The sequence below is a fragment of the Artibeus jamaicensis genome, unplaced genomic scaffold, assembly GCF_021234435.1.
Source record: "Artibeus jamaicensis isolate MK-2021 breed Jamaican fruit bat unplaced genomic scaffold, CSHL_Jam_final contig_1539, whole genome shotgun sequence".
In the NCBI taxonomy this organism is placed as follows: Eukaryota; Metazoa; Chordata; class Mammalia; order Chiroptera; family Phyllostomidae; genus Artibeus; species Artibeus jamaicensis.
This window is the reverse complement of record NW_026521299.1, coordinates 515,879-653,742: the sequence shown is the minus strand read 5'-3', so window position 1 is coordinate 653,742 and position 137,864 is coordinate 515,879. Positions and strand designations below refer to the sequence as shown.

The window sequence follows — 137,864 nt, the reverse complement described above, 5'->3', positions numbered from 1 at the left end:
CTGCAAGTGAACAGAGCCTTTCCCTGCAGGGAGCTAGGCAGTGGCAGCGACTTCCTTTCACGTCAGCTTTTGTTGCTAAATGAGTCTGCAGAAAACTTTGGGACAAACGTGGTTTTCAGAGCATTTTGGATTTTGAAACTTTGAATGAGGGATTGTGGCTTTAGTGAAGTCATTACTTCAAGGCAGACTTAAGAAAGTTCCAGGGGATTAGAAGGGGTATAGGGGTGATCTCCAGTTCCTGGAGATTAGATGCATACCAGCCTGAGGGAAGAGCAGACTCCAAGGTCCCTCGTCTGCTAGGGGTTTCAGGAGGGGGCGTCACTCACCTTGTCCTAGCCAGTCCCAGAGCCCAGGCTGGGGGAACCTCAGAGTCCCATGTCCTTGAAACTCTATCTCCATGGGTCAAAGGCGGGGGAGCTGAGTTGAATCTGGGAGGCAGAGTTGTATGGATGAAAAAGAGCCACTTTCTAAACCTGTCAAGCTCAGGGGAGGCCTGCATGGCAGGCCGTACACACTCAGGGGCCTACAGTCACCACATAGGGTGGTCTGAACCCCAAAACTCCTAAGAGCAAGTCAAGGCGGCAGTCACGTTCCAGCCCCACAGCTTCCTTGACTAGTAAAGGGCGATCTTTACCTAAGTGAACCTGTTCTTTTCCATCTAAGAGAACATGCCTTTGAAATGTCAGAGTCACCTGTTACAGACCCCACACAGTGCACATACCCACCGGATCGCAGGAGATGACAGAGCCCTCGGTGTTCTCCTGTCCCCTATGCACCGTCTCTATGTGCTGTGAGTGTCGCCCATTACACCGTTCTGTCCCCACCAGTGGAAAGGGAGCGTGTGTCTGTCGGTTTTACTCTTTACCCAAGTCCAGGAATTTCCCTTCTTCGCTTTCTCACACCTCTTCACCTACCACTGAAGGATTTCATATAGCCCCTCCTTTGATTCTAATTTTAAAATAAGCTACAAAACTGCCATTCTCCGGAGCATTCCCTCAGTCTTGTTGAGATTTTGCTTGCTGGCAATTGTCATCTGTTTGGCTCAAATAAACTCTTATAAGGCTTTTTCTTAGGCTGATGTTCTTTCTTCTATAGTAGGAAGGACTTTACTCCAGGATTTTTAAGGGAGGGGGGTGCTCAGCCTCTGACCCCAGCCCTCTCCAACTACTCCAGCCGCAGATGACTTAGGGCCCTCTGAGAGCCTGGGGCCATTCCATTCTCTCTTGTCAAGCTCTTCATCATGGAAATGTCCTGCCAGGGGACAGTCAGTGCTTAAATAAACACCACCATCAGAGGCATTTCCATCTAATGGCCTAGTTTAGGGGAGACCAAAGTTGAAACCCGGCAGACACAAGGCTGAGGCGGTGCCGGGTCAAATCAACGTGGGGACCTTTATCAGGTGTTCTTGCCCCTGCACCTTCAAGCTCACTCTGATATATTCAACAATTTCTAAACTTTAGAATTGTCAAAGGACAGTTGGATTATTTTCCAAAACAAGTTGGAACAAAGTTGTTATGTTCCAAAACAATTCCTAATAGGATTATTTTTACAGCAATGCTTTGAAACAAAAAGCTTTACATTTGTAAATAACCAGTGGAATACAACAAAATACAGCATTATAGGGGATAGATTTCTGGCCAAGATGAAGGCATAGGTAGATATACTTTGCCTCCTCACACAACCAAAAGAAGGACAACAACAAATTTAAAAACAAAAAATAACCATAAGTGCCAGAAAATCAAACTGTATGGAAGTCTGACAGCCAAGAAGTTAAAAAAAAATTCATCCAGACCAGTAAGAGGGGTGGAGACAGGCAGCTGGGTCGGAGAGGACTTGTGGCAAGATGGCTGCTAGAAGACTTGGGCCAGCAAGGCGGTGGCTGATGGACTGGGCGGTCCCACATTTGTGTGCAGATAAGCTGGGAGGAACAACTGGGGAGCAAGACAGACTTTGTCAACCAGGGTTCTAGTGAGGGGAAATAAAGCCTCAAAACCCCTGACTGAAAAAACCTGTGGGGGTTTTGGTGGCAGAAGAGACTCCCAGCCTCACAGGAGAGTTCATCAGAGAGATGCACAGGGCCCTAGAATGTACACAAACCCACTCACCTGGGGAATCACCACCAGAAGGGCCCAAGTTGCTTGTGGGAAGCCGGGGAGGTGACTGGAAGCTGGCAGAGAGCTGAGCAAACAGCACTGTTCCCTCTTGGACCCCTCTTCCACAGACAGTGCCACAAAGCAGTGATGTGGGTTGTATGGCCCTGGTGAATACAAGGCTCTGCCCCTCACTATGTAACAGGTACTCCAAGACAAAAAAATGGGCCCTAATGAAAGAACAGATCAAAACTCCAGAAAAAATACAACTAAGCAATGAAGAGATAGCCAACCTATCAGATGCACAGTTCAAAACACTAGTAATCAGGATGCTCACAGAAGTGGTTGAATTTGGTCGCAAATTAGAGGAAAAAGTGAAGGCTATGAAAAATGAAATAAAGGAAAATGTGCAGGGAACCAACAGTGAAGGGATGGAAACTGGGACTCAAATCAACGGTTTGGAGCAGAAGGAAGAAATAAACATTCAACTGGAACAGAATGAAGAAACAAGAATTCAAAAACATAAGGAGAGGTTTAGGAACTTCTGGGACAACTTTAAATGTCCCAACATCTGAATCATAGGGATGCCAGAAGGAGAAGAGGAAGAACAAGAAATTGAAAACTTATTTCAACAAATAATGAAGGAGAACTTCCCCAGTCTGGCAAAGGGTATAGACTTTCAGGAAATCCAGGAAACTCAGTGGGTCCCAGAGATATTTGATCCAAGAAGAGATACACTAAGACACATCATTATTAAGTAACTCAAGATTAAAGATAAGGAGAGAATCTTAAAAGCAGAAAAAGGAAAGGAGACAGTTCCCTACAAAGGAGTGCCCATTAGACTCTCAGATGCTTTTTCAAAAGAAACCTTGCAGGCAAGAAGGGGCTGGAAAGAAGTATTCCCAGTCATGAAAGGCAAGGACCTACATCCAAGATTGCTCTATCCAGCAAAGCTACCATTTAGAATGGAAGGGCAGATAAAATGCTTCCCAGATAAAGTCAAGTTAAAGGAGTTCATCATCACCTTATTATATGAAATGTTATATGAAGTCCTTATTATATAAAATGTTAAAGGGACTTATCTAAGAAAAAGATGATGAAGAATACGAACAGTAAAATGACAACAAACTCACAACTATCAACAACCAAACCTAAAAAAAATGAAAACGAAGTAAGCAAACAACTAGAACAGGAACAGATTGACAGAAATAGAGATCACAGGGAGGGTTATCAGTGGAAAGGGGGAGGGGGAGACTGGGGGAAAAGGTGCAGGGAATTAGAAGCATGAATGGTAGGTACAAAATAGACAGGAGGAGGCCGAGAATAGTTTGGGAAATGGAGAAGCCAAAGAACTTATATGTATGACCCATGGACATGAACTGAGGTGGGGGAATGATGGTGGGAGGGGGTGTACAGGGTGCAGGGGAATCAAGGGGAGAAAAATGGGACAACCGTAATAGCATAATCAATAAAATATATATTTTTAAGAATACAGCATTACAAAGAACATTTATATGAATAAAAACATCTGCAGTCTGAAAGTGACGTTGAGGCAGGACAGTAAGAAGCTAGGAAAATTCCTTGGCAAGTGAACTAGGCAGACTGAGACACAAAGCTGAACAAACTGGCCAGTTTACATCCAGACACAGAAGGTCACCTCCCTGGAGATAACATCTAGGCCTCAGTCATGTTTCAGCTCCATACCCAGAAAAGCCCCCAAACCAGGTGAGCAACACCAGGACCAGCTGCAATGACTAATGACCCCCCTGAAGGAGCACACCTGGAGAACTGATGAATATTCTGTTGCAACCCCTCCCCTGAGCCCTCCCCTAAGATTCCCGCCTGCAGGAGAGAGAGAAAACCCTCAAGACAGAGGACCCAGCTCAAGCTCTCCCTCTGGGGACCATGCCTGCATCTTCCCCTGTCTCCTACTTTCCTACAGGCACACACCTCCTAGTCTCTAAGGGACCCTATGAGACCTGCAACCAGGGGGAGCAATGGGCAGCATCAGCTTGTTCTGCATTAACCCCCTGGTCCTGTCTCCAAGGCCCCCTTTTTTCTGACTTCCCAGTGAACTAAAGCAACCCCGCCTGGGCTCTCCTGTTGCATCTTCTATGCTAAGTCCTTCCTTGTCTCACTGCCCCCAGTTTAAATAAATGTACTCTCACATCGCCTGGACTCGTGCTGTGAAATCTTCCCTACACAAAGTCAAGAACCCACACACTACCAGCTGGCCCTAGGCAGACCTCCTCAGGGCCAGGTTCCTGTGCGGCATCAATGTGACCTCAGTCCTCACATATCTGCACAGGTTGAGACCCACCCATGGTTGGGAAGAACGTTCTCATCCCACTTAGTGCACTGTTGCACAGCTAGCCAGCTGCAGTCCAGGATTCCAGAACTGTGATCAGAAGCATCTGGCTGTGGCTGTGTGTATAGCATCCAGTAAATGAGTTTCTACAAGATGACTTTTCTTCCAGTTTCCAAATAAAAAGACACTTCAGCACAAATACACTGTAGTTAAACCTTTAAAAGAAGCAACAGATTCGATTATTTTCTTGGGATTCTTTTGAAGTAGAGAAGTCATAGGAGCAGTTTGGTGGATTTGTGTTGCCAACACAGTGGGTGGGGAGGGGCGGACAAGTTGTTTGTTTTCCCTTACCAGGGAGGCAGAATAAGAACGGGAGGAAAGACTCTGCTGCAGCAGGAGGGAGTGGGGGCAGACCTTGGGAAGAACTTCCAGGGCACAGAGGTATAAAGCAGAAGTGCAGATCTTTGTATTATTGTTTTCTCTAGCACTACCTGCCTCTTTCCCTCCTCCCCTCAGGTCCTCTCTCCCCGCAGGCTGAGACGCTGCCTCCTTTCCTCTGGGTAAGTCTGTGCACGAGAAACTGGTTTCCCACTGAGCGCCCTGCTCAGCCCACCAGTGTCAATCGGGTCAGGGTCCTGTAAAGGAGTTGCAGGATGAGACCCAGCCCCTAATCTCAGGTCCTTAGAGAGCCCTCCACCCAGCCCCCCATCTCTCCTATGGGAAACCAAGGCACAGAGAGGCTGAGGTTCTCTCCCAGGTCACACAGCCTTAGCACTGAGGACTTGGCCGCCTGCTTGTAGCCCTGTGTGCCTCTTCCCACTGGGAGCACAGCTCTGAACGGGGGGACAGCTTACTAAAGAGGGCGGTTTGGAATTTGGGCCCTCGTACCAGCTGGCCCAGGCCCAGGCCCTTGCTATATGTCACCCTGAGGTCACTTCTGACCACTCTTCACCCACAGGGGTGGCTCTGTCGCTCCCTTGTTTCCACCCAACAGCCCCAACTCCCCAGGGCAGGGGCCACCAACTACAAGTCCTTGAGGTATGTGTGACTCTTTGTGCATCTGTGTGTGTCTGAGGGTCTCTGTGTGTGTGCATGTGGGCGTGTCTGTGTACGCGTGTCTGAATGTGTCTCCATGCATCTATGTATGTGTGTTTGTATTTGTATGTGTGACTCCATGTGTTTGTCTCCCTGGTACGTCAAGTCGGCCATAGTCAGCAAGAGGGCACCCCTGCTGGACCCAGCAGGGGCTCAGACCGGGAAGGCCGAGTGGCTGACCATGCCGGACGGGAGGCCTGGAGGCCTGGGCAGGCCCAGGAGGCTGCCCAGAAGGGCTAGACCTCAAGCTGGGAATCTTCACACTGGACGAGTCCACAAACTCAGCCATCTGCCAGCCAACAGTGTTTCTTTTTTTAACGCCTGAAAAATATAGCCTGTCCCAGCCTTCTGCAGCACAGCTGGTGGGGGTGGGGGACAAGGTAATTATGGCCAGGGTGAAGGCAACACTGAGGGACAATGGGTGGGGGAGTGGCTGGTTAGTTTTGGCTCTCAACAAACCATGGCCCATTTATTTCCAGTTTCATTCATTCATTCATTCATTCAACAAGAGGGTATTGACGACTGTATTCTGTGTAAAATTGCAGTGGCTCCCACTTATGGCACCTACACATGGGACTGGGCACTGTGCAAAGAATACTTCATTCCCTTTTTCTGACTAGCCCTCAGGGTGACTTTGCATGAATTGGACAAAGGTCACCCATCTTTTGGGCAAACACAGACTCAAGACATAACATATCACTTGGCAAGCCCAAGGCAGGCTGAATTTGAGCCTCCCAGCGCCCCCTCAACTGGGTGGCTGTCTGCACACCATCCCAGCAGCCCTGCTCTGAGGTCAGCATTATGGTCCTTTTTCTACAGAGAGGAAACTGAGGGACCCTGGGCAGGAGAACCCAGGCTCAGGTGGGGTTTGGTCTGACCGCAGGCAGGAAGTTCCCAAGGACACAGCCTCTCCAGGAGTGACCCGACTGCCAGGCAAGCCCGGAGCAGTGCACACTTGGCTGGGCAGAGCCGCTGGACAGCAGGAATTTCCGTGGTCTTAGCTCCTGTCTCTTCAAAATGTGCCCTGCTGAGATGCATGGGGCCACGTGGTGCACTTCCCAAGGGCTGGGTGATGTTCGGTCATTTGCGAGATCCCAGGGCTGGGAGTGCAGCAGGATCTCGGTCAGGGCTGATTGCCTAAAAAAAGACATGAATAAATGCATGATCTAGGCCCTTCCGTCAGAGCCTTCAGTCTGATTGGGTAAATAAAACATGTATTTGGGGCTGTTACACGTGATAGCAAAGAGAGTTTGTGCTTTGCCAACATTTATTCATTCACCAAACATTCACTGAGCTTACACTATGGGCCAGCAGGCTGCCAGGCACTAGATGAACCACCGTGAACACGATGTGGTTCGGGTTGGCCATCATCTGGAATTCTGGAGGAAGGGGCAGGGTTGCTGGATAGGGGCATGGAGGGAGACAAGGCAGACCAGTGGGGGGAGGTCCAGCCCTGCTATTCTGACTCCCCCAGACATTTCCTGGACTTATAAGGAGGTTATCTGAGGGGGTGCTGAATCTCCCAGGCCTGGGCACAGCTGAGCACAGGCTGGCACTCTGCAGGGCAGCCAGGAGGACTGATGGGAGGCCATGGGCCAGGCACTCTCTCTCCCCAGCTCCCTGGCATTGTGTTTGAGCACCACGCCTAGGACAAGGACAGTCACACATCACAGCTCTAATTGAAGTTGCTTCTGCAGCCTGGGAGGTGATGCTCCTGCAATCCTAAGAGGGCCACATGGGTCCCTCCCTCTCTTTCTCCCCTGCCTGCATCTAAGGCCAGCTCTCTCCTGGGATTTTTCACAGCCCTCTAGGAAGGAGAGCTAGGGCTCCAGCTTTTCCCTGACTGAGCAATTCTTTCCCAGATTTGCTCCAGTCTGCTGGCCAGGCCACCTGTTACACTTTGCAAACCGTGCCAGAAAGGAGACCAACGAGCTGCAGACCATGGGGTGGGAGTGCTCCTAACCTGGTGGGGCTCTGGGGCGGAGCGGGTCTCGGTGGAAACGCCCCCCCCCCCCCCCCCCCAGGCTGTGAGACCAGGCGCAAGTGGAATCGTCTCACTGGGCCTCAGTTTCCCCCATGTCATATGCTCACACCAGGAGCAGTGGCGTGTGCAAATGAACATGCCACAGGGGGGCACACGCCACTGCTCCTGCGGATGTGAGAAGCAGCCCAGCGGGTGGAGGTTCTACTGACGCAAGGTGGTGGGGAGGAGCGCAACCCTTTTGCGTCGCTGTGTTTTGCTGTACTTCTCAGGGTGTGTGTCAGGAGGCTGTGTTTCTGACCCCAACCTTTGGGATCAGGAGGGGTCCCCGCCACATCGCGGCTGTGGGGTGGGGGGGCGTCCATTAGCAGACAACCGCACGGCGAAAGGAGGGAAGAAAAGGGGCTTCCAGGAGAGGGCGCTGGTGGGGCGCGGCGGGAGGGGTAGCAGACTGCCGGCCGGTGTGGAGCGTGGCTGGGCGCTCCGAAAACCCCATGCTTCCGGCGGTGGAGGCGCGGGTCGGGGTGGGCTCCCAGGCGCTCTCTCTTTAAAAGGCGGGCCGAAACCCCGAGCGCTCGGCCCGCACTTACAGCGCAAACTTGCCGGGCTGGGCTGGTGCCGTCTCGCGTGCGGCCGCGGGCGCCAAAGCTGAGCGGCAGCGGTCCCTTCGCCCCCTCGTGCTCTGTGCGCTCCCGCCCCTCCCGCAGCCTCCCCTCTCCGCGTCTGCCTCGCTCTCCCAGCCTCTTGCTCGCTCTCCCGCGCGCTCTCTCGCTCGTTCTCATTTTTTTTTTTTCCTGCTGCCCCTGCCGCGGTGCCCGCACCTCGGTCGGCTGCGCCAGTGGTTGGCTCCCGCTCCATTCCGTTCCCAGCCTGGAGCCGCCTCTACCGCTACCTCCGGCTCGGACGCTTAGTTCCGCGGCTGCCGGAACAGGGATTGCCGACGCTCTCCAACTCGCTCGCTCTCGTTGGAGCAGCCGCCGAACGCCGCGCGCTTGCAGGCGGCTGCAGCCCGGCGGCCGCCAGCTCTTCCCCGCGTAGTCCAGAACTCCAGGCAGCTCTGCTCCCGGCTCGGTCCGCAGCGTCAGCGCTGCTCGCTGCGGCCCCGGCTCTGGGCACCGGGAGAATCGGCCTCCGGCTGCCGCCTCTTCGCGCCCCCAGGACGGAGGGGCGGGCGCAGCACCGACCCCTCGGCGCCGTGCAGACCTTGCTAGCGCGCGGTGAGTTGTGGCACTTGGAGATCTGGCAGAGGGGACCGTGCCCTTCGGCCTCGGGGGCGCGGACTGCGGCGGGGACCCCGGGGCTCGGGGAGGTGGTGGACTCTGACGAGCTCCCGCGCTCAGAGCTCCCTGAGGAAGGTCGACAGATTGGAGTTCTCGGGACTGGAGGGTGTCCTCTCGGGGCTGGCCCGGCTTTCCGAATGCCCCCAAAGGAAGGAATGGGCAGCGGCTTTTCTGTGGGCCTGGGGGAAAGTGTTTCTGTATCCGGGGTTATGTCAGGTTTCGCCGGGTGGGGGGGTCACGCCTCTCAGGTGGGGGCGACTGCATTAACGCGCCCCTCTGCGGGGAGGTAGGGCAGGCGGGGGCGCCCGGCATTATCTGCATCCCTTCCTCGCCGTCTCCGGCGAGAGGGCAGCACCAACCTCCAGCACCTCGGCTGCTTTTCCCGCACCGCGTCCCGCTCCTGTGGCTGCCCCAGCACCGTCTTCGACACCAGCCAGAGCCCGGCCCCTGCTTGCTCTCAGCCGGGGCCGGGTTGGGAGAGTGCCCTAGGGTCCAAGGTTCCCCGCCCCCCCAGCACCCCCCCCCCCCCGCTCTCCCCAGCCCCGAGACTTCAGGGTCAGGTGCTCCTCGGACAATCTGGACCGATCCTCTCCGGGACCCAGACGAACTCAAGCCTCTACGTGGCAGCCGGGCCGCGCGCGCGCGCGTGTGTGTATGTGTGTGTTGAGGGGGTCCTCTCCGGGGTCGGGCTTCCCCCGCACTCGGGAGCCAAAAGCACCCGCTCTGTGGAAGCGTGGGGGCGGGGCTGGGAGGTGGAGGCCGGGACTAAGAGAGGCGCCCCCGCACCGGCGGTGGGAGGCTGTTTGTGCTGAAATGCTAGGCAGTGGCAGCAGCCAGGAGTCCTGAGGCCCAGACGTACGAGCGCCCTCTGCCCCTAGGCCACGAGCAACACCCCAGCCTTTACACTTTCAGTTCTTTTTGGAGGCAGCTCCTTTCCTCTTTCGTCAGCATCTCTGCCCCTAGTGCCGGAGAAAGCTCCTTTGCGGTATTGAGCTGGGTGTGCCTAGTGGGGTGCCCGAAGCCACGTGTCTTGTTGGAGCAGTTAGTCCGTCTGCTCCTCTGTCAATCTGGCAAAAAAGTCTCCGTGAAGAGGGAGGGAGTTGTGTGTGTTCCATCATAGTCCCTCCCTGCTCCATTCCGGGGTGCGAGTAGGGGCTCAGGGTAGGCACAGGCAGCCAGCCAGGGCTCCGGGAGTCACCGGCCTGGGCATCCTGCTCCCATGCCTGCTGCTTAGCCTCACGGTGGAAGAATTCCCACCGTGAGGCTAAGAATGGTTGAATTCCCATCTCCCCACTCTCCCAGGATGTGTCCAGGTCCGTCCCACTCTCCCCCTGCATCTACATGGATTGCTGGGCTGCCTCAGGCTCCCGGTAGCAAGCTCAGCTCCTCAGAGGCCCCAGGGCCTAAGTGGTGGGGGAACTTCCTTGAAGAGGTGAGGACTGAAGGAGCTTTTTCTGCGGTGGCAGAGACAGCTCCCACTGAGGACTCTGAGGATCCCGAGTCTGGTCACCCACTGGGCAGGGGCGCGTGGCTTTTTCCAGGCAGGCCCTGGGGTCTAGTGGTGAGGGCCCCTGAAAAGGGCCTGACTGCTGGGCAGAGTGGGGTCACAGCCCTTTCTCCCCTCTGTGGCTGCCACTTCCTGGGGTCCTTAGTCAGAATCCTGTCCTTGGGATGGGGTGGGGACCTTTGGGGATGGTGCCCCTGAGACTCTGCTGAGCCCTGGCTGACAGGCCTGCTCACTAGTGAAATCAGGTGATCACCGTCTGCACCTCCTCCCAACTTTGGTCCTTTTAGCCAACTTTGGTCCTTTGGTCCTTTTAGCCATCAACTTGCCCTCACCTGTCAGCACCTTCACACCTATCAGAGATGAAAATAGCAAAAAGTTATCTCCTCCTGAAATCTTAGTCACTTCAAGGGCTACCCCTGCCACGGAGTGTTGCATTTGAGAGAGACCCAGAGAGGAAGATGGCAGTGCTTAACCCCCAGAAGTGCTGTGGTTGTGTGTGTGTGTGTGGGGGGGCGCATGCAGCATGTCACAGGGAGAGGAGGGCAGGTGGGAGCATGGCAGGAGTTGAGCTGCTTTCTTGGCCTCAGTGGCCTGGCACAGGCTGCCCCACCACCGCCACCCCTTAGGCTTCATCTGTTGGCAGTGTGATGTCTCCAGGAGGGAGCCCTTGCACAGTGACAGGGGGCAGCCAGAGGTGGGTGAGGGCGCCTGTGAGTGAGTGTGCGACTGAGCAGTGTGCTCTCCAGAAGGGTCCGGGGGTGGACCCAGGCCAGAAGGGCTCTGCAGCCCTCACCCCTTCCTGAGAGGTCCCCAACTCAGCCTCTAGGATGCTTGGCTCCATTTGAGCCACCCCACTGCATGGGGACAGCTGGCAGGAAAAGATGGGACCAAGACCCATGGGCTTATGAGGGTTATAATTATAGCCAACAGACACATCCTCTCCCCTAGACAAGTGTGGGGCTGGCAGCCCCTAATTACCACCCACCCCAAGACATCTGCCTACCCACCATCCTCCTCTGCTCAGCCTGGAACCCAGCTTTCCATTGGGCAGGCCTGCGGGCAGCCCGGGCAGCTGGGCCCACTGGCTGGGAGTTTATCTCCCTTCTGCAGAATGGTGGCCGCCTTTGCCGCCCAGAGAAGGTGTGGGGGGAGCTGGCACCTGGGCTTTGCCCTGTTCGCTGGGGCTGACAGCGGAGCTGCTGGTTGTCCAGGCCAACCCGAGGGCAGATGCTGAGGCCCTTGCCCTGGTGAGCAGCGGGCTGGGGGCAGGGAATGCCAGCTTTCTGTTGCTCCCACCCCGCTCAGTGCCACCTCCTGCAAAAAGCAGGGACAACTTGTTTTTGTCTCAACTCTGTTTTCATGTCAAGTCCCCTAGTTAGCAGGGGACTGTCAAAAATTAATTTAGAGGTTTCACTGCCATTGGCCCTTACAGAGGGCAGGCTGCCTTTCCTTTCACCCGGGAGCCCTGGTTTTCTTTCACCGAGTAGCTGAGCATCGTCTCTGGCTTCCCTCTGGCCGCCCAGCCCGCCCCAGACCTGCAGCTGTGTGTCCCAGCTCCACCAGCCCTCCACCCCGTTCACCCTCTGGAGGCTTCTGCCTCAGTTTCCCCCACCTCTGTGTCACTGCCTGAGCCTGCTCCTGAAAGGAAGGTGGGTAAACAGAACTGGCTTAGGAGAGATGAGGCCTGCCTTGCAGCCCCACGCCCCACCTCCTAGCCCACAGGCCTGACAGAGCCTCTCCCCGCCCACCCGTGTCCCTCTTGGCTCCTTGGGGAAACAAGTACCACAGGATAGTAAAAATCACCCCTTAAATTAAAGCTGATGATTCCTGTCAAAATGTTTTATTAATCTCATCATTTAGCAATCTTGTGGCAGTAGTGAGGCTTAGATAGATATATGTGTACACATGTATATTAAATAAATTGGGGAACATAGTACATAAGGACATTATCTGGACCCCATTCAATTAATGTGGATATTATTTGCAGTAATTGGGAAGTGACAGCCTCTGTCATTTCGGGACGGACCACAACGACGGGCTGGCTGTGGAGTCTAGTCAAGCCTCCCGGTTCTGGAGGAAGCGCTGCTGCCCGTCGGCCGAGAGACTGAGGCCCAGAAGAGCTCAGTCAGCTGCTCGCCCAGGCTGGGCCCCTGTATCAGGACCCAGAGCTTTGCGTCCTGCCCTGTCCCCCCAGCCACCCTGTCGGTCCTCAGGAGGAAGGATACTACCTCCTGGACCTGTTTTCTGACTCGCTTTCAGTGAAAACACTGTTATAGCCACACAGTTGTTTTTAGATCTGAATATTGAAATAAGAATTGGAGACTTGACCCGATTCTTAAGTTCCTGGCGGGTGATGGCTTCTGAGGTGTCACTGCCCCTTCTGTGTGCCTCAGTGCGGCCTGGGGGTGGAGGTCTCGCCCGCAACCGTGATTATAGTCACGGCTGCATAAGATGGTGGAGTTTGGGTATCGACTTGCTAAGCCATTGGGTCCCAGCTTTCTGGGGCGGTGCTGGGCTTGGGGAGCTCTGAACCAAGTGGGGAGACAGGAAGGAGGAAGAGAGGAAGAAGCAGCACTGGGGGAAGCCTGCTATAGCAGCAGCTGCAAACGAAGACACTGGCCTGCTTGGGTCTTGTGCAGAAAACCACACGTGAGGGTGGTGGTGGCACGGGGTGGCTCACGTTGGGGTGGGAAGGACCGGCCTGGGGGCTGCAGGGGGCTGGTGGTTGGAGAAGAGCCGGGCAAGCGTGTGCTTGCTGGCTGGTCCCCCAGCTCTGGGTGTGGGGGAAGGTCAGGGCTGGGCATTTTCTGGGCTGGACTGGTGGGATCAAGGGATGAGGAGAGGATCTTGCTTTGTCCTCCAACTGATGCGAGCTTCTGTGGCTTTAGGTGGCTCCCCTTTAAGCCTCAGGTTTCTCTTGTTATGAGCCAGGGTCAGCCCGTCACTGTCCCTCAGAGCCCCCCAGTGGGCCCTCACCTTCCCGTTCACGGCACGGCTGTGAAGTTTGGGTGATCTCATGCTCAGTGTCCTCTCTGACCACCTCTCTTTCCTTCCTCTGCCCCCCTGCCCTGCAGTCATGCTGGCCTCCTTGCTGCCCCTTGAACAATGAGTGCTAAGCACACGCCTACCTCAGGGCCTTTGCATTTGCTGCTCTCACTACTTGGGATGCTTTTCTCCCAGATACTTGCTCATGCTGTACTATTTCAGTCTTTGCTCAAATGCTACTTCCCAGAGAAGCCTTCCTTGGCAATTTTTTTTTTTCTGAAAAATCCCCTCTGGGTCACGTCCTGTCTCCTTACCAGCTTTATGTATTTCATAGCCCCTGGGTTCCCCGAAGTGCCACGTGTCTGTGTGTAGGTGAGTTGACTGTCTCTCCTGAGCCACCCCCACTGGGACATTGGCTCCATAGGGCGGGCGTTTGTACCTGTCTCGCTCCCAGCAGCTTCCCCAGCGCCCGGAGCAGAGCCTGGCACATAGTAGGTGCTCGGCACATAGTTGAGTGACGTATTGAGTAACCGAATGGTTGTGGCAGAAGGGACTGTACCCCGTGCCTGGCTGCACAAGAGGGATTTCAGTGCAGTAAGAATTCAGTGCAAGGTGTGAGTCCTCTCCGTGGACCCGGACGCTGCTGCAGACCCTGTGCTTGGCTCTGCCTTGGTGGGGGAGGCTGCCACACTGTCTCTGGGCAGCGACCCGGCTTTGTCTTGTTAGTTGTTGAGAATTTCTTGTGTTTTGAAGCTTGGGCCAGACGCAGGGACAAGGGTGAGGGCAGTGCTGTTTAGACAGGCCCTCAATGTGCCCCCGGGCCCATCAGTGCCAAACAAGGACGCAGAGAGAGACTGCGTGGCGTTAGCTGTGGACGAAAGCGGTACTGGGAACCTGGGTGATCAGGGCAGGGGTCCTGGAGGAGGAGGGGTGGCTCCAGGTGGCTGAGTTCACAGGGACAGAGGGGGAGGGAACTGGGGAGGGAAGCACAGGCAAAAGGCTGAAAGTTTCCTCCTCCTTAGTTTCCACTGGCATCAAGCTAAAGGATTTCTCCATCCCACCCCTCCTTTATGTCCTCCCTTCTTTCCTTTCGAACCTGGTTTTCAGTGCCCACCACATGCCCAGCACAGAGCTGATTGCTTCTGAATGGGGCCCTTTGTGTTTTGGTGGAGCAGGGAGGTTTGGAGCTTCTGAAATTGGGAAGGTTCATGGTCCAAGCTGGTGAGGTGGAGCAGCTCCAGGAAGAGAAGGGAAGCACCCACTGTGCGCTCCTCCGTGCTCTTAGAACATGGCTGAGTCTGGGTGAGGGGCTGGGAGCAGGGCTGCTCTTCCTGCTAATAGAGAAATAGATTACCTGGGAGAGGAGGGTAGGCAGAGCCCAGGAATCACTCGCATCACGTTGTTCATTTACTTCGCAAACTCGGTGTGGGTGCCGGGCCCTGTGCAGACTGGGATGTGGCAGTATCGAGGTGAGCAGGACCGACCCCCTCAAGCTGTGGTCCGGGTGGGGAGAGTGTTGTGCTGTTAGGGTTTGAGGTGCTAACTGGCCAGCCCTCTTTCCCTGTGGACCAGGAGTCGCACAGGTGGAGATCAGACTTGGTCTTGCTGCTGAAGCAGCTGGGGTGGAGCATGGCATCTGAAGACCTGCTCCCTGAGTCCAGACAGGGCAGCCAGCTGTGTCTCTGCCCAGCCAGTGGGTGGCTGCAGGCTGGTGTCTGGGACCCAGATGGGCTCCTGTGAGGGAGGGGTACAGGAAGGAAGGGGGAGACCTCAGGTTCTCCCTCCCCTCCCCTCGGGAGAGTGGAGCTGCCAGGCCCTCCTCCTGTGGAAACGTGCAACAGGAGGCATCGAATCAGGTCCCAAAGCGACTGCACTCATCCATTTACGTCTCCCCAGCTGTGCAGGGCACCCGAGTTGGGCTGGGCCCGCAGAAGCAGAGGCGACAGACATGAAATAAATGCTGAAGGGAATATGGAAACACTGAGGGGCCGAGGCAGGCAGCAGGTCAGGGAGCTTGGCTCCAGGAAGGCAGAGGACAAGGGCCTGAGGCAGCCCTGGGCAGGGCTGGAGCCCTCTATGGGCCTGGCTGTCCTGCAGACCCCGAGGGGCTGGCCAGCGGAGGAGCCAGGAGCCAGAGAGCCCGGCAGAGCGCTGCACGCGGGAGGGGCGTGCTGGTGCGGCCGCCGCTGGGCGCACAGCACAGTGTCCTTCCCTTGGACTCTGTCCTTTATTTTGGAGTTTGGGGAAATTCCATTTCCTTAGGTTTAGGAGAATAAAAAGCAGCTCTGTGAGAAGTAAATTGGAGTTTAGTAAATCACAGTAGCCAACTTTGGATTTGGTTGTTCGTGGTTTGTGGTTCGTTCTGGCTCAGGCCCTGGTTGCCAAGGGGAGGATTTAGGGTAGACCTGGGAAGGCCACGGCGTCCTGCTCGCCCAGACCAGGCAGGTGTGGGAGCCTGCCTCGGGCAGCAGGGAGGCCCTCGGGGGCTGGGGGGGCTGGGGGCAAGGGTGCACTGCAACCATCCCTCCAGCTCCCCTCACATCCTCTTTTACTGAAGAGAGTGTTCCAGAAAACGCCCTTGGCTGTGAGCTGTTGCTGTGCGGAGATGATTATGAGCTCTTCCCTCTGCTCCCCGTCCCTTCCTGCCTGGCTCTGTCGTCCCCTGGAGCCAAAGCATCCAGCAAGGGCTGGAGAGGGAAGTGGGTGCGGCTGGGGGCAGAAGGGGGGGGAGGAGGGAAGATGAGGGGGAAGAGACCCACCTGGGGCGGGGTGGGCGCACTGGCGTGGACCTGCAGCCATCCTGGGGACTTCCCCTGGGGAGGGGTCCACCCTCACTGTCCCGGTTTGAGCCCTCCTGGCAGTTTTGGAATTGAAGGGTGGTGGTCTGAGTGCTCCGAGCGTCCCCCACCTGCTACCCCTCCCCCCAACCGCAGCCTCTGCTCTTGGTGACTCCTTTCACTCACAGGTATTTTTACCTTTCCCTTGTTCCTGTTTCATGATCAAAGGAAGAAGGGGAGGCTGAAAGAGGCCGCGGTGTGCCAGGTTCTGTGGAGAAGCTCAGAAAAGGCAGGATTGGCGGGGCTGAGGGAAGCAGTGGGACCCAATCCCTGTGGTGGGGGGCCGTGGGCAGTCTGGCCAGCTTGGGCAGGGCCCCTATCCTTTGGTCTTGCTTTTAATCCTGCATGTATTTGCCTGTGGCCTCACTGAGGCCTCCGTCCCCATGCGGATCTCTGTCCTTTCTGTGTGTGTGTGTGTGTGTGACTGTGATGTTGGTGGGTGTGAGCCTGCAGTGTGTGACTGCAGTGTGTTTGTGGTGCCCTGTGTGTGTGCACTGCCCAGCCCACAGGTGCTCAGGCTTCAAGGAGAAGCCAGCTAGAACCCTCAGGGAGGAGCTGGGAGCCTGGGCGGGGCCTGGCAGAGAGCTGCTGTCCTGGCCTCTCAGCCCGAGGCCCTGCTGCAGTCTCTGCACGCACACACTCGGTCTGCCACGATGCCCCAAATCCCTCCTCAGAACATTCTGCAAAACCAGGCCTGAACTCCTCGGCTGTTAGCACTGGGCCGGGCCAGCGTGGTGCAGCAGTCAGGGGCCTGGGCAGCCTGCGTGGCCCGGTGTCGCTAGCTGAGGCTTGTGCTTTGGGGTCCTCATCTGGGTGATGGGGATACAAATGTCCCTGATACGCAGGTGAGTGTTACCCAAGGAAATGTAAGCAAAGCATTTAGGACAGTTCTGGCACGTAGCAGTATGTTGTCATTTGCTGTCATTTCTCCTCGGGACACTTGGCCTTTGGACAAGATAGTATTTCATTGAGCAGGCTGTCCTCATGGCATCTCTGACCAGCGCCTGGATGCAGGCTGGTAGGTGACTCCCTCCCATCGTTGTGACAAATGAAAATGCTTCTGCAGGGTCAGTGCAACCCTTTGAGTGGATTTTACTCCAACCCACCCGTTTTCCAGACTTTGAAACTGAGGCCTCTCTCGAGGGTGTGCCTGGCCCCCCGCAGGGCAGTAGCAGGTCTGTGGCCTCTGTCTGAGGCTTCTCCAGTTTCTCTTCCCAGATTGCCTGGTATGGGCCCCAGCACCTAGGGCCCCCATCCTCGCAGTGTCCCCGCCCCTGGGAAGGAGCTCTGGTGAACCCCGAGGCGGGGTGAGTGATGGTGACAGTTCCACTCGGGTGTGATCACCCGCTGCATTTCAACAGCTCTTGTGCCTGCCCAGAGCGCAGGCCCCCAGCCCAGCTCACTGTATTCTGGCTTCAGGGGTGAGGGTGGTGTTAGGAAGCTTTCCTGTGGCCGTCCCCAGGGCTCTCTCAGTGTGACTGCTGCTGGTTTTGAGTCCTGGACCCACCCTGACTTGCCATGTGACTTTGGGATGCCACTGGGTTCCTGGTTCACCCTCAGAATGGGGCTAAGAACAATTAACAGCGTGTTCTTGGCCTCTGAAGAGCTGATGGGGAAGGGGGCATTTCGATGAGGGAGTGAGATGTGAGGGTCCAGAAGGTACTTGGCAGAGAAGCCCAGGAGCTGAGGCTGGACTCCGGGCTGTGGGAGTCTCCTCCACGCCTGGACCCAGAACTAGAGCAGTTGGGGTCTCTGGGGGGGAAGTACAGGTGGGGGATGGGTGGCTCTTGAGACCACGGCTTGGCCTTGATGGAGGGACCACACACCCTGGGAAATCTCCCAATGCAAACACAAGCCCTTCTTCTAGATGGCGAGGGAAACGGAGGCATGAAACGAGCAGGTGGCTTGCGGGGCCCCCTGAGGAAGAGCGTCTAGGGTTGGCGCTGCAGCCCAGCCCTGACTCAGCTTCCAGCCTTCTCCCGGTTGCCTTCTGGGCTGAGGGGAAGGAGGTTGCTGGCTTCGAGCAGGGAGGCTGTGGGGAGGAAGGGGACCCCAGGGGAAATTAGCCCGAATTAGCAGTGAGATGAGGAAGAGCTGGTGCTCTCTCCTCTCCCCTGGCAGATAAATATTTAATCGCCACAACAATAACAATGCTGAGGATCCTAATAGTGTGGGGTTGCTCCGGCCGTAACCGGAGCCCCACTCTCAGAGGGAGGAAGTGGGGGACGGAGGGGCAGTGGAGAAACCGGGAGAGTGAGAAGGGCGGAGAGAGGGAGGGGCAGGGAGGCGCAGCAGGCGGAGCCCAGGGTTTGCTCTGTGCCCAGGTCGCAGGCAGCTGGGCTGGAAATAGGAAATGGGAGGGTCTGCCTTGCACTATCCTGAACCTCTGACTGCCCCAGCCTCTCCCCAGCTGGCAGGGTGGGCAGCTTCCAGCCTGATTCCTTCTCTGGGGGCCTTGTCAGCCTTCCTGTCTGAGTCCCCAAGACACCTAGGTGTCCCTGGTTCCAGAGCTGAAAGCTTCGAAGCTGGGTGCTAGGCGATGTTCTCCTGGTCACTGCCTGTGTGACTTGGGCAAAATGCCCTCCTGCTCTGGGCCTCAGTCTCTTCATCTCTCAAACGGGGTTGGGCCCAGTGGGGCTGCTTTCTTCTCCTTCATGTGGATGAGTGTTGAGGAAGCACCCCTTCCTCCCAAGCCAGTCCAGGCTGTCCTCTGAGGAGCGTGCCCTCTGATGCCCAGGCTTCTGATGGCAGTGGGTACAGGCCTTAAGAAATGTTCAAACGTGACCCAGTTTCTGCCTTAAGCTCTCCTGTTTGGACCTGGGTTGAGCAGCACCGGGAGGAAATGAAGATGAGATTTGTGGAGTCTTTGGCGATAACCTCCAGCGTCTCCTCTCAGGCTCCTGATGAGAGATCAGAATAGCTAATGTCTTCTTTGGGCTTCTGTTTGATTCTCTCTCTCTCTTTCTCTCCCTTCTAAGGTTGGTAGGAGGGGAGCATTGGAGCCATTTCCTCTTTGATGCCAAGGTACGCCAAGCTAGGAGCACGCTGCTCTTCTCACAGTCACCCACCAAGAGCAGGCCTGCAGGACGTGGGGACCGAGATCACAGCTTTGTTTGTTCGTCGTGGCCATCCCCTGCCACCTGCGGGCATGGCCTCTGCCAGCACCTGAGCACTGCCCGAGCCGCAAGGAGCACCAGCATGGTTTACCCCCTTGGCAGCCCTCAGCTGTCCCACCGCTGAAGCTGTCCTGGAGAGGCTTGTGGGGGTTGCTCCGCCCATGCTCACCCCGGCCGTGGGTCCAGCGGCCTGCCAGGGCTAGGAGTGGGCCTGCCCTTCATGGATCTCTAGGGATTTCGAGATGCCTGGGAAGAGAGGCTGGGGCTGGTGGTGGGCCCGCCTGCCCTTTTGCCTCCTCCTCAGTCTTTATGGGCCTTGGGTGCCTTCCTCTCTGGGGAAGCCCAAGGGCCACCCCCACATGAATTCTATCCGCATAGATGGGGATATCACTCTGGGGGGCCTGTTCCCGGTGCACGGCCGGGGCTCGGAGGGCAAGGCCTGTGGAGAACTGAAGAAGGAAAAGGGCATCCACCGGCTGGAGGCCATGCTCTTTGCTCTGGACCGCATCAACAACGACCCGGACCTGCTGCCCAACATCACTCTGGGCGCCCGCATTCTGGACACCTGCTCGCGGGACACCCACGCCCTCGAGCAGTCACTGACCTTTGTGCAGGCGCTCATTGAGAAGGACGGCACGGAGGTCCGCTGTGGCAGTGGCGGCCCACCCATCATCACCAAACCGGAGCGCGTGGTGGGCGTCATCGGGGCTTCAGGGAGCTCGGTCTCCATCATGGTGGCCAACATCCTTCGTCTCTTCAAGGTTAGTGCTTGCTGGTCGGCCCCAGAGGGGTCCTTCTGCCAACATGGTGCCGGGCCTGGCCAGCTCCTTGCTTCTCTTCCTTATTCCAAGAGGGAAGAGATTTTGTGTGTGTGTTTTTTTTTAAGATTTTATTTATTTATCTTTAGAGGGGAAGGGGGGAAGGAGAGAGGGAGAGAAACATCAATGTATGGTTGCCCTTTGCGGGTCCCCTGTTGGGAACTGGCCTGCTGGGAACTGGCCTGCTGGGAACTGGCCTGCAACCCAGGCATGTGCCCTGACTGGGAATCGAACCGCGATCCTGTGGTTTGCAGGCCCGTGCTCAGTCCGTAGCCAGGTGTTTTTGTTTTTTTACATTCATTGATTCTAGAGGGAGAGGGAGAGAGAGAAACATCGATTCGTTGTTCCACTTATCCGTGCCCCATCAGTTCATTCCAGCATGTGCCCTGACCGGGATCAAACGTGCAACCTTGGTGTGTCAGGACAATGCTCCAACTAACTGGGCTACCGGGCCAGGGCTTCCTGGAAGTAGTTTCTGAAAGTCTGGGGCCTGTGCTCTGCAGAGTTCAGGCGGAGCGGAGCAGAGGTGGGGAAGGAAGGTGGGGCGGGGGCAGGACCCGGCTGTGTGCTGCTGGCCGTGGTGCTGAAACAGCACCGCCGACGGCTGCTCCTCGATCAGTTCCACTTCTGCGGGGAATTCTGAAAGAGTCAGGCAAGGAGGAGCTGGTGAACAGGGGGAGGAGGAGGTATGTAGGCCGATGTAGGAAAAGACAGACGGATAGAAAGGTAAATAGAGTAAGAGACAGACAGATAGACAGAATGGAAATATGAATGTTTCCAGGGAGAAAAAGTAAGACTTTTGTTTTGACATTGTTTTCGAGTAATTGCAGTTCCCAAGAAAGATACGTTTTTTCTTTTGGGTTACTGCGGAAACCCCGCGTGTCCCTCCTGCACTGCCCCGAGATTCCAGTTAGAGACGTTCTGATTTTCTCTGTGGGCATTGGGCCACTGGGCCCACAGAGGATGGAGATGAGGACGGAAAAGAGCCTGGGGCGAGCAGGCGGTCGCTGTTTCTGTGCCCTGGGCCCTGAACCAAGCTGCCTTACTCATTTCCTTTCTCCGCCCTTTCTCCTCGCGCACCTTTCTCCCTTTCCTTCTGGAATCACTCCCTGCTCCCTCCCTGCAGCCTCCCTTCCTCTCTTCCTGGGGCAGGAGCTGCTGATTTGCAATTCAATTGGAGCCGAGTGCTTCGCTAAGCTGCTAAAGCAACTGAAAGCTACTGGGTAGAGAGAAAAACATTACAAGCATTTTACCCATAATTATGTGCCTGCTCCTGTCTCGGAGCCTCCTTGTTTGCTCTGTGTTTGTGTGTGCAATGAGAGAGAGGGAGAGAGGGAGGCACAGAGGGAGCCTTTGGGTCCCTCCTTCACCCTGGTGTCCGGTTCTCAGCCCCTGCATTTGGCCCCTCAGTCTCCAGAGTGAGGGATTGGACTGGGGGGCCGTTAGCCCCTTGCAGGGTGGGGAGTGCTGAGCCCAGAGCCTTATCCCCTGGACCCTCTCAGCAACCCCCTCCCATCCCACCTGTGTCAGCACTGTGTATGTGTGGGGGCAGCTGAAGTGGGGAAGCGCGGCGCAGAAGGTCTCTGTGGGGGTGGGGCAGGTGGAAAGAAAGGGGGCTGGAGTTGTCCGTCACTGCACTGCACGGGGTGGGGTGAGAACTTGGCCGTGGGCTGGGGCGGGCTCCACACACCATGTGGTTCTTGCCTTTGTGCCTTTTTCCTGGAGTGTTGGTTTTACTCAATGAGATGATAAAGATGAAAAAATTTTAATTTGAGAATGAATGGATGCGTTATGAAGAACGCAAAACAAAGATGAAGGAAGTAGGAGCCTTGAAGGGAACTTTGCCTTTGCCGAGGACAGTCCGAACAGTCCCCGGGGAGCTGTGTTTGGGCCCTTCCTTTGGGGATGGTGTGGGAATGGCAGTCCAGTCCAGTCCTGCCACCCGTTCAGTTCTACAGTGAGTCTTAGAGCCCCAGAGAGGGTGGGGGCGGGCCTTGGCCGTCCCAGCCGGGGCCTAGTGATGGCCCGGGTTGCCGGTCATCGGCAGCCTGCCTGCCGTGGAGGCGAGAGGGGGCCGTCTAGCAGAGGGGGCAGTCCCTGGACTCCTTGTCACCCTATCTGGGAGGGGCACAGGACCCTCCCCCTCCAGACCAGAATGTGGCTGGGGCTGCGCAGAAAGGTGGTTTAGCGGCCTGTTTGGGCCCTTGGGGCCCTGACATTAGTGAGGGCCCCTCACACCACCCCCCAGAGGGGAGCCAGTGCCCGCCTTGGGGGAGGTGGGAAAGATCAGAGGGGCCAGAGGTGTCACTGAGCGCACACCTCAGTGTTAGGCCTTAAGGTGTGTTCTTGAAAACTTGGGTATTTTGGGGTAAGGAGGTGCCCGTGTCCCACACCGGGTGGTCTCTGACTTCTGTGCTCTTCCCAGGATTGGGAAGGTCTTGGGTGGGTTGAGGGGTCTGGGGCTGAAGTGCCTCACCTGCCAGGGGCTCCCAGGTGCTCCTTCTCTGCACCAGGTCCTGATCCTGGCTGAGGCCTCGGTCTGTGCCTCCTCAGATTACAGAGAGAGCAGTGGGTTGGGGGTGGGGGCCGTGTGTCCCCGGCTGCACGGGGAGAAGGAATGGGGGACAGCAGGGATGGGTGGGGCAGGAGCGGGGAGAGGGGAGAGAGCCAGAAGCAGGCTGGGCGATGTGGTCTGCGTCCCCGGCCCCTTTTCACAGTGTCAGTGTTCCCGGCTGGCGGCAGGAAGCCTCCTCAATAATTAAACTGATTGTGAGAGGCTGAAACCAGAGGCCAAATGAGAAACGTAAAAGCCACTTAGAGGCAAAAAGGTTGAACTTGGGGAAGGAGGTCAGGAGGAGCCTCAGGCTGGAGCGGGTGAGGGAGCTGCCCTGTCCGGTGTCCGTCTGGGGGCAGCACAGTGGCCCCGGCCTGGCTCCTGCTCCCGCCAAGGGGAAGGTGTTCGCAGGGCCTGCTGGGAACTCCTTCCAGGGGCTATGATCACAGCTCTCCTTCCTCCAAGAGGTGAGTTTTCTGTGCACAGCTTGGAGAAGCCCTCCGGCTTTGGGGGCCCTAGGGGTAGTTTGCTGCTTAGAGAATGCTAATGGGGTGCAGTCAGGGTGAGGTTGTGAACAGAACTCACATCTGGCAGAACGGAAGGGGCCAGCTCCCCGTCCTGCGGATGTAGAGAGCGCACCCTGATGAGGCGACAGGACGGGGCTGAGGTGGAAGTCAGACCCCTTGCTTCAGACCTGCCTCCTTGCAGACGCCCGCCCAAGTGCACTGGGTTGGAAGTGGGACTGGGTCCCAGACCTTCACTGGGGATCAGGGGCCTGCGAGGTCACGGGTCCGACAGCGTATCTTCCTTATTTCTCTGCTCCTACCCTTTCCGTCACCCTTATTTTGGCTCTATTCTCCAAGGAGGAGGGATATCGATGGATGTAAGAAATACCATTTGAGGCGATCCTAAACCCAGGAGGTGTGGCCTGTACAATGCTGTGTTGTGGGGAAAGCCCAGCTTCTGGAGCTGGTCAGGCCTGGGTTTGAATCTCAGCTCTGCCAGAGTTACCTCACCATAGCCACTGACATATCAGTCACATTATAGTGTGAACCAGTGGCAACTTTTCATGAGAGCAACCATTGTTGAGGGGAGAAGGAACATCCTATGTGCCCTGGAGGGGGGTCTTGTCAAATCCCGGACCTGTAAGTGCCCAGAGGATCCAGAAATTGTCCATCGAGTCACTTGGTCATTTTACAGTGCAGAAGGAAACCGGGGCCTGGAGGAGGGGAGTGACAGGTGTGCTGGCTAAGAACTTGGACGCTGCAGCCAGACAGCCTTTGCCACCTTGGCAAAATGTTTAGTCTGTCCGTGCCTCAGTTTTCTTGTTTATAAAATGGGAATGATAAATGGTCTCTTAGACCAGGTGTGGGAATTAAGAGTTAATGCCCACAAAAGGCCTAGTGCAGTACCTGGCACATAGTCAGCCCACAGGAAATGTCACTGCGTACAGCTTGTAGCTGAGCCCGAAGTCAGCATGAGAGACTCGTCCATGTGGACGAGGCTGGAGCGGGTGGGCAGAGACAGACGGTGACCTTTGAGGCTGATCCTGGAGAGGCCCCACCATCTGCCGGGTCTCCTGTGTCTCCCCGCAGAGTGTTGAGACCGAGAAGCCAACCTAACTTTTGGATAATGAGAGTTTTCTTGCTGTCACAACAGTGGGGGTGGGAAGGAGTGGGGTGGAGTGGAGGGAGGGCATGAAGGGCAGGCAGGAAAGAGCATGGGTGGGACACCAGCCAGCGGGAGGGCAGGTGCCCCAGCCTCCCAGGAGAGGCGCTGGAATGCTGGTGATGGAGGGTAGCCCCAGCGCACGGCCCCCGCCTGGCTGTGTGAGTTCCCTTGTCCCTCGTGGGGCCATGAGTGCTGGGAGAGCTGCCTGCCTGGTGCTGGGCTTGTGTGCTCCTCAGCGCCTCGCCCAGGGCTCCTGGGAGGGGGGCTTTGTGGCTTCGCTAACACCTATACCCTGTTGAGGATGTGGGTTTTGTGTCCTCAAAGTATTTTGACTGCACAACTAAGATAAACTTCGGAGGGAGTCAGACAGTCTTCCACAGCCTGGCCATCTGCCTGGAAGACAGTCTGTCCTCTTAGCACCCAGGACCAAAACACGCGGCAGCATTCTGACCACCCTCTTTCCACCTTCAGCAAGCCCTGCAGCGGCCTCTCAGCCTGCGTCGCGGTGGCGCCGGGGCTCTCACGCTCCCGCCGGCCCAGTCTCACCCAGGCCACTCCCTGGGCCTCCCCGGGGGCCTGCCTCCGCGGCCAGACTGTCGCTCGGCAGGCAGCGCGGTCTTTCTAAAAGCCACTTCAGATCTGCTCACCCTTCTGCTTAAACTCTTTATTCACGACCCGTTGCTGTTGGATTAAAATACAACCCCCTGGCCCCATGCCTGTCTGAGGGGTCTGGGGCCCCCTGCGGCCCGAGTGCGCCTTTGGTCTGTCCTGGTGCCTGGCTGTGTTTTTTGTGCCAGCTGGTGACAGCACACTCTTTTCCACCCCAGGGCCTGTGAACTTGCTGTCCCCTCTGTCTGGAATGTTCTCTCCCACTCTTTGAGGCTGGATTCTTGTTACATAATGGGCTTTCTTCAGAGAACCCCCCGCCCCGCCCCTGTGCCCAGTGTGTGGTTGTGTTCACATTTGTGTTTCTGTTTGGGGTGGGCTCTCCCTCCAGCCTGTGGTCTGACTTTGTGTGGCCCAAGGGCTAAGAATGGTCTTTGTGTTTTAAATGTTTGCAAAAAAATCAAAAGCATCATACAACGCCATGACACAGGAAAATCTGTGATATTCCGATTACAGTGTCCATACAGTGCTGCGGCCGCCCGGCCATGCCTGTCCAGTACATATGGTCTCATTCTGCTCTCAAGCCACGGCCTTGGCGCCGAGCGGGCGAGACAGAGGCCACTGGTGGACCTCTGCTAGACTGTAGGCGGAGCCTCTAGGACCCCAAATTGATACCAGGCCCACTGCCCAGGAAATCTTGGCCAGATGGACTCGTGGTAAATGAGGCATCTGCCACCTGCATGTCCCTCAAAACTCTGTGGCAACGGCAGGGTAGCCACGGTCTGAGAGCCCTGTGTCTGCTCCCGGCTGTGGGAGTGAGCACGGCAGGGCCCACCTTACCATTGGGTCAAACCAGTGCCCACCAGCGCCCACCTAACTGGGACCCTTACGCTGAGTCCTGACAACAAGCCCAGGGCAGGTGCATGATGCAATCTGCATTCTATGTGTGGAGAACGGAGGCACAGAGGTGTTGAGCGACTTGTGCGGGTCCCACAGCCGGTAAGAGGTGGGGCTGGTATACGAACCCCGGCTGTCTGGCCGTGAGCCCTCCCTTCTCACCACACCGCTCTCCCATGTCTTGGCCATCAGATAGGCTTGGGTTTGAGATCTGACCTAGTGCTCACGGTGTGGCCTTTCTGAGCCTCAGTTCACTCAACTGCAAAAAGGCTCACTGGGCAGAAACAAAAACACGCTCAAAGCCTTTAGTAGGTGCTGGGGGCGCAGGTCTCACTGGAACGGGCTTGGTGGGCCTTGGCAGGTGTCCACCTTTGGGCGTCTCTGGGCCACACTGGAAGAAGAAGAGTTGTCTTGGGCCAAACATTAAAAACACAAACACTAACGAAAATGATGAGCAAAAAAAAAAGGTATTAAGTAAATGTACGATTTTGCATTGCGCTGCACTCAGCCGTCCTGGGCCTCGGGTTGGACACCCGGCCAGTGTGGCGCTGTGCTGGGCCTCTGAGGGCGGGGGAAGGAGTGGCGGAGGGGTCGGAAATGGGTCTCGCGGAGGGGGACCACCGGGGGCTGCGCTCCCAGCGTGGGGGCCACACAGCCCCCCTCTGATTTTACAGGGACTCTCTTCCCCTGAGCCCAGGTGTGGGTGTCCCTCGGTGGTGGCAGGCGTCGGGGGAGGGGGCCTCCAGACCCGGTCAGGTGGGTTTTGAACAGACAGGAGAGAGGGAGGTGGTGGTGGGGGGAATGTGGCGTTGGGGAGCAGCCCCTGTGGAGCCTGGGGCCCCTAGATGGCCCCCTGCCACTTCTCCTGTGCCCTTGGCTGGGGCCAGGGGTGGGGCCGCTGGGGTAGAAGCGCCATCGTGCCCGGGGCTGTCAAGGCCGGGGCTCATCACAGCCACCTGGGGAATGTTCCACTCCTGGGCCTCAGAGGTGACGAGACCCGGGGGCTGGATCTGTATTTGGGCACTGGCTGGGAGGCCCTGCTGGCCGGGGGACCAGACGCTGTGAGTTCTCCTCAGGACCCCAGTGTTCCTGTCCCAGCTGGCTGTTCCCCGGAGTGCCCCCCACCCGCTGTTCAGGCCTCTCAAGCCCCCTTCCTTCGAGGTGTGCCCCGTCTTCAGAACCTCTCCCAGCACGAGAACGGGTAGCGAGGGAGTAGAAGCGGGAGGAGGTCAGCTCAGGACGGACTGGCAAATGGGCTCATTGCTGTGGAATTAAAAGGAGGGAGTAGAGGCCTTTGGGGGAGACATGCCCTAGAGGGAGGCCTGGTGGGCTCTTAGAGACCAGGCTGGAGCCGACAGGCCCCTGGGCGGGGGTGCACTACATTGTGGACGGGCCGAGGTGGGGCTGAGTCCAGAGAGGCTCAAGTTCGTAATGGCTGGCTTCCGGCTGTCACTGGACTGTCTGGACCTTGGTTTGCCCATCTGTGAACATTTACTCATTTGTTCATTTATTCTCCCATCTGAATCGAGCATCTCTGGGATGGGACTCGGTGGTTTTCCCTGTGGCCACACGCTGGGGTCACCTGGAGAGTTTTATTGGTCCCAGTGCTGAGTCCCACCCCAGGGGTTCAGGTGGAATTGGCTTGAGATGGGCCTGGACTCCCCACGTGATGCCCATGTGCAAGCCCGGTGGACAGCCACCACCCCAAGCAGGACACAAACCAGGTGGAAGCCTTGGTGGGGTTCCGTGTTTGAGGGGGAAGGCGGGTGCCGAGCAGGTACAACACATAAACACCTGCAGAACAAAGTAGGGAAGCGGCTAGAGAGCCGTGCGGAGCCGAGGTGCTGATTCAGATGGATGGTCCAGGTGGACTTTGGAAGAGGGCATGTTTGTTGATCAACTTGAATAGAGCGAAGGGGTTGCCCTTTGGATACCTGGAGGAAGACTGTTCCGGATGGAACAGCAAGTACAAAGGCCCTGGGGTTGGGGTGTGCTTGGTTGTTGACTTGACCCAGAAGCTCAAGAGGAAGGACCTAGATAGCTCTGGGAGCGGGAAGAGGGGGAGCAAAGGGTCTCCAAAATCCATATGCTGCTCCTTCTTATTACAAAGGGTATTGTGGAAAGAGGGTCACCAGGGTTCCAGGGACCTTTGGCAAGTCACTGGGCCTCTTAGGACTTTAGTTTCCTCACCTGTAAAATAGGCAAGTGGACCCTGGATGGTCCTTGTGAAGCCACAGAGGTGATGGAGGAGGAGCCACAGGGCAGGGCCTGACTGGGTGGCATGCTCTTCCCCTCGGTTCCCACCTTGCTGGCTCCCCCTGACCGAGGCCCCCCTGTGCCTCTTCCGGCTCCTCCCCCTCCACTTCCCTGCTGAGGATGAACAGAGTCGGGTCCTGGGGACACGAGCGAGGCAGGGCCAGCAGGGCCAGTGCTCAGAGCAGTGGCCGACACGGGCCCTGGGATTGGATGGTCTGGGTTTATCCCCCTGCTCTGCCATTTGTTACCTGGGAGGCGCTTCTTTGTGCCTCAGTTTCCTTGTGTGTAAAATGGGGAGCCCTGTAGCATGCACCACAGAGGGCACTGAGGACCAGCTGAGGGTTATATGGAAAGGGTTCAGGGCTCTGCCTGGCATGGAGACTGTGGCTGTCTGCCCTGCGCTTGCTCAGCGTGGTGGGCAGCCTAGAGCACTGGCTCTGGAGGCAGCCATGCAGTTGGTAGCTCGGACCCCAGTCCCGGGTCACTGGGCCTCTCTGGACCTCACTCGCCTCATCTGTAAGATGGGCAGGTGTTTCTCAGGTGTGGCAGTAGAATGGAATCGTGGGGAGCTGGCAGTATGGTGGGCATACAGTGGGACTCAGTAAGGGTAGTCTTCATGTCCTGCTGCTGGAGTACCCGAGGGGACCTCGGAGGTGTGGTCTCTGAGCCATGCAGGTGGGGAGCTTGGCAGTGTGGAAGGGCAGCTCTCTGGCTTTTGGCAGAGGGACGGCTCTGGTGGGTTTCTCCGAGTTCCCCTGTGTGATGGTCCCGGGGTCCTCCTGAGCACACTGTTGGGTGCGGTGGGTGGTAGGGCCAATCTCTGGCTTCCCGCTTGAGGGAGGGCTGTGGGCCCCCTAACCAGAAGCCTTTTGTAGCTCAGGGACCTGACTTCTGGGCCTGGCTCTCCTGCCAGCTCTCTGTGGGACCCTGGCCGAGCTGGCTGTCTTCCCTGGGGGACGAGGGCATTGGGCGGGAAGGCTCTGACCCCACTCTGGCCGGTGGCCATCCTGCAGAAGGGGCCCTGCGCTCACTGCCAGTGCCGGGCCTGCCGTGGTACTGCCACAGCTGCCGGGGGCCTTTCCAGTCACCTCTGCGCTGCACTTCCTGACTGTGTTCCCTGCCCTCCCAAACCTGCCTCGGAGCCAGGCCCTGGCTCCGCCTTCCTCCTGGCAGCCTCTCCCGGTGTCTTGTGCACAGAGTAGGCCTCCTCCTTCAGCCTGACTCAAAATCCAAGACTTGCCTGCCCTGTAAAGGCCCAAGTGATGCCGGGGTACTTGTGGGTCTCCCCAGAGTCTGTGACCATGTCAGGGGCAGAATTGGGCTGGACCCCTCTTGTCATGCCCCTCTCAGTGGTGCCTGGCTTGAAGACAGACAGACAGACAAATAGATCAGGGAGTCCGAGGAGCGGTGCCTGCGGCAGTGGTGGCCCCCACCATCCGGAGGGTGGGCTAAGCGCCTCTCCCTCCCCCGTCCAGCCCTGAAGGAACCGTGTGCTTTTCAGTTTCCTCCCAGTTTATTAAACCGGCATTTTTATGACCCAGACATGTCGGAAATGAAAAGCAGGCAAATTCTACTTGTCATTCCAATTGACCTTTATGCTTGCCGTTGGCCTGGGGGCCTGCGCTGGTGAGGTGAGGAGATGCAGGCCCAGGCCTCCATCCTTGCTCCTCTCGGCAGTCAGGGGTCACGGCCAGAGGTCACGGCTAGCTAAAGCTACTGTGCTGTGTGGGGGGGAGCAGGGACGCCCTTCTCTGACTCCCTTTCTCTGTGCGTCCGTCCCAGCCCCTGCCTCAGCTGACCAGTGGCTTTCTCTGTGTTCCCGGATGCCCCCCCCCACCACGTTGTGCTGCTCCTCCCAGCCCCTTTCCCACTCTGTCTGCTCTGCCCGGGCCTCTCTCTGGGTGACACCGGGCAGCCTCCTCCCGGGCCAGTGTTAAGGCCAGCAGGCAGGAGCAGATGATGGCCTGTCCCCGGCCAGGTGCCCAGCCCTGTGCCCATGCTGGCCACCCTCCTGCCTCACTCCTGGTCATGACCGTGGGCATCTCAGTACTGAGCACTACCTAGTGGACACCCAGCCCACCCAGGCCCCCCTTCCCTGACTCGGCTGACCCCACAGAGCTCCAGAAACCCCCCTGGAGCGTGTGCCTGACTGGGCAAGTCTTGCTGCTGCTCTGAGCCCTGCTCTGCCTGCCTCTGAGTGAGGCTGGCTCGGCTGACTTCCGAGGGCTGCGGGGGACCAGGCCGTTTCGGGCACGAACCTGTTTCAGAAAGGGGGATTCCTGGCTCTGCCACCTACTGACCTGTGACCTTGGGGGGCAGGTCACGTAACCTCTCTGAGCCCAGTTCACAGATCCGTAAAATGGGGAGGGTGGTTGTGTTACACGGGACAGTGTCAAGTTACAGCACAGGGCCTAGTGCGGGGCAGCTGCTCCAGGAGCAGCGGCTGTGGTGAAGTGTGCTGTGTGTGAGAAGAGCACTCGGGTCCCTTCTCTTTAATCCCCTCACTCTGGACCCGAGTCCTCCCCGTGCTCCAGTTTCTCCCCGAGGTCTGTGGAGCGATGCCGCAGAGTGGCAGGGGGTGGGGCACGAAGCTCCGCCCCGCTCCGCCCAGCCTCCCCCCTGGCCTGCAGGTACAGTGAGGGTGCAGCCTGGCTTTGGGGAGGCTGCAGGCCCGGCCTGCTCTCCTGTGTCCCCAGGGGCCAAGGAGGGATTTAAAACTCCTCACAGCTGACATCTCCTGAAGGGAGGGAGAGCCACCCTGTCCTGAATGGCTCTCTGACTTCGGCACTGACCCCTGCTGCTCCAACCCCGGGGACTGGCTTTAGGGGAGAGGGCAGGCAGCAGTAACCTCTGCCAGGGCCGTGGGCAGGGGCTTCCCTTCCCTTCCACACCCAGAGCCCCTCCCCCCTTCCAGCTCAGCTTCTGGAAGCTGCTGGGGAATGCAGGGTGGCCTCCGGTGAGGCTGAAAGAGGGCAGACAACCCTCAGAAGGCGTGAGTTCCGGGTGGGAGCTATTCCGGGCGAGTTATGGGAGGGGCCTGTGCGGGGCCTGTGCGGGGCCTGCGGGAGGGCGTGCGTGGAGCCGGCCCGCGGCTCTCCCAGCTGTGCCTTTATGGGATCAAAGGTGAGTGGCGCCTGCAGTGCGGCTCTGGCAGGGCCCGGCTTCTCTCATGTATTTTAGGAACAAACTGTTTCAAGCATAGGAAACATTATACAGAATAATATGATAAACTGCTCTGTGCCCACCACTAGGCTTGGCCAGGTATTCATATTTTGCCCTAATTTTGTGTCAAAGTTTGTTTTCATTTTAAGAAAGAAAACATTACAAATACAATCAGAGGCCCCCACTAGGCAGCCACGCCCTGTTCTCGGGCGTTGCTTCTGGTCCTTTAATTCCTGCGCACTTGAAAATACATGTCTCTCCCCACAGGTCATCTGGGCTGTGCGCGTTTTAAGCTTGATAAAGACAGAGCACACAGCGCAGTGTGCGTTCAGTAGCTCGCTCAGGGTCACTTTGCGGTGTGGTTTTGTCCCTCTTCCTTGCCCTGTGGCTTCACCTCTCGACCGCAGCAGCGCCCCGTGCGCCCCCTGTTCCTTGAGTGCGGTTGCCTGGGCACGTTCCGTGATGATCTCTCTGGTGTCACCCATGTTGCTGTGTGACCGTCCCTGCCCACGCCTCCTCGTGCTCTCGGGGACTTTTGGGTCACACCCAGGAGTGGGGTTGCAGAGTTGAGGGGAGGAATAAGCCTCCAGGACTTTTCCAGAGGCTGCTGTGTACTTGGCAGGGGTCTCTACACCCACCTCCCCATCGCCCCCTGCCCTAGCGGGTTGTTAGAACAGGTTTTCAGGGGATGCCTGGGCCTAAGCCAGCCCTGCTAAGGAGACCCTTGGAGGGTGGAGTCTCATTTCTTAGAGCTCTGGGCAACTGTTGGACCAGCATTTGCGGGTTCCCCTTGCATCTCTGTCTGCACTCACCGTGTGACTTTGCGTCCACGGCCAGCTCTTTCTGAGCTAGGTGCCCTCCTTTGGGAAACGGGGATGGTAGGGATGGCGAGGACTCAGGCCGGCTGGCCCTCTGCTCCCTGCGGGGTGGCCGGTGCTTTTTCAGGGCACTGCAGCCCGGCCGGGCTCCGTGCCCCTCCACTGGTCTGTGGAGTTACGCTCGTATTCATTGTTTGGCTCAACAGTCGTCACACACCCCCATTTGCACAGGCCACGCTGTGCTGTAGACGTGCAGCGTGTGGGCCCAGGGCCCCTCTCGGAAGGCGGTTGAAATTGAAAGGGCAGCAGTCCGTGTCAGTGAGGTGCGTGCTCTGGTGGGGGTGGGGGAGCAGCCCTGGGGGTGTGTCAGAGGGGCCTCTTCGCCAGCGTGGGGTGGGTGTATCAGGGAAGGCTTCCTCTCAGAGGACAGCTAGTTGCGAGTCTGTGGCCAGTGTGTGACTAGCTAGGTGGGGCGCCACACTGGCTGGCAGGGGCCAGGGGAGGGCATTTCAGGTGGGAGGGAATGGTGAATCTAGGGGCCTGACGGTGGCAGAGAGCCCCGCGTGCCCTTTGGGTGGGCTCTGTCCCAGGGCTGCTGGGGCTCCGGTGAGGGCAGGAGCCTGGGACTGACCCCGGAGTCACCTCCCCGCAGCCATCACTCTGTCTGCTCAGCCTCAGGTTGCAGCTGGAGGGGCTGATGGGAAACCTGAAGTGTGAGGAAATGTTAAGTACCTTCTAAGTGCAGTACTTTGATTATTTTAAATTGCTTAAGTGGTTTCTAAGATAGTCCTAAGTGTCCCAGTGACACAGACACAAAAATCAATTAGGAAAGTACAACAAACCAGCCAGAGGGAAGTAGCCCCTCACCTGCCTTCCCTCCTCTCACATCCACCTTGGCCTGGCCAGTCAGCCTGGACCCTCCTCCCACTGCCGCTCCTGGCCTTGGGTCCTGGTTGCTCTCCAAAGCATTTCAGGCCTGGGTAAGGGGGTCGGGTACGGGGAGGAGAGAGGCGTGGGGGGCACCTGAGGTCCCCTTTAAACATGCTTCTCTGTCCTGAATGAGCCTTTCATCCAGAGGCCCCGGGGGAGTTGGAGCCCCCAAAGCATGGTTTTCTTTTCAATTACAGCATTCTTATCTGAACCCACGGCACATCCCTGAGTGTCTTCAAAGGAACCACAGGACACGCGTCCCGGCCTGGCCATGGAAACAGCACTGCTCCCTGTGTCCCCTCCCTCCCTGTGTCCCCTCCCTCCCTCCCTGTGTCCCCTCCCTCCCTGTGTCCTCTCCCTCCCTCCCTGTGTCCCCCTCCCTCCCTGTGTCCTCTCCCTCCCTGTGTCCCCTCCCTCCCTCCCTGTGTCCCCCTCCCTCCCTGTGTCCCCCCCCCCCCCATGTGCTCTGTTCCAAGGAGCTCTGGGGCCTGAGCACAGGGTGCTGGTGTTGCACACTCGGGAGCACGCTTCGTCCAGTGTTTTGGGGGAATGTTGCAAACCCATTTTTACACTTCTGCACATCTGCTTGGTGACCTCACACAGGGCCCTTGGGGATTGCTCTCTCTCAGTGAGGAAGGACTTTGTATGGCCATATAGCATCCCTGCTTGTCCCCGAGGGACACTTAGGTGGTTCCAGATCTTGTGATTGCACCAACAGAGACACGATGGGTGACCGTGCACACTGGCCGCTCTGCCCGTCTCTGTGAGGTAAATTCCAACACACAGTGCTGGGTCAGAGGGCAAGTGTGTTTGTAATTTCTTGCCCTCCTTCCAGCAAGGGGTGAGGGCTGGACTCTCGGGGTTCCGTGGCAGTGCCTCCACCCCCGCTGCCAGCAGGGGCTCGCTGGGTCCGGCATCAGTTCCCCGAGGAGCGCCCTGCGCTCGCGCCCCCTCCCAGCGTTTGCTCCCACTGTTTTCTCCGCCGGGCATGCCCCCCCTTCCCTTCTAACCAGCCTCGGACCGGGCGCGGTCATTTAGACCATCCGCTCCTCAGTGCTCCCTCCGACAAAATGCATCCAGACCAAACTTTACTGGGGACTTTTAGAGGGCAGCGAGGACGCTTTCCCACTTCCTGGAGGGCCTTTGACCTGTTCTGTTGAGGGGCTTGAATCTATGCTTGTTTCCATGTTCGGCATGGCCTTAAGCATCTGGGAGTCTGCTGCCTCGCTTCTCCTGCCCGAGGTGCACGGTGAGGTGAGAGATGGAAAGGCGCGTCACCTGGGGCACATCGTGCATGTTTATTATATTAATTTTGTATAATTCACAAAGCTCCTTTGGAAAGACGTGGCTCCTCCCCTCACTGCAGCCCCACCCATTCTTCCCCGCTTTCCGGTCCAGCCTCAGACCTCTTCCTGGTCTGGGACCTCCCGCCGCGCCGGCCCTTCCCTGCCTCTGACCCCGGCTCCTCCTCGTCATCAGCCCTGGCACTGAGCTTCCGCGTCCTCTAGTCTCCCTGTTGAGAGAGAAAGAGAGAGCGAGCAAGCCTGAGCTTAGGGACTGTGTCGTTCATTCGTTTTGTGGGTCCTCGTAGAATCCAGAGGGATGAGTCAAAATATATTTTTAACCGAGGGCTGTCAATGTGGAAAAAACACACAAGTCTATTCCTAACAGAAATCGGGCTCAGAACCTACTGGAAATTGGGCAGCAGGTACCGATTCATCGCTGGACGTTTCCCTATTTTGTGAGAGGCCAGGTGAGCAGGTTTCGTTCCAGTTTGTACAGCTGTGTCCCATTCTTAGCAGCTCTGACAGGGCCACAGGCCCTGGTACAGAACTGGAAACAGGACTCAGGGGTCAGTCCCAACAGCTCACAGTTCAGTCTTTCGTGGTCACCTCTCTCCCACAGAGCGGTAGGACAGATGCCCTATTTTACAGGCGAGGACACTGAGTCCTGGAGAAGCTGATGTGGGGGAGGCCACCGAGCACTTAGCTTCAGAGCTGAGCTTCGAACCAGCACCCCTGCCACCCAGCCCAGTGCCCAGCCCCTTCCACGCTGGACGTCCCGGCAGGCGGTCCCAGCAGGTCCTTTCAGGGCAGCAGCCCTTCCTTACTGCAGGAGCACGTGGGTGGCGCTGAGGGTGACCGCAGGCTGCAGCTGAGTTGGTCCTCCCTCCACCCCATGGGGCAGGGGACGGCCAGCCTTGGGTCCTTGTGTGTGGACGTGGCCCAATGTCCCCTGACTTTGTCCTGCTGGTGCTGCCATAAAAGCTGACCTGTCCATTGTAGATCTGGGAGATACAGAAGAACATGAAGAGCAAAGGAAATTTGCCCCTCGTCTCACCACCCAGAGTGACCCCCTTGATGTGTTTGTGTATTTTCTTCTAGCTCTTCCTCTGTGCAATTTGCGAACTGGACGTCATGACACCCATGTGATCTGTAGCCAGTTTTTGTCCCCCAGACTGCAGCAGGGAGCGTTTTCCAACACCCTTAAGCAGCCTCTGAAACATGGTACTTAGTGGCTGTGCAGCCCCCCACCTGGGGCGCCACCCTCTCTGATGCGTCACCTCTCACAGGGGCTGCTTCCTCGCGGTGTCTGCAGATCTAGCAGGCTCCTTCTCCGTGAGGAGATGACAGGAAGGCTGGGTGCTGGGTGTGGGAAGCAGGAGGTGGGAGGGCCCTTCTTAATTGGGGAAGTTATCCTGAGAGAGGCAGGTGCTCAGGTGAGCTCCCAGAGACAGCAGTGGGAAGGTGGACATGGCAGGTGGCGTGTAGGAGGCAGAACCAGGTGCCCTTGGCAGTGCAGTGGGTGTGGGGTGTGGGACTGGAGAGATGTGCTCAGCTGAACTGCAGGCGTGGGGCTGAGGGACTGTGGCTTCCGTTTATTCCTGCCCAGGATAAAAGCCCCTAGAGCCCTGGAAACTACTTAGGGTTTCGATCCAGAGTGGTGGCTGAGGGAGGGGGTGGGCAGGGGTCAGGCTGGCAGGGATGGCGGTGACCTCACCTGTACTGTTTTCTGTGGACAGGTGGGAAGCTGGCAGGAGGGGCCAGGGAGAAGGAGGCAGAGGCCCCGGGGCTCCCAGGGTGGCACTGCCTCAGCTGCCCGTGTCTCCTGCTCCCACCTGGCCCCTCCCTCCAGCCCCTGCCACTTCTGCTGCAGTGCCCCAAGGCCACTCCCCACCCCTGATGTCCAGGCTGCCAGTCACTTCCAGAGATGTTCCCTCTTCCCCTGAACAAGTTCTGTCCACCTCTCTACATTAAAAGAATTGAAGGATATACCCAGTAAAGTGTTTGCATTTCGGGTGCACCACTTGGCAAGCCTTTATAAATGCATATACCTGTATGAGCATGAAGACAGGGGACATTTTTAGTCCCCTAGAATGTTCCCTGGAGCCCCTCCTTGTCAACACCCCCTCCCTCCGGGGCTTCTCAGGAGCCTGACTTCTTTTTTTAAAAATATATTTTATCGATTATGCCATTACAGTTGTCCTATTTCCCCCTTCATTCCCCTCCACCCTGCACACCCCCTCCCCCACCATTCCCCCCCTTTTGTTTATGTCCACGTGTCACAGGTTCTTTAGATTCTATATGTCCCATACTATTCTTGCTCCCCATCTATTTTCTATCTACTGTCTATGCTACTTGTTTTCTGTACCTTCTCCCCCCTTCTCCTCCTTTCACTCCCCTGTTGCTAACCCTCCATGTGATCTTCATTTCTATGGTTCTGCTCCTGATCTAGTTGTCCTCTTAGTTTGCTTTCCTTTTAGGTGTGGTTGTTAATAACTGTGAGTTTGCTGTCCTTTCACTGTTCATCTTTTTTATCTTCTTTTTCTTAGGTAAGTCCCTTTAACATTTCATATAATAAGGGCTTGGTGATGATGAACTCCTTGAATTTGACCTTATCTGAGAAGCACTTTATCTGCCCTTCCATTCTAAATGAAAGCTTTGCTGGATAGAGCAATCTTGGATGTAGGTCTTTAGATTTCATGACTTGGAATACTTCTTTCCAGCCCCTTCTTGCCTGTAAGGTCTCTTTTGAGAAATCAGCTGACGGTCTGATGGGAACTCCTTTGTAGGTGACTGTCCCCTTATCTCTAGCTGCTTCTAGGAGTCTCTCCTTCATTTTAATCTTGGCTAATGTAATTATGATGTGCCTTGGTGTGTTCCTTCTTGGGTCCAACTTCATTGGGACTCTCTGAGCTTCCTGGATATCCTGGAAGTCTATTTCCTTTGCCAGATTGGGGAAGTTCTCCTTTATGATTTGTTCAAAGAAGTTTTCTACTTGTTGCTCTTCCTCTTCCCCTTCTGGTACCCCTATAATTCGGATGTTGGAACATTTAAAGATGTCCTGAAGGTTCCTAAGCCTCTCCTCATTTTTTTGAATTCTTATTTCTTCATTCTTTTCTGTTTGGTCATTTTTTCCTTCCTTCTGGTCCACTCCCTTGATTTGAGTCCCAGTTTCCTTTCCATCACTCTTGGTTTCCTGTGCATTTGCATTCATTTCAATTAGTTTAGCCTTCATTTGTTCCTCTAATTTGTGACTAAAATCAACCAGTTCTGTGAGCATCCTGATCACCAGTGTTTTGAACTGTGCATCTGATAGGTTGGCTATTTCTTGGTCGCTTAGAGTTATCGGCTCTGGGGCTCTGAGTTCTTCTTGAGCCATAATGTTTTGGTCTGTTCTTGCCTGTTATGTATGAGGAGTGGAGCCTTAGGTGTTCACCAGGGCAGGGCAACTCAGTTGCTGGGTTGTAATGCTGTATGTGGGGGCGGGGTCAAAGAGGGGCAATAGCGGTCCCCTCTGCTGCTTCCTGCCTCTGGGGCCTGCGTGGTCTGTCTCACTGCTCGCTCCTTCGCCTGATTTATCTGCGTGCAAATGTGTGACCGTGGTCAGCCTGCCGCCTTGCGCTCTCACTGGGTCTGCCCATTGCAACCCCACGCCTGGGATCCCCCAATCGCTGCCCAAGGCTGGGTCTGTCTGGCGGAGTTTTCCTGTGCAACCCCGGTCTGCCAGCTGTTGGCTCTGCTCCTCTTACTGGCCTGGCTGAAGGGTTTGTTGTTGTCGGACTTCTGTATAGTTCAATTTTCTGTGTTTTGGTTGTGTTTTTGTTACTAAAACTTTGTTGTCTTTAAACTCGGTTGTGCGAGGAGGCACAGTGTTTCCACCTACGCCTCTATCTTGGCTGGAAGTAGGAGCCTGACTTCTGTGTAACGGCATAGAGTGGTTTTGCCTGGTTCTGAGTTTCAGATGAACAGAAATCATGTGGTCAGTCTTTTGTGTCTGGCTCCTTTCAGTCATGTTGTCTGTGAGATTCATCCCTGTGGTAGGTTTTATTGGTAATTTGTTCTTTTTCATTGTTCTATAATATTCTATTGCGGTTGTTCACATAGCTTATCACTTGTCCATCCCTTCTGCTGCTGGGCACTGGAGCTGAACCCAGGGTTTTGCTATAATGAATAAAGCCACTCTGAACATTCATGTACCTGCCTTTCAGTGGACAGATGCTCATTTCATGTAAATATGCACAGGGTCGCCAGCTCATAGGCTGCATGAGTGATTAGCTTCAGCAGGCACTGCCAAACACTTCCCCAGAGGTATCATGACATCTCGCCATGCTGTTTTGCTTTGGAAATTCCACCTGTGCTTCCAGGTGCATCCTGAATGCCCGCCTCGCCTTGTCCTGCTGGAGAGCAACACTGGTCACTCGGTGTTAACTCTGCAAGGTGGCACCTCTCTTCTTTGTCGCTCTAGCTGCTGGCCTGTGACACTCAGTAAGACAGACGACTGAGTCCGTGTGCCTGGCCCTGTGTCACGAGCCTCCCACAGCTTATCCAGTGTAAGTCGCCGGCTGTAGGCGGGGAGGCCGGGGCTCGTCCAGACGGCAGCAGAGGCCCGCAGCGCTGCCTGTCGCAGTCTGTGTGCATGCCACAGTTCTCCGTGGCATGTGTTTGGAACTTCTTGCTCTTTTTCAGCTCGCCTACTTTGATTTTACTCGGCCTCATATTCCAGTCCGGGGGTTGTCGAATTAAATCTCATGGGTGACCTAGTTAGCTGGGACCAGCCTGCTCCTGAAAGAGCTGTCAGCTCTTTCTTCATGCTGAGTCTGTGCCCCGGAACTGGGGGTTTCCAGGCTGGGGTGGGGGTGGGTGGCCGCAGAAACCCACCCGTGCGGAATGGAAGCCCTCTTCTGCATTGGCCCACACTTGTACCTCATTTTATTGAATACTTTTTCCAGGTTCCCTTCATTGATGGTGACAGTTCCCGGAGGTCACAGCCTGGCTGTCATCATTTGCATTTTTCCAGGGCCAAAATTGGCGCCCACGGAGGTGGTGCCATGTGCCTGAGTTTGTCACGGAGCCTGGAGAGGAGCCAGGTTGCGCACCCAACCCTGCCTTCCTGCATGCGCTGTGAAGTGTTCCGTGGGGGCGGGGGCTGGGAGCTGGTGGAGGACTGACGTTAGGCTGAAAATCCAGCAAGCCTTGTCCCAGGGCCGCTCTGGGAAGCTGGAAAGGCTCTTTTAGTTATCGATTTGCTAAATGGTCTTTTAGAGCCCAGAAAGCTCTGCCGGGTGTCTCTGGGCAGCCTCTGGGATGATGCTACCCGCGGATCCCTCGAGGCCCGGGGGCCGCTGTCCACGGTGCTGAAACAACCTCGCTGTTGGGAGGAAGGGAGGGGCAGCGGTGTTGGCCTTGGGGGCACTTACGGGTCCCCAGGAGGTGCTCTCCTGCCAGTCTTGGTGGCAGCCAGGCATGTGGCTGGGCAGACGGTGCGGGTGCCTTGATATTTAAACTGCAGCCTGGAGAGAGACGGTTGCTCTCTCTTCTGTGCTGACAGTGTACTGAATCAATAATTAAGTGGTAGCTGCGCCGTGCCATGCCAGCCCCCCTTACTGTGGGGGTGGCCACATGTGCGCTCACATGTGTGAGCTTCTGGGTGGGTCGGAGCTACTGTTGTGGGCTGCTGGGTGGACGAGAGGCGGTGCATTGCCGTCCTGACAGCGCCCTGGCCACCTCTCAGCCCCCGTGAGTCAGTTTCCTCCTGGGCAGCCCCTGAGGAGACATTAGTGGAATGTGGGACCAGCTTCTCCTGTGTGCTGTGATTAAGTGGCACTTAAAGCTCCATTTGTCCTCAGACCAGCCTGAAAAGCCAGCAACTTGGAGGAAAGGCCCCTCTTCGTGGGCACTCTCCTTGGGCTGTGTCTGAACTGGTTGCATTCGATTCAGCAAATCTGGAGCTCCAAGTTCGTATGAGACACCAGAGCAGGTGGTGGGGACAGGAGCGACTGCCAGAGGGAATAAATCTGGGTTCTCTTGGATGGGAAGGTATGACGTGTGTGATTTGTCACAGCCTAATTTGGCGTTGGGGTTGGGGGCTGTGGTGGAGGTACAGGTGAGGGGCTGTTGGGGCTCAGAGGAGGGAGAGGACAGTTCTGACGGGGCATGCACGGGTGGCTGTCTGGAGGTAGATGGGTGGGGTCCTGCAGGCAGCGGGGGAGCCAGGCCAGTGCTCCAAGTGGAGAGGGCCAGGCCTGTGGCCAGACCTTGAGGTATGTCTGGTGTGGGTGCAGCAGGGCTGTGGCATGGGGAGGGTCGGTTGGTGACTCAGTGGAGACGCAGCGGGGGTGGATGGGGAGGCTTAGGCCAAGGATGGGGACTTGATCCTGCAGGATGGGGGCCTGGTCAGATTGGGGGTTAGAAATATTCCTCTGGGTGTGGAGTGGAGGGTTGGCTGCAGGCCGAGGCCTGAGGCGGAGAGTGATTAGGAGACAGATGGAATACTTCAGACTGGAAGTGTTGGTGGCCCAGATGATGGCCTGAAGCATTTTGCTGTTCGTTTCTTCATTCATCAGTCAAATACTCAGGGAATCAGATGTTGGGCTGGGTTTGGAATACAGCAGTGAACCAAAGCCCAGCCCTTGCCCACGTGGAGCCCACTTCCTAGAGGGGAGAAGACAGGAACGAGAGGAGCAGTGGTTTGAGAAGGTGCCGAGGAGGAAACCGGCCCCGGGTCGGGGGCTTCGAGAGTGAGAGGGGGGAAGGTCTCCTTTACATAAGGACCTCAGGGAAGGGGCATTCGAATAGACACAGGCAAGCAAGGAGGGCAGCCTGGAGGCCGAGTGGCGCAGGGCAGCCGGTGCGAAGGCCCTGCAGCAGGAGTCTCCTTGGCTGTCAGAGGAGCGGCCGGACACAGTCAGAGGGGAGGACTCCCGGACCCCAGGGCAGTTTGGCCGTTCACTCCAGGTGTGATGGGCAGCGTTGGGGGGTTTTAACCAGAGTGACAGGATCAGATCTGTGGTTTAAAAGGTGCGCTCGCTGCTCTGTGTAGGCTCAATTGGTAGTATTGTCAGTGGCTCCTGTGGGCATTGCGAAGTTTTAGTAAAAACCCTCCCCTCCCCTCCCTCCCCTCCCCTCCCCTCCCCTCCCCTCCCCTCCCTCCCCTCCCCTCCCCTCCCCTCCCTCCCCTCCCCTCCCCTCCCCTCCCCTCCCCTCCCCCTCCCCTCCCCTCCCCTCCCCCCCCTCCCCTCCCTCCCCTCCCTCCTTCCCTCCTCTTTGTTCCCTTTCCTTTCCTCTCCTCTCCCATTCTCCCAGGGGGGCAATCAACCCGCAGCCCTCTCTCCCTCCTCCACAGTAGCCCCTGAAGAGGCTTCCAGGTGGCAGTTTGGCAGAGCTCTGCCCTTCTCCGCCCCTGCCTGGGACCCTCACCACTGCTGCCTGGGTCTTGTGCAGCGCCCCCTGGTGTGCCTCAGCTTTCCTCACCCAAGAGGCGAGCATCCCGACAGTGTCTCTTAAATGGGAGTTTGTATGTAAAGGCCGGAAGTGGGAGGCAGCTGTCATTACAGTTTTCAAAGCCAGAGGGAAGGCCAAAGGGGATGGTTGAGGGGGCACCCTGGGAGTGGTCACTTAGAAACCTGTGACCTCCAAAGGTGGCCCTGCTGAAACATGAATGGAGTCAGGCTGTCCCAGGGAAGAGAGCTTTGGGGAGGCCGATGCCCAGTGAACTGCCGGAGGGTGTGGGGCGCCTCCTTCGCCTGGGGGTGGAGCGGCCACCCTGGTGCTAGTGCACGGGGTGGGGGGGGTGGAGAGAGGAGTCTGGTGTCTTTCCTCCGCTTCCCTGTGTCCCTCCAGCACCTCTCACTGAGAGGCTGGGGCCAGGATGGTGTTTCCAGCTGGGACCTGCTGCGGGCACTCAGATGTCCTCGTTTGGGGGGTGCTCATCCTCCCCACCTTCCACACCCAGGCCTCTCTGCCCCACAAAGACACCGGTGAGCCCCCTGCCCCGGTTGCTAAGGCCCAAACGCAGGAGCCTCCTTCCTCTGTCCCGCCTCGAGAGGGTGGTTGAGTCCACCGCTCGCTCTTCGTGGTCTCGGCAGAGAGCTGGCAGTGAGGCCCAGCTGGGAGCGCGCCAGCCGGGGGCTCCGTCAGGAACCGTCCTCCAGGCGCAGCTTATAGAGCTGTGAGCAGGCAGACGCTGGCTCCCCCGAGGGATGGGGGGACAGAAAGAAAAGGCCTGTTTAATTTAGTTCTGTGTTTTCTCACTTGTTGGATAAATAACCTTCATTAAGATGGAAGGTGGGGGGATGGACAGGGAGAAGTTTGATTAACTTCGAGCTGGTTTCTCATTTGTTAATTTTCTCCCAGTTCAGCAGGATTATTAAAACAAATTACAGACCCTGCCTTCTCCTCCCGGGGCTGGAGAGAGGGTTGGCGCACAGGGACGACCCTGCCTCCCACCCTCACTACAGTTGTTTACAGGTGCGACTTGGGGTTTTGTGGGCAGGCCTCCCCACCTCAGGTCTCTGGGCAAGGCCCTTGTTCCATGTTGGGGGTCCCTGCAGCCTCATGAAAAATTCAGACAGCTAGGAAGTACAGCAGGGGTGTGCTGGCCAGGACACCCTCCCCTCAGCAGTGCCCTGGAATGAGGGACAGGCCTGTGCACTGCAGCTCCCTCCTGCGCTGTCCAAGGGAGCGGGACTGGGGAGCCTGGGGAGCTGGCTCGGAACCTCTGGGCCGCCCCGAGCTGCTGCCTCAGGCCCCTGAACCCCCACTCCCCCAGCCCATCAGCTCTCGCCCACCTCAAGCTCTGCAGAAAAACTGCCCCCGGCCAGGTGTTAATGGGGGATAGCAGGTCAGCACTTTCCAGCAGTGAGGAGTCCCAGCTGCTGACAGACAGCCGGGCAGAGTGCTGGCATTCTAGCGGTTATGAACATTCTTTTGTCTCCCTAAACGCACTGTGAACGCAGCCCCTCCGCAGTCCCAAGGGAACGTGTGTGTGTGCACCGACAGGTGTGTTTGCCGCCATGAGCCACTGTGAGTGTCACGTGCTCGTGTGTCCAGGAACCTCTGTGTGGGCCTCCTGGGCGCGGGGCCCTCTGTGGGCGTGTGTCCCTGAGTGTGGGGCCGGCGTCTCAAGTGTCCCGAGCACATGCGTGTGCTTGTGCCCACCTGTCTCAGAGCACATGGTGTTGAAGTGTATCTGTGTGGTTCAGGGGCACCTCTCTGCGTGCGTGTGTGCTTAGGTGTATGTGGAGTGGCTGTGGTGAGCACTTGAGTGTGTTTGCGTGCGAGGGCCGCGTGTCAGCCTTTCTGGGATGTCCCTGTGGCACACCATGGGTGCAGGGCCTTTGGTTTGGGGGCCGACTGAGCCCACCTGTTCCTGCCATAGCTGGGTTCCTACGTTTGTGCTTCCTCCTCCCTGGCCGCTGCTGCCATCGGCCGATACTGTGGAGCATGAGATTGGATTATCTGGAGCTGACACCTGGCCTTGGCAGCCTGAGGGTGACCGTGGGGAGACCTGTCTCTGCTCTGCTCCTTGCCGCCTGTGGGCTCAGGATGCTGCTGGAGACAGGCCATTTCCTGTGGGCCTCTACCTCTCCACACCCCCCGGCCCACCCTGGGGGACCTTCCTGTTGTCACCCCATCTCCAGGCCTGAGCTGGGCAAAGGAGAGCTGCCAGGCAGGACAGATGGCCCTGCAGCCTGGGCCGGGGGAGGGGCACCATCGTGACCCCTGATGCCCAGCTGTGGGGGCTCCACCGGCTGTTCGAGGCTCCAGTCCTGCCGGGCGCAGCTGAGAGGCTGAGCCTGACACTGACATGAAGGGATATGTGTTGTATAAAGTTGGGGTGAAAGGGCCCCGGGTCAGGGGCCAGGAAGTGGGGTGGAGCTGCCTTAGTTGTTCTGTTCTGTGACAGCCCCTCTGAAGAGGTGACGTTTGATCAGGGACAGAATGGTATGAAAGAACACGCTTTGTGGGGAAAGCCAGCCAGGCAGACCAAGTGCGCAGGCTGTGAGGGGGCCCAGGCTTCGGGGCTTGGGGACTGCTTAAGGAGCGTCATGTGCCCCGGGCTGTGGCCTGGGCTGTGGCCTGGGGGAGGTGATGAGCAGAGGTCAGTGAGGCAGCAGGCCCACCCAGGGATGGGCTTTCCTTCAAAGTGGGGAGGGTTTGGGGCGGGCACGTGAGTGGCCAGACTCATGGGCTCGGGTTTTAAGTGGCGGTCTGGCCTTGGTGTGTCCGCTGTGTCCCTGCACGTCCATGTGTGCCCAGGAGCAGACCTGGATCACCGAGTGCAGGAGGACAGGCCCGATGCCAGGGGGTGTAGATGGGAAGGGGTGTCAGCACGGAGGGGAGTCGCGGGGCCTTGCAGGGCCCTCAGCTGTGGGCGCAGGCTGGGCCTCTGCGGCTCCCGAGGGCAGAGCTGGAAGCACAGAAGCGCGTGGAAGTGGCAGGGAGGGAGATTGCTGCTCAGAGCTCTGGAGAGCCTGCAGACACGTCAGCTGGGACGTCCCCGCGCCTGAGTGGCGAGGTGCGAGGTGCCACAGGAGGAGGCAGCCGAGGCCGAGCCCCTGTCAGGGGTGCCGTCCGGGTGCTCCCGCCTCCTCATCTAGAGTCTCTGGTCAAAGGCACCTTCTTCCAGGGGACGTGGGTGTGTTTCGGCGGGAATTCACTTTGCCCCGGTGATGGGGGTTTGGACCCTGAGGCCGATGTGGGGAGATGTTCTGGGGCCTGGGGCGGAGCTTCAGGCCCCTCCCGACTGACCCTGCAGGTGGCCGCCATCTGCCGGCACCTAGTGAGGACTCGGCTGCGTCTGGGGTGCTGGGTGGCCAGATGCCGCTCCAGGCTCTGCTGCCACAGGCTGCCCGGTAGGACCTGCTGCCTGGGACAGAGCTTTGCTGGCCCTCAGGCTTTTATGGAGGTTCTGGGACAGGGGCCTGGGGGGTGGGACAGGGTGGAAGGGGCCAAGACCCACCGAGGCTTCCCTCTGAAAGTGCCAGCTTAGATCGCCAGTCGCTGGAAACTGGAAGCATTGGGCTGGTCCAGGGACAGCTTGTGGGCATCTGCTGGCCGTCTCCTCCCAGACGTGCTGGCAGCCGTTGCCACGGGCTCACACAGAGGCCAGGCAGCAGGAAAGGGTCTCTGCCTCAGGTGTCAGTGGGCCCGGGTCTCAGCCACCAGCTGGGTGACTGAGCATGGGCGATTTCGCTCTGAGTCCTCGCCTGTAAAACGTGGAGGATGGTATCTACTTGGAAGGTCATCAGGAGTAAATTAGGGGAGGCAGTGGGGAAAGCGCTGTCACAGGTCGGTCCGCAGCAGGCGTTTTCCTGGGAGGTGGCCTCGGGACGCACCAGTGGAGAAGTGGGAAAACTAGGGAGCTTTAAGGAGCAGACCACCCGGTGGGTGATGGGCCCAAGCCCTTGGGGACTGTGGGGTCTGTGTAGAACAGGTCTCGGTGTTGGGTGGGGACTGCCTGTCCCCTGCCATGTCCCAACACCTGGCACACTGCGGGCGGGGGCAGTGGTCGCTGAGCTGAATCGAACTTGGAGGTTCCGGCAGAAGGGGGCAAGAAGTAGGAGGGCCTGGGCGGAGACCCTCGCCGACCCCTAGCCGCCGTCCTTCAGGAGAAGCTGGGCCCTTTCTGGAGGGAGGCCACATTTCTGGGCTGAGAAGCTCAGAAGCAGCCACCACGGAGCTGGAGGTGAGTCAGTCCAACCCGTGTTCCCACAGGGAGGCAGCAGCAGGCAGGGCTCAGCTGTGGAGGTTCAAATCCCGGCTTGGCCACTTATCTCTGGGCAAAGTACTTCAACTTCTCCGGACTCCGGTTCCCTCACCGTAAAGTGGGCTAAATGATGGCATGTGCCTGTGTGTGCCAGGCTTCTGCTGAGGACAGAGTGGGTTAGTGCGTAAGCAGTGCTCACTCAGATCCGCCTGGGCTGTACAGTAAGTGCTCAGTAAGATAGGCTACTGTCGTGTATACTTATTGTTGTGGGTACCAGACGGGAAACTTGGGGTGTGGGAAGGAGGAGGGTGTAGACCCTCCCTCAGGCTCTCGCAGCCCTCGTTCTCTTCTTCCCAGCACTCCCAGAGGTGTGACCGCAGCACCAGGCTGCACTGAGACCGTCCTTCCCCTTGGGCTCAGCTCCCTAAGGGCAGGGATTTGCCTGCTTTTTTTTTTTTGCTCACTGGGGCCCCCTGGTGCCTACACGGTGCAGGGAGCACAGTGAGTGCTGAGCCAGCAGTACATTCTGAATGAACGCAGGTGCCTGGGTGGGAGGCTCTTGCCAGCCCAGCCCTTGCCAGGGCCCAGAAGCCCTCATTCGGCAGGTGGAGATGGGGCTTCCATGGCAAACGTCCCCCCAAATGGAGCCCCGAGGTGCAACACCACCCTGAGTGCACCTGCGTGTGGCCTTTCCTGAGGATGCCCACAGGAGCTGGGTCAGAGCGGGGGCTGCCAGTGGCCAAGGGTGTCTGGGGGCAGCCAGGAGTCGGAGAAGCCCCCACAGGCTGGGTGCTCACAGCCGGCTCAGCCCCAGACAAGGGTGTCTGGCGGCAGTGCTGGGTCCTCGGGGCGGGCGGGGAGAGGCGGACTCCAGGAGAGGCGGACTGCCAGCCTGCCCTAGCTGCCGCTTGTCCTGCCCACTTCCCAGTTTCCTCACCTGGACCAGGCCAGGGGTTTTCAAACTCTTTCTTTAAAAGCAGGTGTTTTCCTAACAGAATACTGTAAAGAAACTCATTTGTGAGAATCAGGTAAACACAGACTGCTGCTGTGGTTCACCCACTCATTCATTGATCGTTCAGTTCATTTGCGGAGCCTGCGAAATGAGGGCTTTTGTGCCAGCTGCTGCCCTAAGTCCCGGGGCTGTGGCAGTGAGTGAAGCAGATGAGAACAAAAACCCCCCAAATTAACAGCCATGTTCCTGTGGGCTTGACATTCAGTGGGAGGCAGAGGATCAAGAAGACATGTGGATGACGTGTACAGTATTGTAGGTGGTGATAAATGGGAACGGCCTGTGCAAAGGCACTGAGGTGGGTCCTGCCTGGTGTGTTGGGAGGAACAGCATGGAAGCCGGAGCGGCTGGAGCAGAGCGAGCAGGGCAGGCAGTTGGATGTGGGCTCAGGAGGCTGAGGGGGAGGGTGGGCTGGGGCCTGGTGAGCCGCGGCCCGACCTTAGCTTTCTCTCTGGCTGAGATGGAAGGCTCTTGAAAAGAGGAGGGGCTGGATCTAGCCGGAGTTTCAGTCGGGTCGCTCAGGCTGCCAGGCGAGCGGTGGACGGTGCCTGTGGGGGGCTGGCGGGTGGTACGTGCGGGAGGTGGGAGACCAGCCTGCCGACAGGCCCAGGGTGGTAGCAGCAGAGGAGGAGCTGTGCTGGGTTCTGGTTCTGTTTCCAAGGTGGAGCCTGCAGTAGCTGCTGATAAATCCTGTTTGGGAAAGGAGAGGAGTCGGGGTTGTGTCCGAGGTTGGTCTGGCTGGGAAGGACTTGGGCAGGATCTGGGGGTCAGGGGCTCAGTCAGCTCTGGGCCTTGGGAGTTTGAGATGCCCGTTTGCTGACCACAGGGAGCAGGCAGTGGGTTGGAGCCCGAGTTTGGGGGCACATCATCTTGCTGTGGGAGGCCTGGGAGTGAGTGGAGAGAGAGACACGGGCTGGGCACTGCGCCCTGGGGTCACCAGGGTCTGTCAGGGAGAGGAGGCAGGACCAGCAAGGAGGCTGGGGAGGGGCTGCCTGGGAGGAGGAGGGCACTAAGAGGGGGGCTGGGCTGCCAAGTGGGGGCTCTGCATGGTCAAGTGCTGCAGTGGGGAGGGGTGTTAAGTGTGTGGAGGACCAGCTGGAGGGCTTGGGGCCAGGACCCCCCCAAGCCACAGCCTGGCCTTCTGTCCTGGGGGGTCACCTGGCCTTGCCTGCTTGACTGCACCTTCCTTCCGAGCCGGTTTTGGCTTTGTCCTTGCCCAGGGCCCTCTCCCCAGCAAAAGCCCCAGAGCTCTAGTGGGGCCTTCCTCCTGCCAGCCTGGCTGGGGCTTGGCCTGGATGTGCCAGAACTCACCTGGAGTGACGGTGCTGTGACTTGTGTCGGGTGGAGTTCAGTAGTGTTAACGCACCTGCTGAATCACCACGAAGCTGTGTGGTTCACACGGTGTGGACGTTCACTTGGGGGCGGGCTAGGCAGACTGTGCCAAATTTCCTCTCGGCCCGGCCACGCCCCATTGCTGGTCCTCGGTATGTGGGACACGGTCAGTGGGAACCCTCTCGCTGGAGTGGTCCCGGTGCTGCAGCCTGTGGGTGCCGCCGATTTTGTGGAAGAGGCTTTTGGATGTCACCCCCACAGTGCGAAAGTCCCTCCCTCCGTCCTCACCTTGTGAGTCCAGTGGGGCGGGGGGTCATTAAGCCCACATTGAACAGAATGTGGAAACTGAGGCACAGAGATGTGGACCAGCGTGCTCCAGGGGTGGTGGGGGGCTGCGCAAAGTGCCCGGGGCAGGAGTGAGTGTGGAGTGCGGTCAGAGTCAGGTGGGCTTAGGGGGGAGTACAGGTGCTGGAGTCGGCTGACCCTGGATCCAAATCCCTTTTTGCCACTTGCTGTGTGCTTTTTGTTTCTGTATTTTCGTGGGCCTCAGTTTTCTCACCTGAGAAATAAGGTAATAATTAGTGTTCACTTCCCAGGGTCATCGGAGAAGGGTTGAAGGAGATAATCCCTGTGAAGCGCTGGTGAAGCCCAGGCTACTGCTCCTCGAATCACCACTAACACCGGAGCACCCTCTTGCCTGCCGCCACCTCCGCCCAGTTACCAAGGTGCCCGGCCCCGGTCCAGCCAGTTGCCTGTCCCTGGTGCCTGTCTAGCTGCAGCTTCAGCTTGGCCCCCTGGGACTGCAGCCGTCTGGGCTGGTCCAGAGCCCCGGCGCCCTGGGCAGGGCAGCGGCCCGGCAGTGCCAGCTCCCTGAGCCATGGGAGCCCTCTGGCATGCACGGACCCCAGCTGTGCACAGACAACGGCGTGGCGATGCCCAGAGGGAAGGGGGTGGGGAGGCAGAAGAGGGTGAAGGGGAGATGAATGGTGATGGAAGGAGACTGGACTTGGGGTGGTAACACACAGTACAGTATGCAGATGATGTGTTGTAGAATCGTATACCCCAAACCTGTATAGTTTTATTACCCGGTGCCACCCCAATCAACTCAAAAAAACAAAAAGCCCAGATTTGCCTTCAGGCGGGCCCAGGTGCCACCCCTGACGCCAGCGCTAGTGACAGGGGTGGTCCTCAGCTTTCTGAGCCGCACCTCCTCCTGGATGAACTGGGATGGCGTTCCCTGCCTCACGGCGTGGGATCGGCAGCCGGGGAGTCCGGGTTCACTGAGTGCTGTACCTGGTATGTGGATGGGGGTGGAATGTGGGTTTGCACACCTCTTTCCAAGCCTCTGTGACATCCACTCCCCCGCGTGAGCCCCACAGTGGGGCGGACGGAGTCCAGAGTCTCGCCCCCTGTGCCCACTTGGCCGGTGAGGAGACGGGGGCTCACAGGAGAGGTGACTTGCCCACGCTCACAGGCCCAGGCAGCGGGCGCAGTGGCCTGCCTCTCGCCTCCAACACTGGGGCTTTGAGCCCTTCCTGGAAGAGGGGCACAGCACGGTGGGCCCCTGGGGCTCCCCCAGGTCCCTGCCCTCCTTTGAGGGCCTCCGTCCCCCCCGTGCCTGGCCTCCCCCACATGCATCATCCTTGACAAGGTTATGGAGTCAGCATGTAAAACCTACAAAAAATGAGTATAATTTATTGATCTACATTTTGCTGATGAAATAGGACAAGTGCTGATTTGAGGATTTCACTTGCTCTCAGCTGGCGTCCCCTCAGCAGCCGCTGTCTCGCTGAGTGCGTTGGAGCCCTCCTTTGCCAGCCGGCCCGGGCTCTCCCCGCCGCACCTCTCTTCTCCAGCCTTATCGGCCAGTCCCCCTTTTTTTCCGGGGCTCCTAAGAAAACATCATGTTTAAAAGGGTGAGACAAGGGACTGAATAAAGTGCTTTCTGGGGAAATATTTGTTCAAAGGCCTGTTGCCTGCTTTTGGCTGGTTCTCTCCAGGAATACATAATTCGGAACAGGCCCGGAAGTTAGTCCAAGTGTCCACTAGCTCTCCCGATCAGTGTCTGGGCAGGCCTGGGGCGGTGAGGGATGCTGGAGGGATCCCTCACCTCCAGCCTTGGAAGGGGCCACGAGAGCACCTTCCGTGTGCCAGGCACTGCCGCAGGGCGGCCCACTGACCGCAGAGAGATGCCTGTGGCTGCCCCCCGGGGAGTGTCAGGCCACAGGGGAATCAGAACTTGGTCCCTGACAGCTCCGTGGCCTCAGCAGGGCCCCAGGGCTCTGAGCCCCACCCACTGGAGGTGTCCACAGCACCGTGGAGCTTGTCATCCTCAAGCTGGCTGTGTGGGAGGGCAGCAGCGGCCCCTTTGTTTATGGCGTGCCTGCCCTGTGCTAAGTGCTGTGCCAGGTGCCCAAGGGCACAGTGGTGAGAAGGTGGTCCCTGGATTCGTGGAGCTGGTGTTTTAGGGGGAGGTGGGTGGTGAACAAATAAGTGAGCAAATACAGAGCATGTTAGAAAGTGACCGTTGTGCGGGGGGTCAAAGCAGACTGTGGTGGGGATGGGTGCCGGGGAGGGGAGCAGAGTTGCTGCTGTTCAGCCGGGCGGTCGGGAAGGCCCCCCTGAGAAGGTGACACTGGAGCATTCTTAAGGGAGGGAAGAGAGGAGCCACGTGCCTGTCTGGGTGGAGGAGCATTCTGGCACAGGGAATGGCCAGGGCAAAGGCCCCGAGGCAGAGTGTGCCTGGCACGTTCACTGCACAGCCAGGAGGCCAGTGTGGCTGGAGCCACGATGGGAGTGGCTGCAGATGAGGTTGGAGGACATGTGTGCAAAGATGCTCTGGTAAAATGCCAGGTGTTGCTGCTGATTTTGACAGCTCGCCCTGCACTGAGCTGGAAAGGGCATTTTATTAGCACCTGGCTGCGCTCCTGGAGAAAGGCCGGCATGTGAGTTTTGCTGGAAGAGGGGAGACCTGTTCCCTTTCTGTCTCCTGCCCCCAAAATGCTCCGTTTCTGGCTGCAGGTGCTGCGAGCTCTTCCACAGCCATTTCCCCGTTACGACGTCAGGAGAGAAAAGAGGCCACTTGTGACTCTTGGGCTACGCTGGGGGGTGGGATGGGAGTGGGCCTGGCGAGGGGCCCTGACCTGGCCAGTGGGGCACTGCTGACCACAGAGGTGCCCGCACATTCTGGCTGTGCCTGTGGCTTTAGGGAGAGGAGTCAGTGGCTGTGAGCCCCCCTCCTGCAGCTGTGGGTGGAGTTGGTGATCCTAATTAAAAGCTTGGGTCCAAAAGGCTTGATGAGAGAATGTCTAATTAAATCAATTTCATCTCGTCTGGGAGACAGAGGTTTGCTTATGATCTTGGTGTTGGAGACAGATGGGCCACTTCAGCCCTCAGGGTGACAGCCAGGAGTGGAGGTGGGCTAAGCACAGAGGGGAGTGGGGCTGGCCGCCCCGCCTCGGCTGCCCAGAGGACCCTGCCCCACAGGAGATGTGGGTGGCCCTTCTGAAGGCTGCCACTCTCACCCTCAGAGTCTGCATGTGTGTGGCTCACTTGTGTAAGGGGAGAGTTAGTGGCACGGGCTGTGGGCTAGTTCTGCGTTCACATCCTGGCTCAGCCACTGGCTGGCCTGCTGACCTTGGACAAATGACTGCACCCCTCTGTACTTCAGTTTGGGGACAATGAGGAGAATGAGAGGGCCTGCTTTACAGGGTTACTGTCAGACTGAAGGGTTAAGGCACGTGAGACAGCTTAGGTCAGTTCTTGCGCACAGTGAGCACTCCAGGGTGAGTGCTCCCAGTGCTGATGCACTCTGTGTGTGCGTGCATGTCCGTCTGGCTGGATTGAAGTTGATTCGGCCCTCCTGGCCTGTGCTGCGTGTGAGCCTGACACGTCCAGGTGTGTGAGGCAGAGAAAGGACCCGTCCGGGCTCTCCTGGAGCAAGAGCACTGTGTGGCCATGTCGGCCGTGTTGGCGAGGAGGTTCTGCAGGAACGAGCCACCCCCTGGCCTAAAGCGCACACATGCAGCTCCTGCCCAGGTGCTCGGCTGGGTGCTCTGCCCCGCTCACGGGCCTTTGCACTGGCTACTCCCTCTGCACAAAACGCCCTCCCTCAGATGCCCACGTGGCTTCCTCCTTTGTCTCCTGGGGTCTTAACTCAGAAGTCACCTTGTCAGAGGGGGTGTCCCTGGCCCTTCTGTGTGACGGTGCCCTGTTCCTTGCTTTCCTTCTTTTTCCTCCTGGGTCCTCCTCGCCATTAGCAGCTCTGCGTCCCCGTCCCCTTTCCACCACTGTCGCTGTCCAGACTGGGTGCCTCACAAGGGCAGCGGTCACTGTTCACCCCCAGGACTGGCAAGCTGCACACACACACAGGTGCACTTGGCATCCACCTTCATTGTTGCTCAAGCCTGGAAGCAGCTTTTGTCTTTCCACACCTGGCATGAACCTGCTTGTCTCTGAAGAAGCGGGAGACCGAGGCTTATTCCAGGGCGCCCTCCCCCTTCAGTCTTGTCAGCCCTTCCGTAAGTGAGGCTCCACTGGGGCCAGCTGCAGACACACTGTGTGTCACTCAGCGAGTTTCACCGTCCCTCCCCAGGGCATCTCCCACAATGCAGTAGGGTCACTGATTTTGGGACTGGGGTGAATCCACTTCTCTCTCTCTGCTCCCCACAAACCCCACGTGGCCTTGCCCAGCACAGTGGGGTGCCTTAGAAGGCCTGCTGAATTGACAAGTAGACCAAGCATCCCAGCACCTGAGGGGATGTGCCTGGTGCCCTTGGAGCAGCCTGACTTCGTGCTGTGGGAGGGCCGAGCACTCTGTGGAGGATGAAGGCAGAGGGAGGGCTGCCTGGAGGAGGTGAAGTTTGAGCTGGGGTTTGCCTCACAGGGAAGATTGGATATGAAGAGATGAGGTCACAGGCTCTGTGGACAGGGAGGAGGGAAACAGACAGACAGACGGACCTAGAGCGGGACCTGTGTGGCTGGCCGAACACTGCTGGGATCTGGGTCCTTGCTGGCTCTCGCCCTCTGAGGATGTGACGGGAGGTGCCACGTCCCCAGCACCTAGAGCAGCACCTGGCACCCAGCAGGTGCTCAAAGTGTGTGAGGGTGGGGCGGCGGAGAGGGAGGAGCTGGGGGCAGGGTGGGCGTGGCTGTCTCCCTCCCTCCCTCTCACGCTGCTGCTGCTGCTGCTGTGGTGAGAGGAGAAGAATGTCCCTGAGGAGAATGTTAAACCGGAGCCTCCTCCACTCCCGCTGCTGCTGGAGATAGTGAGAGCTGAGGGGGCCATCAGAGGCCCACTCAGGCCAGGCTATCGCAGTCACCCTGCCCATGGTGTCCCTGGGCGGTTCCTGGCTCTCTCCGGCCTCACGCCAGGCTGCGGTGGGGCTCGGGTGGGGCTCGGGTGGGGAGGACTGTCTTGGAGGGGAGGCGACTGCGGACCTCCAAGCACGGCAGACCCCCGAGACTGAGACGGCTGAGAGCTGGAGGTGGAGGGGCGGGTACAGGGGAGAGTCCTGGGGTAAAAAAATGTCAGGGGCAAGGGGAGAGGGCTGGCGAGAGGAAGGCGGGACAACAGCTCCCACGAGAGTGCTTGCTGCCCGCGGGCTCTGCCCCAGGGGCTTCTCACGAGTAGCCATCACAGCCTCAAAGACAGGGATCGTCCTGTTTGGCCGCTGAGGAAAGGGAGGCCCAGAGAGGTGAAGTGACCGCCCAAGGTTTCCCAGCTGGTGGGTGGCTGAGCTGTTTAGCTCCAAGTCTCTGCCTGAAACCACCCCCCAGGGAACTCGGGAGCGCTGGAGCTGAGAGAGCTGGCAGAGGGGCACATGGAAGGGTGCTGGGGGTCCCCTGGGCCCTCCTACCCTTTGGGGGGGTGGGGGCAAGCAGGGCGGTGCATCTGACGCTGCTGGCAGGCTGGGCTCTCGGGGAAGGGCTCTGTGTCCTGACAGCTGGTCGGCGTTGGTCCGTCTGCCGTCCCCGCCGGGCCGAGGGCCTGAGTGGGAGTGGGGATGGGAGGTGGTGTGGAAGGAGGAAGGAGGGGTGCGTGGGATGTGCTTCTCCGTCCTGTTCTGCCACCTGCCCTGACACCTTCCGGGGCCTCCTGCCCTCTGCCGTGTGGTGCGACGCCCTTTTGATTCTGGGCCGTGTTGGGAGAGAACGTTTGAAGTAGGAGCCGATCTTCTAATTAGCAGGAGGCTGGGTTCCTGGGTGTGTGGTTAGGGCGGGCAGGCGGGAGGCGGGCTACCGAACACGAGGACAGACCTGCTGTCTCCGCCCGTCGAAGGCTGCCCCGCGTCCGGCAGCAACCTCTGCCCCCTTCTCCAGCTCAGGCGTCAGGGACTTCTGTCCAGAGCGATGAGTTGGAGGTGGCGTTAATTTTGTTCTGTTTTATTGACAAATTAAAAAATAAGGACATTTCAGACACGTGCAAAAGCACAACAGAGGGCCCCGAGCGCTCCCAGGTGTGCCGTGCACAGGCGCCGGCTCCGGGCGGGGCTGCCTCTTTGCCCACACTCTGCCACCCAGGCCCCTGAAGGGCACCCGACCCCATCGGATGGCTTCATCCCGAGCTGTTTCGGCGCGTGTCTCTAAGAGAGTGGGTCTCAGTGGGCACAGTGGTGTCCCCAGGGGATAGTTGACAATGACTAGAGACATTTTTAGTTGTCACAGCTGGGCGGGGGTGTGTGCCATGGCATGTAGTGGGCAGGGGATGGGGGTGCTGCTGACCCTCCCACAATGCACAGGACAGCCCCCCAGCAAAGAATGGTCTCCCCAAAGACCATACTAATGGTGTCGAGGCTCAGGAACCCTGCTCTGAGACACAGGGGCTCTGAAAAACCAACTAACTGCAACAACAACGTCATGATCAGACCTCAGACACAGTAATGTTTTTTAAATGAACCATCCACTAGCCAGCCAGAGCCCACATGTTGGAGGATGCCGTTTCAGGAAGGCAGGGAGACGCAGACGCTCACCAGGATTCAAATGTGGTCTGGGTTCTGAATGGGAGCTCTGTTTGTGTGGAGCTCCACGCAAGAGGTGCAGGAGGTACAAGGCGAAAGGCCCCCGGCAGCCCCGCGCAGCCCCCGGGTCCCTCCCCAGAGTTTACAGCTGAGCGTGCAGGGCCCCGCACGCCACGAGCAGGTCTGCGCCCTGAGTCCGTCGTGCTGTGTTTACACCTGTGCCTCAGAGAGTGGCCCAGAGCAGCCGTGGAAGGCAGTGCCTGCCCTTCTTCGCAGCTGCAGGGTATTCCTTGCATGGCCAGAGCTTCTTTCACCAGGCTGTTTCCAAAGTGTCACTGTTGCAGAGGGCGCTACAGGGAATGACGTAGAACAGTGGTCCCCAGCCGTTTTGGCACCAGGGACTGGTTCACTGGGTCACTCGCCCTCCGCTCACCTCCTGCTGTGTGGCCTGGTCCTCGGCCCGGTCTGCAGCCCGGGGGTCGCGGACCCCCGACGTAGAGCATACCATTCAACAAAGACCACAGAACTGTAAGGAGAGGGTGGCTCAGCAGACCCAGAACGCCAGTCGTCGGTCCACCCCTCCCCCAGCCGCACCCCAGCCTCCCGGGGACTGGGTCCTTTCCCTGCTGGGGCATTGCAGGGGCTGAGTGCGGCCATGCCTATTTCATAAGAGGGGTCCTCAGTGGAAAATGCACCCCAGCTCTCCTTGGGGATAGGGCACAGACATAGGCTAGGTGGGCAACCACTTACTGTCCAGCCCTTTTGCCTCCAGCATGTTTTCCCACCCTCAGTGTTTATAGGGACTGAAGCTCTGGCCACGAGTTGTTTTGTCCTTGTTTTTGGCCAAGATTGAATCTTAGTGATTCCTCAGGGACATAAATTTTAGGTTTGACATCAGCCCAGATCTGTATGCCGACCCCTGCACCCTGCCACCCTGGTCTGCTGAGGGCATGGCAGAGGGGAAGCAGGAAGGGCACGTTTTGCTGGGCACGGAGGCCGGAATGGTGAGCGTGGGCAGGAGCGTCCCCGGGCAGCCTGGGGTAGGGGAGGGCCTGTGAGGAGCCCACTGGGGATGTGAGTGTGGGCTGGGGGGGAGTGAAGGTGCAGGAGGGTCCACGGCCGTCCAGGCGCTTTGGGGGTGGTGATGTCAGCCACCGGAGGAAGGGGTGCTAAGGGCTCTGCATCTCACCTTTTCCCAGGGTGGGTGGGTCGGGGCTGTGACCCGGAAATGCTCCATGGCTGTGGGAGCCCGGCTGGGGCAGCGGGCCTGGAGTCTGCTGCTGGGAGGCTGTGGACCTGGCGGCCCCTCCCCGTCTGGGTTTTGAGTCCCAGGCTGTGCAGAGGAGGACTTCCTGGAGGCCCCACCCACAGTGGCCTCCTGGGACGCAGTCCATGGGAGGGTGGGCCTGGAGGGAGCTGGAGCCTGGGCTCTGTCCCCTCCGGAGGAAGGAGCCTGGGCCCGCAGGGAGTTGTGGGGACAGGGCTCTGCTGGGTGGTGAACTAGGGGGTGTCTGGGGGAAGGGGGGAAGGAGATGGACCAAGCGACCCCTCAGGGCTCCCTCTCACTACCTTTACCCCGCCACACCCCCAGGCCCCACCATCTCACTCACCTGGGAATTTTCTCCAGCTGTTTCAGGGGTGCCCAACCTGTGGCCCAAGGGTCACACGCAGCCCAGAATGGCTGTGAGTGTGGCCCTGTACAAGATCATAAATTTATTTGAAACATTATGAGATTTTTTTGTGATTACGTGTTGCAGTGTATTTAATATCTAGGTGGCCCAGAGATGCTAAAAGGTTGGACACCCCTGGCCCAGAGGTCCCTGGAGTGTGTATCACCCACGTGTATGTGTGCATGTGTGTGAGATTCCTGACGACTCTGTGGCATGTACGTGTGTGCCGTTGGGGGACCACCAGCCACCTGACCCAGACGAGGCTGCTGGGAGATTTCTGGAGGCCAGTGAGGCCGACGAGACAGTCACTTCTCACTCTGCCGCAGCCTCACTGCTGCTGGGTGTGGGGAAGGCCCGGGGCACAGGGTCTGGGAGAGCTGACCGGAGGCGGGAGGCGTCGGGACCCTGGGCCGGAGCCAGGGGTGGGGCCAGCCAGGCACCTGCCCAGCCTCCCTCTGGGCCTCGGGTTCCTCCACGTCCCAGGCTCTCCCCAGTGTCAGAGGAGGCCGTGCCCCCGGGGAGGGCTGGGGCTGTTCAAGGCCATGGGACAGGAGGAAGGCCGGTGTGTAGGGGTGTGGTGCTGGTTGGGCAGGGTGGGGGTGCCAACCACCCCCATTAGTGGCCCCTCTCACCCCCAGATCCCCCAGATCAGCTACGCCTCCACAGCCCCCGACCTGAGTGACAACAGCCGCTACGACTTCTTCTCCCGAGTGGTGCCCTCGGACACGTACCAGGCCCAGGCCATGGTGGACATCGTCCGCGCCCTCAAGTGGAACTACGTGTCCACGCTGGCCTCGGAGGGCAGCTACGGCGAGAGCGGCGTGGAGGCCTTCATCCAGAAGTCCCGAGAGGACGGTGAGTCAGGTGCCCCTCTGCAGGGTCCTGCTCGGGGATGGGGGGCTGTCACAGCACAGTGGTGAGCACGGGCCAAGAGCCATTCTCCGGGTCCTGCTGGGGGCTCTGCCTGCCCTGGGCCCTGCCTCCTGTGGGCCTCAGGCTGCGCTTGGAGCTCTGGGGACTGGACCGTGGCTGTGCCAGGCAGCGGGGTGACCCCTGGGGGTGAGGGCTGGATGTGAAGGGCTTTTGCAGGTGAGGCAGACGTAGGGGACTGTCAGTGCTTCTGCCGTGGGAGCTGGTGGGGCCGCTGCCGTTCCAGGGCAGAGAGGAGGGGACGGGGGACGGATGGGGGTGGCCTTGACTAAGAGGACCTCAGGGGGCACGCTATCAGGTTCTTGGAGCAAGGGTTGTGGGAGGGTCAGGAATTCGGGGTCCCTAAGACTAAACAGTCTGGTGGCGGTGAGGTCAGGGGCTGTGGAAGTCACATCTCACTTCCGTCTCGGCTCCGGCTTCAGTGAAGTCAGTGCCCGGTGGGTGGGATTTGAGGACTGTGGAAAAGTGGTGTGTGTCCTCGGGCTCCTCCCACTTCACGGGCTTCCCTTCCCTGGGTAAGCTCACTGCTTTCCCTTAATTGCTTCAGAAGCTCTTAGTATTAGGAAGTGGTAAGAGGCAAACAACAGGGTTCAGTACCTTGGAGGGCTGCAACCTGGGCCTCCGAGTGGGTCTGTTCCAGGGGCCCAGCTGCTGAGGGCAGCCCCCTCGGGCTGTGGTGGTAGCCCCTGGGTGGGGGGCTCTGCCCGAGCTGGGCGAGCCCTGCCTAGAGCGACGGCTGATTGAGGGCAGTGGGGCTGAGAGATGAGCCTGTCTGCATGGGGTGTGGGGGGGTGGGAGGCCCTTGCTCCTCCCGGCAGACCCACCTGCCGGTGGAGAGGCCCCTCTGCCCTCTCCGGAGGCCTTTTCTCCATAATAGCCCCCGAGGCACACTCAGCCTTGGGGGGTGGCGTCCGTGTGTTTATACCCGAATATCCATGGGCTCTAATTGCTTTTTCTAAGGACCAGTGTCCAGGGGCTGGTGTTGGTAACACCCTTTGGGCATAATCCCGCTGTAAATCTTGGATAAACCCCTTTAATTGTACGGCCAAAGCCACTTGGGTACCTGCAGCAGCGACTGACAGATGGCTGCTCCTGCTCCAGCGGCTGGGTCCCCAGAGGGACGAAGGGCTGGCCGGCCCCACTCCCACCTCCAGCCAGATGGGGGCAGCTCCCCGAGACCCCGGTGACGGCGTCACACCCTGGTGCGGTGCCAAAGCCCCCTCCCTCTGGCTGCGTGCATCAGACTCTGGGCTGGCCCGTGTCCCCTCCTTGTAAGCTCATTGCCTTTCTGTCCAAGGCACAACCTCTACAGGATTTGGTGGCAAAGGTGCCGGATGGGGGCAGGGGCAGGAAGTTCAGCATCTTAGTGTTCAGTCCCTGCACTAAGGGACCTACAGCACCCCAGTGCTTTCCAGCCCATTTCTAGTCCAGAAATGCAGAGTGCCTGTGTTACCCCGTTGTCCTGCGTGCTCCCCTCTGTCCTGGGAGGTAGGCACCCCCATTTTACAGGGAGACCTGAGGCACAGTGGGGCCAGATACTAACTGACAGTGGGTCACACAGCACATTATTGGTGGAGAAGGGATTTGAACCCTGGCAGTCCGGCTCCAGGACTAGGGGTCCTGACTGCTTTCATATTCTTGAGACTCCAGCTTCTCTTGTTTCCCACTGTGCTGACTCAGACCCATGTGGACTGGCCCTGTGCGCACACGCGCACACACACACACACACGGAGGCAGGAGATGTGTGTGAGGTCTGGGTATTGCATTTTATCTGAAACTAATTTTTCGCAAGCACCTAATCAGGCATTGGATAGTTAGAAAGTAGATATAATTTATTTTCCTCAAGATTTTAAGGACTTACACAAAATGAAGAGATGTAGCCACTCTCCCAGAGCCCCGAGCTCAAGGACACCCCTGCCCTGGCACCGGCGCCCCCCCAGCACCCTGCCTCCTGCTCCCCCTGCCGTGGCTGGGGGCCGGGCCTCCCACCTGGCACACTTTCCCGTGTCTCCAGATGCTCCTGCCGTCGCCCTGCCTGCTAAATGAAGTTTGATCTGGGGGGACCGTCGGTAGGTGAGTGAGAAGGAGAGGAGAAAGAAAGCCATGCTCCGGCTGGCCAAACGGAGATCAGAACTGAACGGTCGGGAGAAAGAGGCTGCTGTACCTTGTAGCCTAATCCCTGTGAAAGATTGAAGGCATCTTCGGCTGAATGTTGTATTGATCTGTCCTCTGAGGTATAAATCAGTGAGCTGCTCAGAGGAGTGTCGGGAAGTGGGGCAGAAGGGAGTGCACCCGCCAGGCTCAGGGCACACATGGGAGCCTTGGTGAGCGCTCGGCCAGCACGTCCTGGGCGCCTGCTGTGTGGTGGGCTCCGGGACCTGCAGGGAGCATAATTGTGCCCATTTTATAGATGGAGAAATGGAGGCCAGAGAGGGTATGTCACTCTCCCAAGGCCACACACGTAGAATGTGGAGGAGCTGGGAGTGGAACCCAGCTCTGGCTTCTGGGCAGAGAGCTCCCAGGTCGCGCCCAGCGCTGACTGAGGCATTGGCGTGGGGCTTAAAGGTAGCAGGGGCTTCTCCCTGGGGTCCCTGGGGGCCTTGGTTCTGGCCCTCTCCAGTGAGCAGTTCTGGCACCCTGGGTTCATCTGGGCCCATTTTCCCAGGGTGGGGACTAGATGGCCTTTCTGGGTGTGGCAAGAAGGGGCCCAGGGGCCCAGGCCTGCTCCTTGGGGATATCCTGTCCCTTGGACGGTGGGAAGTTCCAAGGTCTCATCTCCCTGTTATATCCCCACACCCCCACTGATATTCCAGAGATGCTGGGCAGCTGCCTGTTGCTGGTCTGAGCCAAGCCCCAGCTCCCGGGCCGAGTCTCAGACTGGCATTCGGATGGCCCCTGACAGGGCGGCCACCTCAGCACAGACATGGATGGGGCCTGGCAGGGCCAGCAGCGGAGCCCCGAGGCTGGGCGCCTCCTTGTCCCGCTGGCTGTGTGACATCTCCGCACTCAGCTGCTGTGCTGTGGACGGAGCCCTGGCCCCCTGGAGGCCCTGAGCATGGGGGAGCCTGGCCGGCCGCCGGGAGCCGTGCCGGCCCCTCCGGCTGCTCGTGTTTCTGGGAGGCCGGGAGGAGAGGTGAGCCCCGGGGCACTCCTAGGATCCAGACACCCTGAAGGGTGGACATTTAGAGGGCCCGCCGCCCTGCTTGCTGCCTGCCCCTCATCTTCCGATCGTATCTCCTTCCACGTCTTCTCCGTCTCTCTGCTGTGTCCCCACAGCCCCTCGTTGCTCCTCGGACGCTCCAGGCACGAGCCCACCTCGGGCCCTTCACGCTGGCAGGTCCCTCTGTCTGGAGAGCTCTTTCCCTGGGCGTCCGTGCGGCCTGCGTCCTCAGTGCACTCAGGCGTCTGCCCAGGTGTCCCCTCCACAGAGGCCTCTCTGAGCACTGTACCCACACAGCCTCATCCCCAGCCGGTTCCTCTTCATCCCCCTGGTCCTGCTCTGTTTCTTTAAAACGCTTAAAACACTTGACAAATAAGTCTTCGTTTGTGGTCCGCCAGGGCAGAGGGTTTTTGTTTCTCGTTTTTGCCTCTTTTGGTCTCTGCGCATCCCCAGCCTCTAGCACAGTCCCTGAGTGGCACACAGTAGTTGCTCAGTAAGTGTCTGTGGAACGGACGATTGGTCACAACACCCGGCCCCCAGCCATTCACTTCTTTGGCCCTCTTGCCACCGTGGGCCTTCACGGCTGCTCTTCCTACCTGCAGAAGGGCGGGCGGAGGCTGCAGAGCGTCGGCATCTGGGGTGAAGGCAGGCAGCCCTGGCTCCTCAGCCTCCTTCCCCATCGAGATCTCTGCCAATGCAAGCCTCTGTTGACTCACTGGGGCCAGAAATTCCGAATGAATGAATGAATGAATGAATGAATGTTTAGATGGGTGGGAGAAAGAGAGGCTGAGAAACATCAATGTGTGGTTGCCTCTCACATGCCCCCACTGGGAACATAACCCAGATACGTGCCCTGACAGGGAATCTAACCGGTGACCCTTTGGTTCCCAGGCCGGCGCTCAGTCCACTGAGCCACACCAGCCAGGGCATAAGCAACTATGCAACAGCAGGAGCAGGAGTCTGGGGGGTAGGCCTGAACAGGCCAGAGGGGACCCCGCTGAGGCGGCCGGCCTGTCCTAGGGGCCATGGGACAGGGGCTGATGTGAAATGGAGCTGAGCAGAGTGTCTTTCAGGCCAGCCCTGTGTCCTTTTAAAAGTTCCTTTTTTCAAAAAATAATTATTTCCCAAGGATATGTTTTACAGTTCTAGAAAGAGGAAGGGAGAAAGAGATAGAGACAGGAAGACATCCATGTGAGAGGTATAGGTTGCTTCCCATACCTGCCCTGACCAGGGGTCAAATCCGCAACCTGGGCGTGTGCCCAGACCAGGAACTGAACCCGCAACCTCTGGTGCATGGGACGGCACTCCGACCAGCTGAGCCACCTGACCAGGGCCTCACCCTGTACTTTAAAATTTGCTGGCACTTTGGGAGTGCCACTTTGGGAGTGCTCATGCAATCTTTTGGGAGTGCCCGCGAGATCGTACGAGCACACACCGTCTCCGCCTGCTGTGCCCAGTCCGCTCAGCGCCAGGCGTCCTCTCCGCCAGGTAAGGCTGGGCGCCAGGACCCCTCCTCACTGCAGGCTTCCCTAATCTGCTCCCCCTAATCTGCTCCCCCCAGGCGGAGTTGCTCACTTGGGTGGGGGATGGTCTTCCCCAGGGCTCGCCGCCTGGGAAGCTCGGTGCCCGAGAACTCTCCCTCTGTCTCTTGCACTTGACCCTGAGCTCCGTGAGGCCGGGGAGGGACAGGACCTCACAGGTCTGTGCGCCTCAGCCTCCCTGACAGCCCGGCTGCAGAGGTGTTTGTAGAATGAACAAATAAGAGATCAGACGCCCCACCCTGTGCCCTGGGGCGTGGGACCACCCCCTGGGGCTCCCTTTCCCCCTCCTGATAGGGGTGGGTGCCTCAGCTCGTCTCCAGGGCCCAGCTCTGACACTGATGGGCTGTGTCCTGGCAGTGCGAGGCCCGACCCCAGGCATTCTTCTTGTAAGCAAAGGCCCGTTGGGGCTCATTCTGAAAATACCCAGACATTCAGGAAAACTACTTACTTAGGATAATGCTTCCCTCAGAGGAATACTGGGAAACGAACTGTCCCTCCAGGCCTGAGGGAGCGTTGTCAAATGGGGCACTTCAGGGCCTGGCCTTTGGTTCCGGGCTAAGTGGGGCCAGCTGCACAGGCCAGAGCCTGGGGAGTGGCGCCGGCCTCAGCCCCGTGCATGGGCGCTGGGGGCTGGCAGGGTCCTGCCACTGGCGCAGTGTGTATGAGAGTGGGATGGCCTGCGGCCCCTCTTCAGGGAGAGGCCTCTGGACTGTCCCTCCAGTTGCCCCCTGGACTCACCGCCCAGGGACCCGGCCAGCACACCCTGCCCACTGACCAGATATTCTCCAAGGGCAAGGGAGAACAGTGCAACAGAAGTGGACAGGAGTGGCAGGTGGTCAGGGAGGGCCTTTCTGCAGAGCGACACAGTGTGGATGCGAGCTGTGGAGGTCTGGGGGAGAGAGCCCCAGGCAGAGGGACCGGCAAGTGCAGTGGCCCCGAGGTGGGGGCCTGCCTGGCACTTGGGGAACAGCTGGGAGGCAGGGGCAGAGGTGTGAGGGGAGAGAGGCTGAAGAAGAAGGGCAGACCCCACGGGGCCTCTCGGAGGGGCTTCGGTTGTTGCTCCGAGTAAGATGGGAGCCAGCGGGGGCTGTGCACAGGGGAGGGACACGAACGGACTTGGGTCTAGCAGGGTTGTGCCGGCTGTTGTGTGGGAATAGACCGCAGGGCTGAGGCAGGAAGGCCGGCGGGGAGGCTCCTGCTGCCGTCCAGGTGAGAGGAGAGAAGACTCGGATGAGGAAGGTCGGGTGGCGAGGGGGGACAGGTTCGGGTGTGCTGTGAAGCTGGAGTCCACTGGACTTGCCCTCTGGCTGTGTGTGAGCCAAGGGCAGGGTGTCGCCTGGGCATGTGGCGGCAGCACCCTGGAGAGCCCCCACCCCACCCCCAGGGCACAGCTGTGGTCTGCTCGGGTGGGCAGCAAATGGCCGTCGCTCCGGCGGTTCTCAGGCAGCCTGTGGGCGCTGAGCGGAAACCTCATCTGCAAAGTGCAGATCCCTTTCCCTTGATTTTGTGATCAATTTTTTTAGCCCAATATGTTTATTTCTGGGCACTGTCGTAAATCCTTTTGGGGTGAGGCAGGTCTGAGTGCAGTTTTACACCTGAGACGAGAGCTTTAGAAGCAGTTGTCTCCCAAAACCTCTGCACCCGACTGAACTGTTGTGGGAGGTGGGGCAGGGTGGGAGGAGAGCCTGGGTGGGGGGGTCAGTGCGGGGAGCAGGAGGGTGCTCGGGCTAGTGAGCTGTGCGACCGAACTTGGTTCTTTGTGCCGCCTCCTCCTGACGGTGAGTGGGGGCGGCTTTCCTGAAAGGGCAGCGGGCCCAGGGCCAGCGAGCGGCGGGGGTGGGCGGCCTTGGCCAGACGCTGCCCTGCTCTGCCATGGGCTTGCTGTGCGCCTTCGGACAGGCCACTGTTCCTCTTTGGCTCTCAGTGTCCCCGTCTTTAAAATGAGATACATGCAGTCCCTACTTTGTTGGTGGTAAGAATAACAAAAACAGCTGCATTAGCCATCAGAAAGGTCAGGAAAGCGAGATGAGGGGCTGCCTCCGAGGCCTGGGGCCCCAGAGGCGAGCGAGTGCCTGCACGGGGGTCTCTCCCTCCCACGGTGGCCGTCCTCATCCTCCTCTTCATCTCGCATGGCACGTTATGTCCGTGCTCTGTTTCGCGGTAGACGGAATGATCATATGGGTATTCTATGCAAATGCTCATTTTTAATGAGCCAGAAGGAAAGCTAACGAGCATTTTGCAGACATCTTGGGCCCAAGGGAGGCCTTGGGGTGGGAGAGACAGGGGGACAAAGTGACAAACAGGAGGAGAGAGGAGGAGGGGAAGAGAAGAAATTGTAGGGGACAGAGGAGGGGCTGCACAGGGGGAGGGGGACGCCGGCCCCCGCGCCCTGTCTTTCAGAGGCTGCCTGCCCACCCCCCTGTACAGATTGGGAAGAGAGAGGAGGCCGCTTACCCGTCACCCCGGAAGGCAGGAGGGAGAGGGAGGGAGTGGAGAGGGAGAAGACAGGCTGGACGGAGGGAAGGTGAAGGCCGCCAGGACGAGGCTCTGGCTTGTGGGGCTCGGTTTTCTCGTCTGCACACTGGATGTAATACCTAAGAGTGGGTGATTGGGAGGCGCTAATGAGAGGACTGTGAAAAAGTATTCAACTGAGGAGTGCTGCGTGAACATGGGGGACCATGGAATAATGGGGGAGCAGGGCATGTGTGTGTGTGGAGAGAAAGGCAGGGAGGAAGGATGGATGGGGCAAGGGAATGAGTGGGGTACGAGAGGAAGAGGAGGGTGGAGGGGCAGGAGCCGGAGGTGGGGCGTGGAGACCTGGACAGTAGGTCAGCTCTTAATGAACTAATTAGCCATTCCCGCGTCATTCTTTAGCGTCTGCGGTCTCCTTCACAGGGGGATGGATATCTGTGCCGTGAGGGCAGGATTCCTGCCTCTCCCACTCGGGGCTATACCCCTAGGACAGCACCTGGCGCTGGGAGGTGCGTAGTAAATTGTTGCTAAATCGGTGACTGCCCCATGCCTGGCACCGGGCCCAGCAGTGGCCATCTCCCCGAGTTCGGAGGCCGATGGGCATAGCAGCATCTGGTCCGATAATGTCCGTGCATTGTGCTAAGTGCAGTGATCGAGTTATTGGGATCATTATGGCACTGGCGGCAAAGGAGCCCGGGTCACCCACAGAGACTTCCTGGAGGAGGGGGCCTGAGCTGAATCCTCAGGAGCAGACAGGAGTTGACTTGGAGTTCCGGAAGGGAAATAAGGCGGAAGGGTGGAGGGAACCGCCTGAGCAGACTCCGTCTGGAGATGGGAACCGCTGGTGTGTGTCGGAACCTGCAGGTGCTGTTGGAAGTGGGGAGCCTCAGGGCATGAGGCTGCAGGGCCTCAGGATGGCCTGAGGTGCTTGGACTTTTCCCTGAGGGAGGTGAGAGCCCCCGAAGGTTCAAGGGAGGTGAATGATGGGGTGGGATTGGAAGTTTGGTGGAGAGCTGAGGGTCCAGGCTGGGCAGACTGAGGTTTGCATGCAGGCGTAGGCTCGGGTGTGGTGAGACAGTCGATAGCAGCAGGTGTGTACAGGGGGTGAGTTCCTGAGGGGTCCGCCTGGTGAGCGGTCGGCAGCACCTGTGTGAATGGCAGGAGCCAGACTGCCTTGGTGGATTGGACTCTTCTCTGGGCCCTGTTTCAGATCAGAAAGGAGCTCTCGATTCTGGGGCATTTACATGTTGTCATAAATGCCACTGCGACATGGGTCCCTACTGACATTTAGTGCCCAGTTTCCCAGGACGACCCTTATACTGCAACATGGGACCATTCCACACGAGGAGAAGTCGTCCCCGCCAAGTGCCTGTTGAGAAAAACTAGCAGCTGGTAGCTCCTCCCCCGGCTCTGGTGCAGGAGCAGGGTCAGCTGAGCACCGCCCCCAGCTCTTCAGCTCCCGGGTGCTCTCCTGAGCCCACTCAGGGCTGCTCCAGGGATTCAGGTGTAGAGTCCCCTTTCCCTTTTCCCCTGATCCCTGCCCCTCCACTCCCATATCTAGCCAAGCAGGTCCCCAGGCTGTGGGGCCCCAGGCTTTTCCCCAGCAGTGTTGGAAGAGCCTGGGGCAGTGTTTTTTCTTTGTGGTGACGGGAGCACCTCTCCTGCCTGTGGCCCACGTCTGGGTCTCCATCCCTGACCTTTGTCCATCAGCTTTACTGCCTGTGTTTCTGGAAAACCAGCCTCTCATGGCACGCTGGGTCCAGCACGCTGGGTCTGGCCGGTGTCCGCTGCTGTCCTCACTGTGGGAGGCCCCCACCCTCACCACTGTCCTCCACCAAGGCCAGTGTCTGGGCACACTCGCACCCACTGTCTGGGTCTTCCCTCCCAGGCACGGTCAGCAGCCCCATTATCGGGTGGGGCGATGGCTGTGGACACACACAGTACCAGGGCGGCACCCAGGCTCCTGTCCTTGGCACGCCCTGCCGTTCTGCCATTGGAGGAGCCGGCTCTTTACCACTCCTCCCCCTGCCCAGCCTGAAGGGGTCAGGGCGAGGGCTGGTGTGGAAGAGGGTCTGGGAGGACTTCATTTCCCCATGCCTGCTTGTGGCAGGTTGCGGGTACTGAGGCCTCTGCAGGCGGGAGACATGCCTGGCGTGCCTGGGTGATTACACTGCAGTGTTTCATTTTGCTTGTCAGTTTCCACTTCCTGGGATGTGGGCTCCTGCATATTTCATCCTGGCCTGCTGCTGCCTGTTCCTCAGGCCAAATCACAGGCCTGCTGCTGGCCCTTAAGCCTGGCCCCTCCCTGCCCTGCTGAGCCTTGGTTCCTGCTTGGGTGGAGCTGGCAGAGGTCATCTTCTCCTGTCCCTTGTCCCACACCCCACACTGGGCTTCCCGCCACCAGCCCAGCGCCAGCTCCTCTGCCCAAGGGGTCTGGGGTGAAGAGGTCAGGCAGACGGCATTGCTGGAAATTAGGCTCAGTTCGGCCAGCATTGCCTCTGTGCCTGGCACTCCGCTGCAACCCAGGGACTTAGAAAGGAGAAAGACACAGTCTGCCCTGAAGGGGCTTATGGGCTAGAGGAGACTGACAGCGATGTCACAGTGTCGGCAAACACATACTGACCACTGACGTGCCCCGCACTGTTCTGAGCACCTTGCACATATTAAACCACTTATTCTTCATATTTTTTATAAGGAGACTAGGCCTGGGGAGGTTAAATAACTTGTCCAAAGTCACACAGCTCTGAAGTGGCCGAGCTGGGATCTGAACCCAGGGGGCCGGCTCCAGCCCTCATGCCCCAAAGCATGAGACTTGCAGAACTGACTGTAGCACAGGCGGGGGCGGCAAGTGCCCGCGGAGAGGGTGTGGTGAGAGCCCCAGTGGGCAGCGTGAGTTCCAGTGGGGGACGGACCGGGGACATTTTGGGAGATGGAGGAGTAATTGGGCCCCTGGGCTGGGCAGGGTGGGGCAGGTGAAGAAGCAGGAAGGTCTGGGAGGGGACTGACGGGAGCTCAAGGACGGAGAGTCCAAGCTGCGGTGGAGAGGGTGGGCCTGCTGTGGTTGCTCGGGAGCTGCGAGGCCCTGGGAAGGGGTGAGAAGCCCCTGTGCGACCCCATCCCCAGCTGTGCCACTGGAGCTGGGGACAGATGGGGGGTCTCGTTCCGTAAGTGGCCCCTTGGCAGAGGATTCTGGATGAACTCTCAGCAGTCCTGGGTCAGACTCCCCCTTCCCTGAGCCAGATCTGAGAAGTGGGTGACTTTCCCCCATTCTCACCGACGGCGGGGAGTGGGGGAAAGGTGGGGGCTGGGGGCCTGGTCGAGGGCAGGGGTCGCCCAGGGGGGCCTTGGGGTGGGGCAGGCCAGGAACCAGCCATGTGCCCCCAGCCCCACACCCCCGCCATCACCTGCCTCGCAACACCTCGGTTTTATTTTCTATTTTTTTCCTCCTTTCTCACTTCAAAGGCGTTTTGCCTAAATGGTTTTGTGTTAAGATATTAGGTCGATCGCTCAGCAAATTTCCCTCTGCTCAGGGCTGAGCGTTATGAATAATGCAGCTCTGAGCAAGGCTGCGGCCGCCCAGGGCCTGGGGGGGGGGCGGGCAGGGAAGGGGGGAGACGGCAGCCTCAGCTCAGAGCCTCATCGCTGCTCTGACGGGCCCCCAGAGCCCACACCCTCCCGCTCCCCAGAATACCTGCCTAGGGCTGGGGCTGTGCACAGGGGATCCCTTTACCCTCACGGCAGCCCTGCGTGTTGGAGGTGGGGTAGTGCATCCCACTCTGTAGTGCAGGAATGGAGGTGCGGGGTGAAGTGGCTTGTACCACCACCAAGTAGGTGATTGAGAGAAGGCGTGCGCCCGCCTGTGCCCAGGCTCAGCCTCCTGTGTTGCACCAGGCCCGCCCTCTGGTGCCTGTGCCCGGCGGGGTTGGTATGAGGGGAGGGTCCGGCAGGCCCAGGGAGAGGGTTTCAGAGGAGAGACGGGACCCACCCCCGTTGCTGCTCCGCAGCCAGGCCACCTGTGTGTGCACCAGCAGCAGAGGGGAGGCATTAAAGGTGCCATGGTGTGGCCCCGGCCGGCCCAACCACTCCAGGGAGGCGTGGGCACGTGTCTTGTGTGCCAGTATGCAGTTTGGTGGCGTGTGACTATGTGCAGGGTGTGACTGGGAGGCTGGGTGTGGTGAGTGTGGTAATATAAGCTGCGTGGCTTCTGCGTGAGCTTGTGAGAGGTACAGCTGCGTGTCAGTGCGTGTCGTTGTGTGGCTGTGGAGGCCGTCTCCGTGTTCCTGCTGCGCGTCCCCGTGTGAGGGTGTGTGGCTGAGATTGCGTGCGTGAGGTGGAGGCGGTGTGTGGTGTGTGATTTGTGCGGGTGTGTGTGTGTTGGGGGGCCTGCTGAGATGTGTGTCCATCCTGAACAGTCCCTGGACCTCCAAGCTATGGTCCCGGGTTCTGCCCAGAACCCTCTCCCTGGGGACAGTTCTGGGTTTGCCTGGTGCCTGGTCCCCAGGACTTACAGACCTCACCAGCCCTGAGTGCTGACCCGAGCTGGCTGAGGCGGTCCCTGTCCTTCCTGCTCCCCCTCCCACCTCAGCAGTCCCTGCCCACTGGGCCTCGCCCACCCGCAAAGGCTGTGGCTCTAGGAGGCAGACCTGGGCCTTCACAAACATCACCATATTTGACCCTCACTCCAACTTTACGAGATGGAGTTTTTTAAAGTCCTTCCCCCATTTTGCAGATGAAAAGCTTGATGCTCAGGGAAGCTAAAGAACTTTTCTGAAGTCACACAGCCCGGAAGCTGAGGTGCTACCATCCTCTGCCCAGGCTGGAGGGCGGGAGAGCTGTGCGTGGGGCAGCGTCCATGCTTCGCACGCCCTTTGATGGAGTGCTTAGAGACACGGCTCCCGGTGGGGAACCAGGCGGCTGTCTGCCCCCGGAGCCACGGCCTCCACTGTTTCATGTCTTTTTCTACTGGCCCAGCCATCTTCAGGGCCTGGGCTCGTGGGGCTGCAGCAGTTCACTCAGCTCTCTTACACTTTTCTTCGGTCGTCCTGCTTTTGCATGTATATTTCCTAAGTGCTCACAGCAAGGAGTTTGCACCTCCGTCTCAATGGAGAAGTAAAGTCCCACGAGCAGGCAGGACTGGGAGAGGAGTCTGGGCTTTCACGACGCCTGGCCCCCGTGTGTGCGTGGAGTGCAGGGGCGGACCTGCCAGGGCAGGCACACTGGGTGGATCATCTCTGTGGCCCAGAGCCTGGAGCAAAGTGGGGGCCAGTGTATGTGCACACAGATGTCTGGGCGGCCAGTGAGACCAGGTGGTGACACAGAGGGGGCGCACAGTGGGCTGCGAGGGTCAGGGAGGCTCCTGGAGGAGGTGGGAGGCTGGAGCAAGTGCAGGTCCTCACCCCGGGGTCCCAGCCGAGCCTCTGCCACTCCCAGGCCCGCAGTTCCCGCCATGCCGCCCACCCAACCCTGCCAGCTGGGCGCTCTGTGGCCCGTTCATCCGGGAGGCTCGGCTGCTGCCTGTCCTGAGCAGGTGCAGCAGGCGTGCTGGGCCCTCGGAGGCCCTGAGTGGAGAGACAGACACCAAGGTGATGACCAAGGCCCAGCGAGGGAATAGCTGCAATGAGGAGCCAGAGGGTCACTGACCAGCCCCAGGGGCCCAGCTGGCAAAGGGAGCAGCGTCTGTTGGGGAGCAGACGTGGTAGGATGGTGAATTCTGGTAGGGACCAGGGCGAGGTTGGGTGTTGCAGACCTGAGGAGTAGATGTAGGCCTTGAATGTCACATACACACTCCCACACATGCACACACATGTATACACATGCATCCTCACGTACATACACACAGGGAGCCATATGTCAGACGTGCTTTAGAATGGGGCTGAAGCAGGAGCAGAATCCTGCCTGCCCAGGGTGGGGAACCTGGCCAGGACCTAGCCCCCCACCTCTGGCTCCCTTTGGGGCCCCAGACTAAGCTGGAGTCCACCCCCCTCACTGTCCTGCACAGTCCTGCCCACCCTGGTATAGCTGCAGGTTAGGGGCATTAACTCAGGGCCTGGGCGCCTTCCTAACCTCAGAACACCCCTCAGGCCACAGACCTGCTGCCTGGGATCTGGCACAGAGCTCCACTTATTTAGGTAAAGGCTTGTTTCTGGTGGAAAACAAAAGTAGCACCTTACTAGTCATTGACCCCTCTGAGCGGCTCCCTCTGCTGAGTGCAGACTTGGGGAGCAGGCCTGGCTGGGGAGTGGGGGGAGAAGAGGGAGGAGCTGCGTGAGCATATGTGTGGGTGTGAGCGTGAGCGTGCGTGCGAGTGCGTGAGGCCATACAGCCTGGGGTGACCCCCACCTCCTGCCCCAGGAACCTAGGGTAGCCTGGGGATCCCCCTTAGGTTGTGTAACTCCGTTCTTTGCCATTTGCTGCCTTCACATTTTGCTGTAATGTAGATTTTTCCACTTGGTTTCCTAGAATTTGTCTTTCCGTTGTTTTTCTCCCCTTTTTGAATTTGAAAGGACGTGTCTGCTGGCCTCCTGCAGCTGTCCCTGCCGGCCTGCCTGCCGGGCGGCGTGGGAGGACAGCCCTGGCTGTGCCCTGCAGGGCGGGGCTGCAGGGAGGTTGCTCCCTGCTCTAGAGGAGGGTTTTTCCTCCCTCGTTTGAAGCCCAGAGCCTGGGGTGCTGCTTAGGCTGAGTGAGCAGCCCGGGTTGCAGAATGTCACCGCTGGGCCCTGGGCGCTGCAGCAAGAAGGCGGTGGGCGCCGAGTCCCCTGGGAGCTGTGGACGCAGTGCCCTATCTCGGTCACCGGCCCACCTCACTGCGGGCTGGCCAGTCAGCTCCTTCCTGGGCAAGGCCTGTGTCTTGCCCTGGGGCCTGGCAAGGGTAGGTCTTCTGGTGAGTGAGAGAATGAAGGAAGGAATTGGAAGAAGCCTGCAGGAGAGTGAGAGGTGGCAGAGGTGAGCCCAGGTCCCCCGACTGCCCTCTGCACGGGACAGGCATGAGCAAGCGCAGGCTGCTCCAGTGGGGGGCCTTTTCTGTCTGCCTCCCCAGGCCACCGGGGTGGGGGGCTGTGAAGGCAGGAGATCTGGGGACTGGTTGGAGTGGGTAGTCCTGCCAGATGGTGGGAAGGACTTATTTAGAAAGCTGGAGTGGGGAGAGCCATCCAGTGGGGACGGGGTGCTGGGCGGAGCACAGGCACGGCGATCACTCTGTGTAACTAAGTCCACGGGGCACTAGGGACACAGGCGCCTGCAGGCCTGAGGGGCAGGCTGCTTGACTGCCACTCGCTGCGCTTCGTGCCGGCAGGTGCCCGAGCGCCAGCCTTCAAACAAGTTCCCGGATCACCCGTGCTGATGGGAGGGTCCAGGCGCGGACAGTCCGGGCAGTGGAGGGCAGAAAGTGAGGTCATTTCAGCAGAGAGCCCTCCCTGAGGGTGGGACTTGCAAGTCCGAAGGGATTGCAATCCCTGGCTCTCAGGCAGGGCAGCAGCTCCTAGAGAATCCTGAGGAGAGTCCAAATATGCCTGCGCCTCTTCCTCTTCAACCGGGTGGCCTGGCCCGCGCCTCCCTGTCCCCTAGGAGCAAATGGGGTGGACCGAGGGGCTCAGCCCCCGCCTTTCTCCTTCCCTTTGCCCTGCTTGTTTCTGCCTCTGCCCTGACCCCGTGATGGCTTCCATCACTCTGTCCTGTGCTGTGGGCTGCGCGTGAGGAGCGGGGCTCCGTCCTCGCTGCTGCCTCCAGGATCTCAACCCGGCGGGAACACAGGTGCTCAGGAAATACGTGTTGAGTCACCGAGAAGGCAGCCGTGGCTCAGGGGCAGGGTGTGTGGCCGAGCGAACGGCGTCTGGGGAAGAGCGCCGGGGGCCTGCCACCCAGTGGGCCTCTCCCCGCCAAGGGGTGTTCCGCCCAGCGCCACTCTGTCTTGGTTCGCTTTTCCAGCTAGACTGTGACCCCCAAGGAAGGGGTCTCACTTGCTATCATTACTTAAGGATCAGTTGTGCCAGGAGCTAAGCAGGGCACTTCTTGAATGAATGAATGAGTGAATGAATGAATGAGTGAATGAATGAGTGAATGAATGAATGAATGAATGAATGAGTGAATGAGTGAATGAATGAATGAATGAAGACACAAGAGAACGAATGAGAGGAACGCACAGACCCAGCCCTGCCCTTGGGGAGTGTGTCGTGCAGTGGGGGGCGTGGGGGGGCGGGGCAGACACTGACACAGACGCACTGGCTGGACCCGGAGCACACTGGGAAAGGTCAGCAGACCGCACGCGGAAAGGGCAGAGACCACAAGTACAACAGGAAGCTGATACCAAGTTTTGCTAGTGGAGACTCTGTCACAGTCAGGTCAGGACAGGCGCCTGGAGCCGGGGGAATTGTGGGGCTCCGGCTTGCACCCCAGGAGGACTGTCTAGGTCAGAGCCCCCCTCAGGGGGAGGTAGGATTTGAGGAGCCGCCTGCTGGCAGGAGAAGAACAGCCCCAGGTGGGCCCACCCTGTGAACTCCCAGTGGCACCGGGCGGGGAGGGCCCCGTGGCCCGGCTCCACGGGTGGGTGAAGGGTGGTCCGGTGTACCCTCCGTCAGGTGGCACAGGTGAGGGCTAGAGCGCCTTCTCTGTCGCAGGCGTCTGAGTGTTCTGTCTGGCCTGGGTCCAGGTGTTCACATCTACCAAGTGGTTACATTTTTGCCATATTTGCTTCTGATTGCTTTTTGCAGACATAAAACATGGGTTGCCTGGGAGCCCCCTGTGGAGCCCTGTTTCTGTCCTGCCCTTCCTTGAGACAGCTGTGACTCTGAAGGTCTCCAGATCCCTTCTTGTCCTCGTTTAGTCACTCGGCAAGCATTTCCTGAGCACGTGGGCTGTGCCGGGCCCTGCTCTAGGCGCCAGGGGACGGCAACGTCTCCGACAGACGGCGCTTCATACCTTTGCGCGGCTTTTGCTCACACGTGTGTCCGTGTGTCGTGAGTCTGTCGTTTTTGGATTCCACAGCAACGGGCACATCCTGCTGCCTGTGCCCTTCAGTCGGGTTGGTTTCCAGGGCTTCGTAGTGCCGACCCACGAGGATGTTTCGTGAACCTGAACTCCGTAACAGTCGTCGCACAAACATGCCGCATGTGCTTCTCTGAGGTGAAGTGTTTGGGTGGTCTTCGTTGTTTTTGTCCTGTGAATGGTGCTGCAGTGAGCCCGTCCTCGTGTGCGTCCGCACGCTGTGTGCAGGTTTCTGTGGGACGCGGTGCGGAGGGGGGTGCTGGCTGGTAGGGACTCAGCACACTCAGCTTTGTGGGACATTGCCACGTGGTCTCCAAAGCCGTCTGATGACTCCTCTTAATCACCTTGTCCAGCGTTCCTGTAGCAGAGGCCGGGCCTTGAGGGGCGGGACCAAGGACAAGCCGGTCTGGACTGTGGGGCAGCACCCTGTGAGAGCAGGGTGTGCGGCCAGGGCAAGCTTGGGGCCAGCACTGCGGGGGGGTGGGGGTGGGGGGTGGGCTGGGCTCTCACTGTAGGGCTGGGGTGAGGGTGGGGTGGGAGTCGGGGAGCTAGGAGAGGTGAGTGGGCGTGTGGGGCTCAGGGAGGATGGAGCGCTCCACCTCACTGTGGGAGTGGTCCTGGTGGCTCTGCTGACACAGCGGGAAGCAGGTGGCAGGCAGTCCCGGCCTGGATTCTAAACCTCCTGGTGCAGCGATGAGACCTCCCCTGCCGTGGGCTCCGCCCCAGCCGCTGTGTGTCCCTGGGCAAAGCGCTGCCCTTCTCTGGCCTCAGTCTTCTCGTTCCAAGTCCAGCTTGGGCAGGAGGTCTCCGAGGTCCCCATCATCCGCATGTGCTCAGATGTTCTTGGCAAGTGGCCGTGGCTTCCTGCCCCTGGCCCTGCAGGTGGAGGCACTGGCTTGGCAGGCTGCAGTTTGCAGCTGGCACGTGGCGCTCGCCAGGGTGCGGGGCTTGCCAGGGGGAGCCCCAGACCCCTCCATGCCCCGCCCTCCTTATGACCCTGTGCTGAGAGCCAGGGACCTGGGAGGGTTCCAGCCTCTGCCCAGAGGTGGGGAGCGGGCTTGTTCTTTACAGCGTGGGTTTAATTTGATCATGTTCACTCTCAGAATGGACTCATGGGTTTTTATTTTACCAATGAGAGAGACCGTGGGGGAAAAGAATGGGGTGTGAAGAAGTGCCCCCTCCTTAGGGGAGAGGTTCGAAGAGGGGGTCCCAGGGCAGTGGTAACCGGGGGTGAGGAGGGGCTGCAGGAGGTGGGGTTAGTGGAGACCTGGTGCCCCAGGCCCTCCTCCTCTGCCCGAGAGGTTGTGGACACAGACCCGGACTGTGGTCCCACCTACCTGCTGTGTGAGCCCTGTCAGGTAACTTAGTTCCTCTGTGCCTCAGTTTCCTCATCTGTAGGATGGGGCTGTTAGCATCTCCCCCAGGGCCTGTGAGGATTCACTAAGCGCCAGGAGGGCAGTGGAGTCCGATGCTGTACCACCCACTGCTGGGTGCTGGCGTTGCCCTGGGGAGACCCTGCCCAGCCGGCCCGGAGGCCCCGCCCTGGGACTCCCGGCTGCCATGCCGATGGTTGCGCAGCAGCGCAAAGGGGCCCCTTGGTTTCCCACCCGGGGGCAGTGACAGCGGTGGGTGCTAACCCCAGGCCAGGTGCTGTGCTCGAGGCCCGGGCACCCCTTGACTCCAGGCCCTTGCCCGTGTGGCCATGGGCATGACACAGTGGTCGGGCCGGAGGAGGGCTGAGGGAGCCAGGCGGCATGCGGTCACATCCCTGCTCTGCCCCTGACTGTCTGTGTGACCTTGGTGAAGCCACTTAACCTCTCTTGGCCTCAGTTTCGTCATCTGTGTGTGGAGCTGTGCCGATGATCCTGACCTCAGATGGGTGTGATGTGACATCCTCAGGTAATAGTCAACGTGGGCTAGACGCTCCGTGACCTTCGCCAGCATTGTCGACCTCTGCACAGCCCCCCACACTCCCTCCAGCCCCCCACTCCTCATGTGGTTTTAAGAGTGTCACACCTGGCTCAGACCACAGTCTGGTCTTGGTGCCTGTGACTTGCATTCCGGCTGACAGAGCTGTGATCACCTCGTTCTTCCTTCACCAGCAAGACGGAGCACGCGAGATGTGCCTGGGGCATCAGGGGGCCGCCCCACGAACCTCTTGCCCTCTTACAGGAACATTGCCCAAGAAACACTCTTTAACCTCAGAGTTTCTCCCTGTTGGAGAACAATTAACTCCCTTTGCTGCCCCCCTCCCCTCTGCCCCCAGCCCCCCTCCCTCCTGCAGCCAGGTGGCTCACCGTCACCCCCAGCCACCCACCTCCTCTTGTCCATCTGTCTCCCCAGATGGGGGAGAAATGTTGTGATTGGCCCACTTTCTAACTGGAAAGCAACCATATGGAGGCTTAGCTGGAGCTGAGTGTCTGCCCGGGGCCATTAGTGCCAGGCCAGCACTGTGGGCAGTGGACGGGGCTCCTGGCTCTCCCAGTGACCCAGGACTGAGGGGCCTGCCCTGCCCAGGGACCCTCACTCCTTCTCCCCTCTCCTTCCCTATGAGCTCCTGGTAACATGCAGTTCCCAGGAGCGTGGCAGCTCTTTGGGTGTCTTAGGAGAGGAGTGAGGAGCTCGGTCTGCCTGGAAGAGCAGAAAGTAAAGGAGGTGGGTGCTGGTCAGGGTCAGGGCAGGGGCCACGGCCGCCTTGCCTGCTGCAGAGGAGCGGCGGGCTCACCTCCTGGGGACAGGGGTGTGGGAGTGTGTGTGTTGTGTGACCCCAGGCCCAGCAGGCGTCTGGCACAGAGCAGCCTCCTTCTACTCCCCCGCACCTTGTTCTCCCCAGAATGCCTCCCACCTGGCTGCTTATGCCTCCTCCCTCCAAGACCCAGCTCAGGGTCACCACCTTTGGGCAGCCTTCCCTGGTTGCCAGCTGTGCTCATGTGTAGAGGCCCTTTTTGGGTGGAGCTGCATGTTGGCACCTTTCCTCATGGGGCTGGGGGGTGGGTGGTGTCCCCCTGCACCATGAGCCTTTTGCAGCCAAGGCCTTGACGCAGAGGTGCAGGGAGCCTATGCAGAAGCCGCAGGTGGCCCCAGTCTGCACCAGGAGGCCATCCAGAGGCCCAGGGATGCTCAGCCAAGGTGGATGGTTTGGGTCATTGGCTGGGCCCCAAAGGGGTCCTGTTTGAGCTGGAGCTGTGCCAAGACCCTTGAGCAGGACCCTGAGGTGGGGGACAGTTTTAATGAAGGGTCTGGCTTCATTAAGAATGATCCCTCCTGCTTTCCCATCAGCTGAGCCCCAGCTCTGCCATCAGAGGCCCCGGGGGTCTAATTCCCCGGAGGGGAGTACTCCTCTGCACCCCAGTAGGGCTGGGAGCTGTGTGGCTTTGGGCAAGTCACTCCTCTTTTTCGAGCCTCAGTTTCCCTGTCTGTCAAATGTGGTTGATGATGGCAGCAGTGGCCCACAAGTGCTTTTGTACCAGGGATCGGGGGAGGTTTAAGTCCATGAGTGACTCTTGTCCCTCTCCGGCACTGGAGTGACAGGTGTGACTGTGGCAGCTGGGTGAGGCGCGGCGGCCCCAGGGTTTCTGTGAGCTGCCCAGCCTGGGCGTGAACCCCGCCCCTGGTGTGCTGAGTGCACCTGGAGGCCCCTGGAGGCTCGGCGCTGCTGGGTTTCTTGCAGTGGAGTGAGTAAGAGGCAGGCTGGCCCTGGGTCCCCTCTCTGAGGCCCCGGCCAAGTAGGCAGGGGGCCACAGTGACAGAAGGCCTCCCAAAGCCCCCCCGACCCCAGTCAGAGCTCCCGAAGCACTGCCTGCCCTTAGAATGGCCTTCCTAGGCTCTCTGGAGCTCCCCACTGGGAATCTCATCACAGACAAGGCAGGGGCAGGCTGAGGGGTCAAGGCACCGTGCTGGGCGGGGCGGGAACCGGGAGCCTGCACACGGCAGGCCCGTGAGTGTCCGAAAAGGAACCTGGGGAGACCTGGGCCCAGAATGTGTGGGGCCTGCTGATGAGCCCAGGGCCTGGGGACAAGAGCCCTGGGAGGCGGGTGTGGGGGACACTGATGGCCCATGGCGGGCAGTTTGCTCTTATTCGCAGATTCACTCCCCAAAACCTTATGATTTGGTTACAATGAAGATAATCAGTGTTTACTAAGCACTTGCTGTGTGCCAGATATTATTGTATTTACCAGCACTAACTCACTTAGCTTTATAACAACCCCACGAAGTAGGTAGTATTATTATCTTCACTTCATAGGTGATGTATTGGAGGCACAGAGAGGTTCAGTAACCACCCCGAGGTCACACAGCAGTAAGTAGTAGAGCTGCGATTTGAACCCCATCAGACTAGCTCCTCAACACGATGCTGAATTGCCTCTTGCCAGCAGCCTATTTTATAATGGGGAAACTGAGGCACAGAGAACTTAAGCGACATGTGCAGAGCCACCCAGCTGGTGAATGGTGGAACCTTGGGCAGCTCCCAGCTTCGTTCTGCTGGAGGGAGCGTGCATTTTGGGGTAACGGGGAGAGAGACGGGGCTCCCTTGTCTGCCCCAGGCTGACCACCCCTTCCCGCAGGGGGCGTGTGCATCGCCCAGTCGGTGAAGATACCGCGGGAGCCCAAGCCCGGGGAGTTCGACAAGATCATCCGACGCCTCCTGGAGACCTCGAATGCCCGGGGAGTCGTCATCTTTGCCAATGAGGATGACATCAGGTGAGGGTGAGGGCGGCGGGGACCCTCGAGGGGGCCTCCCCACACCAGTCTGACCGCAGCCTGTGTCCCGGCGGGGAGGGCGGGTGGGTGAGTGTGGGCTGGGCCCCCCCTCAGGCAGGGCCACCTCTGCCCTCCCGCTCCCTGTATCCCGCATCCATTCTGCCAACCAGGGATGGGAAGCAGACACGTTAATGGGGCGGTAGGGCCCTGGGCAGGGGGCCAGAGCACCTAGTTTCTAAATCTGCTTTCTCTCTTGCTAGCTCTGTGACCTCAGGCAAGTTTCTCAACCACTCTGGACCTCTTTTCTCCTTAAACAAGGGAGCTAATGGTACCTGCCTGATAGCATTTGAAAACCGAGTGCAGGGATGACGTAAAGGGCTTAGAGCAGTCTGGCGCACAGTGAGCGCCTGGTGTGCGGGGGCCGCCTCCCAGTGCCTCCCCGCCCTCTTTCTTTGGTGAACCTGAAGGGGTGGGAGGAGGCCTGGGCTGTGGGTCTAGTCCTGGCTTAGGGACACACTCACTGTGGGCAGGATCGTCCCCATCCTGGGCCTCAGTTTCTGCATCTGGAGAATGGGAGCAGGTGGACTCTGCATGGCGGACCATGCGGTCCACCAACCTTGGGCCAGCCCACAGCCCTGCGTGTCTGCCTCCGGGGCCTGGGTCACGGGTCTGAACTCAGGGCCTTTAGAAGATGACCCCTGGATGCCCTCCTGATGTACTTCCCTCCTCTCTGCCTTTTCCCTTGTTACCACTGCTAGGAGACTGGATGTCAGGGCCAAGGTGGGCCAGGCCTCTGATTCCCCAGCCTGAGGGGACTGTGTCCCTGCTCAGAGTCTGGTGGGGCAGGCACGCCCTGCGTTTGCAGAGGAGGGTGAGACAGCAGGCAGGGCCCTCCCCAGGCTCACCCTTAGGTGCCTGAGCTGCCGCAGCGGCTGTGCCCTCAGGCCTCCCCTGCCCACCCAGTGTGCCTGGCCGCTCCCTCCTCACACCCATCGCCCTGGCTCCCTCCCCATTGCTAATGAGTGTCTTCACCTGGTCTCGTCTTTTCCAATGATGAAGAGCCCATCCTGGACTCCTGAATTACACGAAAACAGATTTCTCCCCAGGAGACACTGCCGGGTCCCTTCAGGGATGCAGGGGGAAGTTCTGGAGCATCATTAAGGCCTCGAAAGCCTAAGGGCCAGCTCCAGTGGAGATCACTCAGGCGGCTCAGGCCAGGGACGTCCTCAGAGTCCACCTGACGTCTCCGAGCTGAGCGCAGAGGTTGCTTCTGGCCTCCCTCACAGCTTATGTGTAGGTTCCTTAACTGTGGCTCTGGAGGTTCCTATTCCCCACAGGTCAGCCAGCTCTGAGAGGGGCAGCGTGGGGGCCTGGGGACAGTGGAGGGGGTGGGACCCTGTCTGAGCGCCTTTTCCTCAGTTTGGTCATCACTCCCTGCACTCCCGCCTCCCGCTCCCACTCCTGCCTCCCGCTCCCACCCCAGCACCAGTCAGGTCTCCCACCCAGACGCGCCCCCCACTCCAGGACTCCCTCTCAGCCCAGGTGGGCCCTCAGCTGGGAGGGGGATGTGACCCCCTGGGAAGGGCCTGACTGACGCGCATGGCTCTAGGAAGTGTGACGGGAGGTGGGGGCATTTCTGCAAAATCCATGTGCATTTCTGGAAGCAAACAGAAGTAAAAATAAACCCAGGTGACTTTGCAGGGATGGAGGCCTGGTCATTTCTGGTGGCAGGATGCAAGTGGGTATCAGTGGGGCTGTGGGTGTGGGTTCTGAGAGTGGCCACACCTGTGGTGAGTGTGCCCTGGTTGGGGGTGGGGCGGCGGCAGCAGGTTTGGGGGTCTGGATATGCTGAGAGAGGAGATTGGAGGTGGGAAGGTGTGGGCTCTGGGCTCTGGGGCCTGGAAGCGGGTTTCTCCCTGGCTGCCCAAGGCTGTTCCCAGCGGGTCAGCGTCTGTGCAGGCCCCGCCCCCAGCCCAAGCCCTGGAGTTGTGTCCTGGCTCCCTGGCCAGTTTTTAGTATTTTGGCCTCTCACTTGCTGTGTGATCCTGAACAAGCCGCTTGCCTCCTCTGTGCTCCCCTGGAAGGAACGGAGTGGGGGGAATTTCTCCCGCCCTCCCCATTTTTCTCCTTCTGTTGGTAGCAGATGTCTTTGAGGGACACTTAGTTCCTGCATCCTTTAAACACTGGCGGAGCACCTCCGGGGTCTCAGCCTTGTGCTGGGCCCCAGGGCCCCTGGTTTAGTGGAGACCACTGCCGCAGTGTGGGCAGGTCTTTGCAGAACCTGGCCTTTGGCACAGAAGGAAGTGGGGTGGGAGGGCACTGCTGACAGGGAAGCAGCAAGTGCAGAGGGGTGTGTGCACCGACGTGTGCATGCACACATGTACGTGCATATCTGAGAAGGGGTCAAACGATGTGGGCGTGGCTTTAGGGTGAGTGTGGCTTGAGCCTGAGAAGACAAGGGTTGGGCAGATACAGTTCTGGGAGCCTGGGTCAGACGTGAGGCAGGTATAGAGCCAGGGAAACAGGTGTGGTCTTTGCAGGGGCAGGTGTAGCTCTAGGAGACAGGAGTGGGACTCGGGGAGCAAGTGGACGGACTGTAGGCCGGTGTGGGCCTTGGGGACAGGCAGGGGTTCGGGGTACATGTGTGGTATGGCTGAGAGGGGCACCCGAGGGCCTGTGAGCAGGTGTGGCCAGAGGCAGAGGGACCCATGGACCTGGGTGTTGCAGCAGCGATGGGCCCTGGCTCATGGGGGCTAACGGTGGGGGACCCGGGCATGGCCTGGAGGACATCATGGGGTGTGAGGGGGACTGGCGTGTACCTGGGGAGTCAGCCGACGGCCCGTGACCAGAATGGGGGCAGTTGCCGGGCCCGGCTGCTGTGTGTTCCCACAGGCGGGTGCTGGAGGCAGCACGGAAGGCCAACCAGACCGGCCACTTCTTCTGGATGGGCTCGGACAGCTGGGGCTCCAAGATCGCACCTGTGCTGCACCTGGAGGAGGTGGCCGAGGGCGCCGTCACCATCCTCCCGAAGAGGACGTCCGTGCGAGGTAGGCCCCGCCACTCTCACCGCCGCCGCTGTCAGCATCGTCCCTACCTGCTCCTCAGTGTCGCGCCCCAACCCACTCCCTTCCTCTCCCATTCCTCATCTGCTCTCACCCCATCTGCCCGCTTCCTTGGCCCAAGGCCTTTCTGTGCCGATGTGCTGGGCTGGCCTTTCTGGCCACACTTGAGCCAGCAGGATGCAAATCCAGATTCAGGTCTTTTCTCTCTCCCTTCGCGGATATTTTTGGGTGTGGGAGACCTGTGGCACGTCCAGGAGGCTCACTGATCATGGACTCCCCTTCCTCCCCATGTGCGCTCATGCCTCCTGCATCTGGAACAAGGCCCGTGGCCTGCCTGGAGGGGCCGTCTGCTCGAAGGGCTGGGAGCTGCCAGCCTGCCATGAGAAGGGGGTGCCGGGTGGGGCGGGAAGTCCCGGCAGACCTGCGCTGGCTGGCAGGCCCTGGGTAGTACTGGGGCAGGGCCTGCCCTGCTTAGCACACCTTCCTCTTGGGACAGAACCCACAGTCGCCCTGGGCAGGAACAGACTGCTCTGGCCAGAACCTTGCTGTGGGCTGTGAAGTTCCCATTAACGTTCCTGTCCTAGGGGAGGCAGGCTCCTGGGGCCTTCTCCTTCATTCTCCTCCATCTGATGGAAAAGCCAGCAGACATCTGTCTCTAACGAACTTTGCAAGAGATGGAGGTCTGCGCAGGGGAGGGACTTGCTCAAGGCCACACGGCAGTCAGTGCCCTCTGTTTACGCCCAGGGGGAGGGAGGGAGCGCAGGCAGCCGTTCCTCCCGAGGCCCTCAGCCTCAGGCACGGTGCGTGCGGATAACAGCGAGTGCCAGGCCCCTTACAGGCATCTCCGTTGGTCTCCCAGCAACCACAGGAGACTCTTTAATCCACGGTCATTGGGTGAATGAATACACTGAGGCTCAGATAAGTGGCCCAGTGGCTGTTGAACTCGGGACTGGCCTGGCAAGTCCCCTTTCTCTCTGGACGTAAGAGAAGCCTTTAGAGCAGTGGTTCTCATGTGAGGGTGCATTTGACAATTTTTGGAGACACTTTGGCTTGTCACAGTTGGGAGAGATGCAGCTGGAGTCTAGTGGGTAGAGGCCAGGGTGAAGTTCAACATCCTGCTGCACGGGGCAGCACCCCTCCCCCACGAAGCACGGCCAGGCCCGAAGTGCCAAGGCTGAGCAGCCGCCGGTCCCCGCCAGAGCCCGCACTCCTGCTGCTCTGTCAGAGGCTGGCCAGGCCTCCGGCCCGTCCCTAGCAGCTGAGTCAACCGTGCACATCACATGGGACAGTCCTGGGTACAGCAGAGGCGCTGGGTGGAGGGAGGGGGCGTTATTCGCCCACCAGCCTGCCTACCCTGAGACGGGGTTTTCTGGGCTCAGAGTCCCCAGGAGCATGTAGAGGAGGAGGCTGCATCTGTCAGTGATGGGCTAGTTCTGGACTTGAAGGGAGAAGACCCAGCTCCTGGTCTTGCTGTGTGACCTGGGTCACCCCCTACCCTCTCTGGTTCAGGCTCCTTTTCAGAACCAGAGAGCTCAGGTGCTTGTAGGTTTGGGGACCACCGCCCCCCCCTCCCCTGCCACCCCAGCGTCTCCTTGCTCCAGTCTTAGGGCCTTGCAGGTAGCTTCTTTTCAGAGACCCGATGTTAGCATTTTGGCAGTAAAAACACAGCAGAAACATCAGCATCGCACTTCTCTTACATTAAGGCCGTAGTTGTGAGATTGCACATGGCTCCCCTGGGACCTCACACAGCTCTTTTCATTTAGAATGAAATGAAATGCTCCCTATTTTGTTTCTCCACTGGCCCCTGGATCAGCGGATGTGCTCTTCCCTTCCTCCCTCCCTCCACCCGAGGCATCTCTAAGCCTGGGGGTGCAGGGAGGGATGGGGGCAGGTGGAGGAGGGGGTCCCGAGGCCCTGACTCCTGGTTCCCTGCCAGGCTTCGACCGCTACTTCTCCAGCCGCACGCTGGACAACAACCGGCGCAACATCTGGTTTGCCGAGTTCTGGGAAGACAACTTCCACTGCAAGCTGAGCCGCCACGCGCTCAAGAAAGGCAGCCATGTCAAGAAGTGCACCAGTGAGTATACTCCAGTGCGTGGGCAGGACCTGGGCCCAGCTCAGGGTCTCGGCCTTAGGGGCGGGGCCAGTGGGGCTGTGGGGGAAAAGGCTGCAAGTGCTGAATGAGGTGGAAGCTAAAGCAGGGGCAGAGTCTCCAGGGTCCAGGCCTCCAGGTGGGGAGATGGGCTGGCACCTGAGGGCAGAGTAAGGGGGTCAAGGGGGGCGGGGCCAGAGGGGAGGGGCAGGCCCGGCCAGTTCGTGTTAGACTTCAGAAGCCATGAGTGCTTGGTGATAGACGCCTCTGTGGTCAGTGAGAGCACAGGTCACCTGTGACGCAGCCGCGTGGGGGAAGGCAGAGGTGCCCTCGGGTATGTGGCCACCTTGGGTTTATCTGGAGCCCACAGACCTGAACAGATCCCAGCTGCCTGTGTCAAGTCCTGATGCTCACGGGTCTGAGCACTTTACCGAAACCGTCCGTAAGCCCTCTGATGCCCTCAGCCACTCAGCTAACACCAGTGGGACTTCCAGACACGCCTGGCCCTGCTCTAAGCACGGTGGATGGAGCAGAGAACAAGAGTTGGAAATCTCTCAGTTTTAACCTGAAGGGGAGACTGACAATAACAAGACCAGTCTGTAAATGTAGATTACGTCAAAGGAAAATGTGCAGTGGAAATGAAACAGGGAAGAAAGAGGGGGCAGCATTTGAGCAGACCCTGGAAGGGCAGGGGATGAGCCGCGGAGGACGGGGCAATGGGTCCGAGAAAAACGGGCTCAGAGAAGGTAAGTAAACAGACCAAGTTTCACCGATGGAAGGCGGCGGAGCAGGATTTGAACCCAGTCTGAGCTCTAGGCCCTCGGCCCCCTGGGGCCGCCCCCACAATTCCAATGGGGTTTTCGTGTGTTCTTGGTCCGGGCAGCGCTGCAGCAGGACCTGGCCTTGGTGGTGTGGGGGCTTCTGGGTGCCCCTCAGCCTGAGTGGTGCCTGCTCCAGGATCGTGGCCGCCTCTTCTGTGCTCCTGGACTGACCAGTGTGGCCGGGGCAGAGGGCCACACGGTCCAGGGGCCACTGAACAGGCCTCAGGGATGCGCCGCATGAAGCGTTGGCAGTGGGGTGGCGTCCCGGTGCCGGGGAGGCGGGGGGCATGTGGCCCTCCGGTGGTCAGGGCCCACTGGGGACTGTGGCCACTTGGGACTGCGGGTATCCTGCAGGGGCCCGGGCGGGTTCCTCTGCGGGGTAGGTGGCAGCGTGTGTGCTTGCACACTTGTGTGTGTGTGTGTGTGTGTGTGTGTGTGTGTGAGCCGGCATGTCTAAGGGGGAAGAAGAGGGTGTGTGGATGTGTTTGTGTCCCGAGGTGAGCTAATACCCACAAACCCACTCTCCACCGTGCATCTGTGTTCTGGAGGCTGAAGACATCAGTCATGCGCCCGCACAGTCTCTCTGAGGACTGCCGTGACCCCGTGTTACGGAGGCGGGTGTGGGGAGTCGGAGGCCCGAGCGCCCCGTCCAGAGCTGTGCGGCAAGTGCCTCCCTCAGGCCGTGGTCGCAGAGTCTGGGCGCAGGGCGCGTACTCGTGACTGGGGTGAGTGCGCACCCTGTTCATTCTCTTTTTGGGGGGCGGTGCAGTTGTTGAGCGCATTCCAGTGTATTCTCAGAAGTGCCGCGTGGGGTGGAGAGTTGCATGGCCGTCCTGATTAGGGGTCATCACATGTGGCTTGGGGACAGAGACGGGTGACACCGGAAGTGGGGCATGATGGGCAACTGGTCCAGCCTGCCAAGGGCAGAGGGCTTCCCGGAGTCACCTCTTGGTCTGGGAGAGGCAGGCGGGAAGGCCTTGGTCGGTCCAGGGAGGCTCTGTCCAGACTCAGCCCTCAGGTCAGCATCCAAGAGCATCTCCTCACTGGGCTGGTGGGCTGGGGAGAGGGACACCTTGAGTAGCCCTCGGGGAGGCGTTGGGGTTCAGGAGAGTGCGGCGCTGTGCTGTGAGCCCGAGGCAAGCTCCAGGGCCTCTCTGGCCTTTGCTTTCTCATCTGAGAAACGGGAGTGATGGTGAGCCAGCCCAGAGGGTGTCGTGGGACGAGTGAGAGAGCGTTATTGGAGGCACTCTGTGAACTGCGAAAGGACGACTCTCAGGCCTGGCTGTGCATTAGAATCACCAGGACCCCACCCCCAGCCTCCCCACAGAGAACCTGACGGGCGGGGCCCAGGCAGTGGCACTTTTTTAAAGATCCCCAGGTGGTTTTGTGTATGTTTGGGGCTGGGAACCTTGAGTGGGAGCAGTGCTTTTACAGCCTCCTTCGCACTGGATCACCTGGGGACCTTTTAAAGCTATGGATGCCTGACTCTCACCCCCAGACATTCTGATTGAATGGGTACTGAAGCAGGGCATCAGAGTTTTTGAGAAGGGGCCCAGGTGGTTCTACTGTGCAGCAAAGCATGGGGGGCTCAGCGGGAGGGGTGGGTGGTGGGAGGGAGGACAGCACGCACCCCACGCAGGAGGGGGTGGCATGAGCAAAGGGGCAGAGGCTAGATGAACGTGGGGTTGCGGGGAGGCGTGGAAGCACAGCACCTGGCGGCTGACCTGGGTCCTTCTTGTTGCATCCAAAGTCCCAGCAGAGACTGGTAGAGTTCTTGTGTGGCCCCAAGTCAGGAGCAGTGAGCCCGTCCGTCTCTGGGTGAGGTAGAGGTGGAGGGGGCTGCTGGGAACGTTTTAGGGCCCGAGACCCACCCTGGGGGAGGGCCGGGTAGCTGTGGCTTCCCGTGGCCCTACCCTGGCTTAAGCTGGTCCCTTGGAAGACTGTCTTTGGATGGGAGGACTGGGATGACACCCATGCGGTACTGACTGTGGACTGGGCACCTGGGAGGGAGGGGCCTGGGAAGGACTCACCCCCAGGTCTGGGTCTGACTCTGCCTTCTCCCTGCTGTGTGACCTGGGGCAAGTTACTTGACCTCTCTGAGTCTCAGAAGTTTGTCTGTAGAACAAGGAAGATAACACTCATCTCAGTGGGTTGTTGTGGGGGTTGGAGATAAAGTGTGTGAAGGGGCTGGTTGAAAAATGATGCCTATGAGAGGGGCTGATGAGAGGTGCTTGTCGTTGTTACAGCGAGCTAGTGAGCAAGATGGGATTTATAGGCTGTTGGGTAACTCAGCAGCCCAAATCCGTTGGTACGGCTGTGGCAGCTGTCGGAGCCTGGGCCCTGAGGGTGGGCGGTGTAGGCAGTCGCGGGTGTTGTGGCCCAGTCACAGAAGAGGAGACCTGGGCAGGTTTTTTCAAACATCAGAGCGCTGGAGAACCGGCAGACCTGGAGTCCCCCCGCAGGCCCCTCCTCTGGGCCCCCTCTCTCGCCCTCCGCCAGCTCCGTGTACTCCACTTACCGCAACTCTGTGTCCAGAGTCTGGCCTCCCACTCGCCTCCTCCAGGATGCCCATCGTCTGTACTGCCGGCCTTGGGTCGGCCCGCTGTGGTCCCCTGGGTGTGAGCACTCGGCCTCTGTCGTGTCTGCTCGCAGGCCTTGCCTGCCCTGCCGCAGGTGTCCTGGTGAGCAAGTGACAGTGCCCCGATCAACGGTGGGCCTGGCGGCCTTCTGAGAGGATGGGGGACTCTCATGCCCTGGGGTGTTTTACTGGGGAAGGTGGCACCCATCCTTCAGGGCTGTCTTCAGTTGAATTTCCTCCAAGACAAAGGTTTGAGAGCAAGTAGTTTATTCGGGAGGGGCTCCCAGGAAACTCGGGCAGGGGAGGGAAGGCGGCCACAGAGGGCGCGGTACCAAGCAGGCTGCCGCTGACCGGTGGGGGCTTTACCCCCCTGGGGCCCTGGGGACAGAGGAGCGTGCTTTTCGGCCGTCCCACTGGGTGTGCTCGGGAGCCAGGAGTGTCGACGCCGCCTCCCGCCAATCTCTGGGAGCCCTCGGGGGGCGGCAGTTCCTCGGCACCCCAGCCCGCCGCCTGCCAGGGCAGCGAGGGCTTCTGTGACCACAGACGTTCTCAGACGAGTGGCTGATGCTGGCAGTCAGACATGGGCCCGCGTGTCTCAAAGTGGTAAGGAGGAGGGGGATGGGTGGGCATCCATACTTTCTCAAATGTACAGCTGTGAGCGTCCAGCAGACTTGGGTGCGAGTCCTAGTGCTGCCACTTGCTAGCCTCGTGGCCTCGGGCAGGCCCCTTCCCCTCCCGAGGCCTCAGTTTCCTCATCTTCTCTCCCCACCCCCAGCCCTGCCCCCAGCAGAGCTGCCTCCCTTGCGGTTTCTGGGAGGAGAGCCGGAGGTGACCTGCAGGAAGCACTTGCAGGTGGCGCACGGACCACCCTCATCTCAGTGATATTGGGGTCACCGAGCGGGCATCTCTGCAGCTGTCACAGCCTGTGGGGGGTCGGTGCCCCCCCCCCCCCCCCCCGTCCTGGCCTCCTTCTTGAGGCTCACAGAGCAGGGTTTGGGAATAAAAGCTGTAAACAGGGCAGACGTGGCATCCGTCTCTTTGACGGCACTGCCGGCCAGGTGATGGCTGAGCGGAGGAAGGCCCGGTTTATGGGGAAACAGGAGACATTGACGGCTCGCTGCTCCTGGGGGCCAGGCGCTCTGAGAGGGGGGGCAGCTGTGTGGCAGCTGGGGGTGCGCGGGAGGGTGCCGCTCGCCCGGCCCGCGAGAACAGCAGCAGCAGCTAATATTTATATGGCATTTATTACTTGCAACCTCTGTTCTTGTGCTTTGCGTTTAATCCTCACAGCGACCTATTTTACAGATGAGAAAATTGAGAAGTAGAGAAGTTAAAGACTTGCCCAAGGGCACAGGGCACTAAGTAGCAGAGCTGAGATTTGAACCCGGGCTGCCTGGCTACAGCCGTGTTTTGCCCTGGGCCAGCTGATGTCCTGCCCCCAGGGCCCTGGTGGCTATTCCGGGCGGGCTCTGGAGGACCTTCTCACCTCCGCTTCCCAAAGGGACCCCAGGAAGCCTCCTTCCTGAGGAAAGGAAGGAAGACCACCATTTAGAGCTGCCTGCTGTGTGCCAGGCACACTGAGTTAGAGGAGCTCACGTTCTCTCCGGCCGTCAGCCGGTAGTGCCCAGAGGGGTCCTGGGCACCCTCACTGCTGCTGCTCATGTCAGTTTTCATCCCGGGGTCGGATTCTTGGGGATCCGCAAGACTTGTTTTTCTTCAGAGGGGCCTGTGGCCAGCGGAGGGCTGCGGAGCTCTGGGCTCCATGGCCACATCACTCAGAGCTGGAAGGAGGACATTTGAGACTCGGGAACCCATTGCTGCTGGGCACGTCCCTTCCCCTTGCCCGTGTGGCGCTGATCCCGTCTGCCCCAACCGGCGGTCCCCCGGACACCCAGGCCGGCCCCGTGTTCGCTGGGACAGGAGTTGGTGGGGAGCAGAGCTCCAGTTTCAGGCACAGACCTGGGGGTGGAGGGGCAAGGCTGAGCTGTGCAGAGATACCCCAGACTGGAGAGCAGGTGACTGGATCGAGACTGAAAGTCAGGGGGAGGGGCCAGCAGAAACCGAGCGTGGGGGTGGGTGAAAGAACAAGTGTGCGATTCTGGAGGAGGGAGAGTCCGCCACGTGACTTCAGGAAGTGCCCGGACGGCCAGGGCGGTGGGGCCTGGCCGCAGCAGCAGCAGCGCCGAGGCCTGCTCAGAAAGAACTGCCGGTTTCAGGGAGGGGACGGGAGAACGGCGCATCCTCAGGTGGGGTCAGGAGAGAGGGGAGTGGCCAGGAAGGGCAGCTGGGCAGCTTTCTTCCCATCCGTAGGTGGGCACTGAGCCGACCTGGGCCCCTGTGTGTGTGTGTGTGTGTGTGTGTGCCAGAGGAGCAGTGTCGGGGAGGGGTGTGAGGGTGTGGCGTGATGCTGTGTTTCAGCTCTGCACCCCCTTGACTCCTCCCGGTGGCCCCCTGGTCAGTAATGCTGTCCTGCATGTACCCGTGAGGGAGCTGGGCTCCTGGCCTGAGGCCCACAGCCAGGCCAGAGCAGAGCCGGAAGGCGGGGAAGCTGCGTTCACTAAGTCTGCCACACTCGGACTCCCTCAGGGGGGATCCTGGAACCCTCGTGCCTGAGGAACAAAAGCCAATGTGTTCCTATACATTTGTATGTGAATGCAAGCTTACATACATGGAGGGGCGTGGTGCATGCACACACCTGTTTTGGGTTCCACGCGTGGCCCTGTTCCTGTGAGTGCAGTCACAGCCGGTGCCCCCGGTTCCCCCAGGTCCCTTGGCCCTCACCGTCTCTGCCTTTGCCCCTGGGAGCGGTCCTCAGCCTAAGGCTGGCAGGGCTGGGGCCTCTGTCCCCTCTGGGACAGCACTGTTTCCAGGAGGTCCCCGGTGGGACCGGGCCGCACGCTGGTCTTGGCTGCTTTCCCTCCCCGGCTCACTTCCGCACGCCCACTGGTGCTGGGGTCAGCCCCCCAAACAAAACACTTGCATTCAGATCCTGGTCAGGACCTGCTGCAGTGCCTCCGCCGGGCAGTGGGTGGGTCTGAATGACCGCATGTTTGTACGAATGTCTTGCTAATTGTGTAGCGGTACTCATATTTTTGTGTGTTTACAGGTACATTGTGTTTATGTTTGTACGTGCATATGTATGGAGACATGTTCAAATACATGCATGTTCATGTGTTGCTAGTCTGTATGTGTAGATGTGAAAGTATGTGGGTGCAAATCTGGTTGATTTTGTGTCCTGTGTGAGGGTCCGCATCACATACGTGTGTGTGTGTGTGTAGAACTTGTGTGTGTGTGTGTGTGTGTGTGTGTGTGTGTGTGTGTGTAGAACTCAGGGGGTTTCACTGGGCAGGGTGAGTTGTGGAGAGGTGAGGGGGAATCAAGAAGGAGCTCCGATTATTTCAACCTTGAAAACTCATTTCAGTTACGATTTATAACCTGCAGACAAAGGCTGCAGTCACCGTAGTAACCACAGCTGTGGGGTTTTGATGGAGTAAATCCCCTCCGATGTGCCCTGGCTGGCTGTCACCATAGCAGAACCATACACGTCTCTGGCCCATTGGGCCCCGGGACACAATTAGGACATCTTTACACAGGTGCTGCTGTCGGGCCACCGTGCGTCTGTGATTTGTCTCCTCCACTGTCTCTCAGAAACGGGTGTCTTGCCTCCTCCCGGAACTGCAGCGTCCCTGCCCGGGGCCCCACCCACCGTGAGAGGGGATTTTCTGACCCCCTTTCCCTCTGTGACCACTCATCTCCTCCAGCCCTGCAGATGAGGATCCTTACCTCCTGGTTAGACCTGACCTGACCATTGGCACAGGGCCTGGGCCCTGGAAAGGGGGTGGAGGCAGGTCAGGGGTTTGGGTGGAGGAGAAGGGGAGGAACTTTTCAAGGTAGTGGAAACTCTTGTGGAGTCAGAGAAATTCAGGTTCAAATCCCAGCCCTGCCAGCTGCCAACCAGGCCAATGCCCAGGCATGTACGAACACCTACTAGGTGCCAGGATCCCTTGAGACTCTGGGTATGTCACTCAATCACCTGTGAACCTCAGTTACCTCCTCTGCTGGGGGGCCAGTCCAGCCTCCCTCCCGGACCCACAGGGAAGAGAAAATGGCAGAGGCGTGAAGGCTCTGTGGGCGCCAGCTGTGCTGGTGGGTCGTGTGCCGAGGAGCCAGGGCTGTGCCGAGAGCCACAGGATGACAGGCACGGCTTCGGGACGGAGCATCTTGTCCTTGCTTAGCTGGCGTCTGTGACTCCTGCGCCCTGCAGCAAGTACCAGTGCACCTGACCTCGGCTTTGTCTTTGTCGTGTGCTTCCTGCGGGGCTTGGGGGAAGGGCCCTCAGGCTCCGAGGGGTGTGTGCGTGCATGCGTGTGCGTGTGTGTGTGTGTGCAGGCGTGCGTGCGCGTGCCTGCAGAGCGCATTCTCAAGGCCTGGTGCTCTGTTGGAGGTAACGTTTCTTTGCAGGCCTCCACACTGCACCTGTTTTCTCATCTGTAATTGGGGCTAGACTTGAGACAGAAGTCAAGGACGAGCAAGTGTGTTAGGAGTTTCTAGACGTCCACGGCTGGCACCACGACAGCTTGGGGTGGAGATTTGGAGGGCCCACAGGACCCACAGCCCTTCTCACACGAGGCTCCCAGGCCGAGGCCGGCTTCCTGGTGTGGTGTCCTCTGTGGGATCGTTCTCTCTGCATCGTCCGCACAGGTGGCTTTGTGACCTGCAGCGAGAGCACTTGTCCGTGGCGGAGTGGCCCAGGAATGGATGCTTCACTGCTGAGGGGGGGGACCCCTGGGGAGGCAGAGAGAGCAGAGGCTGAGGGCAGCTCAGCTGGGGAGGTGCAGCCGGGGCCCATCGACTGGGTGTGTCCTTGGCCCTGGGAGAGAGCTGCCTCCCTTCTGCAGTGGCCGCAGCCTCCTCCCCCTCCGTCCTGGTTAATAATTCAGTCTCATCCAGTTGAACTGAGGGGTGATGGGAACTGCAGGGGAGCTGATTTTACCTCCTGCGGGCTGCAGAGGGCAGGCCCTGGGGGCTGGGGGAGCGAGTGTGGGGTCCAGAGAGGGGGCTTTCCAGGCCACCCTGTCCCAGCCCCCACTGCCGCCCTTTGAGGACGGGATCGTGCCTTGCATTTCTCCCAGCTCTTAGAACCTTGTGATCAGCGGCCCGAGACAGAGGGCAGGCTGGTGGAGCTGGAAAATTTGCTTTTCACGTTCATCCTGTCTCTGTGCCTTGGCCTGGAAATAGCTTTTCCCGTTAGCAAAGTTCTGCTGGCCGAGCTCTGAGGTGGGTGGGGCTCAGCACGTCTTTGCACCCTGGTGTTTAATAAACTTCTGTGGCACTTGGCAAGCACCTGGCCTCCCTCTGTGACCTGCCATGAATGTTAGCCCATTAGTTCTCCTAGGGCCCCAATCCTGTCCCTATGAGAAGGGGTGAGAGGTTCAAGGTCACTCAGCTAGAGGCACAGGCAGAGCTGGGGTTCCAGCCCAGACAGCCCTGTGCACACACATCTCGGTGGTAGCCGGTTGCGCATGAGGGGCTTAGCTGACCGCCAGAGCCTGGGAGGCAGCCTTAGAGCCCCCACCTCCAGCCCTGAGGCCACACCATGAGCTGTGAGCTCTGCCTGGGCTGAGCGGTGCCCCCCAGAGCCAATTGGACATCCGCCCCAAACTGTCAATCTGAGTGATGATATGGACTCTGACTCGAGGTTGGGGGACCTGGAGGCAGGTTCAGCCCTTGGTCACAGGGTCTTGGTGGCCAAGGCAGGGACGTATGACATGCCGTGGAGCCCTGGGTGGGAACGCAGAAATGGGAGGTGAGCTGGCGACTCCTGGGGCCTAAGGTCAAGTGCAGTCCGGGATGGAGGGAGGGAAGGGGTAGGAGCTGGGACCGCTCCTCCTGTCACTAAGAGGCCGGCTGGTGACCTGGGTCTTCCCTCTCTGGGCTTCAGTGTTCTTATCTGTAAAATGTCAGAATTGGAGCAGACGGTCCCTACAGTCCTGCCTCCCTGGCCCTGGGATTCCAGGGTTTCTAGTGCCCACTCAGCAGTCGGCCAGTGTTGTCCTGAGCGAGGCTGAGAGTGGGCTGGGGGCCTGGCTAGCTGAGGGGCGACATGCCACAGCTGGGTTACCCTGCTTCCTGGTGGGGGGCAGCAGTAGGTCCTCCAGATGTGAGGGATTAGATTAGATGGTGGAGCAGACCAGGGGGACAGCAGTGCGTGCCCTGCCCTGTGTCTGTCTCTGAGGTATGAAAGGGGATGGACACAGTGACATCGGGATTCCGGGGGGATCAGGGCCTGGTGCTGCCCTGGCCCAACCTGGCCCCCCACAACAGGTGCTGGAGGCTCAGGTCAGTGGCTGATAGGGCTGGGCGGGCACGGACGCAGCTGCTCAGCCTGCTGCCCGCTGGGGAATTTCCTTGGCAAGGCATGGCACTGGCCCTCTAGCACAGTGGCCTGGGGTGGGGGTGTCTTACGAGGGGTGATTTCTTGGCCCTGTGGGAGGAGGCTGTGGCCATGCTGTGTGCAGGGACTGTGGCCTCAGAGGGAAACTGGGCTTCTGTGGTGCTGTTGATCCCCCTCCCCCTGCCTTCCCCCTGCCCCCCATGTCCTCGCCTTGGAGTCCCTGCCCCCTCTTCTCTTCCCTTCCTTACTTTGCTGCCCCCTCCCCCAAATCTGGCTCCCACAGTCCCTCAGGGGTAGTGTGGGGCACAGGCTTGGAGCCAGAGCACCTGGGTTCAGATCCGGCCTGGCATGGTCCTGGAACGTCACTGAGCTCTTCTGTGCCTCAGTTTCTTCGTCCCTGTAGTGGGGGTAATTCCTCGCCTCAGCATTGTCTTGAGAACTCAACGAGTTAAGAAACACGAAGAGCTTCGAACAGCCCTGGGCATGGAGAAGGTGGGCAGTAGAAGCGAGCAGTCCTTATTCTTCACCACCGTTACCCGCTGCCCGGTCCTGCCCAGGCCAGGAAGCGCCCCCTCGCTGTGAACGCTTGGCACAGTAATGATGTAGCAGGTCACCTGCTCTCCGAGTGTTTTCCGCACCCCATTCACAGCACCTCTGTGGCACAGGACTACGATCCTCTTCTGCTGAGAGGACACCATGGCCTCGGGCAGCCCAGGAGCTTTCACAGGGTGGAGCAGAGCAGCTGGGGGTGCCCGGAGCCCTGAGGCAGCACTGCGGTTTGCAGTGAGAAAGGGGTAGGGTGTGTTCCCCATTTGCAGTTTACTCCCCCTGTCTGATGGGGAGGTCATTGACTTGGGGGAGGAGTGGGTAGGGACAGTGGTGACTTCGGGGGTCTGGGACAAGAGAGGACATCAGGAAGCCCGGGCCCCGAAACCTGAGGGACTGCGGGAGCCTCTCGCCCTCTCCGGGCCTGTCTCCCCGCCTGTGCACTGTGGTGAGGGCAGTGCGCTCTGGCTGCAGCGGCTGCCTGGGCGAGCGGTGTGGGGGCACCACTGCGCTCAGTGGCAGACAGAGCTCTTGTCCTGGTGATTTCCCAGCCTGTGCTGGCCCGCTGCTCCCACGATTATCCTGGGCCGGGCAGGGGTGAAAAGGCAGGCACCACAGCCACCAGGTGGCAGTGACGAGGCCGTCTGCCCAGGCTGTTCTGGGGCCTCTGGGCACAGGGTGCAGGGCACAGAGGTGAGAGCAGTGGGCCCCCCTTCCCCCTTCGGGGCCCCCAGGCACCTCCAGCAGACCATCTCCGGGGGCAAGCAAGCTGCGGGCTAGGACCCAGGAGAGCCGGCCCACTCGGGCGCTGTGCCTGCTCTGCTGCCCACCGCGCTGTCTGCGAGGATGGTGGGCATCGCGGGCGCTCACTCTGGGTGTTTGGTTGCAGACCGAGAGCGCATCGGGCAGGACTCAGCGTATGAGCAGGAGGGAAAGGTGCAGTTTGTGATCGACGCTGTGTACGCCATGGGCCATGCGCTGCATGCTATGCACCGGGACCTGTGTCCGGGCCGCGTGGGGCTCTGCCCGCGCATGGACCCCGTGGACGGCTCCCAGCTGCTCAAGTACATCCGCAGTGTCAACTTCTCAGGTGGGGGCACGGTGTGGGGCACCACCCAGTCCTGGGCTCCTGTGCCGCGTGCAGCTGGGGAAGGGCCTTGGGCTCCGTGGGGTGGGGTTGGGGTTGGGGGGATCTCTTCAGATGTTTCCAAGGGGGGCCCCGTGCAGGGGCCGCCCCAGAGGCATCTCGGCCCTGGGCTCATAACTCCCCCAGCCTTCGGGTGAAGTCCCAGCAGAGAGACTGAGCACGTGATACCCACTGCCTCCAACAGGCATTGCAGGGAACCCCGTGACCTTCAACGAGAATGGAGATGCGCCTGGGCGCTATGACATCTACCAGTACCAGCTGCGCAATGGCTCTGCCGAGTACAAGGTGATCGGCTCCTGGACTGACCACCTCCACCTTAGAGTAAGCACCTGGCAGGTGGGGGGAGGGGGAGGGGGCGGCTCAGAGGCTGGAGGGAGAGTCATTTACTCCGTCCCAACCCTGGGGAGGGGGCCGAGGGGAACCGCCCCGAGTAGCTCCCCCCAACGCTGATCTCTGGGATTCCTGTGCTGAGTTGGGGTTCTGTTCCATGACCCTCCTGGACCGCACAGGGCGCTGAGGCCACCACCATGAGAGGGAAGGACACAGCAGCTGGACTTCCACTGTGTGCCTGCCCCTGCCCCTTCCCTTGGCCGGGGCCTTTCTGCCAGCCGCCCACTGCGGGGCAAAGCCCTGGGCAGACGCCTCCTGCTGGAGTGAAACAGCGCAGAGGCTGGTAGTGTGGGGTGGGGGTGGGGGAGGGGCTGCGTTTGGACAGAGGACCATGTTTAAGGCAGAGGCGCAGTCAAAGGGGGCGGGTGAGAGTCGGTCCTCCAGCACTGCCATGCCACACGGGGAGGCCGCCGTTCTCGTGGGCGGTACGGGGCACTGCTCCTGGGTCCGCCCAGCCACGCTTCCCCAGCTCACAGCCGCTCCAGGGACAGGGTGGCTTTGCCTCTCTGGCCCTCAGGGTCCCCAGCTATGAAATACAACAGTGTCTTTAGAGAGAAAGGACCTGTGGTTTGTTCCACAAGGAAATGCCTATGGACAAGGTGAAGGGGGAGCCAGGCTCCGGCACGCACAGTGACACCTGGATGGACCGGGGAGGCTCCCAGGCCCAGGTCTGCACCTGGCCTTGGCCATGCTTGTTCACAGAGAGCTGCATTATGTCCCACCACCCCTCTGGTCCTAATCTCTCTGGTGACGAGCCCCTGGAGCTCTTCAGAGCTCTTTCTGCCTGTGGCCTCAGTGAGCCTGACAGTCAGTCCCTGAATTCAGAGGCGAGAGTTCAGGAAAGCCAGCCTGAGGGATGTTTGAAGACCACACAGCACGGGGTGGGGGTGGGGGCAGGGGCCGGGGTGGGACAGAGCCCATCGCTATGGTGATGCTCCTTGGGTTGCTGGGCAGAGACAGGCAGAGCAGGGCAGGTGGGAGAACTTGGTGACTTGGGGAGTTACCCCACATGGAGCCCTGTCTCGGCTAAGCGCAGTGGGGACCAGCGACTCAGTTCCTAGTGGCGGCAGCAGCTGGTCCTTGCAGAGCACCCGCGGTGCACGGCTCCTGTTCTGAGCACCTGCCCTCACTGTGAGGACGGCAGCCTGCGGGGCAGGCGGGTACTGTTGTTGCCCCATGCTACAGGTGTGGTAGGTAAGCAAAGGCAGGGTGTGGGGGTTGCAGTGGACCCTCCCCTGAAGGCCCCTCAACAAGCATGGAGTATGGGGGGGTGGGAGGAAGAGAGGAGGGCCTGGACCACCACACTTTTTCCTCAAATGACCACTTCGGGCTGTGCTGTGGGGGCCACGGAGCAGGCATGGCTCAGGGGGCCGAGGAAGAGGCCTCCCCCTGGCTGCCCACTGTCATCCTCCCGGGTCTGAGGAGGCCTCTCATGGCCGATGCTTCTCTCCAGAGAGTCCCTGGCCCTGCTGACTCAGACCTGCCCGGAGGCTGGAGGCGCAGCAGGGAAGCAGACACACAGACCCCACCTTTGGGCTGACTTCTGACTTCCAAGTGGAAACCACCCTAAGTAACAAGGGCAAAGTGGCTTCCCTCCCGTCTGCTATCATTGGGTCTGGTGGAAAACAGGCTCAGAGAGGTGGAAGGTTTGCTCAAGGGCACACAGCCAGCTAGTGGCACAGCTGTGGTCTGCAGGTGAAGCTCATTCACTGCAGCCAGAGTTTTCCAGAACCTGTGCCCTCTGGGGAGAGGTCCTTCCCCTGCAGGCTGGGTGCACAGGGATTGTCCTCGCCACCCTGGCGTGATGGTGGTGCTGGTTGTCGCTGTGCTTTGGCCAACGGGACCACACAGCCCCACGGTGCCTTCTTCCTCATGGTTTCCCTCTCTCTGCTGGGAGGCCATGCTCGGATTCCCTGCCCCACCCCGCCCACTGCGCGGTGTTCCTCAGCTCTTGAAACCCTCTCTTCGGCCTGGAGCCCCTGTTATTCCTTCTCCGGGAGTGAGCACCCCACATCAGTGTGGTCCCAGGCGGGGCAGGCCCACTGCTCTCCAGCATCCACTCTCCATGAGAGTGTCTTCACGTAGAGCAGACGTTCTGAAAATGGCTCCCAAGTGTGGTCAGCTGCCTTCCCGAGCACCTGGAGCTCCTCTTTCTTGCTTACCGTCTAGAATTCTGTAGTGAGAGTGGCAGGTGCCCACGCTCCTGTGGCTCCCTTGCTCACGGAGACTTGTCTCACAGCACTAGTTTAGAGCACGCTGTAAAGAAACACTAACCCCTGGGCACTCGGTGAGTGTCCTCTGAGTAGCCCTTGGCTTGTTCTCTGCTGACCCCAGCTCCCTGGTCTGGCCGGAGGAGGCCCCGTGGGCCGAGCCGTAGGAAGAGCTTCTTCACTCCAGGGTGCACCCGAATCACCTGGGGGTCTTGTGGAAACTCAGACTCGAGTCAGTAGGTCTGGGGTGGGCCAGAATTCTGCTTTTCCAACAAGCTCTGGGGAGCTGCTGCTGCCGCTGGTCTGGGCCCCCTGCTGAGCAGCAAGGCTTTCAGGGAGTCAGCTTTCCTGAGCGGTCTCCGCTCTGCTGGGTGAGTCCAGGCTGTCCCTGATGCTGTCTGAGCTCCATCCGCCCCCTTGCCCCCTGCAGCCCTTGAGAGTTTTGGACTCGATCCGGATTCCCCACAGGTCAGCGTATCTGAATCATGAAGGGAGGTTGTTTAAATCCAGCTGTTGGTTCAGCAGGTCTGGGGACCCAGGCAGCTGGATCTATAGCCAGCCTACTCAGGTGGGCGCTACAGCGGGGTGGTCCAGGGCACTGGGGCATGTCCCGAGGCCAGCTCCTCTGTGCTGTCATTGCCAGATAGAGCGGATGCTGTGGCCGGGGAGTGGGCAGCCGTTGCCCCGCTCCATCTGCAGCCTGCCCTGCCAGCCGGGCGAGCGGAAGAAGACCGTGAAGGGCATGCCCTGCTGCTGGCACTGTGAGCCCTGCACTGGCTACCAGTACCAGGTGGACCGCTACACCTGTAAGACGTGCCCCTACGACATGCGGCCCACAGAGAACCGCACCGGCTGCCGGCCCATCCCCATCATCAAGCTCGAGTGGGACTCACCCTGGGCTGTGCTGCCCCTCTTCCTGGCCGTGGCGGGCATCGCGGCCACACTCTTCGTGGTGGTCACCTTTGTGCGCTACAACGACACACCGATCGTCAAGGCGTCTGGCCGCGAGCTGAGCTACGTGCTGCTGGCAGGCATCTTCCTGTGCTATGCCACCACCTTCCTCATGATCGCGGAGCCCGACCTGGGGACCTGCTCTTTGCGCCGCATCTTCCTGGGGCTCGGCATGAGCGTCAGCTACGCAGCCCTGCTCACCAAGACCAACCGCATCTACCGCATCTTTGAGCAGGGCAAGCGGTCGGTCAGCGCCCCGCGCTTCATCAGCCCTGCCTCGCAGCTGGCCATCACCTTCAGCCTCATCTCGCTGCAGCTGCTGGGCATCTGTGTGTGGTTTGTGGTGGACCCCTCCCACTCAGTGGTGGACTTCCAGGACCAGCGGACGCTTGACCCCCGCTTCGCCCGGGGCGTGCTCAAGTGCGACATCTCGGACCTGTCACTAATCTGCCTGCTGGGCTACAGCATGCTACTCATGGTCACGTGCACGGTGTACGCCATCAAGACACGCGGCGTGCCGGAGACCTTCAACGAGGCCAAGCCCATCGGCTTCACCATGTACACCACCTGCATTGTCTGGCTTGCCTTCATCCCTATCTTCTTCGGCACCTCACAATCGGCAGACAAGGTGAGTGTGGGGCTGAGGGGTGGTGGGGAGGTGGGGCAGAGGGCTGGGAGAGGCCCCACCCTGCTCTGGGACGCCTTTTTTCATGCCGCATTCTCTCTCCATTGTGAGTTTTTTCTCCAGGTTCTGGGTTTTCTCTTTTCCCTTCCTGCCTCCTCTTCCTTTTCTCTCGGTCTCATATCTTCCCTACTCTCTCCTTTCTCCTCCCCCTCCTCCTTTTTAGCCCCCTCTTCCTCCCCCATCTCCCTGCCCCTGCCTCTCCCACCCTTCGCTTTCTCCTCCCCTTCTTTGTCTTGTCTCCCTGTTCTCTTCTCTGTGAGGCTGGGAGACTGCACCTTCTCTTATTCTTCATTCTTTCTTAGACTTCCCATTACTTTCCTGTCTCCTCAGCCCTGCCTTCCTGTCTGTCTGTTCCTTTCTTCCTCCTCCTCTGCCCGCCCCGTCCCCGCCCTCACAGGACCCCGGGGGTTCCTCAGATGGGACATGTATCAGCCACTCCGTCCTTCCCTGCCCCAACCTGCCCGATGCCCAAGAGCGTGACACAGGGCCCAACCCCCAGCACGTCCTGCTGGCGTTTAGCCCGTCCTGGACACACGCCGAGGGCTCGGTGGACTCTGCCCCCGGAACCCAGCACAGCTCTGCCTGGGTTCTGGGGGACTGTCTTGAAGACTTACCTGTCTGTGAAGTAGAGGTCAGAGACACGGAGGGTGGTGGGGACCCCAGACCCCAGTTCCTGGTCTGTGCTCTGTGTCTAACCCTGGGGTCCTGGGCAAGCCACTGGCCTCTCTGCCTCAGTTTCTTTATCACTGGATTGGGGCCATGCTCCTTCCCCCGAACCCTTATCGGTGTTTTCACAGTCACACGAGGTGATGGGTGTGGAAGCAGCTGACTCGCTTTGTGGGTCTGGGACAGAGCAGGGTGGTGGGGACGAGGCCTGAGACAGGGTGGGCAGTGTAAGACCCAGTGGCCGTGGGAAGGCTGTTGGCTTTTCCTGTGAGTGAGGAGGAGCCACTGTGGGTTGTGAGCTGTGGGGGAAGCGGGATGTAGACTTTCAAGGGTCCCTCTGGCTGCTGGGTGGGGCCCAGGGAGGCGAGCCGGGGGCAGGTGCCAGTGCGGAGGTTACTGAGTCACCCCGGCAGAGGCTGCTGCGGGGTGGAGTCTGCATGTGCCTGGGGATTCGGGTGGGCTGCCTGGGGGTGAGAGGTGCAGAAGAGAGTCGAGGATGAGTCCTTGGCTTTTGGTGTGAGGATGGGAGGGAAGGAGCGTTGTGCTCTAAGGGGGGGAAGATGACGGAGGAGCCGGTGTGGGGTGGACACTAGGAGGTCCTCTGGCTGTGCTAAGTTTGGGATGCCCCTTAGATGTCGACGTGCAGCTGTCGAGTGAGGAGTTGACAGCAGTCGATAGACGGGTCTGGAGCTGAGGGGTGAGGGCCAGGCTGGAGATGTAACAGGGGCAGTCGTCAGCCCGTGGATGGCATTTGAACCCATGAGCCTGGATGTGAGCGCCAAGGAGGGCTTGGCTGTCAGCAAGGCTGACGTCAAAGCCAGGACAGAGGACGCTTGGCATATGCCAGATGCTTCATCTGGGTAGCAGGTGAGGGTAGATACCACCATCCCCATATATAGATAAGGCTGGAAGCACAGAGAAGTAAAGTGCCTTGTCTAAGATCACACAGCCAGTAGGTGGCACAGCTGGACAAGACCCTACTCTCTAACTCGGAGCCGCCTGCAGCTCCGGGACATCTTCCTCTCCTTGGGGCTTTTTCGGTAGGTGCCCACCTCTTTTCCAACTGCTCCTCGAAGGCAGGAGCTGCGCCCTCCAGTCCGAATGCCTTGGACCCCACTGAGGGAAGCCTGTGGCCTGTTTTCCAGTGGTGGCCCGTGGACTGCAGGTCCAGGTAGCAGACCTGGGGGCTGGCAGTGAGAGCCCTGAGGTCCAAGACCAGGCCTGGCTCCTGAGCCAGAGCCGCCACCTGGCCCACCTTGTGCTGAGAGCCAGGTCTCCAGCTCCCACCAGGCCCACGGGAGGCGCTCCCTGCTGAGGGCAGGTGCAGACAGAGGCCCCTTGCCTGCAGTGCCAGGGGGCCATGAAGCCAGCGGCGGGTGGGGTGGGGGGTGGGTGCCGCCTCACACTCCAGGGAGCTTGAGGAATTACCCTCAGTAATACCAGGAGGCCTCTACCCACACCTCCTCGGAGAGTCGCGGTGCCCTGCTGGGAGGCTGACAGCACGGTGGTTAGGCCCCTTGCTCCGCCTTCTCTAATTCCCTCGGGTGCCCTGCCTATACTCTGTTCCCAGCGAGGCCCTGCCATCCCAGGGTATCAGACCCTCCCGCCTCGAGGTTCTGGGGCCCAGCCCCCCAAGCATCTCTCCAGCTGGCCCCACCTGCCTCTGATTTTGCCCTTTTAGGAGGCCCCCCTCAGCACTGATTATGAAAAGGGGCCTCAGAGGATTTCTTCTGAGCCCCAGAGAGGAGCAGGGTCTTGCCCCAGGTCACACAGCAGGCTGGCCTCACACCAACATGTCACCAAAAGACCCAGCTCTAGCCCTGACGGTGTGGACATGGGATGGGCCCCCTCCCTCTCTGGGCTGTTGCCTGAGGAGGGGGTGGGGCAGAAGAGCTCGGAGTCCCTGCGGGTCGGACCACCAGGCTTCTCAGAGGCTCAGGCAGCCCTGGAGCTGCGTGTGCCGGGTCATGCAGCCACAAAACGGCCAGTGGGGGGGGCTGCCGCTGTGTGGGCACATGTGTGTATAGGTGGAGCAGAGCAGGACTGGTGTGGGCGCTTGTGGATGGGTGCAGAAGTGTTCACAGAGTGTGCACACCTTTTTGTGCACGTTCAGTGGTAGATGGCTGGGGTGTGTGTATCCAGGGGTTCCTGGCTGTTGGTGTGTGGTGTATGGCCATGCAGATGATGTGCGAATGTATGAGTGTAAGTATGAATGTGTGCAGGTGTATGTGTGTTCAGATGCGTGCACAGGTATGTAAATGCATCTTTGTGTATATGCATACCCAAGTATGTATCCAGATAAATAAGGTTACATGTATGTGAGAGTGCTGGTGTGTCTGAGTCCGGTGTGAGTGTGCAGTTGTGAGTTCAGGTGTGTGTATGAATGCAGAGTTGCATGAGGATATAAGTGAGAGTGTGTGTGGGCATGTATGTGTGCAAACCTGCTTGTGGGCGCTCTGGTGTGCCCCGCCCCAGGGTGCAGGTGCCAGCGGGGCCATCTGTGCGGCACTAGTGAGCCGGCAGCTGGATCCCCAGCATTAACTCAGGTTTCCAGGGCTTACCGCTGCAGCCTGGTGGCGCTACACTGAGCCCACCCGAGTGGGGCTTCTGTACCTGTGGGTTACTGCTCAGCCAGGCTGGGGCAGGACGTGGCGTGGTGGCCGGCCATGTCATGAAGTAGTGGCGTGTACAGAGGCTGAGGATCTCCGTACGCACGCACAGGGTAGGCTGAGGATCTCCATGTGCACGCACAGGGTAGGCCTGGGCAGAGGCACAGGGCAGGCTGAACTCCTCAGTGCCCCCCCCCCCAGGGCCCCCTGTGTTCTGTGCCCACCGGGCCTCATACAGAAGCAGGAACTCCACCACCCACAGCCGAGCTGCTCCTTTCTGTGCCCTTCGCTCACCCCAAGGTGACCTCCGTCCTCTCCTGTGGGACCCCGACAACCTCCTTCCCTTTGGAGAGCACTGTCTGGTGAGGCTCCGTGCAGACTCCTTACAGAAGATGGGGTGCACGAGGGCCCGACCAAAGGGGAGCGTGAATGGTGGCAGCTCGGACACCTCCGGGCTGGGGCAGGGGGTCGGACGGGAGGGAAGGTGGCCTCTCACTGCCTGTCTGAAAGGCCCGTGTCCATGCCGGGGCCGCATCTCCGCGGGAGCGCCCGCTGGGTTCTGCAGGCTCCGGAGGCCCACTGCCTCTCTGACAGGGTCAGCACCGCCCACCGCTGGTGACGCGCACCTTCCTGCAGGGGACTCCAGAACAGTGGGGGGCGGGAGTTCCAGACCCTGGGGCCAGGAGAGGGACTGGGGGTGCACACGCGGGCCACCCCATGCTGGGATGGCCAGAGGGCCAGCAGGGCCCACGCTGAGGGAGAGGGGCCCTGGCACATGGGTGGCGCGTTGCTCAGGTTTGCTCTGTTTACGCCCCTCCTTGTATTTTGTTGGCTCGCCCGGGCCTGTGCCCAGGGCTGGCCCAGTGTTCTCAGGGCCCAGTGCAAAATGAAAATAAAGGGCCCTCGTTCAGAAGTTATTCAGGATTCAAGACAGGACAGCAGGGCACACTAACCAGGCACAGGCGCTTCTGAGTGCAGGCACCCGTGTGACTGCACCGTCCATGTGCCCAGGTTGCCGACCGCCCGTGGTAGGGGGGGGCTCGGCAGCCCACACTGGGTCAGGACAGAGCGGAATCTGTGTCCGCCGTAGGGCTTACTCTGCCCAGACAGGGGCCTCTCTACCGCCACCCCACCGATTCTGAGTGGGCAAAACTGTAGCCCCGCCCATAACAAGGTGCGGGCAAAGGGCCTAAGATGGATATCTGACCTGGAAACACGATATCTATACCCAAGAAACGGCAGTGTGAAAGGAGAGACAGCCCCTGCCCTTAGGGAACCTTCATCTAATGAGGGGGACACACGCTGTCCGGGGAACTCCCAGTCCAACGGGAAGACCCAGAGAACCAGCCTGGTCTCGACCATCCCAGACCTCCCTTCTTTCCTCCCAGGGTCTGTCGGGACGCTCCGGAGCCTGTTCCCGCCTCCACCTGGTGGGCCGCCAGCCCCCTTCCACTGGCTTGCCCTGACCTCTCCCTGTCCACGCGCTGGGAGACAGCTCGATGCCATAGGCTGTACCCATAGCGTGTGGGCTGGGTGTGCACACTGGGGAATGGCCGTCCGTGTCTGGAGGGGTGTGTGCTCACTGGGGAACAGGCTCTTGTGCCCCTGGGCCTGTGACATTGTCCTGAACAGTGGGCATGGAGCAGCCTTTCCACACTCTCCTCCTTCCCCACGTGCCGTGCAGGTTTCATGAGACTTCAGTCTGTGCTCGGGTAAGGTAGGCGCTGTCATCCCATTGCGCAGATGAGAAAACTGAGGGGCAGCAAGGGATGAGCCTTTCCCAGGGACACTCAGCTCTTTCCACTCAGAGCCTGTCTCAGAGGTAGGAAACTCGGGGAAGGGTGGCTGATGTGAAGCCCTCCAGACCCATGTCATGAGGTGTTCACGGAGAGAGGCAGGGGGTCCGGGGCACAAGACAACAGAAAGACTTGCCTGCCCCCCAGGTGGCTACCAGATGAGGCCAGGGCTCCTGGGGCCGCAGGAAGCACATCCAGACCCACGGCCTGCACAACTGGGTTAGGTTCGAGGGTGTCATGGGGGGTTGGACACAGCTGGAGTCAGGGAAAGCTTCCTGGAAGAGGTGGCACATCGGCTAGACCCCGGGGGAGGGGGGCCAGGACCGGAAACAGCGGATTTAGGGAGCAGAGCATCCAGTTCCCCCAGGCCCAGCCCTGGGGGCCACAGCCTCGGCCTGGCCAGGCCCCACCCTGGCTGAGGGTGGCCACAGGGACAGCCGGGTCCTGGGGGTGGGGAGGGAGGAGGTAGGGAGAGGACCCCAGCTAGGGGCCGTGGGGACTGTCAGGCCCTGCCTGGAAGGTCCCACTATTGAAGAATGGATTATCCGACACCCAGATTAATAGACTTTCATTTTGCTAAACATCTGTCACTGTTAGTGCTGGCGACTGAGCGTGAAATGAGCTTTGACGGAGCTGCCTCTGCCTGTCTGGCCGGGTGCTGTGGCTCCGGAGTCGGTGGCCTGCTCTGCGCAGGGCGGCACGTGGTGGGCAGCCAGCGAGTGGGGGCCTGCTGAGGGGCTGCGGCATCGCCACTGACAGTTACTCTGGACTCTGGGCAGCACGACACCAACAGGCTTCTCCCACCCGCAGCCTGTGCAGGGGGCTGCTCCGGAGGGAGTCAGCTGTGGTCCCTGTGCCCCTCCAAACAACCTAACAACAGTGGGAAGCATGTCTGGGAACTTCCCCTGTGCCAGACGTTGTTTTATATACTTGTGCCATTTACATACTTGTACCAGACTTTCCATCTTCACAGCAGCCCTATAAGGTAAGCACCGTCCCAGAGTTATCCGGCCTCTGTTATATGTGAGGAGACCGAGGCACAGGATGGGACGTGTTCAGTATCCCTGAGCTAGAAGTGATGGAGTTGGGAATCCAGGCGGAAGTCCCAGCGGTAATCCACAACTCCCTCCAGTCGGCCACGGGACTGTCCTCAGTCTGTCCCTGCTGTGTCTGCATCTGGGCTGCGCCTGGGGGTCTGGGCCCAGGGCTCGGGGGAGCCGGCTCTCACACGTCCCACACCCCACGCCTCCGCAGCTCTACATCCAGACGACCACGCTGACGGTCTCCGTGAGTCTGAGCGCCTCCGTGTCCCTGGGGATGCTCTACATGCCCAAAGTCTACATCATCCTCTTCCACCCGGAGCAGAACGTGCCCAAGCGCAAGCGCAGCCTCAAAGCTGTCGTCACTGCGGCCACCATGTCCAACAAGTTCACGCAAAAGAGCAGCTTCCGGCCCAATGGCGAGGCCAAGTCTGAGCTCTGCGAGAACCTGGAGGCGCCAGGTGAGTGTCTGGCCCCGCCCCCTTACGGAGTGGGCCCGCCTCCCATCCCTGCCCCTAGCCGGATCTTGTTGGGGTACTGGTAGAACCTCGAGGTTGCCAGTGAGCTGCGGCCCACCCAGAAGGATCTCGGGGAAAACCCTAGGGTGGCAGGTCAGTACCTCTCTGCCCTGCCTGCCCGTCCTGGTAGCCGGAGAGAACCTCCAGGACTCGCCCCTTGCCGGCAGGCCTCGCCCTTCTGGGGATCTCTGCTCCACCTAGCGGGAGGCCATGGGGTCGTGGTTAACGCACTGTGATGGAGGCCCCCACCCCGGGTTCTCTGCCCTGGAGCCCCCACCTGGGCCTGTGATGCAGCCCCTCTGCGAGAAGCCGTGGTGTAGGCGGCCGCTGCTCTCTGGCCCGCTGGTAACCGGAAGCTGTGGGCCTGGCATCCACCCCGCCTCCCCTAGCAGGGCCCTAGACACAGGGACTCAGGACATGAGCCCTGATGGGTAAGCGAGCGGTGGGGAGGGCATAAGGCCTCCAGAGGCCAAAGCTCCCGGGTGGCAGGGCGGCCCTGGGGTCGTCCAAGGAGACCTTGGGGGGGGGGGGAGGCACAGAGCCTGGCCTCCGAGGGGCAGGTCCAGGGTCTGGCCTGAGCAGGACGGGTCCCTCAGGCTGGTGAAGGCACGTGCATGGCAGGGAGCAGGGCCCCTGTGTGAGGAAAAGAGACAGAGGAGGGAGGGGTGGGCGTGGGAGGGTGGGTCAGGCCTCGGACCAGCACTAGTGGGGACCAACCCTTGAACCCTGTGCACCACACCTATCAGGTGCCAGTTTCATCCTCCCAGCAATCGTGAAAGGCAGGTATTTTTGTCATCCAGATTATACAGAGGAGGAAAGAGGCACAGACAGGCACGGGACTGGCCCAGGTCTCACAGCCAGCAGGTGGCAGGGCTGGACCTGACCTCCTGCTGTCCTGCTGCCCGCTGTCTCCTGAGACGGACCATGGCCTCTGTCCCGGAAGAGCCTCAGGGCCCCCACCTGTGGGGGGGGGGCCTCGTGGGCCTTGCTTCCAGCTGATTCACATTAGGGAGGGTCGAGGGGCCACTGTGGTCGGTCACCCGCCTCACTGCAGACCTTGGCTCCCTTCCTGGACACCCTTTGAAGGGGCCACATGGCTTAGAGGGCAGCTTCTGCTGCCTCCCCACTCTCTGAAAGTCTTTGGGGGCACCAGACCCTGGTGGGACCTGGGAGTGAGCACCCTGCTCCCTCCTTCTGGTGCCAGGGGGAGGCCAGAAGTAGACAGTGTCGATGGCAGCAGGAGGGATTCGGGCTAGACCGCAGGTGGGCCCAGAGGACAGGCTACAGACAGGAACCCTTGTCACCCCCCGAGAGGTCGGAGAATGCCACTCCCAGTGTGTGGGGGCTGGGGCAGCACCTCTTACAGGGCCCCCACTCGGGGCCCCACGTGAAGCATCGCCCCTGCCCATTCCCAGCACAGGTTCCACGAGTTGAGAGAACAGTGAGCAGGGAAGGGACAGTCCCTTCCCAATCCAAACAGGATTTTGCAACTGAGTGACCTTCACAGCATTCCCGTGAGGGCTGGTTGGGGCTGGTGGTTCGGTCCCCAGCTAAGGCTTCAAGAGGGTGAATGATTCTCCTGAAGTCACACAGCAAGGTGGTGGCTGGCCAAACCCACGGCGTGTCCTTCCCCTGACTTCACATGGCCTCCCTGGGTCTGTGGTCCCTGTTCTCTTCCGTGTGGAGTGCCTGGCTTCTGAAGTGCCCCTTCCTCCGATTGGTACCACTGATGACTGTGTTGGCACCACCGCCCTCCCTCGAATGACCGCCGGTTCTCTCCAGTTCTCTCCAGTCCCGCTGCTCCTCCCCGGAGTGCTGGCTTACCTGCACCTACAACCCTGGGGTTCCCTTCACCTGCCACCCGGGCCCTCCACTCTGAGACAGGCAGCGGCAGAGTGTCCTCAGGACTCCCCGCCCCTGGCCTTTCATGTGTACGGAAGTGCAGCCCCTGACCAGGCCCTCTGTTCTAAGCAGAGATGCCCCCCTCCTGGCCCCGCACTCCTGCCGGGGTCCCAGCCCTCCAGGCCACACTCTGCTGGTGCAGGAACAGGTCCGTCACCCAGCTGTGCTCTGGGGCTCCTGAGAGTGAGTGGGGCGTCAGCCCTCCCAGAGATGACACCCTGACCCAAAAGGTGGCACTTGTGGTGCCGCGGCAGACCAGGGCAGCACAGAGGGCCGGCCTGCACAGGGAGCTCCGATCGCACCAGACACGGAGGGGTGCGGAGGTGCGGTGGGGGCAGGCTCCGTGACCCTGGCTCCCTCCGTCCGGCAGGGGAAGGACGAGAGCTGCCCACTCACTGCTGCCCCTGAAGTGAGGGCCAGAGGCCAGGGCCCTGTGCCCCCGCTGTCTCTCAGCTCTGTGACGACAGGCCCCCCCCCCCCCCAGGAGCCAGGTGATTAATTCCAGGGACAGCCAGGCTGAGGGGCTGTGAGCGGAGGAGCGCGGAGGTGTCACTCCTGTGGAGCAGGGACATTTTTCACTCTGTCACTGGCAAGCCACATATCTTTAAACAAACAACAGAATAAATAATTCAGGGGCCCGATAGGCAGATTGAGTGTGGAGATATGGGGGTGACAAGCGGGGCTGCCAGCTCGTGCCCGCCACTGCTCAGCTAATTGCTACCTGGGGCGGCCGAGCCGATACCCCTGCGAGGGCCTGTCACCGGCAAGGGGTGGGTTTGGGTCCTCTGCCCCTTCCCTCTGGCCCTCCCCCCACATTGAGGGTGCCTCTGGGGCGTGGCTTTCCCTGCCCCTCCTCATCGCTGTGGTTATCCAGCCCTGCCCCCGTACCCATCGTATCTCAAGGCCTAGAGAGTATTTCCAGTCACCCTGTGGCCCAGAGCTGGCCCAGGGTTATGACCCATTGTACAGCTGAGACACTGGGGCTCCGACAGACTCAGTTTGCTGGAGGGGCCACATGGCAGGTGCTGAGACCCCCTGTACTGATGAGGGTAGGAAGGACCCCACGTCTCCCGACTCTTGGCCACACCCTTCCTTTTGTTCCTCACAGCCGGCTCCTGGGCACCCCAGACAGACCATCGCTCCCATCTCCAAATGGCGAGACCAAGGCTCCGCCAAGGGGCGCTCAGTCACGGGCTTGTGGCTGAGGGCTGCATACACTTCCAGGTTCTGGAAGCCATGCTTGGCTTTTCTGTTGGAGGCAGCACTGGTCTCGTCTTACGGGGACAACAGGGCCCCACCTGTCCCTCACCTCCCAGGCACTCTCACCCCCGCCCGGGCTTCCCCGCAGCCGCCATCAGGCTCCGATTCCCTGCAGTCAGGGGAGCTGCCGCCGCCGCTCGCCTTCACCTCAGAGCCAGGGGCTGACGGGTTGACAGGTTTGGAAACTCAGTTTTACCAGTTCACCCAGGGGGTGATGGAGCCCTGGGGAGCGGTTACACACCAGTCGGCCTCCAGGGCATGATTCAGAGCTGGCTGCTGGCTCTTTTTGTGCCGGTGGGGCATCGGGTGGGGTCCAGTGTCGGGCAGAGATGTAGGGATGGAGACTCCCCTCAGGGAGAAAGTCCAGGCCAAAAGGGCCCCCCTTTCATGTTGCAGGTGGGGAAACCCAGGCCTTGCAGGGCAGGGAAGGCGCAGCCAGAAGGCGCAGAGGGAGTCAGGGGCTCCTGCCCGCAGGGCACTGATACCCCCACATCTCTTTCAGCAGCTCGGCAGTCTCGGGCCCAGCCCTCGCCCCTCAGTTCCCTTCCCCGAGTTGCGCCCCTGCCCAGGCCCCCTCCCGGATTCTGCTCCGTCAGAACCGACCCATCCTGTGGTCCTTCCTCCCTCTTGGTCACCTCGCACTCTGCAGGGCTGCGGGCCATGTTACACGTCAAGTGGGAATTCTTTGCGCACTGTGAGGTACTGAGCTGTGTTCTCTTTCTTTCTTCCTGGGTGGCACTGGCACCGTTCCCTTCTATTCGCGCCCATCTGGGTGGCACCCGGCACTGGAAATGTCCCTGGGGCCGCCCAGCCCACTGCTGGTTTGTTTTCTGCTCTAACATTTCTGCTGATGGGGGCCGCCTACCACGTAGGGCCACCCCTCCATTCTCAGCTCGGCCGGGAGGAGCTCCCTACCTCAGCTCGACTGCGCGCTGATCCCCGGCCACCCTGCTGGTCCACAGTGCGCCCCCTGCTCACCCCACCCCCATGCTGCCTCCGCCCACACCCGATGGACCCCCAAGAGTGGGACACGGTGACCCTGCCTGTATCCGTGGGCTTCCAGTCACGCCGCTGTGACACGAGGCCCCCCAACAGAGTGGCCTGGTCAGACGTGTGTTTCTGCCTCTGCTGGAACAGTGTGCGGTGGCGGCAGGAGCGGGACCCAGGTTCCTCCATCTCCTCGTTCCGCCCGCTCTGAGGGGGTTGCCCTTGTCCTCATGGCTGAGGCCGTTGCCTTCCATGTCTGCCCTGCCCACAGAGGGCAAGCGAGAGGAGGTTCAGGGAAACTGCATTTTAGTGAAATGACACGGAAGTCGCACACGGTCGTCCCACTCACAGGTCGGCAGGGATGTTGTCGTGCGGGGCCACACTCGGCTTCCAGAGAGGCTGGGCCGTGCAGTCCCGAATTCTGGCCGTCCGGAGCCCAGCACGAATGGGGGAGAGGATCGAGGGGATGGTGTGCAGCCCACCACGCTGTGCCCCTCAGTGTCCTCTTCTCCAGCTCGTGCCCCTTTCCTGAGCTGACGGGATGCTGTGCAGGGTCAGGGCAGCTTTATGACAAAGGACACCACTGTCCCCCCCGGCCTCTCCTCCGCAGCAGCAGACTGGCTCCCGCCCCAGGCAGCAGGCCGCCCTCAATTACTCTCCACTGGGAGGTCCCCAGGTGACGGAGGGAGGCCCTAAACCCCAGCTGGACAGGACACAACCAAGGACCTGGCCAGCCTCCTCGTCCTTCAAACAGGGGTGACGCCTCTGTGGCCCCTCTCTGTCTCCACTGTGTACTTCCCGTCCTGTTCCCCACTCGCCGGAGGCTGCCAGTCTCTGTATGCTCTGGGCACGGGCTGCTCTGCCCGGCCACGTGCTGCTGGACTTCCAGAAACCTTCCCGTTGGGAGAGGGGCTGGGGGCCAACCCCCACGCGGTCAGAAATGCATGGGTAACTTCTGCCCCCCCAGACTTAGGCCGTCTCTCGGTCTCCTCGAGGGCCCCACTCCAGGACCCCGTGGGCACCAAACGCGCAGATGCGCAGTCCCCGTTCAGAACCCTGTGCCTGCGGCAGGCTCCCCGATCCGAGCACATGGGCTGGAAACGCCACAGATGTTTGCGGACAGAAAAGAAACCCCTGCACAGAAGTTCAAGCCTGTGTTAAGGGTCAATGATGTTTTAAAAATATCTATTTTATATCACAAATAAAAATGATTCTCTTGAAGTGTGCTGGAGTCAGGAGTGGCAGGGGCTCTGTGGGAAGCAGACCCTCACGAGGGATGGGCTTGGGAGGGAGCGCTCACCGGGGTCAGGTGAAGAGGGAGGGGCACTCCAGGTAAACAGCCCGGCCCAGGCAAAGGTGGGAGGGCGGGAAGGAGAGGCCGGTAAACAGGCAGGCCCAGCGCCAGGCGTTGGGGGGCAGTGGAGGGTGAGGGGCCGGAGCTCAGTTGGGGGGATGTGGACTGTTTAGTTCAGGGGTCTGGGCTTGATCCTGTGGGGGACAGTGCCCGTACAGCAGAGGGTTTGAAGAACTGGCCACTGAGTCCTGGGTACCCCCGGTCTCTCTCTTTCCAGTGCTGACCACCAAGCAGACCTACGTCACCTACACCAACCACGCAATCTAGCCAGCCCGCCCGAGCTGGTCAGGAGGAGGAGGAGGAGGAGGAGGAAGAGCTGAGACCCTTGTGGATGGTGCGTTGAGCCAGGGCTACGCCCCCAGCTGTTGTCCTGCCTACCTGTGGCCACCCACGGATGTGGTTTGGTGCTGAGGACGGCAGAACCCCAGCGGTCACGGCTGGGTAGCCTGCACAAGCCACTTGGAGGCGGCAGGAGGGGCACAAGGGGCTGGGGCAGCCACAGCCCCTCCAGAGCCAGCCTCTCGGACCAGGGCCTCTCCTGGCCCCCGTCACAGGGGCCGGGTCGTCTGGGCCCCGGTGCTGTTTTTTTTCTTTCTCCCTCTGTTGCTGCTGATCCCTGGGTGACCTCGGTCTTCCCCGCCCTGTCTTTATTTTCCTTTATCTCTCTGTGCTGCCTTCTTTTCTCTCTGTCTTCGCCCCTCCGTGTGCTCTGCGGTTTGTTTTTCTTTCCGATCCTGCCTTCTCTTACAGACTCTGCCCCCAGGTCTTGGTGTGTTTCCTTCCCGTCCTCAGCCCCTCCCCACCTTCATTTACAGCCTCTGCCCTCCCCTCCCGCTGCCTCTCCCAAGTCACTAAATCTTACATGTCACAAAAGAGAAAAAAGGAAAAAAAATCGAAACTGAAAAAAGCCAAACAGAAACAAACCTGGAGTCGTCGCCGAGCGCCGCGTCCTGGCGGCCGCCCAGTGCCCCTGTTGCCTGCAGCCCGCCCGCCCGCCGTCCGCCGCGCCCTGCTCGCCTGCCCCTCCTGCGATGACTCGGAGTTCAGTGCCTGGGTGTTTGGTGATGGTCAGTGATGACAATGTGTAGCGCATGATTGTTTTTATACAAAGAACATTTCTAATAAAAATAAACACATGGTTTTGCACCCTGGCTTCACATGCACTGAGGCCCGACAGAGGGACCCCAGGCCCAACCCTCAGCTGGAAGGCCTGCAGTTGGGGGGCGGGGAGGAGGAAGTGGGGACGGAGACCTAGGGCTTGGGCTGGTGGAGGCTGGGCTCTGGGTTGGCATCCAGTGGGGGGGTGGGGAGGCCTTGGACAGGGAGGGGCCGGGATACTGTTACAGAACGGGGAGGGGGGCCCAGGGGGGTCTCCATATACTACTGCCGAAAGGACCTCCCACTAGGTTTACTTGTCCTCTGCCAGAGAAGAGATGTCTCTCAATGCCAGAGATTTGTGAAAAGGAAAGATGTTTATTTAAAGCTATACAGACTGAGAGTAGTGACCCAGTGTCTTCATTAAAATATTAAAGTCCTTTAGGATACCACACACCCAGTCCTTCCTTCTCCCTCTGCCCTAGTCTGGGGACCGTATCTCAGGAAAAGAAGTAGACGTCCGTGATTTGTGCTCCTGGCACCATCAGCTGTGTCACCGCCAGGATCTCCAGTTAATCCAAAGCCATGTGGCACCTTCTCATGGCCCACCAGCCAGAGTCCTTTCACCCCTCTTCTTCCAGGCAAAGTCTCTCCTGCTTCCTAAGCCAGGTGGCAAAAGGGAGCACCCCAAAGCCATGTGGTCCCCACTCTGCCAAAGCCGTGGAGGTTCCCACTCTGGCCAAAGCCACGTGGTTCTCTCCCACCAAAACTGCAGAGGTCCCCACTCTGGCCAAAACCGTGTGGTTCTCTCTCCAATGGCTGACGCGTCTGGGTTTAAACCCCCATGTCAATCTTCCTCTGCAGCCCCATTTCCGACTCCTCCCACAATCAGTTACACCTGCCAGCAGTCCTGTATTCTTCCAGCTTCACTGGGCTGCCATAGTGAGTCTAGGCAGGTGTGGCCCCATGGCGTGGAGCCAATCTTCTCCAAGCTCTCACACAGGCGCTGTAACCAGGGGGAGCTGCCCCCCCATTTATATCTTGGGTGGAAGTCATGTCCATCCCCCTGGCTCAGAGCATGACCACAGCTATTTAACATATCTAAGCAACCAGTTAAAGGTTATAGGTATGTTAAGTGACCATGCCAGAGGTTAGCTGCAAGGCTGTGGCTGTACAAAACAGCCCTGCATGTTCCTGCTCCATGTGTCCCTTCCCCCAACTCACACCTGTGGGGGGAGGACATCCTATATATCTTTCTAGTATTTCCTGGACACCTTGAGTTCTGGACCCCATTCCAAATCCCTATTTGGGGCCTCCCTCTTGGCTACACACTGTTACAATACTGTGGAAGATTCCAGAAGTCAGCCCCTGGTGGTAAGGGGGATGCTCTGTCCCTGTCCTCTGCCTTGCAGCCCCTAAGGAAGGTATCATATGTGCCTGCCTTCCCTCTGGCTCACATCCTTCACCCTGGGACCCCCATCCCCACCTCATAATCTGAGCCCCTCCTCTTCCAACCAGGAGACTCTCTTGAGGAATTGGCTTCCGGGGCTCCCAGCACCCACGGCCCTCCCCTCCTGCCTGCCCTGTCTGCAGGTCACAGGTGCTAGAGTGATGCGTGTGGCCCGCGTCCAGGCGGGCCAGGTGCACAGCACAGCGGAGCGCGTGTGTGGCTTCCCCGGCTCCTTATATGTGTGTGTGTACCCCTGGTACCTCCGTGTGCACAGTTGTTTGTTCGGGCCCAAGTAGGTGTGAGTCCACATCGCACCCACAAGTGCAGGTGCCTGTTCTGGCAGCGAGGGTGCGATTGTGTGTACACAACAGCTGTCCTCCCTGGTGGGTTGGGAGGGAGGCAGTGGGGAGAGGCTTAGGGGTGGGCCCTGCCAGGGCCTCACTGTAGAGCCAGCGACACAGCGAGGCCGCAGGCAGCAGCTGGAGCCCAGGCGGCCCTGCTGCTTCCCAGCACCCACCTCCGAGGCTGGTGGAGGTGTGGGGCGCTGTGGCCAAGGGCCCGGAGGGACTCTGGTGGGAGTCGGGCAGGGATTCCATGTGAAGCCGTGTGGAGGTGAGGCGGCAGCGTTGAGTCACGCCAGGTGTTGGTGCCCTCTGGGTAAGCCCATCGTACTCCTGGGGGAGGCTGGTCTCATGCGAACACACCTGTACGCAGGAAACCTGTTCTCTGGAGGGCCTGTGTGAGATTGAGCAACAGCCACCGCGTGCTCCATAAATATTTATGTAAAGGGAGGAGGGAAAAGTGGGTGTGTCTCACTGGTGGGCTCCCGTTTGTGGATGGACTCTAAGGTCCAGGGTAGATCCTACCCGGTGACCCGGCTGACCAGGCAAAACCAGGTTGTCAGACCAGGGCCAGAGCTTCCGGGGCAGAACTCGTGTGTGTGTTGGGAGGGGGGAGTTGGATGTACCAGCGGAGTGCGGCCATTCCCTGACAGCACCTCAGCCCTGCACCTGGCCCCACCTCTGGCTCATCTCCCTCTCCAGGTGGTTGCCACACTGAGGCCCAATGCTGGGCTCAAGGCCTGACCTGGAACCCAAGGGTTTGGTGCCCAGCCCAGGACTTGTCCGGGTGACCCCAGCCTCCTCGAGGTTCTGGGGGGAAATCACCTGTCCAGGAGGGGGCGCTGTTTCTTCTCCCCTCAGCACCTAGGAGAGGCCAGCGAGGGGCCAAGGTCAGCCCTCACATTCTTGTAGGGAGGAGTAGGCCAGGGTGGGCACCTGGGGGTGCCTGTCAGACATCCCTGACACTGGCTTAGTCCCGCCAGCCTGGGGCTCTGAGAAGGAGCAGGTGGGGAGGCCACCGTTCTGCTGGGGTGACACAGGCCTCAGGGAGCCAAACAGTTTAAGAAATGCTGATGGTCCCAAAGGAGCACAGTTGTGGGATTGGGGGTGGGTTGGGTGGGGAAACCTCGGGTGGGGTGTGAGTTCTGAGCACTGAGGTACAGAGAAGAGGTGTGTGGGCTTCACGGGCCCGAGAGCAAGCACCGGTCCCCGGCAGGCCTATTGGAGGTCTGGCTGGCGGCAGCAGTGGGACAGGGCGGGCACCACCCACGACCTAGAGGGCACAGGCCAGTGAAGCAGGGCTGGGATCCTCCTGTGGCGGTGAAACCCACCGCTGATGCCTGCGGTGGGGAGGGCCCAGGGACCCTTCCTGGGCCAGCTGGCCACTCGTCTTTGCTCTGTGTCTCAAATTATGAACTCCCTGGACTAGTGTGGGACACCCAGGAAAGGCGGACAGACGCTCAGTATCTTCAGAATTTTGTATTTTAGTGAGTTGTGGGTTTTTCAGTGCCTCTGGTCCCTGGACAGAGACCTGGTGGCCCCCAGAGACCTTGGCTCTGCAAGAGGGGCAGAGGGGTCTCCACAGGCTCTGTGCTGCCACCTCTCCTGGGCCGCAGCTTCCGGGAGGTGAGCTCAGTGGCAGCCTGCAAGTTGGTCTCCTCAGGGCGGATGAAAGGCAATCCTGCCTTCAGATGAGCCAGCCCCTCCCCCGGAGGTTTGGGTCCGAGGCTATGTGGGTGGGGGCCCCACAGGAGTTTGTTTTCTAAGCTCCCCAGGAGGTCCGCATGCAGCCCAGTGGGTGCAAGCCCCTTGGAACCACGGAACTGCTTCTTTAAGTCAGTGAGCAGCACCCCTGGGGTCTCGTTAGTAAAGCAGATGAAGGGCCCCACTCTCTGCCTGCTGGACCTGGAGCTCTGGGGCGGGGTCCCGAGGTCTCTCTCTCCAGGGCACTGCAGTGCAGGCCTGAGTGTGAGAACCACCACTTGTAAAAGGTCAAGGCGTGTGGTTGAACTGTGTTTGGGGCAGGCCGAGGGGCAAGTTCAGGCCCAGGGTTACCAGGCCAGGGAGAGTTCCTGGGAGGCGGCGCCCACACTGCTAAAACCAGGAGTTTTCCCAGAAAGACTAGATAAACTGGCCACCCTGTCGGGCCCCCTTCAGCACTCGTTCCCCAGGTGTTAGGTACCTACCGCGGGCCAGGTCCCGGGTGTGCAGAGGCGAACGAGTCGTGTGGTGCCTGACCTTGGGGTTTCTGCATCAGAAGAAAACAACACCCACTCGAGAGCTTGTCGGGGCCTGAAACAAGACCGGGGTGCTACCAGCCTTGAGCAGGAGCCCACCGAGCTACCAGGTGCTGGACACGCAGGGCACCTTGGTGGTACCCGAAGGACCCTGGGGACTCAGGTTTAGCCGCATTATACAAACTCGGGTCCCTTCCAGCTCAGGCGGTTGCCCCTGGAGGCAGAGGCAAAGGGGGCCAGGGAGCGGCCTGTTAGCGCCCTGCCGGTGCCCCTGCGCCGCCTCAGCCTGCAGGCCCAGGGAGGGGTCCTCAGGGGCCACATGCTGGTGCCGAGCTTCCAGGAGGCGGTGTGGCCCTCCAGGAAGAGGACAGGCCTTCCTTTTCGATACTTTCAGTGGGGCCCGCTGCTCCCCACTCCCAGCCTGGGTTTCCATGTGCACACGGAGCAGCGAGGGGAGTCTGAAGCGTCCTCCCTGCCCACCTTCAGGACGCTTCAGACTCCCCTCGCTGCCCTCCTGCCTGCCTTGCACTGCCCAGCTGTCCCACAGGACAAGGCCCTGGCACTCTGAGCTTTACAGGCCTTCCACCTCCCCGAAGACACCGCGGCACTGAATGGCACATGGCGCCAAATTCTCACTTCAGCTGGCAAAAGCAGCAATTAGCGTCTAATGAGGCTCCTTGCTTTATTTTTAGGTAACCTCCAAGGCCCTGCCTGTGTAATTCAGCCCGCCATTGCTTGGCAGATAATTAAGGCATGTCACCGTAATTTGCCCTTAAAAAAAATAAAGCTGGTAATTATGTTTTTATTGCAAGTGAGGGGGAAAGGAGAGGGACAGAAAACGAAGAGGGGTGGAGCCGGGGCCAGAAGTGGGGCTGGTTCCTGTGTTTTGGCACCTGAGCCAGGAGCCAGGAACCGAACCAGCTAGCCCTGGGGCCTCCCAGCCTTCAAAGTCGGTTCTGCCCAAGGCCCCTCCTTGCTGGCTTCCCTGGCCTGGGCTTCTGGAGTTCTCTTCCAGGATTGGTTGGGAAGAGGCTTAACAAATTTTTTTTCCAAAGGTTTATTTTATTTTCATTAGTGAGAGAAACTGATCAGCTGCCTCCTACACGTGCCCCAACCAGGGATCGAGCCCACAACCCAGGCAGGTGCCCCGACTAGGCATCGAACCAGTGACCTCTTGGTTGGGGGACAACGCTCCAGCCAACTGAGCCACACTGGCCAGGGTGGGGAGAACCCCCTTCTCAGCCACAGCTTGCTTCAGTGGGGTTGAAAAACCTTCCCCAGTGGGCAGGAAGGGGTGGGTCTGAACCCAGAGTAGGCGTGAGTTGATCGTTGAGCTACGCATGGGTACCTGGGATCTCCTTAGGCTGTTGTACTATTACCTGTGTTTGAAATCTTCCATAATAAGTAGTTAAATAGCACTCCCTCCCAGGAAGGGGTCTGCTAGAGGCTGGCACCTCTAAAACTGCCGTCAAAGCCTCAGGCTTCTGGGCCGAGTCCTGTTCTCCCAAAACACATCGATCAGGTTGCAGCCATACTGGAGTCAGGTATCAAGACACCAGCTCCCGGCCACCCCAAAGGTATGAGACGGGGTCAGGTAGGTTTTGAAAGATCTAATTTTGAAAGAACTTTGAGATTACCTTAGTTCAAGCAGCAAGCAGTCCCCCACCCCTGACCCTACCACTTCCTGAACACCACTCAGCCCTGGAGCTGGAATCAGGAGATCTGGATTCTAGGTAAGGCTCTGCTGCAAGCTTGCTCTGTGGCCCTGGGCACGTTGCTTTCCCTCTCTGGGTCTTAGTTCTTCGTCCATAAAATGAAGGTTTGAGCCCTGAGCTCTCAGAGCCTGTCAGCATTGTAGTAGCACAGAAAGGGGAGGCGACTGCAAAGAACAGTCTTTTGGGGCCAGTTGCTACGGCAACTTGCACACACTAAGGTTGGGGGAAGGGCTTGAGTATGCAAATCTGGCCCTTCCTTCAGCTTCCCCCATCCAGGCTGTGTGTCTGTGATCCAAGAATCAGGCTTTGTTGATACTGTGGGGTCCTGGAGGGGGATGCAGGAATGGGGGGGGTGTCGGCCAGCCAGCCCTGTGCCCCACCGCAGGTGGTGGATGAGCTTGCCTGTGAAGAAAGAGCAGACCTAGATGTCTTAAGTTAGATGGGACCCCAGGGACCACCCATTGACCACCCCCACCACACACACAGTAGCAGAGGAAACTGAGGCTTTTGCAAGATCTCGGAAGACACCGCACCGTTCAGATCAACCTAGAAAGTCAGGGGCATGGTTTCTAGAGGCCCTATGAACACACTGTTGGTAAACACTGCCTTCTGAGCTTGTGTTGGGGAAGCAGGGAGCCAAGTTGTAGGGAAAGGACCAGTCCGTGCATCCAGCCCATGCAGGTTGGCAGCCGTGCATGGCATCTGTGGGCATAGGTGGGGGCCACGGGGGGCAGGGCAAACATAGAGGCCCACGCAGGAGTTTGGGGTTAGAACCCTGGCTTTGGTCTGTGGCAGGTCTGAAACTCAGATGCCCGAATCTGAGCTCTCCCAACTCCAGTTTCTGTGAAACAGAGATAACATCTACTAAAGATGTTTGCAGGACGACAAAAGCATCATAAGAGCACAGGAGGTCAGGAGGAGACTGGAGCGGCCCTGTGGCCTTGGCCACCGCCTTCCAGGACAGTGGGCTCCGCTTTCCTTCCCTGACCCCGCCTGCCCTCTTATGTGGTTCTGGGCTTCCTTCTTCCCCCCACTCCTCCAATGCTAGGGTTCCCTCCTGAGCTCCAGGTCTGTGTCCATTCACCTTTTTCTTCTCCCACCTCAAAATTCCATGGCCTCTCTCATCTAAACTGGTGGCTTCAGTGCCTTCCCAATATTCTGTGTCCTCTTGCATGTCCCAGCCCCCCTTGCAGTTGGGTTGGGGCCATGTGAGCAGTCCTGGCCAACCAGCTGTGGGAGCACCAGTGCTGCACCTCCTGGAGTGAGGTGCCATCTCATAGCATGAGATGGTGACATGTAAGACGGAGGGCGCCAGGGTCTCTAGTCACTGGCTGGAGACCCTCTGCCAACCCACGATGAACTTGGTATGAACAAGAACTACACTTTAAGGGTACGGTGCTGTGATTTCGGAATTGGTTTCTAAGTTAGAGCTTTTCCTGTCCTAACTCATATACCATCAGATGACTGCCACGGGTATCCCTCCCTCCTAACCTCCGAACCTCCTCCTGTCCTCTCACTGGCTACTCCATCATCCACAGTGGAACTCGGTCTTCTAAATGTGTTTCTCTTCCGTGGTCTCCATTCGGGTGATAAGCAGCCACCCAAGCCAGAAACCTGCACCTTCCCCTGAACGCCCCTTCCCACCTCTCATCAGTAGCCGAGTCCCTGTCATTCTCTCTGTCCTCTCCTCCACACCCACTACCAACACCTCTCACCCTGGACAGCAGACGTAGTCCTCAGTTCCCCTCCCAGTGTCCAGCCCTTATCTTAGTCCTCTTTTTTAAGGTTTTATTTATTTATTTTTAGAGAGAGAAGGGAGGGAGAAAAACATCAATGTGTGGTTGTCTCTTGAGCACCCCCTACTGGGGACCTGGCCCAAAACTCAGGCAGGTGCCCTGACTGGGAATCTAACCAGTGACCCTTTGGTTTGCAGGCTGGCGCTCAGCCCACTGAGCCACACCAGCCAGGGCTGTCTCAGTTCCTTGAACATGTTTCTCCCTGTCTTCTGGCATGTGTTCCCTCACATGACAGATCTGCCATCACCCTTACCTTTTTCCCCTATGTGTGTAATGTGTGTCTCTTTCCTCTGGCTGCTTTTACATTTTCCTCTTTATCCCTAGTTTTAAGTGATTTGATGATGACATGCTTTGGTTTTCTTCAAGTTTCTTGTACTGGGTTTTATTGAGCTTCTTGGGTCTGTAGGCTTATAGTTTTTGTTATATTTGGACATTTTTTGGCCATTTATTAATAGTTCATTTTTAATTGTATTTTTTTATTACCATTTATCCCCCCTTCTTCCTCCTCTATCCACCCCTCCCCCTGCAGTCACCACACTATTGTCTGTGTCCATGAGTTCTTTTTCACTTTTGCTTGGTCCCTCCACCCTCCGGACGCTCCAGAGCTGTCAGCCTGCTCTCTGTCTGTGAGTCTGTCTCTATTCTGCCTCTTAGTTCAGTCTGTTCATTAGATTCCACATACGAGTGAAATCACATGGTACCTGCCTTTCTTTGCCTGGCTTATTTCACTTAGCATAATGTTTTCCAGGTCCATCCTTACTGTTGCAAATGGTAAAATTTTCTTCTTTTAAAGGGCCAAGTAGTATTCCATTGGGTAAATGTCCCATAGTTATTTTATTCACTCATCTACTGATGGACGCTTTGGCTGCTTCCAAATCTTGACGATTGTAAATAATGCTGCAATGAACACAGGGGTGCATATAGTCTTCCAAATGAGTGTTTTTGGGTTTCTTTGAATAAATTCCCAGAAGTAGAATTGCTGGGTCATAAGGTAGTTCCATTTTTAATTTTTTGAGGTGACTCCATACTGCTTTCCACAGTGGTTGCACCAAACCACATCCCACCAGCAGTGCGCAAGGTCCCCTTTCTCCACATCCTCCCCAGCACTTCTTGTTTGTTGGCTTATTGATGACAGCCATTCTGACAGGTGGGAAGTGATATCTTATCGTGGTTTTAATTTGCATTCCTCTGATGATTAAGTGATGTTGAGTATCTTCTCATATGCCTATTAACCATCTGTATGTCCTCTTTGGAAAAGTGTCTATCCAAAAATTTATAAAGCACTTACAAAACTCAACCCCAAACAACCCAATAAAAAATGGCCACTCATTCTTTTCTTAAAAAATATTTTATTTATTTATTTTAGAGAAACAGGAAGGGAAGGAGACAGAGAGGGAGAGAAATATCGATCGGTTACACATGTCCCAGATGGGACCGAACCTGCAACCCAGACATGTGCCCTGACTGGGAACCCCACTGGTGACCTTTCGGTCTGCAGGCTGGCGCCCAGTCCACTTAGCCACACCAGCCGGGATGAAGATAGCCATTATTTCTGCAAAAATGTTTCTTTCTGCCTCTCTAACTTCTCTCCTTTGGGAACGTGTATTACATGTTATATTAGGCCTTAATGTTGTTCAATAACTCTGATATGCTATTTCCCTTTTTTGTTTTTTGGCCTTTGTTTTGGTCTTTTTTTCCTCTTTGTGTTTTATTTTATATAGTTTGTTGCTATGTCTTCAGGTTCACTAACCTTTTCTCCTGTGACATCCAGTCTGATACTAATTGTATCCAGTGCATTTCTAATCTCAGCTTTGTAGTGCTCATCTCCAGAAGCTTGCTTGGTTCTTTTACTCCTTGGGTTTTTGTGTGTGTGTTTTTTAAAATATCTTCTATGTCTCTAGTTTAATGTTTAATTTCCCTTTAACTTCTTGAACAAATGGAATACAATTCTGTCATCCATGTTATTTCTGTGTTGGTTTCAATTAATTGATCTCTTTTCTCATTATTTCTTTTCTCATTTTCCTCCTTCTTTCTATACTTAGTGTCTTCTTATTGGATGCAGCATTTATGAGTTTTTCCTCACACAGTGCTGATTATTTTTATATACATGTGAATATTCTTGAGCTTTGTCCAGAATGTGCTTAAGTCACTTGGGAATGGTTTGCTTTTAGTCTTGCTTTCAAGAAGCGATCAAAGCAGCATTTATTCAGTGCCCATTTTGACCCACTAGTGAGGCAAAACCTTTATGAGTCCCCCAGCCTCTGCCTGTGAACTATGGGGTTTTCTGCTCTGGCTGGTGGATCTTGTGTGACCCTGTAGCTGTTTCCTCTGACCAGGCTCAGCTTGTTCCCTAAGGGAACCTGATCTGTGTTCAGCTGAGTGCTTGAGGGCAGCTGCTATGGGGTTCTAGCTCTGTGCAGCTCACTCTTCTCTGGCCTCTGACCTGTGAACTCTACCCACCTTGGTCCCCCTGGACCCCAGCTCTGCCTGGACCCCTGCCCCCTGTGCCACAGCCTGGGTGCTCTCTCTAGACACCACAAGGGTCAGCTGTAGAGCTCACCTAATCCGTTCCTCATATTTCAGGGATCACTGTTGCCCAGAGCTTAATGCCCAGTGCCTTGAGAACTGTGGTTTCATGGATTCCATCTGTTTTGTGGTAGTTGTTTCAGGCAGGAAGGTACACCTGCTATTTTATTTTGCTTGGAAGTGGAAGTGTTCTCCTGTCTTTCTGAGTTGCAAATCTGCTCAAGCAATTCTCTGCTCACTCATTAGAAGTTCCTCAGTGATTTTGGCCTAATAACTGTGTGGGGGGCTCTGCTCTCAGAGCCCTTCCTCCCCCACTCCCCCAGCCATCGCTGATGAGAATAAGTCTACCAAGACATGATCTGCTTGGGGAGGAAAGGTGGCCAGTCTCTCAGAAGAGAAGAGCCTTCAGCCTGTTCCTCAATGGGCTTTTATTGGGTTCAATTTGCATAGGAATACAGAACGAATATGTAAAGCTCATCAATCATTGTCAGGCAGTAATGGTCAGACAATAGATAACATTCAAAGAACTGTGAGGGCTTATGCTGAGTTAGGGTCAGATATCCAAAGGGCCATAAAACTTTGGGAAACAAACTTATTTCATGCTTGGACCCTCATGAGAAAATTCAGGGCATTCTTAGCAAAGCAGGTTTCACAGGACTATGTGCATTCTTTCCTGGGCTCGATCATCCCAAGGAACGGCCAGTTCCTGCCCAGGGCTGCACTGCCCTCCAGCATTGCTTCAGGCTTAGGTGGAGCAGGGGAAGTAAGGCAGCCACGGGATTAGGGGACTTCTTACAGACAGAATGAGGACTCAGGCTATGTCAAAGCCGAGGGGTGAGGGTCCATCACCCCCTTTTTCTGTAGCCCCCCAAGTCCTTCCCTGAGGGCCCCTTTGAGACCATGCCTGTCTTAGGTCATCCCTCCCTTGAGGAATCTTACCCGTCCTTGGCTGACTGGTCATGTACTGGGGGCCAGGTAGGGTGAAGTAAAAGGGGCAGAGGCAGCACCCCTGCCAGGGAGATAAACTTTGCCTCCTTACTGGCTTATGGTCCCAAAGTCTTTGACTGAGCCTTAGCCATGGGGGGGGGGGTCACAGCTTCTGAAACCAAGCAGTACAATTCCCAACAAATAACAAATCGGGCTAACTCAGTGCTGAGCACTGTTCTAAGTTCAACATGCATTGAATCATCTCATCTTTACAACTGTATGAGGGAAGCACTATTTTTGCTCTCACTTTACAGATGTGGACACTGAGGCTCAGAGAGGTGAAAAAACTTGCTCCGGGACACACAACGAAGAAGTGGTGGGGCTGGGATTTGAACCCCGGGCAGTCTGCTACAGTGTTTGCCCTTAGCCTTCTCTCCACACGGCCTCTCTAAGGTTCTCTAATTCGATTCTGTCTCCACCCTTCATTTGTTATCAATTGTTTTTCAAGCACTACTGTGCTCAGGTTCACTATAGAGATGTGGAGCAACTAGCGTTAAGAAATAGTCATAAAATGATAGGCAAGTGGAGAGTATGTCCATGTACCAGAAGCTCAGAGAAGTTTCTCCGAGCCCACGCTGAAGGGGAACATCTGAATTGATTCCTAAGGGGAAAGGGGTTGTAAGGTGAAGACAAGAAAGGGTTCCAAAGATGAACAAAGGGACAGAAGTGATTAGCCACGTGACATTTGGGAGGAGCTGAGTGGGGGGACCCTGGGAAGGTGGAGATGCACACTGCAGGGGTGAGAGCTGAAACTGGAGGTGCAGGCGGGGGGAATGGGCAGAGGGCCTTGGGGGCTCTGCCCCGTGGCCTGGACTCTCTGCTAAGGAGGGAGTGATCTGCTCAGAGCTGCAGTCGGGACAGTCATTCTGTGGATGGTGGACTGGAAGGGCCTGGCCTAGAGGCTGGGAGACCTTCCAGGAGGCCGCTGCCAGGGTCTGGCAGGAGGTGAAGACTTGGAGAGAAGGGGCTTGGTTGGATGTAGAGGGTAATTGAGGGCGGAGAGGTGGCATGAGGCTGCCTTAGATGACTGGGTGCTGGAGTTGCTGGAAGCGGAGAGTGAAGACTCGACTTCTCAGTTACAACTTTAAAAGAAATGGGCATGCATCCCACTTAATGCTTTCTCTTCCTCTCTGGCTGGGATGCAGCTGTGATGGCAGGAGCTGGAGTAGCCATATTGAACTCCAAGATTAAAAATAAGTTTAAGGGATAGCAGAGCCTCATTACAGTCTAGGAGTATCTACCCCTGGACTATTTAGTATATGCAGGGAAACTCAACTTGTATCTTGTTGAAGCCATTGTAGTTTACAGTCTCTGTAAGAGCAGCTTAGGATATATTTGAATGAATGCACCTTTATTCCGCTGATTCTCCACTATACTGTTTGAGCCTTTCCACCCGCCCCTCCTTGACCTTTGCCTACGGTGGTCCCTGTGCCAGGGGCTGCCATCTTTTCTGGCACCTCCACCCCCACCTGCTTGGACAATGGGCACCATCAGGTCCGGATTCTGCCTTGGCATTTCCTTCGTCCAGGACCAGTCCTGCTCCGTCTCCACTCCACTCTGTTTTCTTGACCATTTCTGCAAGCTTTTCAGGGACTGGTCATGTCTTTTTCCTCTTCATTGGCCAGTGCCTCCTTCTGTTAGGGACTCAATCAATACATATGTGATAGTTGAATGATTCTGAGAAGTGGGCATGGAGAGGACATTGCGGGGCTGTCGGGAGAATTCAGTGAAGTCACTGTATGAATCAGGTGGTTATGCTGTGTAACAAATGGCCACAAACCCTCAGTGGCTTAAAACCACAAAGATTTTGTTCCTTTCTCACACTGTCTACCCCTCGTGGGCCAGGAGAGAGAACTCTGCTCCTCTTAGTTGCTGAGGGACCGCAGACGACAAAGGTTCCTCTGCCTTATGATGTCATCACCTCCACACGGGCTTTCTCGGCAGGGGACGAGAACAGGCAGAGATGCACGCCAGCGCTGACGTGCTCCCCCCCCCCCGGAAGCGACACGCATCCTTTCTGCTCATGCTGCACTGGCTAAAAGAAGTGCTCCAGCCCGGCCTAACTTTAAGGAGATGGGGATACGTAATCCCGTTTGTCTAGAAAGAGAAGAGATCTGGAAATACTGGTTGGCAGCAATGATGTCTACCAGTTCAGTGCGTGAAAGTCTGGCACAGTATTGAGAACGTAGTACCCGATCAGCCAGTGAGCTCTGCTCCCTAGTCACTCCTCCTTCAGCTGTAGTTCACGGCATACGGTGGCGAAACGCGTCATCTTCCTAGTCACATGCAGCCTATGGTGAAGTCGGGGAAGGGGGACAGACATTTCTCAAATCAATTCATTCTTATATAAAAAATTACATTTTGTAACATGTGCTCTAAGAGAAAAGCACAGGATCCCATGAAAGAGAATAATGGTGAGCGTGTGTGTGTGTGTGCGTGTGTGTGTGTGTGTGTCAGACTCCATTAGAATGAGGAGTCAGGGAAGGCCTCTCTGAGGAGGCGGCCTTGGAGATGAGATCCAGAGAAAAAGGAAGTCAGGGGAGGGGGAGGGAAGAGCATTTTAGGCAAAGAGAACGGTATGTGCAAAGGGGGTGGGAAAGGGTCATGAAGTTAGGAAGCTGAAGGGGCTGAGCCTGGAGGGCAGTGATTGAGGGGTGTGTGGGGGAAGCAAGGGCAGAGGGGCCCAAACCGGAGGTCGCCCGGGACCTGGCAGCACGCGACGGGGAGGCCACGAGAAAGCTTTACGTGGGGTGGGTCCCGACATGAACCGTCGGCGCTGCGGGCTCCTTCCTGGGCTCCAGGTGGGGTCGCGCCCTCGGGCTCTCGCCAGGTCCTGCAGCCCCATCGTTGCGCCCGAACACCGAACACGGTCCCTGTGGCCCCTGCCCCCTCCCCAGCTCTGCCAAGTGCACGGGAGGGAAAGTTTTCCTCCACCCTCCTCGGGTCCCCCGCTGGGTCCCTGAAAATTAAACTGATGAAGACAGATTAAGAGGAGAAAAGCACTTAAAGTTATTTACTGTAAATTTAATGTGACGTGGGAGCCCTGATAAGGTGATGAAAACCCAGAGACACATTAGACCTGAGTATTTTCATGCGGTGTGACGAAGAGCGGGCGGTTGCGATGGCTGGAGAGCGCGAGGAGTGCAATAGCCTGGAAGGACTTAGCGAGGCCTGTCTGCGAGGATTCTTCTTGGTGTCCCTCTGTCTCCAGAGAAAAGGAAGCTGCTTTCGTCCAGACATAGGGAGGGCACCACTTATTTTTTTTGAGAGAGTATCTCTCTCTTTTTAATATTTAATTTATTTATTTTAGAGAGAGGGGAGTGGAGGGAGGGAGAGAGAGGGGGTGAAACACTGACGTGCCGGAGAAACATTAGTCAGTTGCCTTTTGCGCTTTCCCAACGGGGAGCCTGGCCTGCCACCCAGGCATGTGCCCTGACTGGGAATCGAACCGGCGACCTTTCGTTTTGCAGTACGATGTCCATCATACTGAGCCACACCAGTCAGGGCTAGGAGGGTACCCCTCGTAGTTCAGGTTTAGGACCTGTTTCAGGGAGAAGGGGACGGTCAGAGTGACCTTTCTGCAAACTCCTTCAGCTGAGAATATTCAACATGCTAGGAGGACACATTCTGGGGTAGCATGCCCTGGACCACATCACCAGGCACCTCCACCCTAGCATGGCCCATCCAGACTCTTGACCACCCCCTCAACCTGCTCTGCACCTCCATAAGAGGCCCCATGATTTTCAAGGTTAGAAAGTTTGGGACCAACCTTGACCCCCACCTGCCACCCCTGATCCAGGGTTTTAGCAAATCCTACTGGCTCTCCTCTAGAATGTCTCAGAATCTAACTGCTTCTTCCCACCAGTGCGCTCCACCACGGTCCCGAGCCTGGGCTGCTCAGACACCCCGGCCCCAGCCGCAGCCTGAGGGATCTGGTGGCAATGTGAACCGTGTTCTCTCACAACCTCGTTGAAGACCTCCAGGCTTTCAGGCCTCAGGTTTCTGAGGGCTGGTCTAAGCGTGAATAGACCTCTAGCCATGGCCCGGGTCCCCCTCCCTTCCCGCCCCACTGCGGCCACCGGCCACCTGGGTCTGCCCACTCTTCCCAAACACTCCAGGCACTGATCTCTCACCCTGGAACCATCTTCTCCCTGATCCTGGCGAACTTCACTAAGCCGCCTGCACAGAGAGGCATTGTCTGACTGCCCCTCAAACGGCACGTCCACCTGCCCTCCATTGGAGCGGCCACTGGCTCACTTCACCTCCCTCTTCCTCCTCATCACTCCCACCATCTCATAATACACGGGTCGCGCCTCTCCCCCAGGAGAACATAAGCCCTGAGTGGGCAGGGAGCTTCCTCTGTTTTCTCCTGCACTTCTAGTGCCTGAAACAGCGCCTGGCACACGGAAGATGGTCTAACGAATGAGTGAATAAATGACCTTGGAATTCCAGGGACCGTTTGCAGGATGGAGACCTTGTTTCGTTTTCTCCTAGGTGAGGCCGGCTGGGGTTGTGGGCAGACTGGGTTTCTGGAGGAGGACAGGCCCGTAGCTACAGACACCCGGAGCCTGCCCCATTTGTTCCGGGAAGAAACTTGTTCTTGTAAAGTCCCTACAGATCTTAATGCCGATGTTGTGGTTTGCGGGGTAAAGTGTGCTGCGTAGTCAGAGAAATCAGGAGCTTCTCCACCGCTAGCCCTTGGAGTGTTAGAGAAATGTCTTCCCAAAATGTGTGTTTAGACTGCACTGTGGCTGTCCCAGCATGGTGTCATTTTGAAGTTGAATAACCCAGACTCCAGGATATGTGCGCTCAGTTATTATGATCCCCTTTCCTAGGCCCACCAGCCAGGCTTCATTCATTCATTCATTCATTCATTCATCATTCAGCAAGTTAGGTCCTGTACACCAGGGTGGCCTAGGTACTGGACACCAGGGTGGACAAGGCTGACACAGAGTCCAAGGGACGGGATGAAAGGTCCTGCTGCAGGGATTGCAGGGGACTCAGGCTGTGGGGAAGAAAGGACACTGTCTTTGAGGCTGTGGCTGGGAGGTGAAGAGACCTGGAGATTTGGGAAGAGGGAGGCAGTGGAACCAGGCAGGGGGAGTGAGGGGGAATTTTGGCTTCTGTGAGCCCCAAGAGTTACGCTGCTGGTAGGGATGCTACACCGCTCAGGACTCTTTCAATTCTTTCTCAAACACTCAGCAACAGTTCTCTGGGCTTGCAGATGCACGATGGGGCTGGGAGGGGCCGTGAAATAGAGAGGGGGATCGCAAGACAGAGAGAGGTGAGTGAGGGCAGCAGATATTAGCGATGTGGACCCAGGCAGGTGTGACAAGTGCGTACGTTGAGAAATCTCCCACCACATTCACTAACTGTCTTTTTAAATGCACGATTGTTTGTGAAATGAATGAAGGAAGGAAGGAAGGAATGCAAGGACAACCTTTAGGATGTCAAATGCAAAGAGAGTGCGGGAAGCTGGAGTGGGGGCGGCTCCGGAGCGGTGGGGAGACCTCAGGTCGTTTGCAGACTCATCTCCAGGACCTGGCAGCACTGGTGACGTTTGGGACCAGATGACTTCTTACTGAGTAGAGCCGTCCTGTGCATTGTGTGTTTGGCAACAACCTTGGCCTCTTCCCACTAGATGCCAGTAGCATCCTCCTCTTCCAGTTTTTGACAACCAGAAATGTCCCCCGGGGGCAATGGTGTCCAGGCCCAGAAACAAAGGCCTAGACCGTGGGTGTTGAGGGTCCCTTGGGGGAGGAGGAGGCAGGCAGAGCACTGCACGGTGGGGAGCTGTGATCGAGACTGCTGCAGAAGCTAGGACTCTCAGAGGCTGAACTGTCTGTGAAAGGGTAGAGCAAAAAGTCCATCTAGTGGCAAAGATAAATGGTAGGAACATCTGTCTGCTTCAGTTTTTGCTCTAAGTGGAAAGGAAAGCCTTTAAATTTGTAACCACAAGCTGGCCCAGTTGAGGTTTTACGTAAAACACAAGTCATCACTTGGTATTCCAACTGTGTTGGCAGCACCTGGCGCACCTGGCAAAAGCAAAAGCAAATTCTCTTTGCAGGGACATGCCCTCAACTGCTACCGCACGGGACTCCCCTGGACGTCCCAGCTAAGCCTGTGTGTGCTGCACAAAATGCAAAGCACACGGGACAAGTCAGCTCTGAGTGAGTCAGTGAAAACAGCAAATGGCAGAGTTAGGCCTTCAGCATTTAAAATATTGGGAGCATCCGACCCAGAATATTTTTTAAAAGAGCTTGTTTATTAAAATGTTTAAAGAAATAAAGATGCTACCAGGAAAAACAGGCAAATACGAAAATGAACAAATACACTCAGAAATAAAAGCGATCGTGTTGAAATTTAAAACTCAGTGGACAGGTTCCACAGCAGATTAGATGCAGGTGAAGAAACAGTTGGTGAACTGGAAAATAGATTTGAAGAAATTGTTATGGGGAAAACCCAGCTCTCGCCAACGCAATACAAAAAATGACAGACCGGCAAGTCGGTCAGTGTGTCGTAAGCCGCTTTTATTAGTGACACGCTCTCATGGAAGAGAATGGGCCCCGCTGAGGTGGCGCTGACAGGCGCAGGCTCACGGCCAGGCAAGGTACGGGTGGCAGAAAGCAAGGGCGACAAGAGCATCAGGTCCTTTGTTCTGAGGACGTGTATAGTTGGCGGGGGCGGGGGGGTGGGGGGAGGGGGGTTACATATTGATTGGTGGGTAAAGGTGGTGCCAGCTTCCCCGGGGGATGTGACTGCCCAAACTTAGGTTGTGTGTGGGAGCTGTTAGCCTGCATCCTTATCTTGCTCCAGACCCCATTTGGTTATCAAATACGTGACAAGAGGCAGTTGATTAAAGTTGGGGCAGTTGCCCAAAGTTCTTTATGGGCTCTTTCTGTAAGCATCAGGGACTTCCTCGTAAAACAGGTAGTGGCCAGAGGTAGACAGTAAACCAAAGTTGTTTTAGGGACCTTCCTTTCTGGGCCCTGGGGACCCCTCCCACCTTCCTCCCCCTGCATTTTCTCACTTCTCCCTAACAAAATCATTACCATAATCCAGCACAGAGAGAGAGACACGAACAAATAGAAAGAAGGTATGGATGCAGAACGAGAAATGTAGCAGACGTCATCCAGGAATTCCAGAAAAGACAACTGAGGGAATTGGGGGAAGCAGTATCAAAAGATATGTTGATTAGAAACTTTCCAGAAGTGATAAAAACAGAAAAATGACAAGTCCTGGGAAGGAAGCAGGAAGAATTCAAGCCAAGTCAATGAGGAGACACCCAGAAACACTCTAGTGAAACCCTAGAAATTCAAAGAGAAGCTCTTAAAAGTAGCTGGATAGAAAAGGTCGGATTACAAATGACGCCAGGATGGCGCCCTTGTCCTTGGGCTGCCCAGAAATCACACAGGGAAGGTGCCTCGGGACCAATGGTAGCATCAGCTGGTGGGGCCTTGAAGTGTCACTGTGAAAATGTTAAAATATGATCTTTTAAAAAATCATAAATCATTTATTTTTAGAAAGAGGGGAAGGGAGAGAGAAAGGAAGAGAAACATCTATTGGCTGCCTCTTGCACACCCGTAACCAGGGACCTGGCCAGCAACCGAGGCATGTGCCCCGAACGAGAGTCGAAATGGCGACCTTTTTGTTTGCAAGCCTTCGTCAACCCACTGAGCCACACCAGCCAGGGCTAAATATGACCTTAATGTTCCCTCCAGCGGGGCTTGGTGTTTTCATGGCCCTGGGTGTGTGTGTGTGTGTGTGTGTGTGTGTGTGTGTGTGACACTCAGTAACCTCTGGACAGAGGCCTGGCCCGCACACTGTAGGGCGTTACTTGAGAGAACACGGGGCCACTTCTGCGACACTGCCCGTGTGAGGCAGTGTGGGGGCTGGGCACCGGGAGTGAGCCAGGGGGCGACAGAGAAGGCCTTGGAACTGACTCCCAACCTCTAGTCCAGTTTGAGGCCTCTGCCCTCAAGAAACTCGAGAACAGTGGGGCCACCTTCCTAGTCCACGAAGTCTTCACGGTGAGGAGCAGCAAGAGGAAGCTGGGATTGGTGGGGTCGGGGAAGGAAAAGCAGGGCTGGGGTGTGTACGGGAACTGGAGGGCCGGAGAGAGGCTGAGAAGCTGAGGGGAGAGCGGGACCGCCTCTGTTTCAGGGCAAGTGCAGTGTCTCCGACCACACACACACACACACACACACACACACTCACCCTTCTCTAGTCTTACTATGAATGTCTCAGCCAACAAGCTTCATTAATTGTCTAATAACCAGATTAATTAAGGATGCTGAAAGTAAACAGCAAGAAGGTAATTTGCTCCTGATTACTGTGAGAGAATAAACTCATTTGCATATGCAAAGAAGTCTCCATACACAGCGAATGACAATAGAGAGAATCGTGTATCTGACCCAAATCCGTCCATCTCTCCTTCCACTTCCAGCCTCTTCTACCCCCTCCTTCGAGGCTCTGGAAAACCGATCTGGAAGCAGTTTTGCTCCCCACCCACAGCCAGGCCAGTCGGACATCCTACTCCTAAACCCTCCGGCCCCGTTCGGCTCCTACAGCTCCTTTTCCTCTGAGACAGGTGGGTTTGGGATTGGGATTTGGAAATGCCCAAAAGAGGGATTGGGCATTCCAGCCTGGCCTCGCCTTGGCAAGGTGTCTCCCCAGCCTCAATTTCCTTAACTTTACAGTGTGCTCACAACCAGCTCTCTGTAGTCTTTAAAAGGACTAAACTAAGAGCAAGCAAGGAAATCTTGTCAATTGTGAGGTGCTGGGCCTAAGCTGGCTGGGCATCATCGTTTACCCGAGCCCGGCATGCATCTTCAAAGGGCCCTTAAAATCCCACAGCACCGGAGAAGACTTTGGGGACTGTGCCTTTCACAGGAAATGGCTCCCTTCGGGGGTCGTGATTTGCTCATTTCTGTAGAAGAGCTGGCCCCCATCTCCCTACCCTACGGGCTGGGGAGAAGTAAAGGCCCAAGGCTATAATTCAGGCTGGGGCCGGCGGGTACCCTGTGCTGAGGCACCCTCTGCTCCCCCAGGGCCTCAGACACTGAATGTTTTCTGATGGCAGCCTCCATTTCTCCCGAACTCAGATTGCATTTTCAAAGCAGCTAATAGATGCATTAAAAAATCCATTTCACTCTGGATAGAATCTGACTGGAGCGAGATCAATGAGCAGAAGCCTCTCGCCTCCCTGGCCCCTCGTGCCCCCTTACACCACCAAGGAGACCTGGGAAGCTGCTTCGCTTGACTGGTCTCCCTGCGCCCCCGACGCTCGCCGGCATCCCTCCAGCGCCCCCAGCCTCCCATCCCTGCTGTTGTCCCCATCCTCGAGGTTTAGCTCACCCACCCCCACCACGAGACCTCCAAGAACTCATAAATTTTCTGAATTCTTGGCCAGGGTAAATGTTCAAAGCTGGTGTGTTTTAGGGGTTTTGGGGGTAGATGGCTGATTTATTGACTGAACTGCACCCCCAACTTGATTTAAACCCACTGTTCACCTGCTCAGCCGGCTGTGGCAGTGGCTTAGCTCTTGGAATCCAATAGCCTTACAGTCTGAGAGGCCCCTCCCTGCACCAGATTCAGATCCACTCTGCAGCTCCCAGCCCAGAGACCTTGGGCAGATCACTCCCCCTCTGTAAGGTCAATAGGAGCGCCCTCCATGCAAGAGAGGGTGAGGAGGAACCGTGTCAGGGACCAAAATGTTTCCAGCCCTGTGCTGCCTTGGGGAGGCAAGTCCATGGTTGCACATAGGATGTACGGCGGCCCCACCCAGCAGCGGGGGTGGCGCCCGAGACTGTGATGGTGACCCAGGAGGAGCAGGGGCCTCGTCTGTTGTGTGCTGTGTCCTAGTGCCTGGTGGGCACTGGCATCCAGTGGGTCTTCCATCAGTTCTTGTTGAATATTCAGTGATGAAAGGTGGACCCCACTCTCTAGCATGATGGGAACTGGAGAATAGGCTGGCCGGGCCACGTCTGAATCCTGTCTCCACCACTTACTATTGTGTGGTCCTGGGCATGTTGGTTAATGTCTCTGTGCCTCAGCTATCTCATCTGTAAAATGGAGATAATATAACAATGGTGCTGACTTCATAGTGCTGTTGTGGAGAATAAACTGATGCAGAAAGCTTTGGAAAACCTTTGTTCACCCAAACCCCAAGCGCCCCGGGAGAGCGACAAGGCCGTCTGGGAAAAGCAAACAGCAGGATATTCACAAGGGCTAGGACTAGCACCCCCGCAGTTAGAACTAATTTCCGCATTTAGCCTTTGTACTCTGCTTCTGCCACGTGGGCATAGGGAGTGCTATAGCTAGAACTAACTTCCACATTCCGCTTCTGTATCCCGCTTTGCTATGTAGACAGGAAGACCCTGTAGACTATATAAACCCCAAGAATCCTTTGTTTGGGGCTCAGAATTTGGAGACTGACTATTATGCGCCCACGCACGTTAATAAACTTCGTACTCCAGAATCCCTTGGTGTCTGGTTGCTTCACTTTCCTGTAACAAAACGATTCAGGTATATGAAGTGCTTAGATGGGGTGGCACACAGAGAGTCTTGCAGAAGTGTCGGCTCTTACTCCTCAAACTTTACTCGTCCGATGTATTCAAGGGGGAGGGGTGGCCTGCCCCAGCCTCCTCCCTCCTTCCTCTCTGTCTGCTAGGAGCAGTCCCAGCACAGAAGACACTGGCTTCCTGCAGCTTCTCTCACCAGATCTCCTTGGCTGGAAGCCAAGGCAGGCAAAAGTCTCTAGTGTTTTTCCTCCTGGGTTCTTATCTTTGGGGAAAAGTATACCTGTGGGGACAGGAAGGCCACCTCTTGTTACCAGTCCACAGCCACTCTCTGGCCTCTGGCCTCCCTGGCTGGCATTCTTTCTGCCCCTGTGCTCCCTCCATTCTGCCCTCAGATGCCATCTTGCTGCCTCTGAAGCCTCTTGCCTTTGCTCTGGTCACCAGAGAGACCGTTAGTGGGCAGGCGGGGCTGGGAGGCAGGATAATGGGCCTGGGTTAGGTTTGGGTGAAGCAGATGCTGGAGCCCAAGGGACCTGGAGTGCCCAGGTCAGCGCCCCTGGTGTCAGGGGCTCCTCTTTAGCGAGGCCATTGATTTGTGTGGCTCGGCCTGGCCCAGCAACAGCTCAGTGTCCCTCTGGGAAGAAACTGCCTTCGAAGGCTCAGAAAGGCGCTCAGCTCTCAGCGTCTCCCCAGGGTAGTCGGGGCTCCCCCAGGCTCTCAACTCAGCAGGTGGGCCTTCCTTCTGGTGTCCACCATGGGACCAGAAGGGACAAAGGTGTTGGCATGGGCACAGGGCCCCAGGTGGGGAGCTGGGAGTGGCTGACCTGTGTGAAATGGACATTTAAGCAGCCAGTGGTTCCAGTGGATTTGGAGACATGGCTCTGAGTCCTCGGTCCCCTTGGGCAAGCCAGCTCAGTGCCCGTGGGGTAGAGGTGTGACAGCAGCCTGCGCAGGGACAATGGCAGCCTGGAGGGCTGCTGCAAGGATCAGGTAAAACCCTGAAAACCTCACAGACTGGTCTGGTCTTCTCTCCTGGCCCAGGAGGGCAGGACCGGGCTCGGTGTCCCTCCCCTGTGTGTCCCCAGAGCCTGACAAACACCGGGCACTCAACGAGTGCAGGTGAATGGAAAAACCAGAGCCCCAGGCAGCCTGGGTCTGAACTTCTGTGAGTCAGAAAAGCCAAGGTGCTTCACCCAGAGGGGAGGGTGGTGGAGAGGGAACTGGGTCCAGAGGATGTTAAAAAAATCACTTTCATGTACATATAAAACGAATGGGTGTCAAAGACGTTAATTTATCATTTAAAGTGGGAACCAGTGAGATGTTGCAACTGGTGCAGAGGAGAAGCTGAAGAGCAGACCCATCTGCAGGCTGCCAGGAAATGCCCGCAGGTTGAAATATTTGCACCTCTATGGGACTACGTTCATTTGCATCTGTATACAAAAGAGTCGTTTGCTTAACCATCAGTTTTGCACAATTTCCAGAGTTGTAAAAACAGCTCAAAGACAATGAAATCAGAGACCCGTACAGAATCAGATAACCCGGGGCTGTGCGGTAACAGGAATGAGAGGCGGATGGAGGAAGGGCCCCAGAGCTGGGCTAATCAACTGCGTGCACTTCACCTCCTTTCAGTCTCCTGAGCTTTCTAGTCTCCCCAGGCTCCGGGGCCCTTGTTAGGGGGAGAGCCGGAGCACCTGTTAGCCTCAGCGTCCATAGCTTCTCTTTTTATTATTTTAAAAATTGTAATAAGACAAACAGTAAATTGAATAAATATTAAGTCTACAGTGTCATGAATTTTTACACATGTTTACAGCCGTGTAACCATCATTCAAGGCAAGGTATGGGATATTTCCAGAACTTCAGGGCATTCCTCACGCTGCCTCCTGGTCACTGACTAACCTCCACCATTCTATCACCATAGATTAACTTCCCATTTTTGCACTTTGAACAAATGGAGCCGTGCTCTCTGCGTCTGGGTCAGTCCTCGCGTGATGTCTGTGAGACCCCCGCCCCCCACCTGCCCCCCATGTTGTGTGCATCGCTAGTATGGTCGTTTCATCGCTGAGCCCTGCACCATCACAAGATCATACCATAGCTGGCGTGTTCTTGTTACAGAGCAGAGGTCCAAGGGTGGGGCAATATTTGACCCATCCAGGGATGCCAAAAACTGTTACAGAACAACAGGGGCCCCTCCCAAGGATGGTATACTAATACCATCCTGACCACCTACTGGGCTCATCTGTCTGCTGCCAGAGGAAAGACATCTCTCAAAGCCAGAGATTTGTGAAAAGGAAAGGAAAGGTTTATTTAAAGCTATACAGACTTAAAGTAGTGACCCAACGACCTCATAAAAAATATCAAAGTCCTTTAGGATACCCACAGACGCCCACAGCGCTTCCTTCTCCCCCTGTCCTAATTCGGGGTACCGTAAATCAGGAAAAGAAGGACACATCCGTTTTTTCAGACGGTGCCACGCTGGCACCATCAGCTGTGTCGCCGTCCAGGCAGGATCTCTAATTACTCCATAGCCACGTGGCACCTTCTCATGGCCTCCTGGCAAAGAGTTCTTTTACTCTTTTTCCAGGCAAAGTCTCTCCTGCTTACCAGGCCACATGGCCAAAGGGAGCACCCCAAAGCCACTGGGCCTCCTCTACCAAAGCTGCAGGGGTCTGTACTCTAGCCAAAACTGCATGGTTCTTTCCTTCACATGGCTGCGGAGAGGATAGGGTCGCTACTCTGGCAAAGCCGAGTGGCAGTTTTCTGCTAAAGCCACATGGTGATTTTCTCTACCCTCAGCTGCAGGGGTCCCCACTCTGCCAGAAGCTGCATGGTACTCCTCTTCTTACATGGCTGCAGGGGTCCCCACTCTGGCAAAGCCATGTGGTACTCTCACAGTGATTGCTGTGTCTGGGTTTTAAATGCCCGAGCCAGTCCTCCTTTGCAGCCCCATGTCCGACTCCTCCTACAATAGGCTACACCTATTTTTGTAGGTGCCAGTATTTCTGTATTATTCCAAGTTTACTGGGCTGCCATTTTGAGTCTTGGCAGGTGTGGCCCCGTTGCGTGGAGCCAATCATCTCCAAGCTCTCACACAGGCGCTGGAACTCAGGGGACCTGCCCCCAGTTAGGTCTTGGGTGGAAGTCACTTCCATCCCCTTGGCTCAGAGCATGGCCACAGCTATTTAACATATATATGAAACCAGTTAAAGGTTATAGATATGTCAAATGACCGTGCTGGAGGTTAGCTGCAAAGCTGTTGCTATGCAAAACAGCCCTCAATGGCCCTGCTCCATGTGTTCCTTCCCCCAACTCACACCTGTGTGTGTGTGGGGGGGGCGGTAAGGGGTGAAGACATCTTACACGTCTCCTGGACACCTTGACTTCTGGACCCCATTCCAAATCCCTGTTTTGGGGGCCCCCCTCTTGGCTGTACCCTGTTACATTCTCTCTCCTTTTGCTGCACTTTTTACATCCTTTCCAGCTGTGGGCTGTTCTGAATAAAGCTGCTATGAACATTCTTGCCTGCATCTTCTTGTAAACATAT

General features: G+C 58.4%; 1 protein-coding gene across 4 annotated transcripts; it reads left to right on the top strand.

The window, feature by feature from the left end:
- The first annotated feature begins 19,115 nt into the window (after positions 1-19,115).
- On the top strand, positions 19,116-112,012 carry GRM4 (glutamate metabotropic receptor 4). Of its 4 annotated transcripts, XM_053669332.1 has the most exons (10): positions 19,116-19,960; positions 57,510-57,726; positions 78,516-78,651; positions 81,544-81,698; positions 83,650-83,790; positions 95,031-95,231; positions 95,473-95,609; positions 98,532-99,467; positions 105,850-106,096; positions 111,874-112,012. In XM_053669332.1, exons 1-10 carry the CDS (start codon positions 19,442-19,444, stop codon positions 111,921-111,923), a joined length of 2,739 nt encoding a protein of 912 aa, XP_053525307.1. In that variant the 5' UTR covers positions 19,116-19,441; the 3' UTR covers positions 111,924-112,012. The 4 variants fall into 4 exon arrangements, with proteins under 4 accessions (XP_053525307.1, XP_053525311.1, XP_053525308.1 ...); XM_053669333.1 differs by lacking the exons at positions 19,116-19,960; positions 57,510-57,726 and adding an exon at positions 71,772-71,842; XM_053669344.1 differs by lacking the exons at positions 19,116-19,960; positions 57,510-57,726 and adding an exon at positions 71,784-71,854.
- The last annotated feature ends 25,852 nt before the right edge of the window (positions 112,013-137,864 follow it).

Bases quoted from the DNA above. Each gene is read 5' to 3' on its own strand.
- GRM4 (XM_053669332.1), top strand. From the start codon at position 19,442: ATGCCTGGGAAGAGAGGCTGGGGCTGGTGGTGGGCCCGCCTGCCCTTT. The intron at 81,699-83,649 runs GTAGGCCCCGCC...GTTCCCTGCCAG, and splicing joins GAAGAGGACGTCCGTGCGAG to GCTTCGACCGCTACTTCTCC. The intron at 95,232-95,472 runs GTGGGGGCACGG...TGCCTCCAACAG, and splicing joins CCGCAGTGTCAACTTCTCAG to GCATTGCAGGGAACCCCGTG.